Source organism: Sus scrofa, chromosome 12 (assembly GCF_000003025.6).
Source record: "Sus scrofa isolate TJ Tabasco breed Duroc chromosome 12, Sscrofa11.1, whole genome shotgun sequence".
In the NCBI taxonomy this organism is placed as follows: Eukaryota; Metazoa; Chordata; class Mammalia; order Artiodactyla; family Suidae; genus Sus; species Sus scrofa.
The window spans coordinates 61,074,738-61,214,683 of NC_010454.4; the positions used below are offsets into that span (position 1 = coordinate 61,074,738).

At 60.5% G+C, this 139,946-nt stretch overlaps 1 protein-coding gene across 12 annotated transcripts; it reads right to left on the reverse strand.

The window, feature by feature from the left end:
• Positions 2,880-111,169, reverse strand: MPRIP (myosin phosphatase Rho interacting protein). Of its 12 annotated transcripts, none has more exons than XM_021068039.1 (24): positions 110,944-111,152; positions 78,830-78,907; positions 76,533-76,598; positions 45,594-45,745; positions 43,182-43,266; positions 38,026-38,239; positions 36,744-37,251; positions 33,475-33,616; positions 32,726-32,830; positions 31,307-31,363; positions 30,311-30,379; positions 27,421-27,510; positions 24,665-24,774; positions 21,920-22,466; positions 20,400-20,516; positions 12,156-12,303; positions 11,500-11,617; positions 10,474-10,633; positions 9,436-9,555; positions 8,628-8,714; positions 8,157-8,319; positions 6,801-6,886; positions 6,365-6,425; positions 2,880-3,538 (listed from the first exon to the last, which is right to left on the reverse strand). In XM_021068039.1, the coding sequence occupies exons 1-23, from the start codon at positions 111,064-111,066 to the stop codon at positions 6,393-6,395; spliced, it is 3,378 nt and encodes a 1,125-aa protein (XP_020923698.1). In that variant the 5' UTR covers positions 111,067-111,152; the 3' UTR covers positions 2,880-3,538; positions 6,365-6,392. The 12 variants fall into 12 exon arrangements, with proteins under 12 accessions (XP_020923698.1, XP_020923697.1, XP_020923701.1 ...); XM_021068038.1 differs by having other exon boundaries at positions 6,361-6,425; XM_021068042.1 differs by having other exon boundaries at positions 37,092-37,251; positions 110,944-111,150.

The window sequence follows — 139,946 nt, forward strand, 5'->3', positions numbered from 1 at the left end:
CGGGGCCCTGGGACCCTGGGACGAAAGGCGGAAGAAGGGGGTGCAGGTGCCCGCCTCTGGAGGCTCGGGGATCGGCGAGTCCTCGGCCGCGCTCCTTGCTGAGGCTGGAGGCCGCCGCGCCGGGCACCGTCTCCGACTCGGCCCAGCGGGCGGGACGCGAGGGCGACAGCTGGGAGCTGAGATTGTGGCCAAAGCCAGTTGCTGTTGCGCCTCCACACTGGGGCTCAGCTGGCCCGAGCTCGGGGTGGGACACACTCAGAGTCGCGGGAGCTGGCAGAGAAGGGAAGCGTCCAGGTGACGTGTGGACGAGCCTTTTCTTCGCGTGTGGACTCCTCCCTCCAGCTGCTCCGCGTCCTCGTCCTCTGCGACCCCTCGGCAGGACTTGGGGTTCCTCGTCCTCTGTGACGATGGCGGCCCCCGGTCAGGGGTTCGTTTCTGTGGTTGTGTCTCTAAGGGAAAGCGTTAAGTGCCCGGCCTTCTCAGGACGATGGCGAGCAGACTCATTTTCGGGACGGTGGCTGTTGATGGGTGCCCTTCTCGTCACTCTGAATAGGAAGAGCTCTGAGCTCCTGGAAGAGGCAGGGCTTTACAACGGAGGCCTCGCTCGGGGCGGCGGTGGCAGTGGTGGCGGGCGACCAGGGCCACGCTGCACAAGGCGGGAAGGCGCGAGGCCCTCAGGCCCCGCCAGGCAGCGGGTAGGCGGCGTTAAGCGGAGCTCGGTGGAAACCTTCAGGCCGTCCGCCCTGTGCCGGGGCCTCGCCGTCCGAATTCCGCCAGGCTGACAGGATCGTGGCGTGGCTTCTCAATCCCGCAGGCCCCGCTCTTCCCGAGTCTGGCCCCAGGTGGCCTTGGAGCCGAGCGAAGGGGCCCGCGAGCCAGTGCCTGGGGTCTGGACACCGCCAAGGCCAGGCTCCGCTCAGCTGGCCGGGGCGGGCCTGCCTCCCCTCGGTGCCCACCTCCCAGCTGCTGGATCTGTGTGACGTGGGCTCAGCTCTTCTCAGGCCCCCACTTTCCCAGCATGGCCTCGGCTTCCTTCCAGAGTCCCACGCAGTCCGAAACCTTAGCCCACAAGCATCAACCTCCGACGGCCAGATGCCGTCTGGGGCCTCACACGGCTGCCGCACAGCCAGCACGGCAGTTGGGAACACTGGCTTTCAAACCCGCTTGGGCCCAGGGGGCCTTTGCAAGCAGTGGGGCAGCCAGGCCAGCGTCTTGCACGGTCACCGAGCAGGTGTCCACCCCAACCGTCGGCCGACCTGAGACGGTCGCGCGCTGCCCACGGGATGCTCGCCAGGGTCCACTGCGGTGGCGAGCGGAGCCACACGAGGCGGCGCTGACCCGGGCGAACGTCTTCCTTCCTGGGGACGCGGTGACCCTCCCACCACGTGGTTTGTGCCACGGAGCACCCTGAGCTCAAAGTGTCCCACAGCCCCCCCCCCATGGCTCCGTCTCTGCCAACACAGGCACCAAACCAACCCCAGGAAGGCAAAAGGGGAAACACACCGCTCGGCCTCCGCACGCGTATCCTTTCTTCCAGTGGCGAAACCCTCCCCAGGAGCTGGGGCGCTGAGGGTGGTGACCGTGCTGTGCTGTCCTGCCCGCTTGCTCCCCTGGGGGATGGCACTTGCACGCCCGGAGCGCAGACCTGTCCCCAGCTGCAGGCGGGCTTGGGTCTCTGGCACGGAGGCTGTGGCAGTGCTGGCTGCGTGCCCCCTGCACCCCGTTTCTGCGCCCCAGACCTGACCGTCTGTCGCAGGAGGGGTGAGGGTGCCTGAGGCCTCACAGCCAGGGGTACCCACTGCAGACAAGTGACTAAGATGCGCGCCTGGCCTTCTCCAAAGGCCCCCCCGCTCCCACACTCGCGGCCCAGTCCAGCGGCGGGGCTGCCTGGAGAAGGGCCTGCACAGGCGGTCCAGGAAGTCACGGCGCCCCGCCTGCCCCTGCCCCGGACGACACCCCTGTTCTGGGAGCACACGCTCCTCTGAGCTCGACACCAGACGTCCCGTCCTTACTAAAGGCGACGCCAGCCTGTGTGGCTGGGGCATCTGCAGAGCAGAATTGTAAAAAGCTAATGTTCCCATGCTTTCACAGCCACAGAAGGATAAGCAGCAGCCACGAATGACCAGCATGGCTCATGAACAGGGAAGGCTGGGTGCCAGCGAGAGCTCTGCTTGTGCAGAGATGCGGATGCACCCCGGGGCCTCTTCCCACACCAGCGCTTTCCCCAGGTGACCCGGTGTGTGACCCTGATCTAGAACCAGAGCAAGACGGTGCCTCCGTTTTCACCCCGCGGAAGCCGCGTGCCCAGGTGCTGCAGGGCCGGCTCTGGCATTCGTCTGGAGGGGAAGATGCTGTGGGCAGGACTGGTGGAGAAGAGAGGCAGCAAGACCAGACTGATGCCCCCCACACCTTCTGCCACGACGCCGCCACCTCACAGCAGGGTTGCTCGTGCTCCGTGTCCGAGCAGAATTCATTTTCATGGGGCTGTGGTCAGAATTTCAGCAAGTGCTGTAGTGTGGTGGCAGGTGACTCAGACCGCCAGGAAGGCAAAGCTGCGGCTGCAGGGGCCTCGGCTCCGACGGGCCCCTTAGGGGAAAGAACGCGTCCCAGGGGCCGGTTCTCATCTGGTTCCGACATCCTCGTACCTTCCCGACTTAACGCAGGGCTCCCGTCAACCTTCTCCGAGGCAGCTGGAGGCTGCTTTTCAGAAAGTTTGGAGAGACAGACGGTCTTTTTCGTCCCATGAGTCTCTGCGAGCGTCCGTCCTGGTCTGCGATCACAGGCCGAGACCCCAGGCTGCAGGTCAGCTGTCGCTCTGGTGTGAAAAGACCAGGCTTCCTCATAACCGAGGGGGTGAGCGGAGGAAGGAACGAGCGGGGCCGGGTTTTGTGCAAGATTTAATAAAAAACAAAAATAGGAATGGCTGCTCTCAACATTTTCCAGGTTGTGGAAGGTCTACCACGGCTGTCGGGTGGGGGGGTGGTGGTTCGAAGCTGCATTAGTGGAACAGGTATAAAAGGCTGTCCTTCTCCCAGGCCCGAGCGGTGGGACGCGGGGGTCACCAGCCACCCCGGGGCCGGCTCCCCTGCGCCCCACCGCGTCGTGCCCTGTCGGCCCTGGGACCCGCCGCCACACATCCCCGTGCTTGTCCTCTCCCAGTGACCCGCGTGGGCCCGGCCCCGCAGCGCACGCGGCGAGACAGAGCTAGCTTATGGACAGGCTGCTGGGCCTTAATACTGGCGGGAGTGCGGTGGTGGCGGCGGCGGCGGGAGCCGCGGGGAAGAGCTGCTTCGGGGCAGACAGCAGGGGCGGGGGAACGACCCTCAGGCCGGGCTCTCGCGCATCCATACCCACAGTTCACCAGGACGACGACGACGACAGTAACAACGAAGGTACAGACGCGAAGCCGCGCTGGGCGAGCCGCCGGAGGCTGGGGAGGGTGTGCGTCCGAGGTGAACGGGAACAGCTAGTCTTGCTGCAAGTCCCTGGACTCAAAGAGCTTCAGGCGATCGTGCACCGTCAGGCCTTCCTTCAGACTCTGGGGGAGAAAGAGACGGGCTCTTAGCCGGCGACCAGGCCAGAGGCGGCGCGGGGCTGCTGGAGCGTTGAGGGCAGGCCGGGGAAGCTGAAAGCAGAGCCTCGGGCTCTCCGGGCAGGCGGGGGTCAGAGCGCTCGGCCGGGAGAGAGGACGGTGCTGAGAACCAGGAAATGGCCCGCTCGGCCCTGCATGCCCCCGGGGAGGCCCCCGAGCGAGCCCGGGCAGGCCTGGCCTCCCTGTGCCCTGGCAGCACGTGCTCCTCAACCAGAGGCCCCGGGGGGTCCACTGGCTGCCCTGCGGGTGTGGGAACTCGCCGAGGATCCACGGAGACCGAGCACAGAGACCCGTCTTGTCGGCGCAGGACCGTGGTCAGGGGGAAGGAAGTCTTGCTAACGGGGGCAGAGGCCCTCGCCCTCGCCGACTCTGCAGCGCCGGGTTTTGGGGCCAGAGGAGGAGCTCGGCTGGGAGCTGCCCCGCGTCCCCCAGTTCCCGCCTCCACCCAGAACAGCTCTGCTGGTTTTCTAAATGAAGCTGCCACCGAGTGGTCGGAGGCAGGGGCCAGACCCACGGCCCGTTCTGGGGTCCTCAGCACACACAACCGCCACGGACACTCTCCGGTCTCTTCTCAGGAGCGCACCTGCTTCAGGCCAGGGTCACGGTCTGCAGGGCAGCCCTGCCCCCTGCCACGCTGCCCTGGGTGGCAGGGGGCACTGTGCTCCATGGCAGGAGCGTCTGAGGGCTGAGCCTTTGCGGGAGGCCCCCCCAGGAAGCATCCTCTCTGCCCACCCCCCCCCGAAAAGCCGCCGACTTTCTGACCCGATGGGGGCTGAGCCTTTCTGTCCCTCCGCGGGAGGCTGGTAGAGAAGCGCACACACAAGACACACATCTGTACCATCGGAGCTGCCTCAGACCAATTACAGGTTCGGTTTCCGGGGAAGTGCATTCCTGTCTCCTGTGGGGGTGGGAGGGTTTCCACGCACAGTCAGGACGAAGGGCCGCACAGACTCGGGCCCCGCGTCTGCTGACAGCACACCGCAGCCCCGGCAGCTCCGCCCGGGGCCTGAGGACAAGCGTCAGGGCCCTGTCCGCCTCAGGGCCCGCAGGGCTGTCCACACGCCAAGTGCCAAACACGGACTCAAGTACGGCTTCGGGGTCCGTGGCCACACTGCCCCGACACGACCAATCTCGGCAGATCCTGCTTCGGGGACCGCCTCCTGGGCTTCCTCCCAGCCCCGCGGGGGCCTGGCCTCGCCCAGAGCCCCGGGCACAGCTCAGGGGGAGCCTGATGCGTCCCCCTCGCTTCCTGCCTCTGCTGTAGCCCTCTCCCGCCAGAGCAGAGGTGTGCCCGACACGCCGCGCCACAAGGGCCCTCCCTGGGGTCCTTCGCCAGAGCCTTTCGTCTCCTGCACACGCCGTTGGCGGACAGGCCCTGCCCCAGGCTCGCCCGAGCAGGGTTTCCTCAGAAGCGCCTAGCAGAGCACTTGCCCTCTGTCACTTGGAGACAAAAGGCCCAGATCACTCGCGGCAAACTCAAAACAGCTACAGGTCAGCCTCCAAGAGCAAGAAAGAGCAAGTCATCAGTGAGAAGACCGTCAACCGAAGCACCAGTTTCCCTATGGCTGAACAGGCGGCTTTTCCGGTTAAAGGCAGAAGCCCAAAGTCTTCAACCAGCCTAGACCCTGTTTGGTTGTGACTCAAGACTGTAGGAAAATGAATGAAACCAAAATCAGTTAAAACTACTGAGAGGTTTCTTTTGGCTGCGCTGGTAGCATGCACAAGTTCCAGGGCCAGGGATCCAACGCAGGCCACTGCAGTGACACCAAGTCCTTAACCACTAGGCCACCAGGAAACTCCAACCTGGACTTTTTTTCTTTTTTGTCTTTTTAGAGCTGCACCCGTGGCATATGGAGGGTCCCAGGCTAGGGGTCTAATTGGAGCTGTAGCCGCCGGCCTGCACCACAGCCACAGCAACGCGGGACCTGAGCCGCATCTGCGACCCACACCACAGCTCACAGCAACGCCGGATCCTTAACTCACTGAGCGAGGCCAGAGATTGAACCCACAACCTCATGGTTCCTAGTCGGATTCATTACCCACTGAGCCACGACGGGAACTCCCAACCTGGACTTTCTTAAACTTTGTAGAGCAAACTCCTCAGCCTGCCACAGACTCTGGCCCTGCAGCCAGGTTTGTGTCCCTCTGCGGAGCCCTCCCTGCTGCCCTCAACCTGGAGAATCAGTTTGGGCAGACCGCTGGCCGAGCTGGTGAGCCCACTCTGGAGTGACCCAGGGGCCCATGTCCTGTTCAGACGGCCTGCTGCTTCTCAGCCAGCATGCCGTCCCTGCCTTCGGCGGCGCCAGCCCCATCACGCACTCATCCTGTGCCACTGAGCGGCCCGAGTTACGTGCATGCAGCATCCGCTCCCTGGGCACCTGGGCCCACCGCCTCGGCTGCTTAACTGAGGGGGTGCTGCAAGGATGGGAAGAGCTGTCAGGCCCGCCTGTCAGTGGGGGTGACGGTGTCCCCAGAGGGTATGCGTGTGCACACACACACCATTTGCCATGCACGTGGCAGAGCTGAGATGCTCGCTCTGTGTGGGTAGCCCGTCAAGCTAGGGGGAGCTCCCTGCTGTGGGGTCCCCTCTGTCAGGAAGTTGCGGGGCGGTTGACCTCCCAGAACAGGTTGAGAACCTCGGCTTGGACTGTGTGTGTGGCTGGAGGGGGAGGAACGAGAGGGACGAGGAACACAGGTGTGAGCAGTGCATGCAGGTGGCACGCCCTCGAGGGCGGTGGGCAGGCGGGTGGTGGTGAGAGGTGGTTTACCTACACGACAGGGGACCTGGAAGCGGGTCGCTTCAGTTTTCCCATGAGACCTGCTCAATTACGGACTGTCGGAGGAAAGAGCAGAAAACAAGACACACACGGTAAATCCTAAGTGCACCACGCGGGTCAAGGCACCCCCCCCGCCGCCCGGCCTTCCCGCGGGGGTCGGGGGTACACGCTGAGGACGGGAGAGCACCAGGCGGGGGAGGGGTGCAGGCAGGGGGCATCCGCGTTCAACAGGTCACATGAGCAGCAGCCCAGACAGAGCAGGAGCGGCCACTGGGCGCTGGTCCGAGGGGAGCCTGACCCTGTGCCTCCACCGTGGCCGTCAGGAGACGGTCCCACAGCCTCGCCAAGGTCCCACAGCGTGTGCCGGGTAAGCGCGTGGCGCCGGGGGGACCCTCCACTGTGACCCAGGGTGGGCTGGACCCCAGACTCACTTTGGACCGGATGCTTCTGATTTGTCGGCTGACACAGGATCGGTCTTTCTTCAAGAAGTCAGGGTTGCTTTTAGATTTCATTATGTCTGAGGGAGGAAGCAGACCCAGAGCTCATTCTGTAAACGCCCACACTTAGGATGTCCCCTCAAACAGGTAAGGGCACCCCAAACCCCCAGCCCTAAACCCCCAAGCCCTCCGGGGCGGCTCCCAGGCTTAACTGAGGGGGTGCTGTAAGGATGGGGGGTGCTGTCAGGCCCGCCTCTCAGTGGGGGTGACGGTGTCCCCAGAGGATGTGCGTGCACACACACACACACCCCATTTGCCATGCACGTGGCAGAGCTGAGATGCTTGCTCTGTGCCTCGGGCAGCAGCGCTCCGCAGGGCTGGAGGCTTGGCCACGGGGCAGCCCGCTGCCTCCCGGGAACCCCAGGCTGTTCTCGGGGTTCTCAACCGTGGCCACGGCTCAGTGTCGACAGCACCGTGTCCCGCTCTCGTCAGAACCGTGAGGTGTTTCCCCGTGTAGCGATTCCGACCGCGACTGCTGAGGCGGCCCAGTCCCACTCCCGCGCTTAGCACTGGCCCTCCGGACATGAAGCCCGTGGCCCAGGGCAAGGGCTCCCCGTCCTGAGTCCTCTCCTGCCCCCAGACCCCTCGTCTCGCCCGCCTGCCCACACAGACCCTCCAGCAGAGACACAGCGCGCTACGGGGGCCCTTGCTGGCCGAGGGCCAGAAGGGGCGTTTCTGGACGTCAGGGAGCCAGGGCACCTCTTCGGCGGGCAGCACCCCCAGCCTGCCCCTCGTGGCCTTCTGCAGATTTTACGGCAAAACCCCAGGATCGGGAGTGCCCGTCGTGGCTCAGTGGTTAACGAATCCGACTAAGAACCATGAGGTTACGGGTTCGATCCCTGCCCTTGCTCAGTGGGTTGAGGATCCGGCGTTGCCGCGAGCTGTGGTGTAGGTCGCAGACGCGGCTCGATCCCGTGTGGCTGTGGCTGTGGTGTAGGCCGGTGGCTACAGCTCCGATTCAACCCCTAGCCTGGGAACTTCCATGTGCCGTGGGAGCGGCCCTAGAAAAGGCAAAAAGACAAAAAAAAAAAAAAAAACAAAAAACCCTCAGGATCAGGCAATCTGTGGGAGCTGCTTCCACCAAGTGAGTGGGTTTCTCAGGAAAAGAGGGACACAGTCTGTCATCTTTGAACGCACGTGCTGTGTCCACCCCGGCCTCCGGGGGCAGGAGGGCGTCCTACCCAGGGGGCGCCGAGCTGGGGAGGGGGTCTGGCTTGGAGGCGAGTGCCAGCGACTCCACGACCGAAGCACCCCTAGAGGCTAAGTGAGACCCCAGAGCCCAGGACTCACCGTATCCGGCCACGGGCGTGTTTTCCGGGGGCTTCTCACCCAGCGCTTCGGTCGCGGCCTTCAGCTGCTCCTTCAACCTGCCGATGTCACAGTCAGCCTTCGCCCTCACGATGCTCAGCTCCGTGTAGATGTCTTTGTACTTGTCACTGGCATACTTCTTGTCCTTGGGGGCAAAGACAGAGCAGAGGGTGCTTGCAGCAGGGCCCCGAGCTGCAGCCAGGCTGGTGCAGCCTTGACCCCACGGCTTGGATTCCTAAGTGACTCTGATGCCAAGCGCACCTGCGGGAGAGGGGGGCGCGCGGAGCCCACCCCAGGGCCCAGCTTCCCATGCCTGCGGGCTGGCGCTCCAGGAGAGCGGCATTCAGAACCACCTCCTCGTGAAAACGAGGTTTACTCCGGAGAAGCCTACGTGGTGGTTATCCACCCGCCTGCAGCCCGTCTTCCAGGTCCGCCCGCGGCGAGACACGTTACCCGCAATGCCGTCTGCAGCTCGTCCTTGAGGGAGCTGATCTCCTGCTTTAGGTACTGAATTTCTGATTCCTTCACCCGCAACAACACCTAGACAGAGCGAGAAGTGAGGGTCTGACGTGCAGGAGCAGAGAGGCTGCCGGAGTCCTGGGAAGGGAGACAGGGCACAGAACGGCCCCCCCGCACCCAGCGGGCACGCGCAGGCACCTCTTGGCCCACCCCTCCCGGCACACACCCCACAGCCGGCTGGGTCAGCAGACAGAACCGCAAGGCTGCTGACGGCTGTGACAGCGCAGAGGGAAAGGGACAAGAAAGACAGGGCCTTGCCCCGCCGCCCCTGAGCCGAGAGCCTCTTCCTCAGCCCGGGGCTGGGACCCACGAGGGTGTCCTGCTGAGACCGCAATGCGGCCTCGCCCCCCCGCCCCACCCCACTTAGGACGGCGTGTCAGGAAATTGTAATTGTAATACGGAGAAGTTTAAGTGCTCTCCTAAAAGGACGCCTTTTGTGTAAAATCCCATCATTCTGTCTTGAACCGGGCCTCCTGGTGCTGGTGACTCTGCAGCAGCCCCAGTGCTCACGGCCCCGGCCGTCTGGCTTTAGGCCATCAGCGTTCACGGCACGGGAGAAACGGGGGGGGGGTGGGAGGGTGGGCTAAAGGGCCCTCCACTGCCTGGTGGCGGACTCGTCCCCGTGCGGCCTGGCGCGCGCCACCTGGGGCCCTGTGCGCTCGCCATCCCCAAGCTTGGGCTGCCCCTGGCCCCCCACCGGGCTCACGCGGTGGACCGGGGCACGCGGCCCGGCTCTGAGTACCTCTAACTCGTAGGCGTCCTTGCCCTGCGCGAGAGGCGAGCCGGCGGCCTCGCCACTGGTGTCCCCAGTCAGCAGTGTCCGCAGCCGTGAGATCTCTGCAGCCAGGCGGTTGTTCAGCTCCTGGGGAGGCAACACAGCCCCACGGCGCTCTGCACAGCTGCTCGGGCCCCCGTCCCACAGCAGCCAGGGTGGTGCCCGGGACACCCTCGCGGGGGCCAGGGACGCAGGCTCGACCTCTCTGTGCAATGCACGTGCCACCCTCACCACTCGCTTCCTGTGCCTTCTTTACCACCTCAGGCCACTGCAGAGACTAAGTGGACCCCATCCTGCTGGCATGAAGCTCCATGTGGGCAGTCGCGAGCCCACGGGGCCCCGAGCCCAGGCCTGTCAGCCTCCTGCGTCGGGAGGATGAGTGGGCCAGTGCTGAACCCACAGAGAAGCTGTTTCTGCTTTTTGTTTTTTTTCTTTCTCAGGCCATACCCGCGGCATATGGAAGTTCCTGCGCTAGGCATCAAATCGGAGCTGCAGCGAGGCCTACGCCACAGCAACACAGGATCTGAGCTGCATCTGCGACCTACGCCACAGCTTGTGACAAGGCTGGATCCTTAATCCACTGAGCGAGGCCAGGGATTGAACCCACAGCCGCACAGAGACAATGTCGGGTCCTTAACCTGCTGACCAGAACGGGAACTCCCAGACACGCTTTCTTCAAACTAGACCTTCCTTGAGCTGCTCTATCAGCCAGATTCACGTGTACCTGAGTTTTCTAAGGAGCAAAAGCCAACTCTGAGAGAATAACGTGACGAAGATGAACGGGGCAGTGCACGGTCTTGAGGGGAGGCAGGCAGCGTGCCTGGTGGCGGCGGCAGGGAGGAAACCGACAAGCCGGGGTCTCCAGAGGCCAAGGGCAGCGCGGCGGCAGCAGGAGGCCCCAGCCCCACCGGCTGTGCCACCCTGGTGGTGACGGACACGGGCAGATGCGCGGGGACGCTCGCGGTAAGCTGGACGCCGAGGCTCGGCCCCGCTCGGGCGGCTCACCTGGTTGTGGGCGTTGAGCTCCTGGTTCTCGCGCTGGCACTGCCGCAGGGCCTGCCGCTCGGCCTCCAGCGCCTGGGCCAGGTGGGCGTTCTCCAGGCACTTCTGCGAGTACTGCTCAGACAGCACCTCCAGCTCCCGCTGCACCGACTGCAGCTCCTCCCTGGGGAGAGGCCAGTGCTCAGTCCTCGCCCCCCGTCAAGCACGAGGGACGACGAGACCCAACTCAGAAACAGCTCCAAGCGGGGGGCGGCCCCCACCGGTGCCACTGGGCTCAGGCAGCTCTGGCCCATGGCGGGGGGGCGGGGCTGACCAGTCCTTGGACAGAGCCCCTGACCCGGTCCGACCTGGCCCACACCTGCCCGAGCACACGCTGCTTCGGGGAGAGGTCAGACTCATATGACTTTCCAGCGCTAATTGTGGGGCCTCATGGATGCCTAGGACAGGGAACCGAGGACGAGGGGCCTCCGGCCGGGGGAGCACTCCCACCTGCCCGCCCGGGACCCTGCACCTGGGAGACCCTGGAACAGCTGGTGCCACCAAGGCCCTCGCAGCGGCCGAGCCAGTGGGGTGGTTCCACCAAGGGCAAAGCCCCTCCTTCACCCCTTGCCTCTGCAGAGGGCATCGGCACACGGGTTTCTTAACAACTGGGGGTGGGGGGCTGTGGCCGATCAGGCCGAGTCCCCGCATCACGCACTAGACTGCGTTCCCCACGCGTGAGCTTCCAAAACAGCAGCGGCCAGTGGAGGCATTCCGGGCACGGCCTCTGAGCTTGGGCCTGAGGACCGGGGTGGTGTTGAGAAAGTCTCCCGTGCTGCCTTGTGTTCGTTTGGTTTTACCGCCTGGTCTGTCTCAGTAACTGGCGCTCACTTGGGCTGGGACCCCAGGACGCTGCTGCCCCTCAGGAAGAAGGCTCTGAGCAGCCTCAGTGCCACCCTGGGGACCCATGGCTCTGGTTCTTACGACGACACGGGGAGGGCGCTGTGCCCCACCAGCAGGGCCACCTCCCGCGGGCAGGACCCAACTCACAGGTACTGCCGCCGCAGGGCCTCGATGTCAGAGTTGACGCTGCTGATCTGGGAGCGCTGGCTCTTCTCCAGCTCCCGCTCCATCTCCTCGCGGTGCGCGTTCTTCATGGCTTCGATGGCTGCGGACGGGCCGGCCGTCAGCAGCGGCCTGGGAAGCGAGGCGGCCCCCACGGCGCATGCTCTGCCCGGTGGCACTCGGGCGGAGGGAGGGGTCCCCGGAGCGCCCCTCCCCCCGCCAAAGGGATGCAGGTGTGCGTGCTGAGGTTCAAAGGAAAGCAAACTGATTGAATCTGACAAAGGCCAGCGGGCTGGACTGGCTTCCTGGAGCCAAGACCTGAAGCTGCCGTGGGGTAGAGGGAGGGACACGAGCCCACAGCGGCCACCCTGCTCGGCCCCGGCTTCCTCGCCAGGGAGGTGCCGGCAGAGGCCTGTGCTGTCAGCGAAGGGGCCAGCGAGACTGGGACAGCCCCTCACGTGCCTTGCGGGGCCGGCTCTGGGCTCGCAAGCGCTCAGGGCTCCTACGCTCGCCTCTGCTCCAAGGGAGCGGCCAGGGAATTCTCGTGGATGCTGAGGGCACATCTCGGCTGTGAGGCAGGGTGGACGCCGGCCGCCGCTCAGCGTGTGCCCGCCACCCTCCGACTCCGGGCCGGCTCCCACCTGAGATGGTGGCCGCCGTCTCCTCCGCCAGCAGGCGGTCTTTCTCCTCCCGCAGCTTCTCCAGTTCCCGCTGGTGCTGCCTCTGAAGGTCCTCGATCTTCTTCTGATGTGTCTCTTCCATGGCGGCAAACCCGCGCTCACACGTGGCCTGCAAGGTGCAGAAGGGGCTTTACTGACAGTGCGGAGGCTCCGCGTCGGGCGTGACGACCCATCACACCGCGGTCCTGGCGCCCCGGGCTCCGGGCACGAAGATCACGCTCGCTGGCGCCGACTGCCACGCTGGGGGCCGCCGGCGGCTGCTGGGAGATCGCTTGTGCTCCTACACCCTTCACGTCCTCCGAGTTATTTTAGAAAAAGGTGTTATTAACACCATAAATTCTGCCTGATTTCTGTGGTCGCTCTGAACGCCTTATCTGTGCGGACAGAGAAGCGGCAGTGGGACTGTAACATGGCTCATCTTGGACCTTCTGGAACTACTGCCAGGGAGGGCCGCTGGGCGGCGGTGGCCGGGGAGGCCGCGTCTGGACTGGGTCACACAGCTCGCTGCTCTCAGCACCGTCACAAACGGGGTGTCGGGAACAGCCGTCCACGGCGACGTGCCTCGGTCAGCTGCAGGGCGCCAAGGCTGTTCTGTGAATGACAGGGAACCCGGCGGCCCTGCCACTGGCCAGCTGGCCGCCTCACCTGGTCACTTAACCGCTCGGGTGTCCACTGAGGGGACGAGGTGAGGGCTTCTTTCCGAAGGGGCACAAAGGGGGGCCCTCGTCAGTGCCCGCACTGACTGTACCGAGACCCGGGACACAGAGCTGCAGACGCGCGCTCCACACGTGTCTGTGCTGGTCTCCGCCCAGCCTGAGCGTGGGGAGGGCACCGGTGCGCGCACAGCCGCATGGAGCCGCGAGGAGCCCGGGCCTGCTGACCCGCAGGCAGGTGGGCGCGCCCGCGGCTGTGGGGCGCGCCGGGCAGCTGCTCCGTGCACAGAGGCACGCTTTGGGTCTAGCCCTTGCAAGATCTGTTTCAAAGGAGGGTGGTGCCTTTGGGGATCTTTATTTTTTAATTTTCCCATTAAAAGTATAGTCGATTGACAAGGTCGTGCCACGGCTGATCTTTAAAACCTGGAAGGCGAGCCTGCAGATTCGACGTGGGGGGATCCCCCTCCCAACCTCCCAGCACGTGGTTCAAGGAAGGGCACGGAGCGCCCTGTGACCGTGCGTGGGAATCTGAGCCCGCGGTCAGGGCCAACCTCCCTGCATCAGACCTGCTGCCTGGAACGTGGCCTTCCCCGCCGTCCACTCCCCGGGCACCCTCCCCCGGGGCTCCATCTGGAAGCTGGCCGTCTCCTCTCAGGGCCCTTGCGCCCAGGACCTGTGGGCTCAGTGTGGCCTCTCAGGCAGCACAGCTGGGAGATCTGGTTTGATCTCAGTGCTTTAAAAACAAGGGTCAAAATTTTTTCTACAGAACCACTAAGGTATCTTTCAAGACTGGCTGCTTCTTCGGAAAGGACGTGTGTTTAAAAAATGGCAAATCTATAAACAAATCTTAATTTTTAAGCCAGTAATCCCTAGGGTCAAAGTTCCTCCACCAGCATGCAGGGTCATGAGGGGAGCACCAGCCTGCAGCCATCCTAAGTGGGCCCTCGGGCCAAGCCCCCAGTCCCCTGACCCAGGCCAAAATTTGTACCAGCCATGGCTGTCGGCTGGGCCCCAGCGAGAGCTGTCTGCTGTCACGTCTGCGTGTCCCACGGGGGCCAACCAGAAGGGGCACAGGCACGGGACAGAGGGCGCACAGAACAGGCACGTCTGAGCCCCAAGCGCAGCGGCGTCCCTGCGTGTCCAGTGTCAGCACAAGGGGCCCCTCCCTCCCAGGTCCTCGCCGACTGGTGTGAGGTGCCCACCTGGGCCTCGTCTCAGTTGCCCCCCATGCAGACTTGCGGGCTGTGTGGACAGTGGCCAGGAAGCTACCTTCCCAGGCGCCCAGCTCTGAAGCCGTGCCCGCATGTACCGCCACATGAGGCGGCATGCTGCACTTCCGGGACAGCCCCTGAAGCCCCCTCAAGCTTCACGGTGGCTTTCGAACCATTCTGACTGAGCAGTGGAAGTGCTCCCTGCCGCTGGGCACAGGCCAAGGGGCTGGCTCAGAGCTGGCAGAAGGGCTCTGGGACCCAGGGTGGCATCCTGTGGACGGCAGCGTCGGCGTAGCATTTGGCTGGAGCCGGCTCTGTGTGCCTGAGCCCTGGGGTGGCGGGGGGAAGGGGGACAGAGGGCACGTGAGGAGACAGGTTGGTGGGGTACGCGGCAGGGTGGCGAGAAGCCCAAGAGGACGAGGCCCAGAAACCCTGGGCAGCACAAACTGGACGGCCCCACCCAGCCCAGAGCACCAGGGACTGAGGATCTCGCCCACCAGGGGCGTGAGACGGGGCAGGGGTGCGGGGGAGAGGTCACGTCTCAAGAGCCCTGGAGAAAGGAAGGCCGTGCCCACTTGGAAGCACAGCCGCTTCGACGCAGCGCTCCCACCAGAGCCAAGCTCTTGCGGAGCCAGGGCAGGGGCGGCCCTCAACGCTGGGTGGCACACGTTCCTTTGGAAGCTCAGGTCTGCTCTCCCGGGACAGGAGAGGAGCTTCTGCAGGCCCAGATCTGTGCAGCCGGGAGGAGGGGGTGGGAGGGCTGCGGGGCGGCTACACGCCCTGCCTGGCCAGGCAGCCCGCGGACGTGGTGGGACGAACTGGGCTTCCGCTCCCTCTGCCGGGCAGCGACCCCGAGCCAAGAACCGCCTCCCAGTTCCGCCCCGTGCTTCTCGGGATCCCCCACCGCCCTGCTTCAGCATCAGAACCTTGAGGCTCTCAAAGTCCCTCTGGCGCTCCTCCTGCAGCGTGACCGCACTGCCGGCCGGGCCCCTGTGCTCCAGCTCCTCCCGCGTGGCGTCCAGCTGGGCCTCCAGCTCCTGGATGCGCTCTCTCAGCCCCGTCACAGACTCGGCCTCCCCGGCGGCCGCCCGCCCCTGGCAGTGGTGCAGGGTTTCCTGCAGGCAGCGCAGGGTCTGCGCGTAGTGCTCCTGCAGGGTCCGGAGCTCCTCCTCGTGAACCGTCTGCAGCTCCCTGATCTTGAGCTGGAACCTGCCCTCCAGGGTCTGCACCTGCTCCACGGGGGGCCGCTCCAGGCCCTGCCCACCCCCGACCGGGGCACCTGACTGGCCCAGGACCATGCCGGGCTCGGCCTGCGGCGTGCCCTCTACTCTGCTCAGCTGCTCTGCCACGCTCCTGACCCCCTCCTCGTGCCGCCCTTGTGGGGCAGACAGACGCGCGCCAGGCTCGCTCTCCGCCTCTTCCAGGCGCCGCCGCTCCTGGCCCAGCTGGGCGACCCTGGCCTTGAGCTCTGCGTTTTCCCTCTCGACGATGGCAATCACTTGCAGATACTCGCTCTTCTGCTGGCGGAGAAGCTCCTCGTACTCTGCCCTCAGGGCCCCGACGGCTTGCTCGTGCTCCTGGCAGGGGCCCCCGCTGCCTGGCCGGGCCCCCTGGAGGCCCTGGCGCTCCTTTTCGTACTCCAGCCGAACCCGGCAGGCGGCGTAGCACAGCTGAGCCTGAGCGATGGCACCCTCGACTAGGGAGGAGGAGAACCGCCCGAGGCCCCCCAACCGAGCACTGCAGGAGCGGGTCCGGGACGCCCGCAGGAGCTCCTGGCAGTCCCCCTCCGACCCCCCGGAGGGAAGCGAGGCCAGAGCCACCGAGATCTCTCCTAAGAGGCCGGCCTTATCTTTAAGCTGCAGGGCGAGTTCCTCCTGAATAGCAACGAAGGCCCCAGAGCTCTGGCGGCACCAGGGAGGGGGCTGCTGGGAGCCAGCGCGGTCCTGATGACCCGGGAGCTCTCCTGACGGGCTCCCGGCCCAAGGCGCCTGTACTCCGAGGGCTTCTGGGGCCCGCTGCATCCCTCTGTCGAAGTCGGGGGTTTGGTGCGCTCCCAGGATCTCCCCCAGCACACGCTTGTGCTGCTGCAGAGCCATCTGCGTCCCCTGGAGAGTCTCCTGGATGCCCTGCAGCCTGCGGTGCAGCGTCTCCCTCACTGCGGGTGCGGCCAAGCTGAGCTCTGCCCTGACCCACGCGGCGTCGGCCCGGGCGGGGACCTGGGCCGGCGCGGCGCCGGCTGCCTCTCCGCCCTGTGTCTCCAGGTGCTTGCTCAGGGACTCGACCTGGTTCCAGAACTCTCCATCCACCAGCACCTTCTTAGCCCAGGCGTCTGCTGGGGCCCCGGGACAGACCTCGGCACTTCCAGACTCCAGGGGCAGCCTCGCTGACTGAGAAACCTCAGAGAGGATGTGCGAGATATCTGATGTGGTGTTTCTCAGGGAATCTGATATTTGATTTATCAGTGCGGCCTCCAGAGCTATCTGATCAGAAAGGAGCCTGAGCTGCTGCTGCTCCGCCGCTTCAGGCAGGTGCGCGGGCCGCCGCCAAGTCCCCTTCCCTTCCTCTGAGAAACCCCCTTCCCCTGGCTGAGCCTGGGCCCCACCGTCGGCAGGAGCTGGCTGGTGACGCAGGGCCTGGATGGCGCCGACGAGCAAGCTCTCCACGCTGGCCAGGGGCCCCGCCTGGGCCTCCCGAGCGTCTTCTGGGCCGGCCCCCGGCAGGGACCGCAGCTGTTCGCGGCAGCTTTCTAAGCAAGCCAGGGCCTGACTGTTTTTCACCTGGAAGTTACCAAGCTCCCCGACGTGCTTCTGGACGACCTCTGCCCGAGCCTGTCTCTCCTGCTCCAGCTGGGAGGCCAGAGCCGCGACCTGGCGCAGGCTGGCGCGGAGCTGGTCGCGGAGCCGCGCCTCGGTGCCGGCCCACTGCTGGTGCAGCGCGAGCAGGGCCTCCTGGCTCTGGCCCTGCTGGCTCTCCAGCTTCACTGTCACGTCTTTGAGCTTCTCCTCGGTGACATAGAGCTTGGTCTCCAGGGAGTGGATGATGGACAGGTAGGCGTCGGCGTCGCTGGTGGTGGGGAGGGAGCTGGGGGGGGCTCTGACGACACGCTTTCCTCCGAGGGCGACCGGTCCTGACTGGTGTCAGAAGACGTGCTGCTGGTCCAGGTCCTCTCGGACCCGTCAGGGTGGCTGTATTTCTGGCACTGGATCGTGGAGAAGCGGATCCTTTGCCTTTTCACACCGGGTGCTCCCAGGTTGGGTTTCGAGGGGCTCGGCGGGTGGCCCTCCCTGTCAGAGCCGTCCGGCCGCGGGGCCGCAGCGCTCTCTTCCCCACTGGGGCCGCGGTCCCCGAGCTCCTCCCCTGGGGCCTCGTGCTCCAGCTTGGCGCGCCTGCCGCCGGCCACCTCTGCTCCTTCCACAGGGCCCTGCGGCTCCCCCGAGTCCTCGTCGGGCTCCCTGAAAGCCTCGTCTTTGGACCGGAGCTTCGCGTCTGCGTCCTCGAAGCCGCTCCCCAGGGCCGCCGTGTTCACCAGCGCCTCCCTGAGGTCCTGCTCCTTCCTCTCCAGGGCCTGCTCGTGTGCGTCCCGGATGCGCCGCAGCTCCTCCTCCTTCTCCTGCAGCCGGGTGTGCGCGCCCTGGAGCTGGCCGGCCACGCTCCTGTAGGAGTGCTCCAGGCTCCGATAGTCGGCCTCCCGCCCCCTCAGCTGCTCCTGCAGCGCGGCCACATCCCCGTCGGACAGGGCCATGCGGCCCAGCAGCTCCTGGAAGCGCTGCCGGACCAGGTCCCGCTCCTCCCGGAGGCTCTGCACGTGCTCCGCCAGCTTCTGGATGCTGGCCTCCTTCATCTCCAGCTGCTCCTCCAGCCGGTGCACAGCCTCGCTGCCCTCGGACTTGGCGCTCAGCTTCTCCCTCTGGAGGACCTCCAGCTGCTGCTCGTGGTCCTGGAGCCGGTCCTCGAAGGCGCTGGCCCTGTCCTCCGCCTCCTTCAGGCTCTGCAGCAGCTCCTGCTTCTCCCTCTCGCAGCTCCCCAGCAGCAGCTCGTAGTTGCGCTGCAGCTTCTCCTCCATGAGCCTCTGGGCCTGCTCGCTGGCGCCGAGCTGCTGGCTGAGGTCGGCGATGCGCTCCTGCAGCCGCTGCACCTCCTTCTGCCTGTCCCGCTGCAGTGCCTGCTGCCTCTCCAGGTCCCGCAGCTCCTGCGTCCTCCCCAGCAGCAGGGCCTCGGCGCTCTGGAGCTTCTGCTCGCTGGCCTGCAGCTGGGCGCTGAGCGCGGCCTCGCTCTGCTGCCGCTCCTCCAGCTGCTCGCGGACCTTGTCTCTCTCCAGCTTCAGCTCACCCTTGAGCTTCGCCAGCGCCTGCTCCTTGATGGCGAGCTCGGCGGCGGCGGTGCTGAGCCTCGCCTGGAGGCTCCGGATCTCGGCCTCGTGGTGCCGGATCGCGTCCTTGGCCTCCCCGTAGCTTCGCTTCAGGGCCTGGATCTGCTGCGTGATGAGCTCCTGGCGCTGGCACTGGGCCTCCAGCTCACTGTGCAGGTCCTGGTTGACTCTGTGGAGCCTCTGCCAGGCACCGGATGGGGAGGTGGCCACTTCAGTCTTAAAAAAACCGATTAAATACTGGTTAGTAACACTCGGGCCTCCCAGTTCTGAGTGTCACACCTCTGGCCAGGGTCAACCACAGAAAGGCTCCTTGGTGGGTCTGCCTTTTATCCTTCGCACAATTTGTTTTTCGTTAGAAAAAAATCCCAACAAATCATCTTAATTTTGGGTAAAGCAGCTGCTTCCAGGTAAACGGAAAACATGGACATTAGCATCAAAACAGCGCTAACCGAATAGCTTCTAGGAGAAATAAACCAAACAAAACTGAAAAATGGAGCACGCCGATAACAAGCAAACAAAGACTGCGGGACAAGAGACGGGGGTGGGGGGTGGGGGGTGGGGGGGGAGCATCGCACCCCTTTGTTTGTTTTGCAAAACAAAAGGCACAGCTCTAGACAACGAACCCCACGAAAGCGCAGGACCAGGACCGGGCGGTGACGAGGCCGCTTCCTTCTAGGACAGGGCAGAAGGAAGGGAGGCACCTGCGGGGGGATGTCAGCAAGGTGACATCGCCAGGCCTCCTGCGCCAGCGGAGCCGGTCCTCTACAGTGACAGGAGGAACTACTCTACCTGCAGGAAGACAAAACGAGGGGGAGAACGGAACCGTGGGGCACACATGAGAGGGAGCAAACCAAACCAACCTTGGTGGCGTGGAGCAGAAGAGAGGGAAGCGTGCAGAACAAAAGAAAATGCAACACAACGGAAACAAAACTGCCCGAGCTGAACGGCGTGCAGACTGGACAGGACTAACCCAGAGGCGTGAGAGCAGCTCAGCCTAGACGGGCCTGCCTGTGGCTCCCTCTCCGTGCGCTGGCGGGAAAGCCACAGATGTGACACTCAGTTACGGCAAGTTAGAGACACACTTCCCGACGTCCACACCGTGCCAGCTCCTGCTCCCGGCCGTCAGCGCAGTGCCCACCCCGAGCTGCAGGTCCTCCCGACCCGCAACCCCAAAGGCCCTTGCTCATTCGGACTTGCGATCAGAGACCTTTCAAAGCAACACATTTGACCCGGTGGGGAGGGTCAAGGTGCCGGCTGAAGGACGGGCTGGAGCGAGCGTCCAGGTCGGACCCGGGGCGGGTTCTTAGGTCAGCACCTGGTGTGAAGGGGGTTCCCGCAGGATGGTGGCCCACCCAGGGTTTAAAAGAGCCTCCCCAAGCCTGGAGGGTCTACGCGAATGACTCAGAAAGGCCTGGTGAGACGCACCCATCGCCAGTCCCTGGTGCCTCAGGGTCTGCAGAGGGCATGGCAACAACGTGGGCACCCCGGGCCACAGCCGCAGTGGGGAGAGAGGAAGCAGAGGGATGCGCGAAGCCAGGAGGCAAGCGCGCCACCGTGCAGACACGTCTGTGGAGGAACTAGCACGGGATCTGGGCCCGAGAGGTGAAAGGGCCCCAGGGGAGCAGTGCTAGGTCTACACGGCAGGGCCCTGACGTGAAGGCCGGCGGCTCCAGTTCTCCACCCCCTCGCCCGTCCTGCTTCTCCCCCAGCACTCACCCGGCGGGCACCTCCCCCAGCACAGCGCTGCCGGGGCAGGACTGCCATCCCGAGCCCTGACCCAGGGCAGGGCCTGGCCCGCAGATGCGGAGGTTTCGGCAGACTTTGCAAAATGTCACACGAGAAGCGCCCAGGACCTCCGCCCGGAGAGCCTGCTCTGCCGGCAGGGTCGCCCAGAGGCCTGGCGCTTGGGTTTGCATTTTCCCAGCCTGTACCCCACGGGCGCCTGGGGAGCTGCAGCAGCCCTCAGCCCTACCTGCAGCACATAGCCCTCCCGGGCGCTCTGCTCCCGGCCCAGAGCCACCCTCAGCTGGTCCTGCAGCAGCCGGTTCTGCTCCAGAAGGTCCGAGGCCTCCTTCTGGCTCTGCTCCAACTGTTGGCAGAAAGACACATTTTAAAGCCGAGTGACAGTAACAGAAGCAGCGGCACAGCACCAGCCCGCGGGACATGTCTGACTGCAGCTGGGCTGGGCTCGCCGGACTCGCTGCGGGCCTTCCAGGGGCTGGCCCTGCAGTGATTTCCACGCCTGCTTGAGGACCAGCAGGCGCAGGCCCCACCAGGAGATGAGGGCTTGGTGCTCATGGCAGAAGGAAGCCTTCCGCCCGCCGGGTGCCCTGGGTGGCCTCCGCGCAGTCCAACAGGCCCCTGGGCAGGCCTGACTCCAGGCTCTACCTCAGCTTCGACACAGCCACCCCGTCTAGCAGGCTCACGGGAAACGCTTCCTAGGAAACCGTGTTGGTGAGACGGGTCCTCAGAAGCGAGCTGCTCCTCCCTCCTGCTCTGAGTGGTTTTGAGCCCGGGTATCCCCTGCCTGCCCCCTTCCTGGACGTTCCCCGCGTGTGCCCTGGAGGTGAAGGAGCTGGGTGTGCCGCGGGCTGGGCCACAGGCACGCACGGGGCCTTGGTGTTCAGGCCCTGGCCTGCCAGGTCCACTGCGGCCTGCTGACCGGCAGGCTCCTTTTGGCTCCTGAGAGCAACCCGGGTCGGAACTGTCACTCTACTGCACTCTGCCTCTGTGACTGCACGAGCAGGTGCAGAAAATGAAGACAAAATCTCCGTGCTGATGCTAGTGATTAATGTCAGCCACCTGAATTTCACAAAGTGTGAAGGTGGGAAGTGGAGACAGGCCAAGGCGGCCAGGCTGTGACTTCCTCGGCTGCTCTCTTGCTAAGAGCAACTCTGAAGCGTGTTCTTTTCACCCCAGAAGGGGGCCATAATGCTGCACCTCCTTGGCCACGAACCTCTGTTCGGACTTACAAAGCCAGGGTCCAAATCCCGCATACAGGCTTTCTGGGTACATCTTCACGGCGGAAACGGAGGTCTCAAAGGCAGGGACCAGCCGCCTCACCCCTCTCTGGGGAGGCTCACTGCCCCAGCCCCAGCCGCCTGCCCTGCACCCTCGTCAGGTCCCCGAGGTTCCCAGGGCTGCCTGGCGCCCAGGGAAACCCAGCTCTGTTCAGCCCCTCTTCCACCCAGACCGCCAGTTCATGCCTGAAACGGGGCCCTGCAAGCCCACCAGCCTCAGCTCTGGCACCCCTGGCTCTGCATGGTCGACTCTGGTCCTTGGCAAGGCCCGGTGCTCCTCCCTGCCCCCCGCACATCCCTGGCCTGCGCTGCCTTCTGAGGACCTGTCTGTCCACCTGTCTGTCTCCCCGTGGGGGCCTCGGCAAGCCTCTGGTGGGCGGGCCGTCTCTCTCGCGGAGTTGGGCACGGGGGCAGCTGGGGAAGGCTGCCGCCTGGAGCCCGCCCGCCCGGCCCCAGCCGCCTCGGCCATTACCTCCTTCTCCAGCAGAGAGGTCAGCTCGTGGGTGGAAAGCCGGTCACCCCCGTCCTCAGAGGACAGGTGCAGGGGGGCGATGGGCACCTGCTTCTCCTCCCGGAGGGGCGTGGTCTCCACCTGATGCCAGCGCTGCTCGATCTCCACGTGCACATTCTGTGTCCGGAGCGCGGTGGTCACCGGCGGCCCCGGGCCCCGGTCGACCTCCATGCGCAGGGCTGCGTCGTCGGCGCCCAGCCCCTCGGCGCGCTTTCGGCGCTCCTCCCGCCGCCGTGCACGCTCCCGCTCCAGCTCGCCGGGCTCTGCCTCGGGGTGGGCGTCGGGGGGCCCCGGGGCGCCGCCAGCCCTCTCCTGGGCCAGGGCCTGCTGGATGGGGCGGAACTCGGCCCAGTCAAAGGTCTTGGAGCGGCCCTCCCGCCGGCGCTCCCGAGCCCGGCTCCTCTTCTGCTCCGGGTCTGGCTCCCTGGGCTCCCCGTCCTGCGTCTCCCGCGGCCTCGGGCAGGTCTCCAAGGGGGAGCTGCTCCGCTTCTTTTCCTGTGGCAACGAGCTGGGACACACACACAGCCTGTCAGGCGAAGTTCCTGGCGGCCGAGTGCCGGGCAGTGGGCCCAGCTCCCTGCGTTCACCACGTTCTCTCTCTGCTTGGCCGCGGCTCACGCAGGCAAGGGGAAGGGGGCCTCGACCCAGCAGCGCGGCCTTGGAGGGAACCCCAGCCTGGCTGAGCGGGGCCGGCAGAGCAGCCGCAGATGGCCCAGGTGTCCAGCGGGACGACACTGGGAGACTCCCCTGGCAGAAACGACACTGACGAGCGTCACGACGGCGTCACCGGGATGATGGAGCAAAGGAGCCTGGCCCCACCTGGAGCCGAGGCCGAGAGCCCCAGCAGGCTGTGCTGGGCAGAGCCACCATCCAGCGAGGTCATGTGGGAGGTGGCCCCTGTGGCACATGTGCCCTGGGCAGTCCGTGGTGGCAAACAGAAGGAATGAGACCAGCCACTCTCCTCAAAAGGCTCGGGGTTGCCAAAAAGCAGGTAACATGCTCAGGCCTGTGTCTTCACTAAACTACTCTGGTGGCTGGTGTGACAGAGCGATCAGAGAAACAGGCCCCGACCACCTGTGGGCAAGTGAGCTTGATGGACCAGGTGGCACCCGCAAGCCCGTGCCACACAGGGGCTCTCCTGAACTCCCACCTGGTGCAGAGGGCCAGATGGGACAGAATGCTCAGGGTGCCTCCTGCCACCTGGCCATGCCAAGGAGAGCCCCAGTCTGTCCCCACAACAAGGCTTCCTGCACAGGGGGCTTGGGGGACTGGGGTGGGGGGGGCTCTGAGGATAAGATGCCAAGACCCCAGCCTGAGCAAAGGGGCCTCTGGACCGGCCGAAGCCCTGAGAACAGGGCTGGAAGCCCCTCTGGGCACAAGGGCTGGCCAGGGTGGAGCTCCAGGGGGCGCCTGTGTTTACGTGTGGCCAGAAGACGGGCCCGTGGAAGGTGACCACAGGAGAACCCTGTGGCCTCCTGTGCCAGAGACAGCAACCCACGAGCTTCCGATTCAAAGCCAGGACTGACCTTCCAACAATGACGCTAAACTGACACCTCAGCCGTGTGAGGTGTCTGGACGCCATAAAGCCAGACCCGCCACTCCCTCCAGCAGAGGAAGCCCCCTGCAGCTCCCTGCAGACATGGGGCTGCAGCGCAGCTCGCTCCCACACCTGACACTGGTACCTACTTCTAGTACATTGATGCACTAAAAACCCATCTTGCCGGCAAACTCTAAAGGCCCATGAGGAAGAAGCGGGGTGAGGGGAGCCCTTCCAACCCTGAGATGCGCGGACCCTGGAGTTGGCTCCAGCAGGTCTATCCTCCCACACAAAGGCTACACCTGTCCCCGTGGGCTGTGTCCCCGACAGCGGGAGGTGCACCTCCTGAACCACGTGTTCTCGAGGCCGACCTTCGTGCTCTTCTGAGGCCAGATCCCCTGCCTGCCCCGGGACACCCCAGACCATCGTCCCCCCGGCCAGGCCCCAAGCCGCCGCATGGGGCATCCGCATGCCCGCAGAGAGCCCTGGCCTCTGCCGCTGGCTGTCCAGACTCAGGAAGAGCCAAGCTCCTGTCATTTAACAGACAGCGGGGTGGACAGAGGAGGTGGACAGACAAGGTTGGGTGAAGAACGAGTGGAACGCGGCCTCCGTGCTGAGCGCGGTCAGTGTCCCCAGGAAGCGGGGGAGGACCTGACAGAGGTGCAACGCAGCCCCAGGAGAACTCAGGGATGCCACCACCCACGTGGCCTATGACACAAGACATCGCTCGAGAAGCATTCCAAACTCCAGGCTGAACTGCGTGAGCCAGAGGCTCTCAGGACAGATGAGGGGCCCCAAAGCGGCCCGGCGGCGTCTCCTCCGCTTCTGGTAAAAGGACTACAGCGGGTTTCTAACCACGGCCAGGAGGGGGCACGTGGCGAACCACAAGGCTCACGACGCACGGATGTTCACACAGGGAACAGTCTGTCCTGGCTGCACAGAAGCCCGGAGACGGGGGAGCGGCAGGGAGAAGGAAGTGCTTGGGTGGGCTGTGAACGCGGCGTCTGGGGCTGCCCTCGCCCACCGGGGCTCGGCCCCAAGGCCCGGCGCCCACCCCAGGGAGACGCTCCGCTGTGTGCAGCGCCCACAGCAGCACAGATGCGGGGTGGGCAGTGGACGCTGGGGCGGAGGGAACGCGGGGAGGCGGTGCCTGGGGCAGCGGGGCTCACCTCGTCACGTCCGGGGCGGAGGTCGGGTGGACGTGCTTCACGATGGTCTGGATCCAGTTCCGCCGGATGCCAGACGTCATGGCAGACAGGGTGAAGGCGCCCTCCTTGGTCTGCACGAAAGACGAGGTATCGGCAGGGACCGGCACCTTCCCGCCCCAGGAGGTCCCATGGGGAGCACTGCAGCCAGGTGGCCGTCCCCGGAGTGCAAGGGGGCCCCCTCGGGTCAGCAAGGGCCAAGGGAAGAGGACATCCGAGGACGCCCGCTGCTGCCCCAAGGCGTCTGCACCAAGATGCTCCCTGTTCTGCCAGGGGCTCCCGACCAGAGGAAGGCGTGTGCGTGGGGCAGCAGCGGGAAGGGGGCTGGGCGGGCCTTGCAGGCTGAGGAGGCTTGGCGGGTGGCCGGGCAGGGAGCAGGCCCAGCGGAGGGCAGCCGCGCACAGCAGGCCCTGGGGGGACCTGGGGGAGGAGAGAGGCAGGCACGAGGCTGGGCTCGGGGGCCGCTCCACGGGCTGAGGGGTCAGACGGAGGCGGGGTGTGCACAATGTCCCCGACTTCATGCACCCCTGCTTGGGTGAGCTTGTGGGGTGCCCGCCAGAGGGGCTGAGGGAGGGGACTGCACTCCATGGGAGCGGATCGCGGACGAGGGGGCAGCACAGCCAGCAGCTGAGGTGCGGCCTGGAGACACAGTCCCCACGGGCGAGCGGGCAGGAAGGCAGGTGGCGGGCTGCGCGGGGCCCATGTCCTTCACTGCCTTTGCGGGCTCCTGCCAAGCAGGAGCAAGGGCGTCAGAACCGTTCCTCGGCTAATCGTGAAAGGACCACGCGAGCCGTCAGCAGCGGGAGAGGGGAGCTCGGCACGGCCCGTCTCTGCTGGCGGGGCCCTCGGTGACGGCTGGGGTTGGGGGCTGCTGAGCTTGTGCGCACCGGCTCCCGCTCCCGGGTGTTTCTGGAGTCTGATCGGCCGGCCTCCCCCCCGCCCTCCTCTCGCACCTCTGCCCAAGGCCCAGGCCTCCACGTTCTGGTGCTTTCCACAGCCTCTCTGCAGGGCGGGCTCCCAGCTCGGAACTCAGGGCTCCCATCGTGTCCCTCCGTGCCCTGGTGGGTGCCACTAGGTCTGGCGGCTGGGCCAGTGACAGCTTTGCCCCTTGAGGTCTTAAAGCTCCCTAGTGACCCAGGCTGAGCCCCTCCAGGAAGCTGACAGCCCCCCGCCCCCCGACGTAGACCTTTCAGTCCATGGGGCTCACGGAGAAGCACCTGAACTTGGGCTAAGCCACGGTACCCACCCGTGGGAAAGTGAAGAGGGCTCGGCTGATGGGTGAGATCAGCCAGGCAGCACGGGTGACTTGGAAATGCCCGGTCTCTGATGGCCAGGAGGGCACACCGGCACCTGTGTGGCCAGGCCTGGGCTGCACTGCACATAAAGTGTCCCTAGAACAGTGAAGCTGCAGCCTGATCGGTGATGGGAATGGCCTCGTCCCGGCAGGAGGCCCTGCCCAGAGGAAGCTGCTCTCGAAGATGGTGCGGTGGGGGGGCGAGGGAGGGGACTCATCGTGCGGCCCAGAGAGCCCAAACTGGGCGCTGTCCACAGAGAGGAGACCAGGGTTCCAGCTCCCCAAGCACATCCATTCCTCCTGCAGGGACGCAGGGCCGAAGGGCAGCACAGGCCACCAAGATCAGTGCCACCTCCAGCTCTGGCTTGGGGCCCCGCAGGTGGAGTGCTGTGACCAGTGGCCTGCGGGCTGGCGTCCTCTGAATAAATTCACCGGCCTTGGGGTCTGAGCCTCAGTCTTCTCCCAGTGTCATTAACATCAGCCACTGCCACCTGCCAGAGCCACGCCAGGTCCAGACACAGCTGAGCCTGGCACCAAAGAGGGGACAAAGCGACGCTGCTGGGGTCCTGGCGCCGGGGGGCAGGCTCGGTGCTGACCAGCTCCTGCAGCCCTCGTGAGGGAAGACTCGGCGTTCCCCAAAGAGAGGTCTGGCCTCTGTCCCGGCTCCTGGGAAGTAACCTCTGAGCCCATTATCAGAACGGGAGCTGGCTGGGCTGCACGCAGTGGGCGGGCCTCTGGGGGCAGGGCTGGACCTTGTGTTCCACCACATGGGCAATAACCCACCATGCAGAAGCCTCGTTTGAAACTGGCACAGAGGCTTGGGCCCTGTGCCAGGCCCGAAGCTCGAGCTGGGAACGCGAGCCTGAGGAGGAGCAGCTTCGCGTGCGGGGCCTTGCCACGCAGTCCACTTCTCCAGGCAGAGCCTCCCTCTGCTACTGCGACCCGACCGCTGGTCTCAAGCCTGGCTGCCTGCAGTAGCCCCTAAGCCGCCAGCGGCGATGAAGCAGCCAGTGAGAACCCTTTCATCTGTCTAATCAGATTTTTTTTTTTTAGGGCGGGGGAAGTGCCTTGCTTGTCTGAGTGTTCTTCACAAGATTGTGGGCTAAAGAGATTTGTGGGCGGAGGCGTGACCGGACCAGGGGCAGAACGAGAGGCAACCCTCCAGCAGCCGGAGACTCAGCTCAGTGCCCTCCTCAGTGGCCCCAGCCCCAGCGCTTAAAAAGGCAGAGGAAAAGCTAAGAACCTCCAGTGACAAGAGGCTTTTAGACAGCCTTGACAGAAAGATGCTCATGCCTGTTTTTAGTTCCGATCACAGACTGGGGGTGGGGGCGGAGAGCTACAGGGCCGACGAAGGGACAGGACCGGACGCCCACACCGGCAGAAAGGCCCGAGGCCCCGCCCACCTCTGAACCCCACCGCGACTCACGTGTATCTGAAAGCCGTAGTTTCTCTGCACGGGATACTCTGTGACGTCGCAACACGTGGACAAGTCAATTTCCCCGTCCAGGTCCGCGGCCTGCAGAGGAGGCGAGAGGTGCTCGGTCAAGGCCAGCGCCCGCGAGCGCTGTGGCTGGCGGGCTCGTGTGCTCACCGGCCAGGACGCTGCCCGCCCCTCACTGCCTAGGAACACCGACACTGCCGTCTGCCGGGGTCCTGCCGAGGACTCCCTTGCCAGGGGCTCCCAAACCGCCCTAACCCGCCTAAAAACCGAGGACCCCAAAGAACTTTCGTTTATGTGGGCTTTGTCGATGAGCCATACTTGAAATGAGCTGGAAAAAAGTACCTATTTACTTTTTAAGAACACAAATAAACCTATTTCACTTTAAAAATAAAAAGCATTATCTAAAAAGCCCGTAGGAGACGTCTGCAAGGCGCTGTGATGCCTCGCGTCTGAGGCCAAGTGGATTGCCACGCGGCCCTATCCTCCAGCTGTCCCCGCTGTTTGGGGTGAGGTCTATGTGGACGGCCTAGGCTGACGCGGGTCGGAAAGCGGGATGTATCTGCACCGTCGTTTCAGGCCGTCGTGGCTCTTCTTCTCCGCCAGGCGGCAGTTCTGTGCTCTGCTCGGGTAAAGCCATGGCCTCCCCTGCTCTGAGTGGCTCTCTTATCCACACGGGGTTTGGGGACGTCTCGTCGCCTGGAAGGTGCTGAGCTGTGCGTGTCTCGCAGAGACTGATGCTCCACAGATCAAATGCCACGCTGCCCTGTCACCACCTACCCGGCAAAGAGCATGAGCCCAGGGAAGCCGGCAGGCTGGTGAGCAAACACATCCTCAGAGGGCCGAGTCTGCTGGGAAGCTCAAGTTACTCTGTCGCTGGTAACAAATCTGTTCAGTCGTTTTCCTGGAAGGAGTAGCCTCGCTGGGTTTATTTTCAAGAAAACATCTGCCCAGCACCCAAACCGCGGGGGCTTCGGTCTGTCCATCGTTCTTCCGAGCAGAGGCAGTGCTCCCCGAGGAGAGGCAGCGGGCACGGTGGGCAGGGGCACAGGCCTCCCCACCAGACGCGGTCACACTTGGACATGCAGCACAAACGACCCAGGCAGACTTCCCATTTTATTATTTTACTTTTCTTTTTAGGGCCACGCCTGCAGGCTAGGGGTCGAATTGGAGTTGCCGGCCGACACCACAGCCACAGCCACACGGGGTCTGAGCTGAGTCTGCGACCTACACCACAGCTCACGGCAACACTGGATCCTTACCCCACTGAGCGAGGCCTGAGGCCAGGGATCGAACCTGCCTCCCCATGGATACTAGTCAGGTTCTTAACCTGCTGAGCCACGATGGGAACTCCAGACTTCATATTTTAAAAAACAGATTATGGGAGTTCCCATCGTGGCTCAGTGGCTAACCAATCTGACTAGGAACCATTAGGTTGTGGGTTCGATCCCTGGCCTTGCCCAGTGGGTTAAGGATCCGGTGCTGCTGTGAGCTGTGGCGTGGGTCGCAGACGCGGCTTGGATCCTGCGTTGCTGTGGCTCTGGCATAGGCCGGTGGCTACAGCTCCGATTCGATCCCTAGCCTGGGAACCTCCATATGCCGCGGGAGTGGCCCAAGAAATGGCAAAAACACACACAAAAAACCAAGCAAACAAAAAAACCCCAAACAGATTATTAAACAGATGGGTGCTCAAGGGTTGAGCCCTAATAAAATCGGTACTTTTACCGATTCCGCCAAGGCCCTTTCTTCAGCACCGTAAGAGTGGCCGTGAAGGACCATGGCCACTGGCCATCTGCTACTGTGGCCGACGAGGCCAAGGCACAAACCATCAGTACAAATGCCAACACAACAGGGAAAGTAAATGACAGCAGAGTTTCATACCAGTATTTTTGTTATAAAAAGCCCTGAGTGGCTCCCCAGGGTCTGCAGATGCCTCTCTGAGATCGGCCAAACCCTCACCCATGCTCCCTCCGTCCCCGACTGCAGGTGCGCCCAGAGGCCTGCCACCCCCCTGCAGCTGCTTCGGCTCTGAGCACACGAGCAGCCCTCTAGCGCTACACACTGAGGCGCTTCTGACCCCTTGCTCCTACAGAAGTGCAGCAACAGCTAACGCAGAGCACGGATCTCTTTTCGGATGTGAAATTAGCTGAAGGATTCCTGGATAGGAATGCAGGCAGTAAGATTTGATTTTCCGTAGGTGAAGAAAGCGCCACTTCTGGTTGGTTCAACAAGGGAGTCAGAATGCTCAACTGGGACAGCCACGTTCGCGGCCCACTGCCTGTCCTTGTCAGAAGACGAGGGACAAGATTTAGTTCAGCTCTTTAAAAGGCTCAATTCACCACAAAATCTCTTACAGAAAAAACAAAACTGTTTATCTTGACTTTTAAAATAAGACGTCTTTATTTTTTAATTTTTTGTCTTTTTAGGGCTGTACCCACGGCACATGGAAGTTCCCAGGCTAGCAGTCGAATTGGAGCTGTAGCCGCCAGCCTACACCACAGCCACAGCACCGTGGCATCTGAGCCATGTCTGCAGCCCACACCACGGCTCATGGCAACACTGGATCCTTAACCCACTAAGCGGGGCCAGGGGTCAAACCTAAGTCCTCATGGATACTAGGCAGGTTCGTTAACCACTGAGCCACGACAGGAACTCCTAAAATAAGACGCCTTTCAGGGTTTTTCAAAGAACAGAGAAGAGAAAGCGCCAGTGAGAGCCCCTGTGAGCAGACGCCTGCATAGGTCCAGAGGGCCAACGTCCCTGCAGGGACGGGTCCTGGGAGAGGTAGGCCCTCTCGGGAGCCAATGCGAGGGGACTTGAGCCCTGGAGCAGCAGAGCCTCCGGACGCCCATCCGCCCAGAGGGGTGGAGACACTCACCTCCTCAGCCACCGAGTCCCTGTAGAACCTCAGGCTTTGATCAGCAAGGACAAACCAGTGCTTCTTCCACTGAAAAGGAAGGGAGAACCAGCACTCAGCTCCCACCTTCTGCTCCGAGGCGACCCAGCCAGGGTCCTGGGGGACCCCCCTGAGCACAGCTGAAGCAGAGGGCCCCTCCTGCTGGTGGTGCGCGCACACGCGTGACCTCTCCCTGGTGACATGGCAGCATGGACAGCGGGGGTGGGCGCTCGACCCCACAGAGTGGCTGGTGAGCAGTGCTGCAGCTCCGAGGCTGCAGCTGCAGACGCAGCTGGGCCCCGCGGCGGCAAGGGGCTGCCAGTGGCCACGGCCACCCCCTGGCTTAGCCGGCGGGGGGGGCCCACCTGCAGCCAGACTCCCAGATCTTCACTGTGAGTGGCAGGGAGGGGGCTCGAGTCTTCACGCATGGCCAAGGGGTTGACAGAGGGCGAAAGAAAAAGAACGGCGTGGCAGGCGCTCGGAAAGCAGGGTGTGGGCTGGGGCTGCGGGCTCAGGGGCCTCCGGGTGTGGCCCAGCAGGCTCGTCCTGACACACTCCCACCATCCCGAGCAGCTGCGAGTGGCTCCCTCCTCCTGCTGCAGCTCCCGCGCCTCTAGCCCGGCAGTTGCTACCCCACAGGCGGGCTGCTTCCTCTCCTGGGAGCCTGTGCTCTGGGGTCTGGAGAGGATGCTGGGGGAGGAGCCGGTGCTGGGGCCACACCCACGGCCTGGGGCTGAGACCCCGCGGGGAGCAGGAGTGTGTCTGCACACGGTGCGGGGAGGCCAGGCTGGGGCTTCCCTGTCGCTGCCCCCGTCCCACCCAAGGCCTGTCTTTCCAGGCAGATGGGCTCTTGGCCATGGTCCTGGTCCAAGAGATGAGGGGGTGAGCTGGAGGTGAGGAGAGCCGGTGCCCCCATGCCCACTGGGGCCAAGGATGGCTGGGCCTCACACCTGCTCCCTGGTGCCTCAGGCCACTCACCTGGCCATCCTCGTACTGCTTGGTCAGCCAGCCTTTCTTGAAATTCAGCAGGTCGGGCTAAGAAAGGGAGAGAAAGAAGAGTTCAGAGGAACGCCCTGAGTACTGCAGCTGCCGGCAGAGGGTGACAAAGGCGGCAGGCGTCTCTCCAGAGGACGGGGGCTCCGGGGAAGGGGCTCTTCCCCGGCCAGACCGGCCTGCGAAGGCCCCCCACAGGCGCCCGTCTGGGAGGAAGGATGCTGGGCCCGGGCCCTTCGCTGTGAGCAGCACAGCTGGGCTGCCCGGGAGGCAGAGAAGACGGGCCCGCACAGAAGGGCTCGTCCATGTGGAGGGAAGATGGGCAGCCATGGCAGAGGGGAGAGCGGGAAGTCCTCTCAGAAGCCACGGGAAGATGAGCAGAGGCCACGCCTGGCGTGGAGCAAGATGGAGTCCGCCAAGACCCTCAGGCCACCGGGCCAGCAGGATGAATCCGAGTGTCCGCTTCCCTACAGAAGAACCCGGGCAGGGCGCTGTCCCCGCGGGTCCTCGGGCACCTGGGTGCTGGGCCCGAGGAGCAGCACGAGAGCACCTCAGGGCCACCTCAGCCCAGCAGGGCCCGGCGGGGTCGCACACCTGGGCGCCAGCAAGGCCAGTGTGTAACGAGACGGGAACCATTGCTCCCCTCAGCCCCACGTCCACGTTCCTACAGCCTCCTTGACCACAACAGGGCTGTGCTGTTTTCTCCCTGTTCTGAGGACCCAGGACCACAGACCACAGTGGCGCTTGAGACAGCGGGTGCCATGTGGCAAGACACCTACCAGGCACACGTGCTCTGGAGCCTCTGCTCCAAACGCACGCAGACTCCGGGGAAACCAAGCTTCCTCCAGGAAAGAAAGCCGGCTGCCCTGGCCCCGCCTGGAGGTCAGGGCGCGGCTGAGGTCTCCGCCTGCAGGTCAGGGCAGGACCAGCCCTGGGCTCCGCAGACGGGTGAGGACAAAGCAGAAGGGCGTCTCATCCCAAGGCTCTGGCCTGCCACTCGGGGCTCCCTGAGGAGCGATGATGGTGCTGGAGCCGCCTGACCACCCCTAGCCGATGGCCACAGCTCCCATGCCTGGGAGCAAAGGCCGCTCTTCCTCTGCAGGGACCCCACGAACCAGACAAACACCCAGGGAGGGGGTGCTCCTGCCTCCAAAACATCACAGAAACAAACACTCAGAACAAGAAAAACAGGTTCCCTGCTGCGGCCCCGAGCCCCCAGAGCCAAAATGGGGCGGCCCAGCCGGACGGGCGCATCCACTGGACCTCGGGCTCAGGTGCCCTCGGAGCCCAAGAAAGGCAGAAACACGGCCTCCGCCTCCCACGCAGACACGAGGCCCGTGTGCAGAGGGGCAGCCCGTGAGGAGGTGAGGACAGAAGCGGCAGCGTCTCTGGGCCTGGGCTCACCGTCAGGGAGGACTCCGTGGACCTCCTGTCCAGTGACTTGGCTCTTCGGTGTGGAGACAGGGGGGAGGCCGAGGTGTCCGGGAGAGGCGCGTCGCTGGGGAGGTCCTGCGGCAGAGAGCAGCCGGTCAGCACCAGCCAGCCTGCGGCGGCCGGAGTCCTGGGAGGGAGGGCCGGGCTGCAGGGCCGACTTCCAGGCGAGGGGGGGGGGGCGCTGCGGCGTCCCGCTCCCCGGGGCCGATGGGACCTGCGCCCGGACTCCTGGTCCGGCGCCTCCAGCTTCCCATGGTGGCTGCTAAGTCGCCCTTCCCTTTCCGACGCACTGGGCACCAGCTTTCCTGGCCCCTGCCCCCAGCTCTGAGGCGTCACGGAGGGAAGATGCAGGGCCCCGCCGAGCCCAGAGAGAACAGGCAGCAAGATGAAGTCGGATGCGGCAGGGCCACGAGAGGCAGGCGGCCCGGAGGGCAGGTTTCCAAAGTGGAACCCACTGTAAGGACCGAGCAGAGAAGCGGGGCCGTGGCTTCTGCCCGAAAGAGCAAGGGAGGAAGGCGGGCCGCCCCCGAGAGCAAGAGAGGGCGATGGCCGCGGCTCAGGATGGCAGCAGAGGCGCGGACGCCGGCGGGAAGACCCAGAGGGCAGGCCTTCCCTCGAGAAGCTCGCTCATCCGAGAAGGAGCCGAGAGACACGAGACTCGACGAGAGGGGCGCCCGGTGTGCTTGGGGCCCGAGTGCAGCCCCGCGGCGAACACGCACCCGCTTCCTGGGAAACGCCCTCTTCTCGCTGCGGCCCTGGCGCGTGTCGCTCGATGGCGAGGGCCCAGCCGACGCGTTGGTCTCCATGTGCTCCGCCTTCTCGATGTCCAAGGCCTCAAACTTCTCAATGACCTGAGACCGCCTGCAAGAGAGGACATGAGGCTGCTGAGGTGGAGACAGGGTCCCCAGAACCCGAGGGGACGTGGTCAGAGTCTCGGGGGCTCCTCGAGCCAACACCCCCGGCCTGGCCCGCATGCGCCTCCGGGGCCGCGCACACCCCTCGCTCAGGCAGCTCATCACCGCCGCCGCCGCCGCAGCTCCCCCACCCGCCCCGCAGCGGGAGCTCCGCAGGGGCCGCAGCAGCTTGCGGGCAGGGCGGGTCCTGCGGCTGAGCCCAGCCCCGTCCCCGCCCCAGCTCATCACCCCGTGTGTGTCCCCTCCCGAGCCACAGCTGGGATCGCAAGGCAACCACCACCTGGGAGGGCGCGCCACCCTTGTCACGTTCCAGAGCAGCCCAGGATGCAGCCCCCACCCCAGGGCACCCCAACTGAGCAAGAAGAAGGCCCACGAATTAACATTTACTGCCAACAGTCAAAAGAATCAAAACCCAAATTAAAACGAAAACAAAGCGAGTTGATTTCTGTGAAAGGGTGGGCGGCATCGTCAGGCCATCTAGGCTGGAGCCGGAGCTGAGATGGGAGCGAAGCAGGCGGAGGAGGGGCGCGGAACGTCACAGCGACACAGCGCGAGGAGGTGGGCAGGGGCAAGACCTGAAAGAAAACAAGGCTGGAGAGTGAGTACACAGCAGAGGACCGCGGGTCAAGATCAAATCACGGTCAGTCAAAACCATCCAAAGAACTAAAGAAGCAAAAACCCGAGGTGACGACCGCGGAGGGAGACCAGCCTTGCCCCCGCGTCACGAGGGGCTGTGGGGGATGCGCCCCTGTGGGCTGCCCGCCCGTCACCGGGCCCGAGGCCTGTGCTCCCCGAGATGCCCCACTCCCCTGGTGGGAGGGCTCTCCCGCACCCGGGGCCAGGGCCAGGGCCAGGGCAGCAAGGGCCGAGCCGCTGAGCCCAGGAGACGGAAGTCTAGCCCCCCAGGAAGGAGGTGGTGGGGGCCCAGGGCGGCTCTCCCTCGGGTGGGGTGACCAAGCGCTTGGCTCCTGGGTTCCTCTGGGAAAGCCGTGATGCTGGGGCAGAGCCCAGGCACCTGGCTCTCTGCTCCCACCCATGCCCCCAGGCCGAGCCAGGGGCCAGCAGGGCAGGCGCGGCCGAGGGCGGGCAGGCGGGCGGCAGGAGAGGGCGCGTGGCATGAGTGCAGGAAGCCAGGTAGCGGCGTAAGCGGGCTGGCCGAGGCATCCCGTCCTTGACGGTTGTGGGTGGTTTGGAGGAGGTCCCGGGCCCGCTCAGGCCTTGGAGCCGCATGTGCAACAAGAGCTCTCCCCATCGGCCCCGGCCTGGCCAGCCCGGGAGGGCCCTGGGGAACAGCGCCCGCCGGGTCACATGCGAATCGCCTGCCACAGCACTGCCAGGGCAGCGCGGGGTCAGCTGAGAGGAGGGGCGCAGCCCCTGCGGGGCTCTGGTGAGCTGACCCTGGCTGACTGTGCCCAGGGGGGCCTTTTAATCGTGGGTCCCCTGGAGTCCTGCAGGTAGGACAGCAGAGCCTCTCGGAGGGGCTAGTGACGGACAGATCCGCCTCCCCAGGTTCTAGCTGAGGGGCAGCTGGGACCACGGGCAGCTGGCCCTGGTGCGGGGCACCAGCAGTTCAACAAAGGCCACGCCTCCCCACGCTCGCTCGGCACTGGCTCACAACCCAAGAAGTGTTTCACAGGCTCCGGGGTCCGTCGGTGGACCCCTTCAGGGCCACGGCCCATCCAAACTAAGCCCCGAGGTCCCCCAGCCGGGCTCCTGGGCAGCTGCGCCTCTGGGGACGGTGGCCGACCTCCTGCCATCTGGGGTTCGGTTCTACACAGACATTGCGGGGCTACTCAGGACCAGAGAGCAGGCCTCGGAAAGTGACAACAGCCAGTCAGATGTCATCAGGGTCAGTAAGAAAGTGACATTACAGCGTTAGGACACAGAGGTGAGGGGCTCAGGGAGCCAGCACAGGGGAAGGCCCACCCCCACGGTGGCAAAGAGCAGGCGGAAAGCAAAGCCCCAGAGATGCCGTCTACCCCACGCCGCCAGCCGAGAGGGATTTAAGCCAAGCAGGTGTGCTGAATGTTAATTCTTTGGTCACCGCCAAACCAGGTGTGGCTGCCCACTCAGGGGCCTGCAGGACGCAGCGAGGAGGCCCCGTGGCCTCCTGCAGCCGGCAAGCCGTTCACGTGCAGTTACGTGAGTTAAGGACAGCCTTGGCCTCACCCCGGATCTGTCCCAGGAGCAGGGCCCTCCCGTTCCCGGGCTGGGCCTGGGCTCGGTGGCACAGCTCTGCTGGGCCAGGCTGTCCCCCTGAGGTGTCCCCTGCTTCTCGACCCCGTCTCTGCCCCCATGTGCTGGGATGGCTGCTGATGCCCCGGGCAGACAGACCGGCTGGGAGGGTGCCTCTCATGAGGACTTAAGCACGCTGTCCCCTTCTCCCCCCAGTCACGGGTCCCCAAACCTGGAGGGGACACCGAGGAGGTGGTGGGTGGTAAGCAGCAAGGGGGCAGGAGAGCAAAGCATCCTGTTCCCAGCCGGCCTCCTGGCAGGGAGCCCGGGCCGCCCTGGTCTGTCCCCATAGCGTGCCCCAACTCTGAGCTGGGCTTGAGCTCGGGGTGGACGGGGAGGACATGCTGCAGGTGCTTCTGGAGCCTGGGTCTGACCCTCCTTCCTAGAAGCAACCTCTTTGAAAAGGCTTTGCTCTCCCTGCTCCCCGAAAGCATGCAGATGCTCCAACGGCGGCAAGGTCCCCGCGCCTCCGGTGGCCCCCCCACGCCCCGGGCAGAGGCTCCAGTCCAGCTGGGGGTGGACGCCCTGGCGGGAGGGGTCCTCGGGCGCTCTGGGGCAGGCCTGGGCTCGTAGGCCTCAGGGACGGAGCCACACTCCCTCCCCAGCTCTCGGGGACGCACAGGGGCCCCCACCCTGAGACCCAGTCCAGGCCCACGGCTCCACCTGACCCAGTCCCGGGCCCACCTCCAAGCCCCGCCTCTCCCCAGGCTCTCGTGTGGACGAGGGAGGGCGGGGGGAACACGTGTGCCACTAGCGTGTGCGAGTGTCCGCAGAAAGCCCTGAGGGTGGGGAGGGCGTGCGCTGCGGTGCCTGCGCCAGACCCTCCAGCCCCCTCTTACCTCCGCTCGGTGCCAAACAGACGGGCCACCTCCTCCCTGCCAGGGCTCCGGGCCCGTGTCCTACGCTCCAGCCGCCTTCTCTCCACCTGGAAGGCTTCTCGGTGGCTGATCCTGATGGCCTTGGGGACGTCGGCCAGGGTGGCATACTGCCTGCCGGCTTTGAAGGCGGAGGCGGGCCCCAGTCTCTCTGCTCCCCGCCTGCCGGTGCTGCCGGAGTCCACGTGGGCCTGGGGCCGGCGGGCCGCGTCCAGGGAGGAGCTGCTGCAGACCCCTCGGCCCGGGTGCTGTGGACCTGGCGGAGGAAGGGGACGACCCGGCTCCGGGGAGGGCGGTCCGGGGCCACTGTACCTGGTGTTGGGGGCGCTGGGGCTGGGAGGGGAGAGCGGCGGCGGCAGCTGCTGCTCCTCGGCCTTCACGTCCTGCTTGGTCTTCTCCAGGGAGAAGTAGCCGCTCTCCACCCGGACTTTGCGGCCGCCGTCCACGCGGTCGCTGCTCGTGGCGCTCTCCTCTGGAAGAGCGGGGACAGGAGACGTGCTCGGCCTGCCGCCACCTCTGGTCCTAGGATCTTTCAAGAAGGGGCGCAGCCCACCCCCGGCCCTCCCTAACCAGCTCCCGTCAGGCCAACAGGGGTCGCTGAGCTTCTGGCCACACACCCAGGAGGACCCCAAGGGCCAGCCGGCCGTGCAGGCTGAGCGCATGGTCTTGGAGGGCGGGGGGAGGGCTTGCAGCAGCGGGAGGGTGAGCGGGCTGGACATGGGCGGTGTGTGTTGCCAGGGGAGGGCCAAGCCGGACCAAGCGCATTCTGCCTGAGGGACCAGGGCCAGTCTCGCTGGCCCCCTCAGCCCTAGTGACCTGCTTGGACAGGAACAGGGAGGCCAGCCCGGGCCGTGCAGAGCCCTCCGGGCCCGGGCGGGGGACGAGGAGGCACCTCCCAAGTGCAAGGAGGCGGAGCACCAGTGCCAACCGTCTCCTCCGCGGGGCCTTCCGCCCCCGCCCCATCCAGGGGCCGGGCAGGACGGGACAGCGAGGGCAGCGGGGCCTCTGGTGCTGACCAGCCCTGACACGAAGCGGCACCGGGCACAGGACCCAGAGGCCCCCGTACACGACCCCAAGGCCCAGAGTCGTGGTCTCGCAGCCCCTGCTGGGCCCCGAGCAGGGACGTCCTCCTGCCTCACTGACGGGACCCAAGAGCTGGAAGGCGGGTTGGGCTCCGGGCCCTGAGTCCCAGCACCAACTCCGTCGGGGGGCCTGTACTAGTGCCGTCTCTGCACTCTGTACTTACCGTCTCTGCTCTCCAGCCCTGGCTCCCGCAGGGTGCTGGCGGCAGGAGGCTGGCTCTGGCTTGGACTCTGGGCCGGACTCAGGCTGCTCCCATCTGACTGGTCCTTGGCCCGCATTTCTTCCTGCCAGAGTGTAGACTTGGTCGGGGGGACCTTCTCAGCACTGGGGATGCTGCTGCTGCTGCTGGTGACAGCCACCTTGGCCGGGCCTGGCTCCTGCAGGGGACAGTGGTGTCTGAGCAGGCCTGGGAGGACCAGGTCTGGGCTGCCTGGCTACCGAGGTCAACCACACAGCGTCAGAGGCCCAGAATTTCGGGAGGGAAGGCTCAGAACAGAGGTGTCCTGGAGTCCCCTCCATGGCTCAGTGGTTAACGAACCCAACTAGGATCCGTGAGGATGCGGGTTCGATCCCTGGCCTCGCTCAGTGGGTTAAGGATCCAGCGTTGCTGTGAGCTGTGGTGTAGGCTGGAAGCTGCAGCTCCAATTCAACTCCTAGACTGGGAACCTCCATATGCCGCAGGTGTGGCCCTAAAAACAATCAAAAAACAAAAAATACCCCAGAGCTGTCCTGCTTGGGCTGGAAGCTGTAGCCCTCGTGCACCCAAAGTGGCTGTGTCGGTTGGATGGAAGCCGGGCCAGAGCTGGCACAGAGAGACGCATGTGCGGGAGGTGCTCGGCCAGACACAGGCCAAGGGCAGAGCGCACACAGAACCTCGACTCCAGGCTGCGAGCCTAGAACTCAGAGGGGCAGGGCTGGGATCCCTGCCTCCCAGCAGCGTCTGGGCCCAAGCCCCTGCCCACCCAGGGTACCTGGGTGTCTGCTGCTGAGGGGCTGCCAGCAGGATGGCTTTGGGGCCCCCCAAAGTGAGGCACGTGTCAGCTGTCTTCCCCCAAATGTAGGAATAACATACAAATGGCCACTTCCCACTCCCGAGGTGGTGGCCAAGCCACATTCAACAGGAACCCGCCTTAATGCACCTCTGTCATGGACCCCGGGCAGGAGGTGTTAGCGAGGCCACAGGCGGACCTACCAGGACCACCCGCTCACTTATCCACAGCCACAAAACGCTGACCACCCGCTGGGCTCTGGCCGCGCAGCACCCCCCGGCCCTCACCACGCACCCCACCGGAGGGGCGGCCTGGGCTGAGGGGAGGCAGCTCACCGACAGCGATAGGCCGAGTGGGGCTCTGAGCCCTGCCCTCCACCAGACGCCCCCAGGAGCAGGACAGAGGCCCGGGCGGGGCTGAAGACACAAGCCCAGGTGCCCTGGGCTTGGATGGGCGGCCCTGAAGACACAAGCCCAGGTGCCCTGTGTCCCCGAATGAGAAGACAGGCATTTCGCTGGGTCCAAAGCTCCCTCCCTTCACTCTGCCAGGATCTCAGACCTGCTGGGATGGGAAGAGGCTGGGCTGGCCCTTCCCACAGCCCAGGACACACCCCAGCGCTCGTTCCCGTCAGGGTTATTTGCAGGCTGCAGATGCCCAGAGCCCTGACCGACGTGAAGGTTTGGGCTCCATGAGCAGAGCAGCGGTTCCCAACAGCTTCCCGAGGGCTCCACCAGGACCAGCTCCAACCCCCCAAGGAAGCCTGGTCTTGGGGCGCCTGTTCCTGCGGTCAGTATGCCACCCTCGCTCACAGCCCAGAAACAACGCACCCGGGCAGAAGTCCCTCTGCGTGCCCTGCTGTGCCCCTTCCCGACAAGCTGGCGCCCCTGCTTCAAGGCCAGAGACCCGAGCTAGGATCCCTGCTGCAGAGCTGGAGGAGGGGGGGACCTGAAGACCACGGTCCCTCTGTTGAGGGCAAGCTGCCAAAAGGGGCCAAGGAGGAAGGCGCGGGCGCTGCAGCCATGATGCAAGCAGTCCCTTCTGCTGGCACGCTTAGAACCACGCTGTGGGGGCGGCACCTTGGTGCACGCACAGCCCTGATGCCTGGAGTGACCTCGGCACTGGGCTGGCAAGGGTGCCTGAGAGGCAGAGAAAGTCTCAGGCCTGAGATGCAAGGAGCCGTGACTGAGAGCTTGGGTACCAGACACAATTCCTAAGGGCTGCCTCCTCGGCCTGGCCCCCAACCTGTGCAGGGCTGGCTGTCCCCACAGGCCCCTCCCAACTCCTACTTGCGGGGCCTCGTCCCAGGAAACAAGGACCCTGGATGGCAGCCAAGGTCCACAGGGAGCTCGCTCTCTTTCCTGCTTTTATGCTAGGCCTCACCCAGTCAGCAGGACGGAAGGTCAGTCTGGCAGCAGGAACAAAGCCACGCGCTGGCTTCCGGGGTGGGTGGGGAGGGGAGCCTGCTTTCTAGGTGAAGTCACTTTTCTTCACCAGAGCAGATGGCTGGGTGGAGAAGAGGCCTTGCACGGGCCAGGCCAGGGCCACGTGGCACCGCCTCCACTCCCCACACTGTCCCTGCTATGGGGGGAGGGTGCTGGACTCACGCCGACACGAACCCAAGGCCCCCCACCCCCGTGCCAGTCGCTATGCGGCCGACACAGCTGCACGCTCAGGGCTGGCAGTGCCGTGATGGTCGGCGCCGTTTGCCTGGCTGCTCAGAAGAGGTTCCCAAGCAGAGGGAAGGGAAGCATCGGACCTGGTCAGGGGCCGCCATGGGCTCAGCAGGCCCCTCTCTGGAGGGTTCCACAGAAAGCCCTCCTCCCAAGCTCCGCAGCACGAGCCCTGGGCAGGTGCCTGGCGAGAAGGCAGGCTCTGACCTGGAGCGGGCGTGGCAGCGGGCACCCGTGCGGAAAGAGGCGGCGGCGGCTCACGGCACACACGAGGGGCCTCCCTCACGGCGAGAGGTCTGCTATTTTACAGGTCTCTGGAGGACAGGTGAGAGACATGGGCCAGGAGCCTGAGCTGGGGAAGAGGTGGCAGGGCCAGCCTCCCAGAGTGCCGCCTGAGGACCGGAATGCCCTGCCCTGCACACCGGCTGGGGGACACGTGACCCCTGGGCCACCTGAGCCCCAGCTCTGGGACTGGAGAGGGGAGGGAGCGCTCCACCAGGCCGGTCTGCTCGCACCCAAGGGGGGCTGCTGCTGCCTTCCTCCAGGCGCCTCAGCCCCAGAAAGGCCTTCCTCCCGAGCAAACGACTCTCCTGGGAGCCCGTGTCTCGCCCGCCTGCCTCCTCCCCACATCCTGGGCTCTGCTGGGGCCCCTGCCAGAGCCCGATCCTCATCCTCCCGCAGGCCTGGGGTCGGGGTGCCTCCATGGCCCCAACTCCCAAATGCCTGAACAGCCTTCTTGAAGCAGGACCCTGGGCTCTCCGCCTGCCTGAGCTCCCGGAGGGCAGGGGCAGCACAGGGATGCCCCCAGCTCCATTAGTTTGACCTGAGACGTTGTGGCCATAGGGCTCTCCCCACAGGCCTGTCTCAGGCAGCTGAGGGGCAGCCTGCACAGAGAGCCAAGCTCTCCGTGGAGAGCCCCCATGGGGCTCACAGGACACCCCCCAGCCCCCCCCAGCAGGCTTGTCCCTGACGAAGGCTCACAGCCCAACGCAATGCTCGGCAGCAAGGAGCAGGAGGGAGGGAGACCCCGCCACCAGACGCTGCATGGAGGAGGCTGGGCCCTCAGGCACCCCCGGGCTCTAGGAGACCCCCAGGGAGGTGGGTGAGCTCCCCACCCCTCCCCCCGTGACCACACGGCTCCTATGACCAACCCAAAGTGTGAAGCAGCGTCTGAGGGGACAGGACATCACAGGGGAGGGGACAGCTGGGAAGCAGGACAACCAAACTCCTGATCTGGGCCGGAAGTGATTCTGCACATGGAGTTGCCTTATTTGGAGGCAGGAGCTCTGCTCTGGTGCTGCTGCCAAGCCATCCCCATGGAAACGCAACATAACCCTAAACACCGTTATTCTGCCGGGCATCTTTTTCTCTCAAACCAGAAGCTCTGGGGGATCTGCCTGTGCCCGCTGTTCCCCAGCAGGAAGTGCCACTTTCGGTCTCCAGAAAGGACTCCGAGTGCACGCTGCTGACTTCTTAGCGGGGACACCACGCTCCAGGCGGGTGCTGGCCTCGGACCCCTTGGAGAGGGGGAATAGAAGGCAGACAGGGCCGCAGGCCAGCAGCAGGAGGCCCTGCGCAGCAGCAGCCCAGAGCAGGCACGCCCAGGGGAGTCTCAGGGGCCTGCAGGAGAAGAGGGGCAGGACCCTGGCCACACACGTCCCTGTCCCGCCCAGACCTCGGCCGCTCAGTGAGGTCCAGAGGTGTCAGCAAGGAGCCCTGAGTCCTGGGGGAGGCCGGCTTCTGGCGGGGAGGGTTCCGTCAGGCCCTGGGCTTGGGAGGTGCTGCTGGGAGCCTAGCGTCCGTCCTGCTCGCTCAGGTGGCCGTGAGGTTCGAGCAGGGAAGGCAGAGCACAGAGCACAGTCAGGGCAGGGCAGAGAGGGAGGGTGGCATTCACAGCCGCCCTGGAGCAGGTCAGAAACCCAGCACGCTCAGACTGGCCTCAAACCAGCCTCCGCGGCTACCGATCCAGGAGCACCGCGGTGCCTACTGCTAAACAAAACCCGCGGAGGAGCCGCCGCGCAGCTCAGACCCTGCAGTCCCAGGGCCAACCGTACGGAGCACCAAGGCGAGCCCGACACCTCCTTCCCTGTGCACAACAGCCCCAGAACTAGACATCAACTACGCAAACCAGCACCCCAAGCCCCTGCAGACCCCCAGGGGCGTGGAGGAGGAGAGGGGCCTCCAGGGAAGGCCTGCTCCTGATGGGACCACCCGGCCACCTCCCACTCTGGTCTCCTGGGAGCTGTGGCCAGCTCAGAGCAGGAACAGGGTCCCCTGAGAGCCCCCCACTTGGCCAGGACACTCTGGGATCCTGCTGCCCGCTCCCCCTCAGCCTGCAGCCTGCAGAATCATCTCTGTGGGATGTGGAGCCGAGCTGAGCCCCCTCCTGGACTGGGGCTCACAAGGGCCCTTCCTGGCATGCTCTGGGCTCCCCAGTGCCTGGTGGGACACACACTGAGCTATTGCCGCATGCCTCCCACCTGCGGGCTGGATACCTCCTGGATCCACCTACCGCAGGTCCCCTTGTCCCTGTGGGGTCCTGTCCTGTGGCTCAGGGAGGAGTGTGCAGACCGCAGCCCACAGACCATCAGAAGGAAGCAGAGAGCACACACAGCTGACAGCCGCCTCAGCCCTGACATGACCCCTTCCGGTGCCCTCACCTGTGGCGTCGGGGGCTCCACCTTGCGCTTCTTCTTCTGGTTCTGCTTGTTGGTCCTGGGGTAGACTGCAAGCATCTCCAGCCACCTGGAGAGAGGAGTGTGCCAGTCAGATCCTGCTCCCGGGGCCCAGGACTCCGCCTTGACGCTGCCTGCCACCCAGCCTCCAGGTACCCAAACCGGGCAGGGCACCACTTGGATCAGAGCTGCCCCTGCCAGGGCAGCAAGTGCGGGCAGCACAGCCCAGACAAGCACAGGTTGTGCCAGGACCACACCTGGGCGCTGGCCCCGCCTTGACCACAGCACAGGTGGCGCAGGCTCTGTGCCAGCCTGGAGAAGGGCAGTTTCTGTTCCTGACTCTCCTCTGAGGCGTAGACCCTGCTCTATAAAGTTGCCCTCTCGGAGCAGAGCTGGCACGTGAACAGAGAGGCCAGGACTGGGAACCCCTGAGGACCGTCAGGGCAGGGGCTGCACTGCCGGCATTTGGGCTGGAGGCCACAGCAACGACCAGCACCCCAAGCTGGGGCAGGGAGAAGCCTTGTGTCTCTAGCTCCCAGAGGCGCTTCCTCGGCCTGGGATGGGAGCTGACCGCGGTCAGAGGCCTTCTGGGACAGCCCTGGGGGAGCAGTACGAGCGGCAAGCTGACTGCTGGTGGCTGGGGAAGCAGACTTGGGCGTGCGAGTCACGGCGCCCGAGCCCAGAGCAGGCGGTTCTCAGTTGAGGCGCAGGATCCGAAGCCAGAAAGGAGGCCACGGCTGTATCTGCAGGGCAGCCCCGAGCAGACGCCCCCCCCAGGACCTCAAGCAGCCTGATGGGCTCGCATGCACATGTGGGTAAAAGACGTGCTTTCTCGCCCACCACAGCGGCTCAACTTCCTTTGGAAAATTCGCTCCGAGGCAGTGCACCTGCAGACGGCCCCCCTCAAAGCTTTCCCGAGGAGGGGAGATGTCACCTCATGCTGAGTGGGGGGCCCTGGGAGCAGGGGGCGTGGCCGGGAGGAGCAGCGCCCCGGCGCTGCCCTGCACCCTGTACCTGACGGGCTGGCAAGGCCAGCGAGCAGGGCGAACCCGTGAGAAGACGCGCACTGCTGACGAAACGGGGCTTGTGAAGCCCCCGGGCCGGCCCTGCCCCTCTGGGCGGTGCTGTGGCTGGAGGCTGAGCAACGCCCAGCCCGGGCACAGGCGAGGGACCGCGGTCCTCGCAGGGACCCCTCACGGAAGCCCAGCAGCAAGAGCCCGAGGTCATCCGGATGGGCCTCGGACGGTCTGCGTCCCCGGGAAGGACACCGTGGCGAGGGCTCCTCAACTCCGAAGGCCGAGCCGAAAGGCAGGGGCGCGGGGCGGCCGGGGCACGGGAGAGCCCCCGAGGTGAGGGGCTGGGCAAGAGAGCCGCCCACCCCCTCCCTCCGCTCGGCTCCCCTCAGAGAAGACCCCCGAGGAGGTCGGGGGCGATCGCCTGCTCCTGCCGGCCGGTCAGCCCGGAGGAAGGGCCTGCGCCTCCTCAGGGACCCACAGGGACCCAAGCCAGGCGGTGAGATGCCAAGGACACCTGGCTCGGCGTCACCTGCCCTATCACGTACTGTGTCACATACCGCATGTGGCAGGCCGCAGAGAGCAGGAGCAGGGCTCCGGAAGGCAGATGCTGCAGGGCCCAGGCCCCCAGCCTGCGGGCTCCCTGAACACCAGGGCCCTCCACCTGCCAGGGCGTTCCCGAGCCTCTGCCAGGGCATGCTGGGGGGCAGGGGTGACCCGGGACTTCCTGTTCTTTCCACTCAGAGGAAGGCACTGCCTCCGGTCGCCCCGCAGTGACTCCTGTGTGCAGGCACTGGGGACCTGAGGGAGGCGGGCACGGCTTCCACCCTTGAGGGCCCAGCACTGGCCGAGGCCGGATGAGCACGCGGACAAGCCCCTTCTGTTGTGGGCGCTAGCCAGGGGAGCCACATGGCTCGCGGGGAGGGCTTCCCGGAGACCTAGCAGCCGGCACCATGCAGAGTGGAGGGTCGCTGCAGACGCGGGGCGGGGGGGAAGGGGGGCAGCGAAGACGCAGGGAGGGCGGCCCGGCCGCGGCCCAGGCGGGAGGGCTGGGAAGGGCCTTGGGGATGTGGGGCGGGAGGCAGCTGAGGTGGGACACGCTGTGGAGACTGAGCCCCTCGTGGCTGAGGGCAGGGGAGCCGGGGAGACTGGTGAGAGTCCAGGAGGGTCTGCCAGGGCCGGCAGAGGGTGGCCCGGGGAGCTGGGTGGGCGGAGGCAGCGGGGCCAGGGTGTGGACAGGGGGATGACGCGGAGGCGGGCGGGGAGCGAGACTAGAAGGGGAGACACGGGGCAGAGGGCGAGGGCCATGCCACCCCATGTGCCCAAGAGGCCTGGTCCAGGGACCCGCTGGCGGGGGGGGCACACGACACGGGCGCCAGCTCACCCGCTGATGATCTCCTTGGTCTCTGCCCGGATGAAGTGGTCCTTCTCGGGAGTCAGAATGCACAGGGAGAACTTCTGGCCGGTCCGGGCCTCCCCGTCCACCACGTCCGAGCACTGGTTCATGTTGATGGTGCCCTGAGGGAGCGTTGTGGGCTGCAAGGGCGAGATGGGGGGCACTCAGAGGCCAGACGGGGGGCCCTCAGAGGCCAGCTTGGGCGGAGGAGGCAGGGGCATCCGGCCTCGCCTCCCAAGGTGCCTCCTGAGCCTCCACAGCCGTGCAGACCCCAGTCAGAGCGGGGACAGGGTGCGCCACCTCGCCCTGCCCTCACAGCCCACTTCCTCCTGACCCCTGCCCAGAGAGGCGCGGTGCCAGGCCCGCTCGTCCCAGGACATCCCGCTGGACACGCCTTCCCAGCGAGAACAACATCCCCGCTGGTCCTGGCGGTGGGGGCGGAGGGGCTGCGATGGCAGAGGAGCCGGAAGCCTGGCTTCCGAGGGCACCTGGTCTGAGAGAGCAGGGAGGAAAGCTCCAGGGCAGGTGGTAGCAGAAGAGCAGGAGTCTCTGTCGTGGCTCGGCGGGTTGCAAACCCGACTAGTATCCACAAGGACGCGGGTTCGATCCCTGGCGTCACTCAGTGGGTAAAGGATCTGGCATTGCCATGAGCTGTGGCGTAGGTTGTAGACGCAGCTCAGGCCCTGAGTGGCTGTGGCTGTGGTGGAGGCCGGCAGCGGCAGCTCCCATTCGACCTCTAGCCTGGGAACCTCCAATATGCTGCGGGTGTGCCCCCCCCAACAAAAAAATTAGCAGGGTTATCTTGAGAGGCAAGGAAGCCGGAGAGGTGCGCGTCCTTGAAGGTGGGCTGTGGGGCAGGCCGGAGCCACGGGCGTCATGAACGCTTCAAAGGCAGACCCCCTTGCAGAAGCGCCGCCAGGCTGCCGGGCCGGGGCAGGAACAAGTAACACCCATCCCCCTGCCGTTTCTACCAGCCGAAGTTGTTAGACGCTGATACGAAGGACAGAAACCATCAGCAAGAAGGGACAGTTTTAAGAAGTTCCTACTGAGGTGAAGGGTGAGGACCTTCCTAACTCGCAGCTGCCGTGGGCAGGAGGCAGGTGCCCCCAGGCTGCCGTGGGCAGGAGGCAGGTGGCCGTGGCTGCTGCCACACCAGGTCCAACGATGCTGGCTGAGGGCTGTCACAGGGAGGGCGCCTCAGTGGCGACCCACCTCCACCGCCAGCTTCCCCACCGGGCCGGGCACTTCCTCTGTCCAATCCTGGAGAAGCAGCCGGGGAAGAAAAGGCTGCGTCCCCAGCGCCCCCTGCTGGCGCTCTGCCAGCAGCTCTTTGCCCTGGCCCAGGGACCCTGGGTTCCCGGAGTCACCCCTATATGGCCACTGGCTCTCTGGGCCACTGCAGGGGAAGAAGCGAGCCTCCCAGCTCCAGCCATCCTCCCTGGGTGCAGCTCAGCGCGGGAGTGGGGCAGGAGGGCCAGTGGAGAACCAAACCCACAGCGGCGGAAAGAAGATGCAGCCTCGCAGCACATTCCAAGCATGTCCTGTCTCATAACTGACCCCGCCGGTTGGGGACGCGAGAAGGGATGCGCTCCAGACCAAGCCAAGCAGCATCCTGGCCCCTCCCCACAAGCCCCCGGTGTGGGCAGGCCCAGGTCTGAGGGCTACCCACCCCCGCCCCATTCCATCTACTGGAATCGAGTCGGGGCGATGGCAGCGTCGAGCCCAGGTCTGCTGGGGGCGCAGCAGGGGGCCCCATGGAGCCGGCCCCTCAGCGCTGCTCAATGGGAAGAGCCCAGGGCCGCCTGGCCTCCCCAGGATCACCGAGACTGGCCCCAGCCCTGCCTCCTGTGGCCAGAAGTGGGGGTGGTGAGGCTGCAATGACTTCATTCTTGCCGGCGGGGTGTCCAGAGGACGGAAAGAGACGGAAGGCACGCCCGAGGTCGCCCGAGGCTGGGGAGGGCTGGGGGTGACGGGGGCGACGGCTGGGGAGGACGGAGCTTCTGGCGAGGATGGAAACCGTTCTGAAATTAGACTGTGGTGACGCTCATACACAAGGCTGCTGCACTGGTGTCTACGCTGAAGGACAGTGGCTCACATCAGCACATAAGAGGGCTTCCTGTGGTGGTAGCAGGCTAAAGATTGGCGTTGCTGCCGCTGTGGAGTGGTCCCAGCTGCAGCTCAGGTTCGCTCCCTGGCCCGGGAACTTCCACATGTCCCAGGGGCAACAAAGAAATAAAACAAAACAAGGCACAATTATGGAAAACACCGCAGTGGGTGTGCAGCCGGCCCTTCGAGGGGCCTGCGGGGCACGATCAGGCTCCTGTGGGGAAAGCAGCTGCCTGGGAGGTGACTGAGTCCTTCCTGGTGTCCGACTCCTAAGCCGCACCAGCACTGCCTCTTGTGGCAAGAGCCAAGGAGCAGGCAGCTTGGGCAGAGGGTCCACAAGGGCCAACTTCAATCTCCTGGCCCTGAGGACATGAGTCCACCAGGAAGTCCTCCTGCCAGAGGTGACACTTGCTGAGAAGACACTCCCATCCCCAGGAGGCCCACCTTTCAGATCTGGCCCCTTCCCCATCCAGGGCCAGTGTGGGCATCCGTGGATCCAGCACCAAGGGGCCCACAGGATGCGGGACAGGCCCACGCTGGGCAGCAGCCTTGCGGATGCAGGGAGAAGAAAGGGACAGAACCCCCACGACACAAGGGCTCTGGGCAAGGCAGCAGCTGCGGCGCCAGCCACCTGCTCTGGACATTGGAGGAGACGAACACAGGCCGACGCCAGGACGTTCCTTCTCACACCTGCAGGGAAGGACAGGCCATCGGCCCCCAGCCAGGGCCCATCTGCTCCTCAGATGGGCAGGGGGCACAGGGAAGAGGCACTCACCCCACAACCAGACCGAGTGCCTGCCACCCAGACCCTGCAGCTCACTCACTGGATCAAAGATCCAAACACAAAACACCATGAGCCTCTTAGAGACCAAAGGCAACAGCTTCATAACAGGGACCTGACAGCGATTTCTTGCACATGACACCAAAAGCACAGGCAACAAAAGACAAAATAAACTAGACCTCACTGAAATTAGAAACTTCTGTCCATATAAGGAAGGACACTATCAAGAGAGCTAAAAAAAAAAAAAAAAAAAAAAAAAAAAAAAAAAAAAAAAAAACCAGTTAAAAGACAATTCACAGAATGGAAGAAAACATTTGCAAATCACATATCTGATAAAGGATCAGTATTGAGAATACACAAAGGACTCTCACAACTCAACAACAACAAAAAAACAAATGACAGGGGCGTTGCCATTGTGGCACAGTGGAAACGAATCTGACCAGAAACCATGAGGTTGCGGGTTCGATCCCTGGCCTCACTCAATGTGTTAAGGATCTGGCGTTGCCGTGAGCTGTGGTGTAGGTTGCAGATGCGGCGCAGATCCTGTGTTGCTATGGCTGTGGTGTAGGCGGGCAGCTGTAGCCCCGATTGGACCCCTAGCCTGGGAACCTCCATATGCCGCAGGTGCGGCCCTAAAAAGCAAAAAACAAACAAAAAACAAACAATAAATGAACTAAAATCATTAAAAAGCCTACAGGTAACAGATCTGGAGAGGGTGTGGAGAAAAGGTAACCCTTCTCCACCGGTGGTGGGAATGCAAACTGGTGCAGTGACTGTGGAAAACGGTATGGAGGTGCCTTAAAAACTAAAAATACTTATGATACATTCCTGCAATCCTACTCCTGGGCATATCCTGAGAAAACTCTAATTCAAAAAGATACATGGCCCTCAATGTTCATAGCAGCACTATTCACAGCAGGCAAACATGGAAGCAACCTAAATGTCCACCAGCAGAGGAAGGGATAAAGAAGATGTGATGTATAATATCATGGAATACTACTCAGCCATGAAAAAGGGTGACACAATGCCATCTGCAGCAACATGGATGGACTAGAAATTATCACAGCAACTGAAGTCCGAAAGCAAAAGACAAATACCATAATATCACTTACATGTGGAATCTAAAAAATAATACAAATGAACTTACTTACAAAAGAGAGAAAGACTCACAGACATAGAAAACAAACTTAATGGTTACCGAGGGCAAAAGAAGGGTGGGGGTTGAATTTAGAGGAGTTTGGGATTAATAGACATAAACTACTATATAAAAAAATAAACAACAGAGACCCACTGGACAGCACGGGAAATGATATTTGGCATCTTGTCAGAAACCACAATGGCAAAGAGGAAGAAAAAGAATCCGTACATACGCGTAACTGAGCAACTCTGCCGAACGCCAGAAACGAAGACAACATGGAAACCAACTACGCCAACTTTTTTTTTAAAAGAGAGACAGAAAAAAAGGGGCTGCCTTGAGTGGCACTTCCCCCAAGAAGATAAACGACGGCTAAGAAACACATGGAAAGATGCACAGCACCATCATTTATTTGGAAAAATGCAAATTAAAACCACAATGAGATACCAGTTGATACCTACTAAGATGGTTACAATTAAAAACAAACCAGCCCTGAAAATAAGCGTGCTGATAAAGGTGTGGAAAACCTGCAGCTCTTGGATGTTGCTGGTGGGAGAGAAAAGGACGTGCTGCCACTGCGGAAAAGAGACCGGCAATTCCTCGAGACCCACAGGATCCTCTCATCGTCCAGTGACTCCACGTGCAGGCACGTACCCAGAAGGCACCCAGACAGGCGCCTGGACATGGGCGTTCCCAGCAGCATTATTCACAGGAACCAAAAGGTGGAAACCCCAAGAGTCCACTGAGGGATGAACATACAACAAAGTGGTCCGGAGTTCCCACTGGGGCGCTGGGGGTTAAGAATCCAACTGCAGCAGCTCAGGTCGCTGCAGGGGTGCCGGTTCAATCCCCAGCCCAGGGCAGTGGGTTCAAGGAGCCAGTGTTGCCACCACTGCGGCCTGGACTCAATCCCTAGCCCAGGAACTTCTGTGTACCACGGGTGGGGCCATTAAAAAAAAAAAAAAAAAAAAGGCGAGGTCTACCCAACTATGGAATAGTATTCGTTATAAAAAGGAATGAGGAGTTCCCATGGTGGCTCAGCAGGTTCAGAACCTGACTAGTATCCATGAGGCTGCAGGTGTGATCCCCTGGCTTCACTCAGAGGGTTAAGACTCCGCCGTTGACGCAGGCTGCCGTGAAGGTGGCAGGTGTGGCTTGGATCTGGCACTGCTGTGGGGGGTGGAGGGGGGGAGGCCGGCAGCTGCAGCTCTGATCCGACCTCTAGCCTGGGAACCTCCCTATGCTACCGGTGCAGCTCTAAATAGAAAAGAAAAAAAAGAAGAGAAGAGAAAAAAGAAAAGGGAAGATGAAAGGGGAGGAAAGAAGGCATGAGATTCTGACACCTGCGACCACATGGGTGAACCCTGAAAACATACGTTAGGTGAAATACTCCGGACATGAAAGGAGAGACGTCAGTTTAGCTGGCACGGAGTTTCAGTTTGGGAAGATGAGCAACTTCCGAGGATGGATGGCGGTGACAGCCACACAGCAACGTGATCTGTGTGACGCCACTGAGCGGCACACTTGAAAATGGTTAAGAGGTTAGGTTTTACGTTATCTGTTCCTGCACCCCAAGATCCAGGTGCCCAGGCCCGCCTGAATCCTCGCACTAGGAAGGACACTGTGGCAGGCCTCGATGCGGGGAGCCAGGCACCAAGAAACACCTGCGTGGTCCTACAGAAGGAGCCGGGCCAGCTCCGGCCCAACGCAGAACAGTGGGGACATACCTCACCTCCCACCCCAGCTTCCTCCTCTCCCCACTCTCAGTCCTCAGCTCAAGCGCAGGAGCAGCACCTCACACAGGCAGCAGGCACCCCAGAATCTTGCTGCTCCCTCGCCCATCGGGTGTCAAGACCACACCCCTTCTACCTGCGCGGCAGAACCATTTTCCTGGAAGGCGTGGTGACCTCAGGTGCAAACTACGTACAGGAGAGCACCCGGCAGAGGTGAGCCTTCTGACCTCAGCAGGGCAGGGGCAGCGCAGCCCAGTGCAGCAGCCAGGTCCGCGCCGGCCCCTGACGTGAGCCCGCCTCCTTCCCCAGAGGCAGAAGAACCACTACCATCTGCCTTAAAGTTCTGCCCCGCTCCTCCTGGCTCCTAGGCCGGCCTGCACCCTGTCTCCACAGCCACCTCTACTCCTGTGACTCACAACGTTTCGGAGGCCAACCTAGAAGCCTCCTGGGGGAAGGACGGACGCCTTGCCTAAGCTCTGGGCTCAGACTGGCTCCACTTTACACCGAGAGAACGCGCAGCCCCAGCACCCTCCTGGAAGCCCACGAGGTCACCTGGGAACACACCAGACAAGTTTGGGTACAACACCGGCTTGGGGCCAGGGACAGTGTAAGAACAGGACAGACGAGGGCCACCCTCACAAAAGCTCACTTGACCCCTGCGGTGATGAAGGGCAAGAGAAGAAAACAACTCTCCCGCTGCAGGTCTGGGCGGGCGGCAGGGACAAAAGGGAAGCGGGCACAGGGCTGGGAGCTCCCGGGCAGGGGGCCGGCGTGAGCAGGGAGGCCCCCAGCGGGGATGAGCGGGGTCTGGCCTGGGGAAACGGGAGGGCCAGCCTGCCTGCTGTTCTGGAACAAAGGCGCCCCAGCTGGCCCCAGCCGGCGGGCCCCGCGGAGCCCAGGAGAAGGAGGTGGCCTGGCCGTGGCTCACAAGAGCACCCGACCCCGGGCGAGGTGCTAAGCTGATGAGCTCCGAGGTGGACAACAACCAGGGCTGGGCACTGGGCACAGCTGGATTCAGATCCCAGCTCCAGGGCGGACCACCGGTCTGGCCTGGGCAAGGGCCCTCAGCTTTCCCCTGTAAACTGAGGGAGAGAGATCATCTCCAGACGTTCTAGAAAACCTGTAGAGTCTAGTGTGAGAAGGAAAAGAAAACTCCTCTTTTGTTCCACGTGTGGCCTATATCCCCGCCTTTGTAACACACAGGTCCCTTCAGACGAACAACACGACGGACGGGGCTCCGACAGGCAGGGCGGCAAAGGAGGGAGGCCAGGGGCCGTCTGGACGGCAAGATCACCAGCTGGCTCGGTGAAGAAAGCACGCTGCCACCTTCAGCCTTGGCTCCAGCCACCGCTGGGGCACAAGACAGGGCCGGCAGCAACCCTGGGAGGCTCCAGACGATGGCCCCACAGGTCACAGGAGCGAGGGAGGCGAGCCCCAGGCCATCTGCCGTTGGAGCTGGAAAGGCCGCGTGAGGCAGCCCAGGGCGGAGCACAGCCTTGCTGGGGCAGGAGCACGGCAGGAAAAGGTCAGGAGACAGGCCGGAGCCGCTCCGAGGGGCAGAGCTGGGCAGCTGAGGGAGGCCCGGAGGACAGACGTCGAGGAGGCCGGGACTCAGTGTTCTTCTCAGATGCAGAGGACAGGGCGCATCTGCGTCCCCGGCCCCGTCACTTCTCAACACAAGCGGCTGTCTCGGGAGCTCTCCTGTGCGGCAGCAGGTTAAGGATCCGATGCTGCCACAGCGGAGGTGTAGATCCCTGGCCCGGGAATGTCCGTATGTCTTGTGTGTGGCCCCCCCAAAACAAAAACAAACAAAAAAAACCCCAGCTGCCTCTGGCAAAGACTCCCATCCATCAGACTGGAAGGGCCTGAGACAATCAGGTAGCCAGGGGACAAGGAACAGCCCCGAGGGGCCAGATGGCCCAAGGGCACACAGCAGCTGGGCAGCACAGGATGGCTTCCTGGAGCCAGGGAAGAAGGACGTGGCAGGGTGGGAGCCGAAAGGCATGCTGGCACCACCAACAGAGGCGCAGAGCCTCTCCTGAGGCCCACGTGCCCTGGGCAGGTGCAGAGCCGGCAGCTCTTCCTTCCCTTTCCCAGCAGGGGGGGTTCAGGGCCGAGGCTCACACAGGTCAGGACTCAACAGAGGCCAGAAGCGAACGGAACGTGATTCCAGTGAGTGGTACGTGGAGGAGACCAGGTCTCGAGCTGAATCCCGCAGGAACAGGCTAAAAGGCCTCGGCTGGCTCCCTCGAGGGGGCGCTGCTCCGGGAGGGGCCGGGGATACAGGACAGGCCACTGCCTGCAAAAGGCATCAACTCCGCACACACACACTGGACACCCGGCCCGAGGGCACAGCACCCGCCACGGAAAGATGAGCGCAGACGTCAAGTCTGACCACAGCCTGCGGGAAGCACAGGGCAAGGAGGCCGGGCACAGCCAAGGCGGATGGTAAAGGCTCCTCGTGGCCCCAGGACCAGGCTTGTCAAGTGAGGCACCTGGGAAGGGCCAGGCTCAGAAGACGGGCTGCAGAGACAAGCTCGACCGGAGGAGAGGCGGCACAGACACCGGGGGCTTCGGCTAAATGAACGCTCTGTCCCCATGACCTGAGGCTGGCACCACCTCCAGAGCAGACACATGACCATCAATGGGCCACTCGACAGTGATCACCCAGACAGCAGGCGCTCATCAAGCACCTACCATGTGCCAGGCCCGACTCTGGGCACTGAGAACACAGCAACAAACACAACTTGACAACAATCTCTGGCCTGACCAAAAAAAAGAAAAAAGTCTCCTTAATGGCGCAGCTGGTTAAGGACCCGAGGGTGCCACTGCTGTGGCGCGAGCTCCGTCTCTGGCCCAGGGAAGCCCCAAGTGTCGAGGGAGCAGCCGCCTCTGGCCTCACAGAGCCGACCCTGCAAGCGAAACAGAGGAAGCACACGCGTGGGAGGTGGCGGCGAGGGGCTCGGGGGAGGTGGAGGTGGTTCCCAGGCAGCAGGGAGGCAGGCAGGCAGGCAGCAGGGAGGGACTGAGGTGCAGGTCGGGGACAGAGGGACAGAGGGGGAAGTAAGAGGGGAGGCGCCAGTGGACTCAATCCTGAGTCGGTGCTGCTGCCTTGGCTTTTTTGTTTTGCTTTTTAGGGCCACACCCACGGCACATGGAGGTTCCCAGGCTAGGGGTCAGATCAGAGCTGCAGCTGCCGGTCTACACCACAGCCACAGCCACAGCCACGCTGGATCCTCAACCCACTGAGTGAGGCCAGGGATCGAACCTGCGTCTTCATGGGTTCTCGTCAGGTTGGCTTCTGTCGCGCCACGCCGGGAACCCCGCCGCTGCCTTGGTTTGATCAGCGTCTGAGAGAGAGTCCTGCAACTACAGTGCAGGTCTGAGAAGGTGCTGGCTCAGGCCTCAACAGCCAGTCCCCAGCGCCACCTCTGACTCACCGCCGCCACCAGGCCTCCCACTGCAGAGGCAGCGACGGAGGCCCCTGGACACAGGTCACGGTGGCGGGTGCCAGGGCTCAGGGAGGAATTTCCGACCGTGACCCGAGCCCACCCTTCCTGTGGCGTCGCTCCTGGGATCCCAGCCCCGTCCTGCGCTGGACGCCGGCCGGTGTCCCGGCTGGAGGCCAGGGTCCTGCCGTCCTCCAAGGGCGACTCTGGCGGCCCCTCTTTCCCAGCCCTGCCCGGCCGCCTGGCCTAGAAACGCCTGCCCTTTCTCCCGTTTCTTCGGTGCTACTCCTTTACTTTAAAATAAGCTTTTAGCTCCGTTTAGATTCCCGGGAGGCCGTGAGGAGTGCGGAGCTCTCCGTGTCCCCCGGTGCTCGCCTCCTGCCTGGCGTGCTGTGTCCGCCACAGGCTGACCCGCAGCAGGTCACTAGAGGCCGCCCTCCGCTCAGCTCTCCCTGTGCCCTCCGTCCGGGTCCGGGCCGGCACCCGCAGGCCGTTTCGCTGTCCTGTCCCCCCAGCTCCTCTCGCTCAGACGCGCCGGACTCAGTGGGGCGCCGGGGCCCTCCTCAGGGTTACACTGGGTGGGGGTTCGGCCAGGGAGCAGGCCCGTCCCCCTCGGCGCTGACCTCGAGCGCCTGGCTCAGGTGTGTTTGTCGGGCTTCCCTCCAGGGGTGTCCCCGTCCCCACTGTCCTCCCAGGAGGGACGTCCCTGTGGGCCCCACGCGGGAGGGGTGGGGAGTCAGTGCCACCTCCTCGGGGGTGGAGTCGCCCCCTGGATGGGATGCTGGGACTCCTCCTGCTCAGGTGACTGTTTGCTGTCCCCTTGCGTATCTCTGTGTTCAGTGAGTTCCCAGGGGGCGGTGTGGACGCACAGTGTCTGTCTTACAGTCTGGATTATAATCCGACACTGCATCACGAGAGGCGGTACTGTGGGTGCCTGGCACTCAGGGCTGGGTTAGCACCCAAAGGCCCCACCAACCACATTCAGAAAGAAAATGAAACCTCGGGCAGCCTGAAGGAAGAGGGAGATGGCAGGCCTCCCTTCTCCAGGGACACTGAGACGCTCACAAGACCAGGAAGGGGGACCATGCCAGGCGACTGCACCCCGACGAGAGCCGGGTGGGAGGTGACAGCTGGTGCCCCAAGAGGCCCCAGGGGACCAGCAAGGCAGAGAGACTCCTGCCTCCACAGCCTGGCCGAGAACACGGCAGAGGGGACGCAGCCAGCACAGGTGCTGCGCTGACCACAGGGCACATAGGCAGACACATCCTTCTGGTCAACCATGCTGCTGGGCCTTGAAACCAAGCGGCCTGGGCTGAGCAGGACCCACACGAGCTGGAAGCCCAAGGGGAAAAATCCTAAGACTTATTACAAGAACCCAAAAGATCTAGTGACAGAGAAACTGGAACCTGAATCACAGGCATCCCCAGCTGGCCAGGTCTGCCGGGGGGGTGGGGAGGGACAGAAAGGTAACGAGAGCTTCCGGCAGGGACCCTCGCCTGCAGCCTGTGCACCGAGTCTGCCTGGAAACCGCCAGGCAGGGCCGCACCCAAGCCCTTCCCTTGGCCCCCAGGATTGAGGGCAGGGGAAGCCCGCTCTGTGGGCAGGTCCAGCACAGAGTCAGAGCAACCTGGACAGGGCCCAGCCAGCCTGGCTCCTCGCCCTCCTAGCGAACCTGGCAGCAGGACCGCGTCCCTGTGCTCTGCAGGCTCCTGGGCTCCTTCCCGGGCAGAAGGCAGCCTCGGACTAATGCTGGACCCGAGGCGGGATCCCCTGGGCCCTCAGCACCCAGCCCAGCACGGGGGCAGCAGGGGACCGCTTGGGAGGGGGTGTCCAGAGTGCTCCTGGGCCCTCCCTCCGAGACGGCCACAGCTCGTGTGCTTCTCCCCTGCTCACCATGCAGCCCACCAAGCCCTCGGGGCAGGGGCACTCTGTCTGGGGACCGCAGGGGCCCAGGAAGCAGACACGCCCCAAGCCAGCACAGGCGGCTGTGAGACCCAGAGTGAGGGAATCACGGCTCCTTTCACTCCTCTGGCCACTGGATGGACAGTCCTGAGCACCGGCAGTGCTGGAGGGGATGCGGATGGGGCGCCGGGGACAGCAGCCCCCCGACGTCTACTCCAACGCGCCAGGCACCCGAGGTACGTGCAGACGCATCGAGCCGCAGCCTGGGACGGGTGTGCTCGTCCGTCCGTACGGTCGCCCCAGTGATTAAAAACCTCTCTTTGGGCGGAAGATGCCCGAGCCGGGGCTGGAATGATCAAAGACTAAAGCGTACCAGGGAGCCCTGCCAGGACACAGAGCTCCCTGTGCTGCACAGCCACGCTCTTCCCCGAGGACTGGCCCTCAGACGGCCAGAAACAGCCTCTCCTGGCCAGGGCCTCCCGAGAAGCACCACCTCCAAGTAGCTGATGCCCCCCAGGCCTGTCTCGGACGGGCCTCCCCCATGTGCCCCAGTCCCAGAGGGCCAGGGCACCCCCACCGCCCTCTGCCACAGACGGCAGCTCCCACCCCAGGGCATCCTCTGCAGGGCGCCTCAACCGCACCGTGGATGGAGGGCAGGGCTCCCGACGCGGGTGGGAATCCACGCGCACCTCAGCTGACGCAGGACGAGATCCGCGTCCACTCGCGGATGGACAGTGAGTCCACCTCTATGCTTCTGTGTGAGGCTTGTGGAACCCGCAAGTGGGGAACCCAGGACACGAGAGGATACAGAGAGAAAGCACGAGAACGCAGTGGAAACCTGAGCCTGTCCCACAGACGTACTGTAGAGCAACAAGGCCCCTTGCAGCCCCTCACTGTCAGCCCCTCCCCACACAGGAAGGACCCCAACAGAACGAGCTTCTCTCCAGACAGGGGGCCATGCCAAGGGGCCCACAGTGGGGCCCAGGGAGTCTTCAGGAAACCAAGGCGGAGGCTGAGAGCAGAGCCGGGGAAGACAGGCTGACACGGGAGGGGTGGGCAGCCGCCCCTGGAGCCAGCTGGCTGCCCCCACCAGCCTGCTCGCCGCACCCCAAGGGTGACCCCAGGGAGACACGGCTGAAGGAAAACCATCGGGTCTCTGCCCCGGGATGCAGGACAGGTGCTTTGCCACGGGCGGAGGAGGGATGGAGCAGCGGCTGGGCCTCAGCGGCCTCCCACCCAGAGCTGACAGCAGCCTTGGTCCGTTCAGCAGGAAGGAGGGAAGACGCAGCCGCCCAGTGACGAGGACAGCTTGGGTGTCTTTCCGCCTGAACAGAGGAGTCATTCTCTATCGGGAAAAGTAAAACAAATTCTGGAAATCTACAAGGCCAAAGGCTCGGGGCGGCGAAGCCATGAGTCCACGGCCCGAGCAGGCCCGCCCGACGCATCTCAGCAGACGCATATCCAGGAGGCTCTGGGCACCCCGTCGGCTACTCACACAGCTGCAGAGCAGCGTGGCCTTGAGCAAGGCACCTAAGCTCTCCAGGCCTCAATTTTTCCAGCTGCAAAATGGCTTTGTAAATGAGCCACAGGGCACAGAGCCCTTAAGAGCAGTTTCTGGCACAGAGCAAGTGCTGTAAGAGCATTTGATAAGCAAATAACATACGCATTCTTCCTTATCACCCCAAGTTCTGCTCACGAGAACACATGTTCGGAGCCCCGTGAGAGGCCACTGCATGCCCATGAGGACAAGCACAGCGAGTGCAACGGGGGAGACGGTCAGTGCCATGCTGGGAGGACAGCGAGAGCCCGACTTTCTTATACCCACTAGTCAGATGGCGCAGTCGCTGCGGACACGTGCGAAGGCTCCTCAAGAAAGTCACTGGCACAGTAGGATAAGGATCCGGCACTGTCTCTGTGGTGACAAGGGTTCAATCCTTGGCCCGGGAACTTGCACATGCTGCAGGGGCAGCCAAAAGAACCACCAGTGAGAGACACCACCCCACCTGGCAATTCCACTCCAGATACACATCCAAGAAAACACGCTAGGGGTGTCCAGAGAAACCTGTCGTGACGTCCAGAGCAGCTCTATTCACAACAGCCAATGTGCAAGGAGCCCGGATGTCCACCAGCAGGTGAACACACAAAATGTGGCCCGTCCACACCACGCTGTTCTGCTTTAGGCAGGAATGAAATTCGGACACCGAGCTGAACACGGGTGACCCCTCGACACTCAGCACCGAGTGGGAACAGCAGACGGCAAGGCTGCACATCGCGTGGCTCCGTGTAGGCACACGGGAAGAAGAGGGAAGGCCACGGGGTGGCTGGGGCAGCTGGCGGGGAACGGGCGGGCCTGCTGAAGGGCACAGGGCTCCGCTCTGCGGTGAGGACCGTGTTCGGAAACAGACCGCACTGACGGCTGCTGGACGGTGTCCGTGCAGGTACGACCTGTGTGGTGTCTGAGCTCCACCTCCACGGCACAGCGCGACAAACGCTTTTTTATGTGAGGTGACGCGATGAGCAAGCAGCTAGGCCAAGGCTTCCAGGCCACCCTCTCGCACCCCGCTCCCGAGCTCCCTGGGCCCAACGGCCGCTTCTCCCTCACCTGCAGGTGTCGGCTGGGAGGACTCATGCAGGCTGTGCGTCTGTCACGGGAGATTTTATATTAACAGCTAGGCCTGCCACCCTGCGCGCACCTCGTCTCTCACTGAGCTCCTGTCCCGGAGGCTTCAGAGACACCTCCCGACCACCACGAGGCCCTGGACCGGGGTCCTCTCTGCAGCAATGCTAGTAGGCTGGCATCCAGGACACAGTGGCTGGGAGGAGGAAGGGGGGAGACGCATGCACACACACGCCCGCGCCCGTGCATGCGCACTCGCGCGTGCGCACACACACACACACACACAGAGGCCCTCACGCCTCCCCACACGGACAGGAAGGGGTCTCCTCCTCACCCTCCCGCTCAGACCACAGGCCCCTGAGGCTCCTCCAGGTCTGATGCACTCCCAGCCCGGCTCCACCAGCGCCAAGGCTGCTCAGGCTCTCCTCCCCCCTCCCCGGTACCTGTGTCTGTGGGGAGGTTAGCTTGGAGCTGCTGGAGGTCGGGAGGAAGAGCCCCTCCCATGTCCTGGCTCAAGAGAAGAGGTGTGCCCAGGGTGGCACAGCAGTTAACGAACCCGACTGGTATCCACAAGGACCCAGGTTCGATCCCTGGCCTCGCTCAGTGGGTTAAGGATCCGGCATGGCCGTGAGCTGTGGTGTAGGTCACAGACGAGGCTTGGATCTGGCCTTGCTGTGGTTGTGGCTACATCTCTGATTTGACCCCTAGCCCGGGAACCTCCATGTGCTACAGGTTCAACCCTAAAAAAACAAACAAAAACAAAAACAAAAAAAAGAATTGGACTACGGCGGCTCAGGCTGCTGCTCAAGTTCAGTCCCTGGCCCAGGAACTTCCAGGGCTGTGCTGTGGGTGCAGCCATTAAAAACAAACAAACAACACTGGAGATGCCCGAGACTGCCAGGTGACTGAAAAAACGAGCAAACAGCAGGGGACTTTCTTTCCAGCAGAAGAGCGATGGCTTGCATGCTGAGCTCACTCCACTACCACAGAGCCGGGTCAGGGCCGCCGCCAACCACAGGGCACCAGTGGGCTGGCCAGAGTGCATCGCCGTCCAGCCAACAGCCCTGGGCCAAGGCACAGGGGCATCGGCTGACCTTCCTTCAGCTTCCCCAGCCCTACATGCAGCCTGGCACAGGCAGGGCCTGACCCTTGCCTTGGGGACAGAGCGTGCCCGGGAAGCGCAGCTGCGGGACACTTCGACGTAGGGGAAGAGGTGGGGGCTCTGGTCTCGGGGGCCGGGAGGGCCCTGCACAGTTAGGAAGCAGCAGAGCTGGGCTTACTTGAGAGCCAAACGCCCACAGGGTGCCAGCCGCCCACAGGCCACGGGGACAGGCTGATCCCCAGAAGCATCAGGCCGTCCTCTCCCCTGTCACCGCCCCCAAGGTCCTCCTGGCCTTTAAGGACCCCTCCCCAGCACAGCACACACCTCCCCTCCGAAGCTAATTAAATGCCTCGAGTTAATTTTAGTCTCTGGAGCTGCACCTGGGATGCGCTAAGAGGCGGGAGGGACTCACTGGGTGACCTGGATTGTCGCTGAGATGTCGGCCCTCAGCGCCAGTCGGTGTTGGGGGTCACGGGATGAGACCCCTCACTTGGGCTGGGAGTGCACCGGGCAGGCGGGCCCACAGCTGCTGGAGTCAAAGACCTCCCTTCTCCTTAGGGACAAGTGGAATGACGGCTGTTCCCAAGAAAACACCCTGCCGCACGTCCTGCGAGATGCCCTGCTGCTAAACAGGAACAAAGACGCCTCCCTCGAGGACTGGGTTACCCAGCTTAAAACACAACGAGGGCATCAGAAGCCGGGGAAATCGTGTGCAAAGGACCGTGGTCTGAGGCAGGGCAGGCCGTCAGCGAGCGGGTGCGGGAGCGGGCGCCGTTCCCGCGGAGAGCCAGGCGGCCGTCTTTCTCCACAGTCGTCTCACTCCAGCAGATGGGCAGGGAGACACCGGCTCACCCCGAGGGACCCTGCTGGGATGGGCACAGCCTGGACATCACCCAGCGAGCAGCCGCGGCCGGGGCAGGGGCAGGGGTGGGGCGGGTGGAGCAGGAACGGGCGCGCTCTCCACGTGAGAAAGGGGAGGAGGCAGGCAGGACCAGGGCCCCGGGCTGCCCGGGCGAGCTGGGGAACCTCCACTTGGGCTACTCAAAGTCGAGGCCACCGCCTCCAAAACAGCCAGAGCAGCTGCAGGGCAGCGGCGGCGGCCGGAAGCCCCCCGCCCCCCAGCGGCGCCCGGGAGGAGTCCCCGGTGCGACAGGAAGGCGGCGGGGGGACAGGAAGTGGAGCTCCACGGAGGTCCTGTCCCGCATCACACTCATCGGAGAGTCCCCTCCTCTCCCATCCCAGGGATGCCAAAGTTTAGACGTAGCGAGGGCAGCCAGCAGACGGCGGAGCTGGAGTTCAAGCCCACACACATCCGTCCGTGGAGCCTCTGGTGACAAGCCAGCCGACACGAGCTGTGGGCCTGCACTGCCCGGGCTGGCACGCTGTGCTCCCCCAGGCCAGGCTTGTGGGCATCCAGGAGGGGTGGGGCGGCCCTACAGACCCTTCGGGGTGCAGCGCCACAGCTTTCCAGATTAACCTGTCATCACCCCACACCACATCCATCTGTGCCGCTCTCGGCCCAGGACAGCGGCAGGGCAGAGGTGGAATCTGGCTGGGGGTCACTGAAGGGCCTCTCGATGCACTGAATGTCCCCCCTCAATATTCCTACATTAAAACCCTACCCCTCGGAGTTCCCGTCGTGGCTCAGTGGTTAACGAATCCGACTAGGAATCGAGAGGTTGTGGGTTCGATCCCCGGCCTCGCTCGGTGGGTTAAGGATCCGTCGTGGCCGTGAGCTGTGGTGTAAGTTGCAGACGAGGTTCGGATCCTGCGTTGCTGTGGCTGTGGTGTAGGCTGGCGGCTACAGCTCCAATTCGACCCCTAGCCTGGGAACCTCCACATGCCGCCGGAAGCGGCCCTAGAAAAGGCAAATAGACCAAAAAAAAAAGAAGAAAAAAAGAAACCCCCCTACCCCTCAATGGGAGAGCATCACAGGCGGGGCCCTGGGTGACTCGATCGGACGCGGTCACGAGGGTGGAGCGCTCGAGGATGGGACCCTGCGTCCCCTCTCTGCCAGGTGAGGGCACAAGGAGCCACCTGGAAGCAGGTCCTCACCTGACCCTGGACTTTCAGGCTCCAGAACAATGAGAAACAAACAGTGTTGTTTATAAGCCACTCAGTCTGTGGTACTCGCTGCAGCAGCCTCGATGGAGTAAGACAGACCCAGAGGGCAGTCCCCCCAACCCCGCAGACAGCACCCGCCGGGGAGGACCCCCCAGCTCCACCCTCTGCTGACTGCCTGTGGGACAGGCTGGCAGCAGGGAGGTGACGCCTGGACGGATTCCTCTGAACAAGCAATAAACCAAAAAGAGCCTCTCATCATTTCAACCCCCACAAGTTCCCATCAGAGAATTCTTCTGAATAGCCGGTTGGTCTTTTCATCTTTGTGGTCTCTTATTTTTACAAAATTCGTACAATGAGTAGGTTACTTTTATAACCGGGAAAGACATTTGGAACAGCAAGCAGTTTTCGTGGTATCTGCTCTCTCGCCTGCAACCAAGCCCCTTGGTTTCAAGTCCAGTCCAGTCTCTAGCATTTTGCCTTATCTCCATCTTTGCTACAGATTTGCTTCATTTTAAGAAACCTGAAATTGGCAAATTCAAAGCTACAAGAAAAGTAAATGCAGGATGACTTCACACCAGGATCCGGCCGCCACGGCTGCCTTTAGATGCGGCTCGGTTAGTCCGGGGCTTCCCTGTGGGGCCAGTGAGAAGGCGGTAGGGGTGGCTTAGCATTTCTACGACAAGGGGGAGCTCAGAAAGGCCTGCGAGCAAGAGGGAGGGGCTGGGATGCGAAAGGCTCTCAGCTGGCTCCAAGCTTGCCTGCTCAGCCGTTAACATGGCTATTTTGGGGTTTCTGACGGGAGGGGCGGGGGAGAGACATTCTTCCCACCGCTGACAGCCCTGCTGGGCAGCCCCTTTGCCCCGCTCCCCTCCCCGCCCCCTGGGAGGACGGAAGCCCACCCGGAGTATTGCTCTCCTCCTCCTCCATCCCTCCCTCCCCTCTCAGGCGCTTGGCGGGCCCGGCCCACTGGCTGCTCTCTTCATACAGAGCTGGGAAAATGTGGAAGTCAATAGAGCCTCAATCAGGCAGGCATCCAAAGTTTGAGGGGGGGGCGGGGAGGGGCCTGAGCTCCATGCAGGGAGACCCGGGGTGGACGCTTCCCACAGACTCCTCTGGGTCCGCACTGGCCAGGCTGCCGGCCCCCCTGCACCACCCCACTGGCCGAGGGAAGGGGGCTCGTCCCCCTTTTCTTCCTCCCGGGGCTCTTCTCTGAGCAGCAGGCCCTCAGAGTGTGGGCCTGGACCCGCGCGCAGTGGCAGCCCTCCAGACTCAACAAAGGCAGTTTCCCCTCTTAACTGTGGAAACTCGGCATTTCTTATTTATTCCATTCTGAGCCTGGAAAGAGCAGTGACGGGGAGGTCTGATTTCTTCCCCGAGTGGAGGGCGGGGAGAGCGCGGACTCTGCAGGGAGGAGACTGGGCCGGAAGAAGCCCACAGATATTTTTAGAGACATGGGAATTAAGCAAGCAGGGACCTTCTGGGGCCAGAGACGCTTTTGTTTCAATCCCAGTGCTCCAGGCCTGGAGGCAGAGGGTGGGAGGGGGCAGCAGAGCCCAGGTAAAAGGCCAAACGCCCAAGAGCCGAGAGCTCTGCCGCTGTCCAGTCTGCTCTGCGTTTGTGCAGGGCGGGCGCACGCCACGACTGCCCAGCAGCGCCGGGCGGCCGAGCACGATGGCCCCTGGCCCCCGCAGGGCCGCCCCCTCAGCGGGCTGCTCCCAGCCCCCAGCTCTCCCAAGTGCAGGGAGACCACCGCCCCCACGGCTGCTGGTTCTGACCTGACTGCGATGGAATGAAACGGAATCTAAAATAAGGCTTTTCAATTATCTTTAGGCTGCCGATGAGTCAGGCTATTTCCTCAGTCCACCGAGACCGCAAATATGGTCTCGAACATGGGTGCCTCACTCAAAAAGCATCTCTCTGCAGCCTCCGGAACAGCCACACAAGTGCGGGTACAGGACGTGGAGAGAAGAAAACGGAGAAGAAAAGGGTGACCTTGGACGCCCTCCCCGCCGAGGGGGCGAGCGGCGCTGCTGGAGCACGACCAGCGATCACACTCCAGACCCAGCAACTCTGAGTCTGGGAACTTGTGCTGAAGCACTTTTTTTTTTAAAAAAGGAGGAAGGAAGGAAAAAACTTGAAAGCAACCTGAATGCCCACAGTCTAGAACAGTAAATACAGCTGCCTGGTGGCACCGTGTCCCTATAACAAAGACTGTCCTTCCAAACCGGACGCAGGGACCGTGGCGTTGCTTCGGTGGAGATTCCTTCTTTCCACGCCCCACACGAGTCTCCAACTGCACCCCGAGCAGACTGTACTTCTGGCCTTGGGGGCAGAAATCACCACTCCCCACCCCCGCTCTGAGTGACCCCGCACCTCCAGGCCCCACCAGTCCTTTCCCAGGACACCCCTGAGCTGGTGGCAGGGTCGGGGGGGGGTGCTGTCTCTCTGGGCACGTTGCCCCCCCCCCATGGTGGACCCCTCCTTCCTGACCAGAGACTATGAGACCTTGGAGGGCAGGACACTTCCTCATCTGTATCTTTCAGACCCCAGCCTGCCCATGGCACACAGCGCATGATAAGCGAACGAATACATTGAACCTCTCCTGGTCTGCCAAGGTTCCAGAGAGAGTCGTGGGCAGCGAGCTGGGAGTGGAGAAGGAAACACGACCAGGAACGTGCCCTGGGGTGAGGACGGGCCCGAGCCCAGAGCTCCCCGACGGCCTTTCTCAAGTCCGCCGCGGGTCAGGCACAGAAGTGGCCCAGGCCGCGACCAGGATCTTCGGGCTGGTGCACGGAGGTGACGGGGCCAGCCCGGCCTGCACCTCCTTTGCCAGAGGAAGATCAGCGGGTCGCCCTCTGACGTCTCTGGAAGGGCCGTCATCTTTAACCCTTGCGTATCCAACCAGAGAATCTAGAATTTCAACTACCTGTGCAAGTACCTCTTCCTCATGAAAGGTGTTAAAGCAAATTACACCTGGAACATTTAATTCAGGAGGCAAATACCCCCCCGGTAGGTGTGTGAACACTCGCTCTCATGCACGCCACACACAACCTAGCAGGTACACACAGAGCTATGCAGACCCAGGGACCAAGAGGCCCACGCAGGACAAAGCAAGGCACAGAAGCTAAGGGCAGCCTGGAAACAGAGCCGCGGGGAAGGCGGGAGGAGGCGCCCACAACGGAAACATGCACATGCCCCGAGCAGACTGACTCCTAAAATGTGGGGGGGGGGGGGCACCCGACAAAAGTGGCCAAAATCAGAGTCCCCTGGTGGTGCAGTGGGTTAAGGATCTGGCGCTGTCACCACAGTGGCTCAGGTCACTGTCGTGGCGTGGGTTTGATCCCTGGCCCGGAAACTTCCACATGCTGGTGTGGCCAGAAAAAAAAAAAAAGTGGCCAAAATCACAGTAGCTGGTTCAAGTTGCCGATCAAACCCTAATAAAAAGACCACAGATCATTTTTTAAAAGTATAAACTCTCAGAGACAAGCTGGAGAGGCAATGTGGGATATTAAACAAATTTTGAAACACAGGAAGTGGCTGTGCAGGCAGAGTGACCGGGTAAAGCAGGAAAGCGCCCAGAGGGAAACCAGGAGGAAGCAGGCAGCCACCGTGCAGAACAGCAGCAGGCTCAGGGCCTAGAGGCCCCAGGCCGCTCAACCAAGGAGGCAGGGTGAGAGCCGGTGGACAGGACAAGGCGCCCAGGTAAGGCGCAGTCAGGCCTCGGGCCGGCTCCCACCAGCGGCAACCAGATGCTCTCTGCAAAGGCTCTGGACCCAGGCCAGCCGGGGACGGGGGCAGGGGCAGCGGCTGGGGCTGGAAGAGTCCATGGACGTCTGCATCCTGAAAGCGAGGGCTCCTAACACCCGGTTCCTCTGGGTCCCCAGGTCTCCTGAGACTGCACATGGGAGGACACGCCAGCCCCCTGCCTGCCTGTCAGCCAGTCACCCACTCACCCTACACACAGGCTTGTTCTCAAAAGCAGAGGTACAGCCAAGGGTCACGACTGAGAAAACCCAAGACCAAAACGGGCAGAGAGGGAACTGAGAAGAAGGCGGGTCAGGCCAGAGACAGAATCTCAACATGACTGAAATGCGAAGAGAAAGTACTGCATCCCTGAACCAGGAATAAGAAAGTACAAAAGGTGATGCATGGAGAACAGAAAGAGGAGCCCTAAGAAACCAAAAATGCGAGAGCTGGCCTAAGAACCAGACTAAAGGTAAGCGAACAGGATATTCTGGAATCAGCAACAGAAGGGCTTACAGGTAAGGGTCGTGGAGTCTCAGGCATGACAAAGCGGCGCAGGAAGACCGAAAAATGAGAGACGGCCCAAGAACCCAGGGCCAGGTGACAGGAGTCAAGACCAGGGAAGAACAAGACAAAGGAAAAAAGTACCAGAGGAAAAACACAAGACAACGTGCTGGCCAGAAGGACAGGACCTTCCTCGCTGAAAGGTGCACCGGCTTCCGGCTCAGTGAGAGAAAACACATCCACACCGAGGCAGAGCCTCCAGAAATTTTCGAACCCGTGGGATAACGAGAAGCTCCTGAGGATTTTCAGAGAAAAGTCCATTTGTTTACCAAGAATCGGGATCCTTCGTACATGGACTTCTCAACGGCAATGGTAGAAATTTAAGACAAAGAATGGTGCCATCAAAATTCCAGGGGAAAATTATTTCCAGCCTGACATCCTCGCAGTCCAGCTACCACCAATCGAGAGCGTGGGCGGGAAAGGCAGTTCCAGACACGCCAGGTGAAAAGCCCTTTTTCCTTCATGCCTTTCTCAGGAGGCTTCGCCAAGTGGAGAAGTAACCCAGAGAAAAAGAGACGGTCTGAGAAACTCGGGAGGAGGCGGGAGGCAGTTCCCGGTCAAGAGCGAAGCGCCAGGCCTGCAGGAGACCCGGTCCAAACAGGAGCCGGGGAGGGAAGGCCCCAGAGGGACGTGGCCACGGATTCAGAAAAGAGCCACCAACCTGGGACTTGCCCCCGCTGAGAGGAGTTTTACGGTTCTGTCCGAAAGCTCAGAGTTCAATTAAGGTTAAATATAAATCAAACAAATGAAGGGAGGAGGGCAGTTATTAACTCAAGAGAAACCAACTGTGAAAGGAGCCCTAACGTGCTTTGCTGCAGGGCCACGCGGTCACAGTAACGCGGGCACCACCCATTTAACCCCAGGTGGGACTGTGCTGAACCACACCGGCAGGACGAGGGGCTGGGAGGAGAAAGACCCAATCCTGTGCCTGGTGAGCAAAGCCAACAGACACCTCCCCAGACTCTAGAAACAGCGGTACGGATGTGCCACTGACAAACGCGGGAGCGCCCAACCAGTCGGGCCCCCGGAGCCTAAGCGGCCCCTCTGGGGCAGCCCCGGGCGGGGAGGGCACGCCTCTGTGCAGCGAGTGCTGTGGGTCTGCAGCAGACGTCCCACACTGCCCGACAAGGCTCAGGGTCGGGGGCAGCGGAAGCCGTCTGGCTACCAGACCGTGGCCGTTCGGCCGAAAGCCGTGGTGCTGTGCTTGCCACACCTGGCACTGTGACCAGGCCTGCCCTCGACGGGGAGAGGATGCCGCGAAGGACACGCTGCAGGAAAGCAAGGAGACGACGGGGCCGCCCAAAAAGCGGGGCGGAGCGCGGGCCAGGCACAACCGGGTGCGGGGGGGGGGGGTTCCGGGTTACTTCCTAGGCCCGGCCCTGCGCCTGCCCCTCCCTGTGCGGCCCCCCGCCCCACGGGCAGAGCAGCGGACCGCATCCGCGTGGAGACCTTGCTGCTCCAGGGAGGGCCGCGGCGATTACACAGAAACTGTGCTGGGTACACGGGGGTGAGGCCGTCTTCCTAACCTCCTCTCACAGAGCGTGAACTCTGTGCAGGGGACCCCAAAAGATCAGAGGTTGCCATCCTCCTGACACCCAGGCCACTGCTCTCCCCCCGCCCGACGACACAGCTCCGTGCCCACGATGACTGTGGCGGACCAGAGCCACGAGGACCGCGCCTGGTCACACGCGGCCAGACTCCAGGCAGCGGGCGGCCCTGCGTGGAGGCAGAGGTGTGGCCCTGAAAGCTGCCCTCCTCCCCTCGGGCCTCAGCCCCTCATCTGTTGGAGGCGGGGTAGCCTAGCCCAGGTCTCCAAGGAGCTCAACCCCACTCCACACCCACCACCCCCGCCTCGCCAGGTCTGCTCCTGACACGGGGGCTAAGTAGGGCCAGGTGTGGCCAGCACACCAGACACAAGGCCAAGGCCCATGTCCAGGGGGTGCCTCAGACACTGGCTGCCTCACGGGATGAAGAAAAGGAGGCAGCCTAGCCCTTCACCTCCCTGGCACTTCTCCACGCCAGCAGCGAGGCTGTGGGCACTGAGTGCCCTGCGGCAGGTGTCAGCACCCACCACACCCTCAGGGTGGGACGACCTGCCACACCAGGGCCTTGGAACATGAACCAGTCAGAGCTGTGGAAGCGGGACTCTGCCCCCAGGCTCAGGGCAAGAAGCTCAGCTCTGCTGGAGGGGACCCTCCCTGGGGCAGGTGGCCACTCCCTGCACGGGACCACTGGGAGGACTAAGTGGACCCCGTGAGAGGAGCTGGCACAGCTTCTTGGCAAGGGCCTGGGCACCGCAAGGCACTGTCAGGACAGCAGATCCTCACGGGTCAGCGGGGCAACGGGTACAAGCCCTATCAGCGGGTTCGGTGGGAGACGGCCCATCACTCACGGGAACTCTGAAGGACGGCCCAGCTGCCCAGCCGCGGGTGAGGGACAAGCGGAAGCCCAGAGGGAAGGTCACCTGGGCGGGGGCGGGGCAGACGGCAGGTGCAGCCGCAGCCCAGCTGGGGCCCCGGCCTTGGAGCAGCACCTCACAGGCCCTTCTCTGCTCGTAGACCAGGGTGTCCCGTGGGGCCAGAGGTGGTGACCACAGTGACTGAGTCGTGCCTTTCAGGCCCTGTGGCTCTGGGGATCTGCCCTCCTCCCACACCCAGCCGTCCCACCGGCTCGGGGAGAACACCACCCCTGCTGAAGTAACACAAACCCATCTCGCCAAAAGGACAAGCTGAGCGAGATCCCTGCTTCCCTCACCTCAACCTGCAGGCCAGCTTGATGGAAAGGACGCCGGTCATGCCATCTGCAGAACCGTCCCCTTTGAAAGGCTTCGCCAGAGCGGCCATCAGAGGTCCCCAGTGCAAAGTTCCACCCGCCGCACACCACCTGGGCCAGGTCACTTCTCTGTCTCCTGATCTGGGGAAAGCCAGTCCTTCTCCACGCTGCACCTGCACCCAGCTCCCTCAGGAAATGCGTGGTGCCCACGGGGCCATGTGGACGCCTAGGTGGGACCCGGGCCCTCAGGATCAACCGAGAGCGGCCCTTCGCTCTCCTTGCCCGCCATGCCTGTCCCGTGCCACCCACCCCTGCCCAGACCTGGAGCTGAGAGGGGATGGCAAAGTGAAGAGGAGGCAGTCACAGCCTCTGGTCACAAGAAGTTCTACTTCCACCAGGAAGTGGCCGGCCCTGCCCTCTGTCTCCAGCCCCGTCCGGGGCACGGAGAGTGACTCCTGGTTGCCTGCAGAGGGCTTCCCGCCCACCTGGCAGGCACTCATCTGTCCCACCCACCTGGCCCGTTCCTCGCTCACCACTGCTGTGGTCTGTCTCTAACGTCTCTCCTCTACGAGGCTCAGGCTGCCGCGCCAGAGATTCCCATGGAAAGCACGGAGCATCTGCACCGCCCCCGATCAGGCCCCCACGAAAACCGTCAAGCCCTTCCTCGCCCTCTCTCCCCCTCCCCAGAGGCAACCCGTGAACCTGACCGCTCACCCGCACCTACTGGCTGGGCACCTGCACTGGGCCTCCCCGCCCGTAAATGACGTCCAGGCCAGGCCAGCTCTAGAAACCCCTCCGGCCCCACCCCCGGAAGTCTGCTGTGGTTTTCGCCCCCAAACAGCCTGTGATCAAGCACCAATGGCTTCCATCCCCGGCTGTTCAATGCTGAGAAATGTCACCCAGGCCAGCACATGGAGTTGTAAGTGACAACAAAAATCTACCAGAGGCAGAACAGGGCGCCGCAGTGTCTCAGGCAACCTGCGTCCCCAAGCCCCGCCCCAGTCTAGTGCAAAGGGCTCAAAGGTGCGCCCCTGTGTCCAGGGAACACCATCCGTACAGAAGACCCCAGAGGGACAACGCATGGAGCCCCTGGTCCCAGCGAGGCAAACAATGAAAGGAGTGTGAGACTTGGAAGCTTCAGCACTGCCTCCGACCTTATGACGACAGGGCAGCTCCCAGGCCCATGGAGGGTCGTCAGGGTCCCCCTCGGCTCTCACTGCACCATCTCCAAGCAACCTGGAGTTGACCCAAAGATGCCCTAGAGCAAACCGGCCTGCAGGCAGCCCAGAGGCAGAGCCCGGGGCCTCTGCATCTGCCGGCCTCAGCCTCGGTGGTCATCCACACCCACCCCAAGGGGCCACACCCACCCACGCCCACGCCTACTGCCTCAAGGAATGAACTGCCCCAACACCTCTCCCGAAGTGGCGGAAATGATTTGCAGTTGTCATGATTAAGCAAAGGCAGGGCAAGGGATTCACCTCAGAGCCCAGGTCTAGAAAACTCCAGCGGGCAGGGGTGAAGTACCTTCCAAGCTCCCCTGGCTGATCCCTCAACTCTCCCTGACACCAGCACCGCAGGCGGGCCCTGCCAGCAACCGCTCCCGCCTCCCTTCAACTCTCCCCTCCTCACAACCTGGAAAGCTGGGTGTGCACTCGCCACTTCTGCAAGTGTTGATTTTTAAAAATTTTATACAGGGCCACCCCTGGGGCACATGGAAGTCCCCGGGCTAGGGGTGGAATCAGAGCCACAGCCGCAGGGTTCTGAGCCACATCTGCAACCTGCGCAGCAGCTGGCGGCAATGGCAGATGGTTGACACACTGAGCGAGGCCCGGGTCAAACCCACATTCTCGTGGATGCTAACTGGGATCGTTTCCGCTGAGCCCAAACAGGAACTTCTGCAAATGCTTTTATTTTATTCTTTAATTATTATTATTATTATCATTTTTCTTTTTAGGGCCATACCCACAGCACATGGAGGCTCCCAGGCTAGGGACTGAACTGGGGCTACAGCTGCCGGCCTCCACCACAGCCACAGCAACACCGGATCCTTAACCCACTGAGCGAGGCCAAGGATTGAACGGGCAACCTCATGGATCCTAGTCCGATTTGTCTCTGCTGCACCACAACGGGAACTTTTTTTTTTTGGCAAATGCTTTTTAAAAAGTTCATTACGCTGGGGGCTTCCTGTTGCGGCTCAGGAGGTTAAGAACCCAACACAGCAGAGCTTCTGAGCCTGCCCTCCGCTTACATCGTCTCACAAGCATCCTATCTTAACAAATCTATTTTTTGCCTATCAAAAAAAGAAAAGAGGAGTTCCCGTCGTGGCGCAGTGGTTAACGAATCCGACTAGGAACCATGAGGTTGCGGGTTCGGTCCCTGTCCCTGCTCAGTGGGTTAACGATCCGGCGTTGTCGTGAGCTGTGGTGTAGGTCGCAGATGCGGCTCGGATACCGCGTTGCTGTGGCTCTGGCGTAGGCCGGTGGCTACAGCTCTGATTCAACCCCTAGCCTGGGAACCTCCATATGCTGCGGGAGCGGCCCAAAGAAATAGCAAAAAGACAAAAAGAAAAAGAAAAGAGCCGAACACGGTGTCCATGAGAATTTGGGTCCACCCTGGCTGGAGTGCAGGCCGGCCTGAGGAGACAGAGGGAGGCACGGGACCACTGCAAAGACTCCATCATTCTCCAACATCTCACGTGTTCACAGACCCCAGCTGTCAATGAAGTTGAGGGACGCCCCCATCTGTCTGGGCCTCAGTTTCTCCTTCTGTGAAATGGACACAATATCTACCAAGCAGGCTGCTATGCGCAGCACTCTAGAGACTGTGCCTCAAGAACAAACCCTGAGTGTTAGGGTGAGCACGCCATCCCCTCAACCCCTGGGACAAGGAGGACGGCCAATGCCCCCTCTTCCCTCCCAGAAGACTCCTCCGACTCCCCAAACCACCTAGCGCCCTGAAAAGCGGGCAGACTGTGGTCTGGATTTCCATCTATCTTCATGTGTCCACAGGTGGGTCCCAACAGGCCGTGAGCCTCACCACAAACCAAGAGTGACCTTCTTTTGGCCACAGGTCCTCCCCGGTGGCTCTCTCCTGTGGACACAACAGCCACCACGGTTACCACGAGTCAGCGGCATTGGGCTGCAGACAAGGGCTCCGAGCACGGCCGAGAGGAGCCCCGGTTTAGAACAGCGCTTCTCACACCTATGCTTCTTCACACTGCAGGGAGTGGTGGCGTAACTGCGGATCCCGCGGCCCTGCCCTCAGGAGGTGCTGACGCAGAGGCTGCAGGGGGCCTGGCTGCAGAGGAGCAGGAGAACCTCAAAGACATCAGCAGGGCCGAGCTCAGTCCCTCCCCATGCTCCCTGGGGGCACAAGTGCATCCTGGCATCAAGCAACCACTAGGACTGCATCCCGTAGGAAGCAAACTGTACAGAAGCCAGAAGCCCTGCCTTCCAGCACTCGACGGCCCCCGAGAGTGGTCGGGCCAAGCCCACCACTTCACGTGCCAGCACAGGGACTAGGGGCGACCGGCCCACCCTAGGGGCTGACGAAGCCACAGCTGTCCTTGAGCAAGGCCCGGCTCAGAAGGCCATGAGGCCTCCCTGCTGTGTGCACTCGGCCTCCGAGAAGGCGCAGGGTCCTGGTCTGTCCTGACTTTGCAGGAATCACTGGGGCGGGGAGTGACAACATGCCCCACGCGCCTGCCCCAGAAGCTTGGGTACGACTCCCCGCTGTGTCCACCAAGGAGAGACCCAGGGGCAGTGTGCTTCGGGGCAGGCCAAGTTCAAGAGCACGAGACCCTACAAATCTCTTTCCCAGGAAGGAGATCCCAACACAGGCTCCGTCACGGAGGAGCCCTGAAGACATTATGCTCCGTGAGACCAGCCAGACGCAGAAGGACAAATACCACACGACCCCACTTACAGGAGGTTTCTAGAGGCGGCTTGGGCAGTGGGGGCTGCGCAAGGGGGTGGGAGGTGAGGGTTTCCCGGGGACAGAGGTCCAGCCTGGAAGGATGGACAGGGCTCTGGGGAGGGAGCTGATGGTGGCGCCCGACAATGTGCGTGCGCTCAAGGCTACGGAGCTGTCATCTTAAAAACGGCTACAACGACAAATCTGGGAGTGGCTCGGCGGGTTCAGAACCCTACTAGTATCCATGACGACGCAGGTTTGATCCCTGGCCTGACTCTGTGGTTTAAGGATGCGGCATTGCTGTGGCGTAGGTCACAGATGCGGTTCCGATTTGACCCCTACCCCAGGAACTTCCAGATGCTGCGGGTGTGGCCCTTTAATTTAAAAAAAAAAAGGTAAATTTTTGTTACCTATAGTTTACCAAAATTTAAAAGCAAACAAAAAAATCCCTAGACCCTGTTTCCGCCTGGCTTCCAGGCGGAAAAAGAGAGAGAAGACGAAAGCCAGAGACAAGACCGCCACAGCTCATCAGGCACGGTCCCCCCGGCACTGCCGGCCTCCCAGCCCAGTGGGTTCCACCTGAAACCGGGCTGCCCGCACCTCCTCTGGACTGGGTGCTTCTGCAGTAAAGTCTTCGAATGACCCTGGGACCTGCTGACACCAGCACCCTAGCCTCACATCAGCCACCAGGAAAGAGGAAGGATGGGTGCAGCGCCGGGCGGAGCACGGCCGGCAGACGGAAGCAAGGACGGAGGCTGCCGTCTGGGTCTCCAGAGTCTCCACTCTGTCCGCTCCTGACACTCCAGAGGCCCAGCCAAATTACTCTGGCTCCCACTTGTCTGGGAGGCCGCCCTGAGCCCACCTCACCTCAGCTTGCATTTGAGAAATTTTTTTTCCTTTTTTGGGCAATTTGCCTTTCCTCCACACCCACCAGTTACAGGGTATGTGGGTGTATCGAGAAAGAAATTTCCCAAAAAAGGAAAAGTGATTCCCAAAGGTTAGTCCCATCTCAGAGCCGCCTGGAAGAAAAAGGCAACAGTCTGCCCCTGGAGCCCAACTGCCAGGCCCCAGCCCTCCAGGCAGGTACCCGCCAGGGAGCGCAGCCTGTGCTCCGCAGTGCCCGGCCGCCACCGCGTCCCTCTTGTCCCCACCTCGTTCTCCGGAGCCCTCGGGAGGGCTCTCCCTTCTGCTGAGGAAGCATTAAGAGCTGCAAGGCAAAACATTCTCAGACCCGCTCCTAGGAGCGCCCAGGCCCAGCTCCTTCCTGAGCCCAGAGAGAATCCGGCGGCACCTAACACACCAGCACAGGGCATCGTTTCAGCTCAACGAATATTTACGCGCTCAGAGCCGCCAAACCCCAGGTCAGACAGTGCAGAGGTACTAAGATTCACGAAGGATCCAGCAATGAAAAAAAGTCACAGTCTACTCAGTAGGATGATATTGAGGCAAATCAGAACAAGTAGTCCCAGTGCACACATGTCCAAGTAACAATTTGAAGCAGATTGTGACTGGGTGTTAAGAGCCCAGCCATAAAATACTACAACTTATTACATGCAATCCATTAGCTGGGAGGGACGGGGTGGCCGGGGCGGGAGTGGCTGCTCAGAGCTGCCTCTCCAAGACCCAGGCCAAGGCACGGCGGTTAGGCAGGCCAGTGGGCGGAGCTGCTGCAGGAAGCAGGACCTGTCCGCCCACCTCGGCCCCAGCCCGGCCCAGGCTCACAGCCCGGCCCCGACAGTTCTGCCGGCCCTGTGGTCACCCCATGCGCAGGGACACCCGGCAGAAGCCCCTCCACCCCAGGAACGAGCCAGCCCCCCCGACACCGACACACACACCGGGCCAGTCCGCAGGCTAGCCCTGCCCCCTCACCTCCCGCCCTCCTGGGAAATCTGATGGGGGGGCCTTCCCCACCTTTTAAGAAGAGGGATGATAGCAAGTAAAACACTCGAATTTTTTTTTAATGTAAATAAGCCACTGACCAGGTCACACAGGGGCTCTCAGCCTCGGCACTGCCGACACTCAGGGGCAGCTCACTATCAGGTGTGGAGCCGGCCTGCGCCTCACACGCTGCCCCAGGCCGCTACCCACCAGGTGCCAAACAAAGGCACCTCTCCACCCTCGTGCAGCTGTGAGAATCAAGGGCGACGCCAGACACTGCCAGGCAGCCCCGGGCAGTCAGGCATGGTGATCCCCAGTGGAGGCCCACACTCTGCTTCCAGGACCCCAAAGCAAGGAAAGGCTGGGATGCAGGCAGTGGGATACGCCTGTTTCACGCGCTGTGAGGAGAGGTTCTTCCACAGCCCCGGTTTAAAATGCTGCCCACAGAGCCACACACGCCAAGGCACAGGAAAAGGTGCTCAAATCTTCCGTCTCCAAACTTTTATAAAGCTTAAAATTCATCCTACCTCCAGCGAGTTAGGACAGACCCACCTCCTTCAGAGAAAAAAATCAAGAGACGAAATGGGTGGGAAAAGAAAAGCCAGAACCTTGCACCTGGTTGGTAAACAGTCAGTGAGTCCAGGAAGCAGGAAGCAAACCAGGTGAGCGGTGGGGCAGGACGGCGCCCATACACTACGGCTGGGTGACCAGAGCACTGGCCCTACGGCCAGGAGGCCTCCGAACATCTAAAGGCACAGGCCAGGCCAATCTCGGCAACGGCCCTGAGAGGAGCCCTGGGCTGCAGGGAGTGATCCGCGGCGCTCAGCCTGCACACGCCTGCCCAGGGCCACCGCCGCCTGCCCCTGAGGTCTGCAGCCCGGCCCGCTTTTCCCAGAGCCAGGTGCTCTGGCTGGGCCCAACCCCATCATCCTTGAAAAGAACGACTTCCTCCCTCACCACCAACCCTCCCCCGGGACCACTGAGGACGCTCGGAGCAAAGGCCCGGGCTGCAGGCATCATTGCAACCAGCTGCCGCGGGCCCTTACCCTTCCAGGCTCCCGAGTAGAAGCTGCGTGAGAGCACAGAGCTGCGGTGCCCACCAGGCAGCCCCGCCCCCGGGAAGGGCCTGGCGCAGGCTGGGGATGAGGAGGGCGGCGCAGGCACTCACCATCTCGTCCAGGGCGTAGCGCAAGAGGCCGTGCTCGTAGAGGACGAAGAACCGGCGCTGCCATTTCTGCAACAGAACACAGGGGGCTGGGTCCCGGCCCGGCCCCACTCGCCCGGCCCGAGTCCAACAAGCCGGCATCTGAGGGATGCAGGCTGCACAGCCATTTCTGGGGTAGATGGCAGGGAAAGCAGGCCCGGGGTGGAAGAAGGTGCATTGTGAGCCAGGACTGGGCCAGGGAAGGGGCCCAAACACGCAGTGTGCTCCCCTGACCCTGACCCTAACCCTCTAACCCTAACCCCTGACCCTGACCCTAACCCAAACCCTAAACCATAACCCTAAACCCTGACCCTAAACCCTAAACCCTAACCCTGCCTGGTCTTTTCTTTTGCCTTTTTAGGGCTGTACCCGAGGCATATGGAGGTTCCCAGGCTCGGGGTTGAATCAGCTGCAGCTGTCAGCCTACGCCACAGCCACAGCAATGCAGGATCCAAGTGGCATGTGTGACCTACACCACAGCTCATGGCAACGCCAGATCCTTAACCCACTGAGTAAGGACAGGGATGGAACCCGTGTCCTCATGGATGCTAGTGGGGTTCGTTACCACCGAGCCACGACGGGAACTCCGCCTGGTCTATTTTAATGTGCAAGCTCCTCGCAGCGGCGATGACATCTGGGTCACCCTCCTGCCCTCCGTACGCGGCAGGCGCAGAGCCTACCGCACACCACTGCCAACACTGGCTTTCTCCTTCACCTGACATGACACAGGATAACCTGACAATGCCCGGCACTGGTTGCCAACTTCTGAAAAATCTGGAAACATGGTATAGAAGACTTGTCCCAGTGATCCAGGGGAGAGCGAGAAACAGAAAAAGATAGTGTTCCAGGGGAGAGCGAGAAACAGAAAAAGACAGTGATCCAGGGGAGAGCGAGAAACAGAAAAAGACGGCCAGCTGCAGCGTCCACTGAGGAGGCGGCCACAAACAAGATTCAAAACCGAGGGGGAGTGAGGCCGAGGAGGAACAGCCCCGACACGCAGGGAGGGCCCCACTGGCGAAGGGTGCAGCTCTCCGCCCAGGACCCAAAGGCCAGGTCAGCGGGGGCCGATGGAGGCCAGGTGCACTGCCAGGGGACCGGGAGGACCTTCCCTGCAGGGGGCACCTGTCTAGAGCTGGTCCCTGAATCCCAAAGATCATCACGAAAATCCATGACCTATTGTCAACATTTCCAAAAGCCCAGCAGAACTCGTACTTCCACCGGCAACAAGGCCACAGGAACGAACTAAAATACTGTGTCTCTGCTTTGGGCCAGAATTATATCATTTACACTAATGATTTTCCCATCAGAAAAGGCAGTTCTGTATGATCTAAATATAAAACAGGAATGAGGGCTGCTCCCTGGTTACTGCAGCACTGGGACACAGTCGCCGCTGCCATCTTCACGCCCAGGCGGCAGCAAGAGAACACTCACATGGCCTTGCAAAGGGGACCTGCCGAAGGCTAGTTCCATACCGGGTGTTCCGACCTGGCTGGGAGAGGCAGCCTAGTCCAGGGAGAGGCCACCTGGACTCTGCCTGAGAAATATTTCCAACGCCCCTGGGTGCTGTCTTTAAAATCAACCACCTTCCAGAAGGAAGCCCAAAGACCCGAGACACAAAGCAAGTTCTATGGGGTGTACCATTCAGGCCAGGGCAGCAGAGTCCCAGAGGCAGGACTGAGGCTCTCAGGGGAGCAGGGGAGGAGAAGGGAGCAGAGCTGGAGCAGCGTGCAGAAAACAGGTGCCTGGAGGGGAGCACGTGGGAAAGGAAAGAGTGACTTAGCTGCAAGCCAGGACAGTGCTGGGCGACCACCTTGCTGCTCCAGCCCGGACCTGCCCTGGGCTGGTCCCCAGGAGACAGGGGGCTGATGCAGAGTCGGCCCTCAAGGCCCACATCCCTTTACGGGTGCTCCTGTGCTGAGCCCCCGGCGGGGGAGAAGGATGGGAAGAAGGGGCTGCGGGAAGCAGGGCCCCCGCTCTGAAGGGACAATGCACAGGCGCGCTGGACCACCCCTTGGCCTTTTCCACGAGCTGTTTCTAGGAAGTGTGTTCTCATCCTGGATGGAGGGCCAGCCTAACTATGGACCTGAGGCTTTTCCCGTGGGACCCACTATCAAATAGAGTCCAGCAAACAGGGGTTCCCTGCGGATCCAGCCATCCCCAGATCCACGGTTCAACTCCCCACCCCCTTCCCCTCCACTCGGTCTACCTGCCCTTAGCAGCCCCCCCCGACTCCCCCCAAGAGTGCACCCTGATGCCCTTACCCGAGACCGATGCACCGGGTTGTCAAAGTCAGTCCCATCTGGAGCCAGGAGCAGCCAGCCGCCGTAAATGGGTTTTGCCTGGAGAAAAAGGCAGGGCAGGTCATCAGGGGCCTTGGACAGGTTCAAGCTGGGGACAAGCTGACAGGGACTCACTGGAAACAGAATCCACCTGTGCTCAGCACACGCCAAGCATCTCATTGCCTGGCCCAGCCCACCTCCAAGAAACACGGTCCGGAGCCAGAGGCTTGGGTGGGTCTGCAGCACTGGCTGTGGAGCAGAGGATGCAACACCCAGGGGGAGCCTGAAAACCGGGAGGACACAGAAACACCCAAGACACAGCCACCTTGCTCGAGTTCCCGATCAAGCTACCAAGATGGGGAAACGGTGGCACTGTCTGCAGTAACCTGTGAGTGCCAGCGTGCAGGCAGGAGGCACACGGGCGGACAGCAGCAGTCGCAGGCCCTCATCCTGATGGTGCAAAACAGAGCGGAGGCTTTAGCGACCACGACGCGCTCTGGCCCCAGAGTCGTCAACCTGCCGGCCGCAGGGCCTTGGGCCACGGACCCTGGACTTCCTGCCTTCCCCTTTGATAGTGAGAGTAATGAAAATTTCACCTACACCTCGTGACATCTATGGAGGACTGATGCGATAATGCAAGGAGAGCACGGCACAGCACGGGGACGCACGCGGCCCCGGGGGAAACCAGTCCGGCAGGTCCTCAAGGGTACACTCAGAGTTCCACTCCCAGGTACACACGCACCCAGGGAGGAGGCCCTGTCATGGCTCAGCCGAAACGAATCTGACTCGCATCCATGAGGACGCAGGTGCGATCCCTGGCCTCACTCAGTGGGTTAAGGACCCGGGCATTGCCATGAGCTGTGGTGCAGGCTGCAGATGTGGCTCGGATCCCGAGCTGCTGTGGCTGTGGTGTAGGCTGGCAGCTATAGCTTCTATTCGACCCCTAGCCTGGGAACTTCCATATGCCACGGGTGCAACCCTAAAAAACAAAACAAAAACAAAAAACCACACACCCAGGGAGACTGAAAGCAGGTGATCAAGCCAAAACGTGGACGTGAAGTTCACAGCAGCACTATTCACAGCCACAGGGGAGAAACAGGCCAGTGTCTATCAGCAGAGGAACGGATAAACGACACGTGGTCTAACCACACGATGGAATACTATTCAGTGATAAAAAGGCAGGGAGCACCACCACGTTACAGTGTGGCTAAACCTTGAAGGCATTATGCTAAGTGAGAAAGAGAGACCCCAAAGACGACACATCGCAGGATTCCACTTCCGTGGAAGGCCCAGAATGAGGAAATCCAGGGAAAGAGAGGCAAGAGTGGTCGCCAAGACGTGGAGGGAGCAGGAAATGGGGGTGGCTGCTAACAGGTGTGGGGTTCTTTCGGGGGTGATGAAAAGATTCTGGAATGAGATAGTGGAATTACTTGCACGAACTTGTAAGAATGGCTAAAAACTACAAAATCGTATGCTTTAAAAGGGTAAATTCTGGAGTTCCCACCGTGGCACAGTGGGTCAAAGATCTGGTGTTGTCTCTGCAGCGGTTTGGGTTTGATCCCCAAGCCAGCACACTGCACTGCTGAAGGTGGCAGTTCCCTGGCCCGGAACCTCCATATGCCGCAGGTGTGGCTGAAAAAGAAAAAAAGAAAAAAGAAAGGGTGAATTTTATGGTATGTGAATTATCTCAGAAAAACTGCATGAGAAAAAAATAAATAACCCGAGCATTGTCTGGCTTATAAGAACTGAATAAATGTTAGCTATTCTTACACTTTTTTAGAGCCTAAGAGTCCCTCCATTCCGAGGACCCTGGCCACAGGGCTTCCTCAGGAGCTGAAAGCGGAGACAGACACTCAGGCTCCAGCTCCCGGTTCAGCCACGCCCAGCTCCTGAGGAAGCGGCAGGAAAGGCACAGGCAGGCCCAGGGCTCCGCCACGAGCTGGAGGCCAGGAACACAAAGCAACCCCCCACCCCACCCCCGCCTGCTGATCCCACACCGCGGCCATCTCTGGGGAAGGCCTGGGGGTCCTCTTAAGAGCGTTCCATTCCATGCTTCCAAACTGGAAGGCCTTGTCCCAACACCTCATTCTGAAAAGCTGCAGAATCTGTGGCTCGGAGAGGGAAGGTCACCTCTCAGAGGTCACAGAGCATGCGGCTGAGCCTCTCTCCTTGGTTTCTGCAGGGTCCTCAGGCCCCCAGGGGAGACAGTGGCTTTCACCCAAGAACAGAAGAGGGGGACGAGGGCGCTGATGGAAGGAAATGAGACTGGCTTTGGCAAAACCCGGGAGTGGGTGCCGGCAGGCAACCAGCGTCAGAGGGACTGCCCTGGAGGGCCTGTGGGGTGCAGGGCACGAAGCGCCACCCGGGCGGGACAGCAGAGTGGAGAGGAGGAAAGGTGTGTTTCCTCAGCCAACACCAGAGGCACCCGGCCTCCCTGAGGCGCAGGCCAGTGCACTGGGCCTCTCTCGGCGCCACTGCACACCCGGAGCAGAGCCGCCGCCGCCGCCCGCACACAGGATGGCGGGGTCAGTGCCAGGGGACGACTCCCTGTGCAGATCTGGTCACGTGACTTCCCCACTTGGCCGCTCTGCTGGCAGTTCCCTGACCAGTGAAATCTGGAGTTGGATGCCAAGGCCGAGTCTCCTCCGATTCTGCCTGCTGGGACTGCACACCACCCTCCTGGTTTTCAGCTGTAGGACTCTGGGGCGATTTCCTACCATCAGCTGTGCTGACCTGTCCTGTCCTCAAAGGGGGCAACAGGAGACCTGGGACTGGCACACGTCCCCCAGAACCGGGCCCACAACGAGCACCGTTATTCACTCAACAAACTCAGAGAGGCTGCCAGCCCACACCTCCCCTGGCCATGACCTCTTCATATGGATCACTGGATCACCGCAAGGGGACCCTTCCCGGAGAGCAGGCCGTCCTGAAAGGTGGGAGGCTGGGCCAGCACAGGGTGGGGGCAAAAAAAGAGGTGCTCCAACAGGCTGGGAAGCAGAGAAGGTTCCCCAAGAGCACTGACCAGGGCAAATCCACGTGCCAGAAGGCAGGCAGTGGGTGCCTAGGGCAGGGTGAAAGGATCACGGAGGGCGACAGCTACAGGGCACGGGCTTCCTTTGGGGGAAGAAGAAAATGTTCTAAAATTGGTGGTGCCGGTAACCGGGAAGACACCACAGTCAAGTGTATACGGCATGTGAGTTACACCTCAGTACAGCTGTTTCAAGGTCAGCGGGGCAGGGAGTGGAGCAAAGCGCTCACATTTGGCTGACCTGACCCGGTGCTCACAGCTGCATGAGAAGAACCTCTAAACGTCCAGTGTGCAACTAACTGCAGGGTCCTCAGGAGACAGGAAGGCACCTGCCACCCTGCACTGCCGTCTGAGGGAGGGACCTATGAGCAGAGGGCGGCCTGGGGTGGAGAGGACTTGCAGGGCTAAAGCACAGCGAAAGCAAAGCCGTGTCTGGCAGCGCGGAGCAGCCCAGGCCGGGGCCCTCCTTCAACCCATCTGTGCCTCGCCGACAACCTCCAGACCCTGCAGCCCACTCCGAGAGCCTGGAGAGCAAGCACGACCACCCCCCAGCCCCCACCGCGAGTTTCCTCTGGCTCAGGTGACCTGCAGTCCCCACCCACTGACTCTGCCTCGTCCCAGAGGTGCTCTGCTTCTCCCACCACTACTCAGACTCTTCGAAGGCGACAGGAGCAGACCCGGCCACATCAGCCAGTCAGAAGCGCCCACCACAGCCTCGGGCCCGTGGGAGAGGCTCACAAGGGGGACGGAAGGCTCCATCTCATCCTCTCCGGGGCAAGATCTCTGAAAGGGCCAAAGGCTTCCTCTTCCTGAGAGCCCCACAGTGACCTGAGCTGCCGACTCTGGTGGCCCAAGAGGGAGCCGGCCCTGGAAGCGTGCAGTCCTGTTGGTGTGCTCTGGCTGGGGGCTGGGGTTTTACTTTGAAGGCTGGGGTACAGGCGAAGCAGGTAGCTCTCGTCCGTGCTGAGGACCCAGAGCAGGGACTGAGCTCTGCTTCCCGCAGGCCGCCCGGGGGGAAGCGCACCCGTCCAGACCCCATGTAGGAGCCTCCCCGGAGAGCAGCCCTGCCTGCGCCTTGGCCCGGCCCTCACGCCCCCCCTCGCCCGGACGCTGCACTTCAGGCGGGGCTCTGGGAAGAGCTGGCGGCCGGGGCAGTGTGCTCAGCCCAGAGCCCCTCTGAAAGCGATCGCTGGAAATGTCTGCTTCCTGGGAGACGGCGTAGAGAGATGTACTGTTCACTATACCTCCACCACCTGCAAATAAGACCCTGGATCCCGCACATAGGACAAACCTGAGCAGACTGGAAGAGGCAGAGAGAAGGCAGAGGGGCTGGGGACCCCAAGACCCCAGGAGCGACATGGAGATGGGCACCCTGTCCCGGACTGGGGTCCGGAGGAGGGGCAACCTGCTAGTGCCAACGGGCACAGATGAGAAAAGCCCCAATAAAAGCCTCTACTGAGCTCAAGGACCAGGGATGGGGGACAACTTGGCAAGGCAGAAAACGCTCCGATGACAACCACCTGACGCCAGCACACACAGAAGAGACGCAGCCCCACCCCCACCAGCAGAGGCCAGACTCCTGCCCACCAGCTAAGAGGTGTCCCGGAACCCCTACCAGGGAGGGCTCAGGCAGCCCCCACCCGCAGTAACAGCTCCCCTCCCTCTACCTGCCGGGCAACATCAGAGGAGGACACGGGGGGAGCTGAACCCCCCTCCCTGTGGCACAGCAAGGAGCCTCCCGCCTCCAGTGTCAGTGGGACCCAAGGGAGGAGCCAGACCTCCACTTCCATCCAGAGGTAAAAGGCAGCAGCCCTGCCCCTGCTGGAGCAGTGTTAGAAAAAGCCAACGGAGAGAGAAGGGTCCAACACAGCCCAGAGTCACCTAACGTGACACAGAAATGTCCATCTTTCAACAGAAAAATCGCCCTCATACCAAGAACCAGTAACTGAATGAACACAGACTGCCGACAGATGCCAACACCGAGGTGACAGGCAGGTGGAGCTACCTGATGACGATTCAGAGCAGCCATGCTAAAGACTGCAACAAGAAATTATGAACATGCTTGGAAGAGATGAAAACGAAGCCTGAGCGAAGAAACAAGATACGAGAGCCAGGGCGAAACTCTAAAACTGAACAATACAGTACCAAATAAAAGAGCAAAGCGGAAGGGCTCAACAGCAGAATGACAGAGCCATGGAATGAACAAGAGAACCGCAAGACACGGCAAAAGAAATTATCCAGTCAGACGTCAGAAAGAAAACAGACTGGGGGTAAAAAAAGGACGAGAAGAAGAGTCTGAGGGACCTCTGGGACTATAAAGAAGATCTAGCGTTTGCGTCATCAGAGTCCTGGAAGGAGACAAGCAGGGGAAGGCAGAAGTACACTTGAAGAGAAAGCTTGCCCGATGTGGCAAGAGTGGCAACCTAGCAATTCAAGAAGCTGAGTGAACGCTAATGGATAAATCCAAAGAAATTCACACCAAGACACATCAAAATTATTTCTGAAAACTAAAGACAAAGAAAAAAATCTTGAAAGCAGAGAAAAACAATACTCATATGCTATAGGTACAGCCCCCCACCCCAAAGTACATAGTCTAAATATACCAATTAAAAGACAGACACTGACCAAGAAGATTTTTTAAAATGACCCAACTGCACAAGGTCTACAAGAAACACACTGTAAGTGTGATCACATGGGCTTGACAGTAAAAGAATAGAAAACACACATCTTGCAAATATTAATCAGAGGAGAGCAAAGTTGCTCTATTAGGATCAGATGAACTAGACTTAAAAATAAAGAAAATGACCAGAGACAGAAACGCATCATACATAATGATAAAAGGGTCAATTCACCAAGAAGATAAAGCAATCCTAAATATATATGGTCTCTGCAACATAGCTGCAAAGTAATGTGACGTGAAAACTAAAAGGAGAAATAAATAAATCCACCATGACAGCTGGAGATTTCAACATCCTTCTCTCAACAATCGATAGAATAACTAAACTGGGAGTTCCCATCGCGGCGCAGTGGTTAACGAATCTGACCAGAAACCATGAGGTTGCGGGTTCGGTCCCTGCCCTTGCTCAGTGGTTAAGGATCCGGCGTTGCAGTGAGCTGTGGTGTAGGTTGCAGATGCGGCTCGGATCCCGCGTTGCTGTGGCTCTGGCATAGGCCGGTGGCTACAGCTCCGATTAGACTCCTCGCCTGGGAACCTCCATATGCCACGGGAGCAGCCCAAAGAAATAGCAAAAAGACAAAAAAAAAAAAAAAAAAAAAAAAAAATCAATGAAACAAGAGCTGGTTCTTTGAAAAGATCAACCAAATTGATACACTTCTAGCAAGACTGACAAAGAAAAAGAGAGAAGACACAAATTCAAATCAGGAATAAAACAAGAGATATCACCACAGACATCAAAAGGATAGCAAGGATGTGTTACAAACAATTCTACAAGCTTTAACTTGACAACCTAGATGAAATGGACAAATTTCTTAAAAAAAAAACACAAAAAAAACAAAAACACAAAGCAGAGATCCCGTCGTGGTGCAGTGGAAACGAATCCGACTAGGAAACACGAGGTTGCAGGTTTGATCTCTGGCCCCACCCGGTGGGTTAAGGATCCATTGTTGCTGTGAGCTGTGGTGTAGGTCACAGACGTGGCTCGGATCCTGCATTGCTGTGGCTGTGGTGTAGGCCAGCGGCTACAGCTCTGATTCTACCCCTAGCCTGGGAACTTCCATACGCCATGGGTGCGGCCCTGAAAAGCAAAACAAAAACAAAAACAAAAACAACAGCCACCAAGGTTGTAGTACATAAGATCAGTATACAAAAAGCGACCACATTTCTATGTATTAGCAAAGAATATGTGGACATCAAAATTAAAAATAAAATACCATTTGCAATCATTTAAAAAAAAAATGAAATGCTTGGGTGCAAACCTAACGAAATATGAACAGGATCCTGCATATGCTGAAAACTACACAATGCTGATGAAAAGCCAAAAAAAGTCTAAACAGATGGACTTACTGTGCTCACAGGATCAGAGAGTCTAAGATGTCAATCATCTCCAAATTGATGTATAAGCTTAATGTAATTGCTAACAAAAGCTCACAAAGACCTTCTGCAGATATAGGTAAGATTACTATAAAATTTATATGGAAAGGCAAAGGAACTAGAATAGTTTTTAAATAGGAATAGGAGTTCCCACTATGGCACAGTGGGTTAAGAATCTGACTGCAGCAGCTCAGGTGGCTGCAGAGATGTGAGTTCAATCCCCAGCCCGGCATAGTGGGTTAAAGGATACAGCACTGCCAGAGCTACGGCATAGGATGCAGCAAAAAAAAAAAAAAAAAAAAAAAAAAAAGAAGAAGAAGAAAGAGGGAAGAATCCATTCGTCTAAGTGAAAGGATAAATCACAGTAAACAAGACTGTGAGGTTTGAGAAGGTTAGACACACAGATCAATGGAACAGAAGAGAGAGCCCAGAAACAGACCCACATAAATATGCCCAATTTAACTTTTAACAAAGGTGCTAAAACTTCAGTGGAGGAGTGAGTCCTGCAACAAATGGTGCTGGTGCAACTGGGCATCATAGGCAAAAAATAAATAAATCTCAAACTTACACAAAAAAGTAAATCAAAGTGGAACACAAATTGCCAAACTGGACATTAAAATTAAAACTATTTGCTCAGAGTTCCCGTTGTGGTTCAGTGGAAACAAATCTGACTAGTATCCATGAGGATGCATGTTCAATCCCTGGCCTTGCTCAGTGGGTTAAGGATCTGGCATTGTCTTGAGCTGCAGTGTAGGCTGAAGATGCAGCTTGAATCTGGCGTTGCTGTGCCTGTGGTGTAGGCCAGTAGCTACAGCTCTGAATTGACCCCTAGCCTAGGAACCTTCACATGCCACAGAGGCGGCCCTCCAAAGACAAATAAATAAATAATAAAAATATTTGTTCTACTAAAGGTCCACTAGAAGAGTGAAAAGATAAGCCACGGAGTGAAATAAAATATTTGAAAACCACATGTATAAAAAAAGACTAGTATCTGGAATATATTAAAAAAAAAACTCTCAAAACTCAATAACCCAATTAGAACAACCCAAACAACCCAATTAGAACATGGGCAAAGGCCATGCAAAGACATCCCACGGAAGACACACGAATGGCAAATCAGTACCTGAAAAGCTGCTGAACATCATCAGCTACTGGTGAAATGCAACGTAACACCACGTGACACGTCACTGCACGCCTATCAGAATGGCCCCAATTTAAAATGATGACAACTCCAAGTGCTGGGAAGGATGCGAAGACAGTCTATCACCCACACGCTGCTGGAGGGGATGAAGAATGGCACAGCGCTCTGAAAACCATTTAGTAGGTGCTTAAAAACCCAAACATGCAACTACAGTATGATCCGGGAAATGCATTCCTGGGCACTGATTCCAGAGAAACAGAGGCTTCTATTCACACCCAAACTGTGCATGACTGGTTACTGCAGCTTTATTCGGAGGGGTAAAAAAAAAAAATCCTGGAAGCAATGAAGATGTCCCTCAGTGGCCAAGTGGCGCACGCCGTGGGTCACGAGTAAACAGTAAAAGGGAACCAACTAGAGATCAGTGCTACCCGCGTGACTTTCCAAAGAACTATGATGAGTGAAAAAGCCGATCCCCAAAGGTTACATGATGTATGATTCCCAGGACATAAGTCTTTTTTTTTCTTTTTTTCTTTTTTCAGTCTTTTTAGGGACCTACCCATGGCACATGGAAGTTCCCAGGCAAGGGGCCGAACTGAAGCTGTAGCTGGTGGCCTACACCACAGCCAAAGCAACGCAGGACCCAAGCTGCATCTGCAACCTCCACCACGGCTCACGGCAACACCAGATCCTTAACCCACTGAGTGGGGCCAGGGATCGAACCCGCATCCTCATGGCTATTAGTCGGGTTCTTAACTCACTGAGCCAGGATGGGAACTCCTGACCTAACATTCTTGAAATGTGGGGTTTCTAGAAATGGAGACCAGATCTGCGGCTGCCAGGAGCTAAGGAGGCAGTGGTGGTGGGTGGGCAGGCGGTGTGGCTGTGAGGGATCCCGCAGGGACTGTGCGATGCTGCTGGCCTGACTCTGATCCTGTGCTCTAACCTTACAGGATGCTACCCCTGGGGGAGCCGGGTAGAGAGCACGTGGGATCTCTCTGGGTTACGTCTTACAACTGCAGGCAAAACTTCAATTATCTCAAAGGAAAAAGGTTAATTAAAAAAAAAAAAAAACCCTCAAACCTATTACTTCCTAAATACTCCCTCTACCCACACACAGGCCTTTACTGCTAGAAGGAGACTCATCGCAGCCCCAGAGCACAGAGGCTCCAGCCACCAAGGCCTCTGCAGTCCACAGGGCTCATCTCCAGACAAGGCCAGCCCTTCCTGGCCGGGCTGCACTGCCTGGGCCCACTGGCCTTCCCAACAGCTTCCTCTGGGCCCACATGCACACATGCGTGCACCTTCTCTCGGGCCTGTGACTTGACTGAGGTGAGGTTCTCTGGCCCCCTTCCTCTCCCCACCGTCCTCGGGCAGATCTGGGCTGCATCAGGGACGGCCTGACGGTCTCGACTCAGGCCAAGTGGGCGGGCCGCAGGCAGCAGGGAAGGCCTTCACCTCCTGGCCTGCCTCCCATAGAGTCGTCAAGCTGCCACACTGACGCTTCCCAGACGCAAACAGGCCTCTGGACACAGCCGCCGAGCACAGCCCACTCCAAGGGTCCAGAACATGACACGCTCGGCTCTCAGCTGCACGTGGCCCGTCTGAGACTCACGGAGTCGAGGAGGCAGTGAGAGGGGCTGAGCTCGCTCTTCTGTCCCCTCGGGTTCACGTACCCTCAGCGTGCACAGGGCACGGAGAAGGGAAAGCAGACACACCGCCAAAGAGGGAGCACCCAACACTGACCAAGCAAGAACGCGCGCTGCCCCCGTCCTGAGCCCTGGTCAATGTCCCGTCATCCTCCAGGCCTTCCATCCCATCCTCTGGGGCCTCTCACTTCCAAAGCTGCCTCCCCCCCCAAAACCCAACTACTCCGCGGAGCAGGGTACCACACTGTCCCTACACAGGTCCCCTCAAAACCCCACACCCCCTCTGAGTACAGGAACCGACCCAAAGCCAAGTGTCCACGGAGCACCTCCTGCGGCTGCTCCCACCTCCCCCACCCCAGCTGCTCTCATCCCTACGCCCCCCAGGGAAGGACGCCACCCCCCCACCTCTGGCAACACTCTGCTCCCCTGCCAAGGCCCATCTCCCTACTCCAAGCCTCCTCTGTTCCCATCCTCGTCCACACCCCAGCTTGCCGCGGACCGGAATCTCGCCCTGGTCGAGCGAGGTGTCCAGCGCAGGGCAGGGCCTCATGACTGGGAAAACCATCGCGGGCGTGAGTCAGTGACACACTCGGGCGTCACACCGCACAGCTGAGCACTGTTCCCTACGTGCTCACTGGGTGCTGCTGGGCAAGCCTCCAAGCCACGGCCTGCGTGATCTGGCTTCCACCCTCGGAGGGCCCAGGTCACCAGGAGGAACGGGCAGCACCCAACACTGGGGGCAGCCGGCAGGCAGAGGCACAGGCAGACAGGCTGCATTGCAACCAGGCTTCTCCCTTTCCTGAAGCCAAGCTCCAACCAGGCCACCCCATGAACCCCACTGGCAAAAACCAAAGGCAGAGACACTGCAGGAACCTGGCCTCTCAGAGAGCAGCCACGTGGCCACGTGTGTGAGAACCACGACATTTCCATGCTCCTGGCCCAGGAACCCCACAGCCAGAAACTGCGCCTGAAAAAATCACACAGACAGCAGCACAGAGCTCTGCTCAGGACTGGGGAGGAACTGGTGTCCAATAAGAAAATGGCTAAACGACTGCTGATGACTATTAAGCCACTATAACACTCACAGCCATTCAGAGGAATTAATAACTACTAGGAGGAATTCGAGAAACCCTCTGTCTATCTATCTATCTATCTATTTCTTGCGCCCTCAGCATGCAGAAGTTCCAGGCTCAGGGATCGAAGCAGTGCCACAGCAGCGACGAGGTTGGATCCTTAACCTGCTGAGCCACCAGGGAATGCCCCAAGAAACCCTCTAGAGCATGGGCCCACAAAACTCCATCAAGCAGTGCTCCCTGCAGAGCCAGGTGGCTTCCCTCTGTCTCCTGGGTAACCAGCCTCTTCTTGAGGCGTTTGGGCAAATTTCCCCACAGGCTGCTGTGAAACTGGAATCGGTCAAGGAATCAGAGACAAAAACATGAAGCGTGTTCAGTCCCCAAGGGGCTCTCAGTCTAGCAAGAGACCAGTCATGTGAACACGCAACCAAAGGAGGATGTGAAAATGTGATCCATGGATTAAAAAATGCAGCAGGATGGAGTAAGATTAGGAGGCAGTAAGAAAATAGCTATTGTGGGAATTCTGTGGCACAGCAGATTAAGGATCCAGCACTGCCACTGCAGCAGCTGGGATCACTGCTGGGGCGTGGGTTCCATCCCTGACCTGGGAACTTCCATGTGCAGTAGGCATGGCCCAAAAAGAAAAAAAAAAAAAAAAAAAAAAGGAAAGAAAACAGCTATTACACTCACTATTGGAATCATGAACAAGTCTTGAGTGTTTTATTTTTCTCCTTTTTTGTAAAGTAATGCTACTACGTAGCACTTTCCAGACATTATTTTTGACGAAAAGGAAGGGCAGAGGTTTTGCCTGCTCATGCCTGCCTGCATCCTGCCCAGGGCAGGGGCTTGATCACTCCTGACAGAAGATGAGTGAGGTCAGGGAACCCCTATACCTTACACTGCATTCTCACCAAAACGACCTAACAGCTCGACACAGTCAGTGGAAAGAACCCAGCCTGGGGAGCTCCCGTTGTGGCTCAGCAGTAATGAACCCAACCAGTAACCATGAGGATGCAGGTTCAATCCCTAGCCTGGCTCAGTGGGTTAAGGATCTGGCATTGCTGTGAGCTTTGGTGTAGGTCATAGACGTGGCTCGGATATGGCGTTGATGTGGCTGCGGTGTAGACCGGCAGTCGCAGCTCTGATTCAGCCCCTAGCCTAGGAACTTCCACATGCCACGGGTGTGGCCCTAAAAAGAAAGAACACAGCCTGGGAACCAGGAGGCTCAAGTTCAAGCCCTGGTTCTATGTCTTTATCACCGCGTGGCCCAGAACAAGACACTGTGTCTACGAATCTCAGTTTCATCATCTACAATAAAAGGAAAATACATACATCCTTTCCATTTAAAAAATTTTAAATCACATCAGACACACCCACTGAGTCACTGAAGGACCAATGCCTGAGAGTCAGGGACATAAACCCCAGCACCTACTCAGGCCCAAGCACAGGGCCAGTGCTGAAACCAGGCAGGACTAGAGCATTCGAGGTCAGGCAGAGGGACTCCAGGGCCCCTGACTCGGAGGGTAAGGGCAAAGCATGCGACCCCGCACAGGCTGGTCACAGCAGGCTGCGGCTATAAACCCCACGCAGAGCGGCCATGTGCACAGCAGTTCCCAGGAACAGGCCCCCGCAGCTTCAGAGAAGGATCCCACCTGCGGGGGCCAGGATTTCAAGGAGGTGGGGCGTTGAGGAGCTGCCCTGAAGCATGAGGTGGGACAGAGAGCCCCTGGCAGACGCCTCGCTGAAAGATCTGTGGGCAGAGGGAGTGTAAACGCCGGCTAATCCGTCTTCTGTGGTTTGGAGGTTGGTTCCTTGCCCTTCTTTTCCCCAAAAGAGTTTCTGTGGAAGCGCTTCCACTCGCAGAGAAAACGGGCTGTGTCATAGTTTCTGCATTTCGATTCCAAAAGGAGAAATGAGGCCTGGGTAGCAGCCGTCTGGCCGTCTTCATACGCTTGTAAATAAATCACGAGCGATTCCAAGGTCGCCTGTCTTTTCTGGGCCGCGTGGATGGAAGTCGGTCAAGAGAAACGCGAGCCCACGTCCAAGTCAGTCTGAGGCCGTGCCCTCGCCAAGACCTCACTGCGTCCTGGCCGCTGGAAGCGCGCTCTGTCCAAACCCGCCAAACACGGAGGCTCCTCGGCGGGCAGGGCCCGCCTCCCGACCCCGAGCGGGCAGCACAGGCCCCTCTGCCCAGCAGAACCAAGACCCCTTCTCTTCTACCACAACCGGCATCGGCTGCCGCTGCAGACCCGCCAGAGGCCACGCACGGGCTTCTCCCCCCAATGCCGAGTGGGCCGGACGGTGCTGGAACTCACCTCCAAGACCGGCCAAGAGCTCTCGGGCCCTGGAGAAAACCGTCCTGCAGCAGAATCCCAGCCCCACTCCTCACGCGGGCGCCCTCTGCCAGTGCCAGCGCCCAGGGCCTGTCACCTGCCACGGGAAATCAGCAGAGGACCGTCGGCCACTGCGAGGATACCCAGCCACGGGACGGCCACTGCACACGATTCGGCACCATCAGCACCCAGGGCGTGTGACCAGGCTTCTGAGTGACAGAGGCTGCTGCTCCCCAGCTGTCAGGAAAGCATCAAGGGTGGCTCTGGGGACACACACGCCATCTGACTGGGCACACAGAGAAGTCATCTGAAGGGCCCGTCAGTTTCCTCTCTTAGTCACAGCTGTCCTACCCCCGCTGTCACCACAGCCAACACTCACGGCTTAGGAGGCGTCCGCTGCTCCAGGCCCTCTGCGCCCCCTCTTCCCCCCATCTCACACCCAAGGAAGCTGCGGGGCCTGAGTCAAGGCAACCTGACCCCACATCTTGCCTTTAACCATGAGCCACCTGTCAGCGAGCCGCGTCCAGAAATAAAGGCTCGCGCCGTCCCTGCAGAATGTACGTGCTGGTCCAGGACGAGACCCCCAAGGAGAACGTGTTTGCAAAGACCTAACTGTGAGCACAGGCACCCACCTCCACCCAGAGGAAGCAGAGCCAAGTGAGCAGAGCACCCCCTAGATTCAGCATCCAAACTGGGATACTTTGGGGAACGGACAGAGAGTCCACTAGTTACACCAGGACACGAGGCCCTGAAGAAAGTTGCAAGAAATGCAGTTTAGGAGCTCCTGGGCTGGCTCAGTGGGAAGAAATCTGACTAGCATCCATGAGGATGCAGGTTCGATCCCTGGCCTTGCTCAGTGGGCTAAGGATCTGGAATTGCTGTGAGCTGTGGTATAGGCCAGTGGCTATGGCTCCTATTCGACCCCTAGTCTGGGAACCTCCATATGCCTCAGGGACAGCCCTAAAAAGCAAAAAAAAAAAAAAAAAAAAAAAAAAAGGAGGAGTTCCCGTCGTGGCTCAGTGGTTAACAAATCCGACTAGGAACCATCAGGTTGCAGGTTCAATCCCCGGCCTCTCTCAGTGGGTTAAGGATCCGGCATTGCCATAAGCTGCGGTGTAGGTCACAGATGTGGCTCAGATCCCATGTTGCTGTGGCTCTGGCATAGGCTGGCAGCTACAGGTCCAATTAGACCCCTAGCCTGGGAACCTCCATGTGCCACAGGAGTGGCCCTAGAAAAGACAAAAAAAGACCAAAAAAAAAAAAAAAGGGGGGGGGAAGAAAATGCAGTTTACCCATTTTTGCTGCCAAAGATCAGGAGGCAAAGACAACAGAGCCACTGAGAACACCCAAAACAAGACAACACAAAAAGTAGAACCAAGGGGAGGAACTCGGCGCCAGGGAGCAGAGTGGGAGGGTCTGGGAGGCCTCTGTGAGGACCAAGCAGGAGCAAGCTCAGCAGCCCACGTCGCCGAGTTCCTGCCATGGCACAGTGGGTTAAGAACCCGACCGCAGCGGCTTGAGTCGCTGCGTAGATGTGGGTTTGATCCCTGGCCCAACGCAGTGGGTTAAAGGATCCGATGCTGCCGTAGCTTCACCACGGGTCACAGCTGCAGCTTGGATTCAGGCCCTGGCCTGGGAACTTCCAGATGCCATGGGTGCAGCCATGAAAAAGAAAAAGAGAAAGAAATGGATGTCGGGGACATGCGCGAGCCAGGGAGGCTGACGCCACAGGGCCTCATGCAGTGCCATCCATCTGGTAGCACGTCAGGGAGCAGGGCTTTAAAGGGGAGAAGGCAGGTCCCCATGATGCCAGGAGGCCTAGCATCTCCAGGACCGCCTCCTGCAGAGCCCTAAACCTTGGGACAAGCTGCTGACAGTCCTACCTTTCAGCCAAATCACAAGTAGCATAGGGTTGAGACAAAGACACTATCTGGTAAAACAACGACCCAAACTCCAAATGATGTTATGTGATGCCCAGCTGCTTTCAGGACAGAACACAACCACGCTGCTGCCACACACAGGACCATGCCAGGCCCTAAGCCATGTGTGTACAGACACGCACACAAAGGTATGAGGACAAGGCCAATGCCAGGTCCACACAGCATGCTCTGGGGGGCCTGGGGCACCAGGATGGCACGTATGACAGAGAGAGACTGTGGTGCTAGCTACACACGGGGAGCAAATGTCAAACCAAAAATGACAGAGAGACAGGAAACAAAGATGTCCAATAATCATTGGGCAAAATGTGAATTACAAGCACAACTCGAAAACGAGGTGGGGTAAAACTGTTCAGGGGTATTTTTGTAATAACTTACCCTTTTGTTGGCTACTCCACAGCATATGGAGGTTCCCAGGCTAGGGGTCGAACCAGAGCTGCAGCTGCTGGCCTACACCACAGCCACAGCAATGCTGGATCCAAGCCGCATCACTGACCTACACCACAGCTCTAGGCAATGCCGGGTCCTTTAAACCACCGAGCAAGGCCAGGGATTAAACCCACATCTTTGTGGATACTAGTCGGGTTCATTATCACTGAGCCACAATGGGAATGCCATTCTTTTTTCTTCATATTTTTGGCAGCTCAGATCCCATGTTGCAGCATATGGAAGCGCCCAGGCCAGGGACTGAACCCATGCCGCCATCATGACCTGCACCACAACTGCAGCAGTGCCAAATCCTTAACCTACTGGGCCACACAGGAACTTCCTCTAATAACTTACTTTTGAGGTCTAATTCAAATACCATACAACTCAGCATTCAAAAGTGTACAGCCAGAGTGCCCACTGTGGCTCAGTGGGTTAAGAAGCTGACATGGTGTCTGTGAGGAGGCATGTTCAATCCCTGGCCTCACTCAGTAGGTTAAGGATCCAGCGTTGCCGCAAGCTGAGATCCCACTGCCACGGCTGTGGTGGAGGCCTCAGCTGCAGCTCTGGTGCATCTCATAGCCAGGGAACTTCCACATGCTACAGCTGAGGCCATAAGGAAAAAATAAACCAAAGTAAGTGTACAGTCAATGGGTTGTGGTGCCATCCATCACCACGATCAGCTTGAGAGCATCTGCGTCACCCCAAAAGAGGCCCAACACACTCGAGCTGTCACTGCCCGCGGCCACCCCTTCCCCAGCCCCCAGCAACCACCCGTCTGCTTTCCATCTCGCAGACTTGCCTAAGCTGGATGTTTCACACAAAAGGAATCAGCGAGCATGTGGTCTTCTGTGTCTGGCTTTTTCCACTGAGCAGATGTTTTCAAGGGCAGCCACGCTGTAGCGGGTGCTGCTATCTCACTACTTTTCATGGCCAAAAATTACCCCGCTGCGTGGATGGGCCACAGTTGCTTATCCATTCATCTGTGGGTGACACTGGGGTCATGTCCCTGTTTCTGGTGGCTGTGCACATGCATGTCCAAGTTTGGTGACTGTTGTTAAACCTCCTTTAGGGGAAACCAACGAAGTAAACACCACCTGTCAAAGGGAGTCTGCAGAGTTAGCTCCTCAAAAGCCACAAAGGCAAATAGGTTGGAGGGGGTGCTGGACGGGGGTCCTGGGGGGCTCCCTGTAAGCAGGCTGGGGGGCCCAAGCTGGAAATCTCCACGTGCAGGTCTTTTGACACCCCCGGGCTGGAAGCAGAGGGGCAGCAAGAGGACAAGAAAGGCCAAGATGTGTTCTTTACCAGACGCCCTAAGACACAGTCACTGCAAAGGCTGTGCTGTAACTGAGGCATCTAAGTCCGTGGGGGATAACGTCTCATTTAACTTTAAAGACAGGGAAATTCCTGTCCGGCTACCAAATCCAAGGGGCAGGACCTGGCGAGGAGACTTCCAGGATAAGAGGTCATTTTCTTTGGAAGAGGAAAATTCTGAAGGTTGATCCAAGCTTCTTCCCAAAAAATAGAATGGAAAAATCCCTAGTGTGTGACCTGAGATCCCTGGGGGCCTCCAAGAGTCCCCTGAATTCCCTTCCCGCCCACGTGCTCAGAGGGCACACCTGGAGCCCGGAATGCGATCCTCGTCCCCACCCTGGCTTCCCACCCAAGCCCAGCCCCACGTCTCCAGGGTCCTGGAGTGTATCAGGCACATGCAGTGACCAGGGGAGGACGGAGGTGGTCTTGCTTCCTGGCGGCAGAGCAAGGCAGCGGCAGAGCCAGAGAAGGACCACCTGCCCTGGCCGGCAGTCCTCAGCCGCCCGGCTCTCCAGTCCCAGTGACACCTGCCCCGCCCGCAGCGGTGCCCAGACGAGAAAGTGACACAGAGCACGACTCCTCTGAGCCGCAAACTCCTGTCTACTCGGCCAGAACGAACCGTCCCCACCATGAGCCACGTGCCGCACCTCAGGGGACCCTTGGCAGCAGGAGGCCGGGGGAGCCAGTCCTGGAATGTGCTGGTGGCCCCACTCCTCCACCCTGTGCCCACCCCAGCATTCTGAGCGGGGGCCTCGGCCTCTGCTCAGTCCCGACACGTGTCCTCGCCTCTGCGTCCTCAGGGCAGCTCCCATCGAGGCATTTGGAGCCTTCAAGCAAATGGCCCAGCTTGGGCCAGACCAGAGGTTCTCAAAGTACGGCCTTTTTCAGGGGGCCCTGAGACTCTTTTAAGGGGTTCATGAGCCAAAACTGTATTTTTAATTGTCACACCCGTAGCATTTGGAAGTTCCCACACCAGGAATCAAACATTCACGGCCACAGAGACAAGGCTGGATTCTTAACCTGCTGCAGGAATTTCAAGTCAAAAAAAATTTTGTATGTGTGCTTTTTAGGGCCACACCTGTGGCATACAGAGGTTCTCAGGCAAGGGGTCAAATCGGAGCTACAGCTGCCAGCCTATGACACAGCCACAGCAACTCGGGATCTGAGCCGTGTCTGCAACCTACACCACAGCTCATCCAGCCACACCGGATCCTTAACCCACCGAGCTACGGCACAGGTCACAAATGTGGCTCAGACTCAATCCCTAGCCCAGAAACTTCCATATGCCACAGGTGTGGCCTTAAAAAATAAATTTTAATGCCTCAGTTTTAATTTCTACAGTAAATGCCATGGATGTAACCCACATTAACAAAAGTCCTGAGTAATCAGAAGCATAAAGGAGCCCCAGCCACCCAAGCGCACCCCATCAGCAACTGGCCCTTGTACTCCCACAACACCCGTGCTCCCCCGGGACTGATCACACCCCCGGCTCTCTGTCAGCCCAACACAAACAAGCCTTCATGTCCGTCTCCAGGCTTCTACTCAGAGCCTTTCTCCTCAACACACTTCCTAAAGGGAAGAATCTCATGCCAGACTTTCCCCTGGCGGCAGCCCTACCAACCATGGAAATGAAAGACTCCGGCACACGCTGGGCAGGGAGACCCTCCTCCTGAGAGGCGAGCTCTGCCAGGGACAGGGGCCTGGAGAGGGGGCAGGACAGGGGCCTGGAGAGGGGGCTGGCTCTACAACAGACAACATGCACTTGCGGGCGCCCTGCCCGCGCCCTGCCCCAGGTCCCAGCGGCCCCGAGGCTGATACATCAAACTACTGAGCACCTCGGGCATCCGACAGGAGCGCGGCACCCGCTGCTAGAGCCATACACCACTCGAGCCCTTTCGGATCCATCAAATGTTCCACTCCACTAAAAAGTACTAAGGCAAGACTAGAACAAACCAGTGGTTTTCCAAGAGCCCTTCAGAGCCCCTGCAGAGCACAGGTGGGGCAGGCAGCTGGGGTGGGAGCAGCCTCAGGGGGGCGCCACTCCTGCCCTGGACCTGGACTTCACATGGCTGAGTTCCGAGAGCCACTTCAAGGGGCTCCGTGCTCCACAGCTAATAAAGCTTGAAAACTGGAAACAGAGGCGCGAGCAGGCCAGAGACCTCTTCCTCTGACTCCAAGGCTCTCTGGAGGCTGCTGGCTCTCCGCCGCTTCCATGAACCTCCCCACTCTGGGGTGCACCAGCGTGTCCCCACACGGCCTAGCCTTCCTCTCCCACCCCCTCCAGCTCTGCTCCTGCTTGGCAGCTGCGCTGAACTCCAGGAGGGGGACGGGGCTCCAAGGGGCCTGGCCATCCCCGCACATGGGCACAGCCCCTCCAGCAGCACCTCGCAGTTGCACGCAGACCCCAGGTCTCCATCCTGGACTCCTCCGCCCGTCCAGCACCATCTCCACTGCCCCCCCCCCCCCCACAGCCTGCAGTGCGGATGTCTGGCTGGACGAGCTGATTCCAAACAGAGCTCACTGACACATTTCCATGGGGCCCAGCAAGTCCCTCCTAGTCTCCACCCAGAAGAAGAGAGAGGAGGTGTCAGACAAAAACACGCACACGAGCGAACGTTCCCAGCAGCCAGAGGACAGAACAGCCCAAATGCCACCTCCAGATGAAGGGGCAGAATGCGCTCTCTCCATGTAATGGAACATTCGGCCATAAACAAGCCGTGGACACTGCTTCACGCGACCACATGAACTCCTGAAAACATGCTCAGTGCAAAAAGCCAGACAAAAGGTTGCAATGTCCAGACTAGGTAAATCCACAGGGACAGGAAAAAATACGTCCACAGGGACAGCAGACAGACAGACGGGTGCTGAGGGCTGGGGGTGGGGAATGGGGCATAACCGCTTACAAGGTATGGGGTATTCTTTCGGGGTGACGAAATATGTAAAATGAGAGAGTACTGGTGGATTTGGCGTATTGTGAATGTGCTAACACAACTGAAATGTCCTTTTTTTTTTTGTCTTTTTGCCATTTCTTGGGCCGCTCCTGCGGCATATGGAGGTTCCCGGGCTAGGGGTCGAATCGGAGCTGTAGCCACCAGCCTACACCAGAGCCACAGCAACGCAGGATCCGAGCCGCGTCTGTGACCCACACCACAGCTCACGGCAACGCCAGAACCTTGACCCACTGAGCAAGGGCAGGGATCGAACCCACAACCTCATGGTTCCCAGTCGGATTTGTCAACCACTGCGCCAGGACGGGAACTCCCTGAAATGTCCATTTTTAAATGATTAACTTGACGTTATATAAATTTTGCCTCAAAACAAAACAAAACACCCCACACACAGTGCTCACTAGATGCCAGGCATGGAGGGGGCAGCCCACCCTCTCCATTCTCCCTCCCACTCCCCAGCTCAGCCACCCGCTCCCCCGTCTGCCCACACACGTGCCCTGCAAGCCCAGCCCCTGCTCAGGGCCCCTCCCTGGCCTGTAGCCGCTGGGGGAAGAGCGGAAGCCCCTGCCCTGACTGGGCCTGACGAGAAGCCCGTGGCCACAGGATTTTTGGAACATGACGCCACTCGTGGCAAAGGGAAGAAAGCTGAAGAGCGTGTGGGGATAAAGTTTAGAGGCCATGGCTTGGCAGGAAAGTCACACCCTGACCCTCAAAAAAGCAGTGCTTGCTGGAGTTCCCTCGTGGCTCAGCAGGTTAAGAACCTGGCATTGTCACTGCTGTGCCTTGGGTCACTGCTGTGCCTTGGGTCACTGCTGAGGTGCAGCTTCACTCCCTGGCTCAGAACTTCCGCATGCCACAGGCGTGGCCAAAACAAACAAAATAGCAGTGCTTCCTATAAAATGACAGGTAGGACAGGAAAATGCGAGGGAAGGGGGGAAAAAAGGAAATTTAACAAGTTCAGCCCAAGTGTTACCCTCCAACCCACTCTTCCCAGCACACACACACCCTCTGGCAGCCCCCGGCTCCCAGAATCTAGGGGCTAAGGGCCACACACACCCAGGGATCTAACGTCCAGAGCCCCCATCTGAGCCGCTCACGTGCGCGCGGGGAGCACTGGGAGGCGGAGGTCGAGTCAGACGGCCTGGGTTTGCATCCCGGCTCTGTCCCTTGCTGCCTGGCCATTAGGCAAGTTACAGGCCCTCTTCTCGTCTGTTTTCTTCTCTCTGCCTCATCAGGCGGCTCCGAATACAAATGAGTTAACAGTGGCCTGGCACACAGCGATTACTGTCAGCTATGAATGCCACCACTGCCACAGGAAATACTCCCAGAGCTAGTCAACTGCTCCTTCGATTTAAGTATAGAAAACCACGCCGTGGAAGGTTGCGTGGCCCTGCTCCAGGAAGAAGACCCTACACGCAGCGGGTTTCGGAGGGGAGGGAGATGAGCAGATGAGAGTCAAGGACGACTGGGTGGCCCCACTGCACCTAGGCCGGGGGCACGAGGATGTAGATCCCATCAACTGCTCCCAGGGGCGACCGCAGGAAAAGCAGCTTCTCTTAGTCCCCCTCTGACACTTCTACCCAAAGTGACTTCCGAAATCAGGACCTGCCACAGTCATGCACAGGACTTGCACCAGGCCCTGCTCTGGGCCTGGCAGGTGCTCCAGGGTGGCCGCGGGGCTGGCGGCTGCCCTCCGGAGCAGCCGTCACCCTCTAAAGGGAGGTCTCAGGCTGACAGAACCCGGTCTCTCCACTTCTTACACTCTGAAAAAAAATTTTTCTCTTCTTTTTAGGGCCGTACCTGAGGCATATAGAAACTCCCTGGGCTAGAGTTTCAACTGGAGCTGCAGCTGCCAGCCTGCACCACAGCCACAGCCATGCCAGATCCAAGCCATGACTGCAACATACACCACAGCTCACAACAACGCTGGATCCTTAACCCACTGAGTGAGGCCAGGGACTGAACCCATATCCTCATGGATCCTAGTCGGGTTTGTTTCCACTGAGCCACGACGGGGACCATAAAATTCTGAAAAGTTGAATCTTTATACTGAAGCAAGCTAACTGCTTATGGCCCTTCCAAGCCCGAGGGGCTCCTGTGAGGAAGCTATTGGGGTGGTGCTAGGCAGCTTAGCAGGGGAGGTGGCAGCCTGGGCTTCTGCTCTGTGGGCGCAGGGTAGGCAGAATCAGAGTATGAGTGCCAGCTGCCCCACAGAATTGCATCACAGAGGCAGCTCCCGCTCTGGGTCCGTGCCTACAAAGCCAGCCGCGTCCACAGGGTGCCTGCTCCACACTCAAGCAGTTATAAATTTAGCACCAGCTGTTTCTTGCACCTTCCAGCATCCTCACAGGCACCCAAAGACAGGGGTATTATCGCAGCCTCCGGTTTTTAGGGGAGGGACACAGACACTTAAATCCTGTTACCTTGCTCAATCAGCATAAAACCCAAATCTGGGCTGAAAGCCCCCGCCCTCAACCACCCCATTCCCTCTCGTGAACACGTGCAAGTGAAAAGTGGGACCGTGTCAGATTTCTAGGTCAGCGCAGCCCCAAGCGGAAAGCAAATGAACGGCCCGGCCCTACTGAGACCTGAGGGTCCCGCACGGAAAAGAGGCTCTGAGTGTGGTGCCCAGGAGGCCTGGGCTCTTTCTCTGGCTCAACTGGAACTGAGCAGCTGCTGGCCTGCCTTAGGCTCTTCTGCTGCTACCAGGCCCCTGGGAGGTGAGAGGCCTGTCTAAGGCGCACAGGAGGCTCCCTGGCATACCTGCCAGACCAGGGCTTCAGGACCAGAGAGATCAAGGACACAACCACTCCCTGGGTCTCAATTCCTCAGGGGAAAACCTGCTTCCTGCTCAGGGCTGGACCAAAGCCAGCAGCCTGTTCAGGGGACACGGGACACCCCACAGCTAAAAGACGTCAGGACCGGGTGACAAACCGCGAAATGCTCTGCTTGTCCCAACCCCGCCCCCCACTCCAGAAACTCAGGAATCCAAGTCAGGACCAGGCCCTGATTCTGACAGCAAAGGTTAACACTTGTCATCAGACACAGGGAGGCCAAAGGAACGTTGGAAAATTCCACCCTGGTCTTCCTGTGACCCAGGCTGACCCTCGCTGGGTCTCAGTGGACAGTCCCTTGCCTGCTTAATGGAGCGGGGGGGAGATGTCCAGGCCCGCAGGCCCTCCTCCCAGGGCTTGGAGGTAGAAGTCCATTAAAGAGCCTTCGTTTCGGTGGCAGTAGCCCGGCCTCCTACTGAAACACCAGGTTGACAAGTCCAAGTGGCCTTCCCAGGAGAAGGGAGGACAGGCTCTGGTCGCATGAAGGCTGGCGTGGGAATCGTGTGGAACGCAGCCCCATCCCCAGGGAGCTCGGCGGCCTCGGGCGGAAGGAGGTCACGGCGGACACAACCCCTGATCCCGTGCCACGCAGGCCCCGGAGGACGCATCAGGCCCATCTGCTCACTCTCGCCCGAGCCGCCCTGAAGCCGAGGGCAGGCCACCTCGGGCCACTTGCAGCGCAGGGTGCACACGCTAAACTGAGTGACAGGAGGCAGGAGCCTGAAGGGTTACAGACGCCAGGCAAAAGCCAGGCTGCGGTTTCATGTGAACTAGGATGACCCTGACTGAGAAACCCAGCAAGCGTTTTGGAAGCTTCTAGTTCCAGTCTCCAGAGACGATGTGCCAGCAAATCAACCCGCTGGCTCTCTGGCCCCCAAAGGAAGCGACAGAATAGTGGGAGCCGGAGGGCTGGGCATGCAGGGCGTCCTCCCAGGGCAGCTGCGAAAGACCTGCAGACCACTTCACAGGACGCTCAACTGCTAAAACCAAGGGACCACAAAATCTAGGGCAGCGTTTTCTTTCTTTCTAACTTTGTAGGGCCGCACCTGTGGCGTATGGGAAGTTCCCAGGCTAGGGGGCGTGTTGGAGCTTCAGCGGCTGGCCCACACCACAGCCACAGCAATGCCAGATCCGAGCTGCGTCTGTGACCTTCGCCACAGCTCACGGCAATGCTGGATCCTTAACCCACTGCATGAGGCCAGGGATCGAACCTGCGTCCTCACGGATACCAGCTGGGATCCTGACCGCTGAGCCACGACGGGAACACCTACGGCAGAGTTTTCAGACCTGCCCTCGAGGCCTCAGAAATGACTGGAGGTCCCACGGGCAGAAAACAGAGGGGGCTGAGAGGCTCCAACTGCATGTCACCCAGAAGCCATGTCTCTTTTTCACGCACGATGTTTCCGTACAAATTTCTTCTGGTAAAAGGCTCCATGTTCAATTTATTAAGTTTGAAAACCACTGACTTGGTCCAACTATGTCCTCTCAGATGGGAAAAGGGTGCCTGGAGAGTGAGTTTCCAAGGATAAAAGCCTGTTTTTTCAGATCCAGTGCTTCGAAGTCAGCCCCCAGGGCTCCCCGCCCCACAGCATATAGGGACCTGGGCGTAGGCCACACCGCCCCACCCGCCCGTCTCCTTTCCAGCTTGCAATTCTCCCTCCTCTCTTTCCATCTATCTGGCAGCTTGGGGACAATTTAAAGATAAACATTCCAAGCCAAATTTCTTTATTTTGGCCTAAGAGCATCAGGGAGAGCCCAGACAAAGGCCGTTCCCCACAGGAGAGGTGGTCGCATGCTTCCTGGAACAGCAGTTACCACAAAGGCCATCCTGGAGCCTCCACGGGCCTGGCCAGTGCGCTGCATCTGTTCCATCAGCAGAACACTCCTTGTCGAGAGAATGTGGGCGCCAGCTTTACAGGTGGGAAACTAGGCCTGGGAGAATGTAAGTGACCTTTCTGGGTCAGCCTGCCACAGGTGCGCCAAGAAGAGAACACAGGTCTTCAACTGCAGTCCCTCTGGGTAGCACAGGAACAGGAGCTCAGAGAGAAAGCTCACGTAGCAGGCTCAGGTAGCAGGCTCGAATGCAAGGAGAAAAGCAGCTAGGATACGGCTGCAGAGACTCAGCACATGCAGAGGGCTGTGCGGAATGCAGTCGCCACGTCCGGCCATCTGCCTGGACAGGCAGGTAGGCCTGCCCCCTCCCAGCCCACCCGCAAGAGAGGTCCCCTAAGCCCTGACTGGCAAGCACCCGCCCTCCTTCTGCCCTGGAGGGGAAGTAGTGACCAGAGCCCCAGAGCTCTCGGACACAGCAAAAGGAGTCACCAAAAAGGAAGGGACATGCAAGAGTTCCCACTGTGATGCAGCTGGGTGAGGACCAGGCATTGTCACTGCAGCGGCTCAGGTCACCTCTGAGGTTCAAGTTCAATTCCCAGCCTGGCAACTTCTACAGACTGTGAGTGCGGCCAAAGGAGGAAAAAAAAAAAAAATGGTGACAAAGAAAGCACACCCCTAAAGCTGGCCAAAGACACTGAGAGAGATGCACACAGGAGCACGAGCAGGAGAAGCGGCGCTCCAGGAAGCTTCTGAGCCCAGCTGTCTGCACGACAGCCCACAGTGAGGAAAAGCTCACGAGCACAGCTTTCCCAGCCGGCGCGTCGCCCAGGGTCTCAGGGACCCAGCCGAGGGCCAGGCCGCTGCACCCAGACCTGCCCTAGTCACCACTGCAGGCACCAGCCACACACAGATACTCGGCGCTTGCCAAGTGGCTAAGTCTGCACTGGAGGGGCTGGGAAGGTGCAAGTGTGTACGACAGCTTCTTTACATGTTGAAATGATGATATTCTGGACACCTTAGGTTAAATAAAACTAAAATCGATTTCACCTTTTTCTACTTAAACATGACTACTAGAAAATTCTAAATTACACATATGTAATACAGTTCCATTGGAGAGGGCTGGTCTAACCCAGGGAGGGTTGGCAAGCTATGCTCCACAGGCCAAATCCAGCCCATTAGCTTTGTCTTTCCTTTTCTTTTTTGGCCACCCCAAGGCACATGGCCTTCCCAGGCCAGGGACCAGATCCGAGCCACAGTCTCGACCCAAGCAGCTGTGGCAACGTTGCATCCTTAACCCATTGTGCCCGGCCAGGGATTGAACTGGTGCCCCAGTGCTCCCAAGATGCCTCCAACCCCATTGAGCCACATCGGGAACTCCCCACTGGCTATTTTTTTAAGGCTGAGAAATCAAGAATGGCTTTGAGGAGTTCCCATTGTGGCTCAGAGGTTAACGAATCTAAGAACCATGAGGTTGCAGGTTCGATCCCTGGCCTTGCTCAGTGGGTTAAGGATCCGGCGTTTCCGTGAGCTGTGGTGTAGGTCACAGACATGGCTTGGATCCTGCGTTGCTGTGGCTCTGGTATAGGCCGGCAGCTACAGCTCCGATTGGACCCCTAGCCTGGGAACTTCCATATGCCGCAGAAGTGGCCCAAGAAATAGCAAAAGGACAAAAAAAAAAAAAAAAAAAAAAGAATGGCTTTTATATTTGCAAATGGTTATGTAAGTACCTATGCAAACTCCTTGAATTTGCCTGTGGAATTACAAAACCTAAAATATTTACTATCTGGCCCTTTAAGAAAAAATTTGCCGATCCCTAGTCCAGACTCTGGAAAACAATCAGATATTCACTCCAGTAATACAAGGAGCAAAGGGTAGGTTTGGGAGTTGGGGGAGAAGGGGGTGTGATTCTTACATTTTTTTTTTAATTGAGGTAAAATTCATGTAACATAGAATTAATTACTTTACCTTTCTTCTTCTTCTTCTTTTAAGGGCTGAACCTGGGGCACATGTAAGTTCCCAGAGTGGGGATCAAATCACACTCTAGAGACATGGGACCCAAGCCTCGTCTGCGACCTACACCGCAGCTCACAGCAAAGCTGGGTCCCCGAACCACGGAGCCAGGCCAGGGATTGAACCCGAATCCTCATGGATACTTGTGGGATTCATTTCCGCAGCACCACAATGGGAACGCCACAGCTTTTTTATTGTTGGCTGCACCTGTGGCATGTGGAAGTTCCCAGGCCAGGGATCAGACCCATGCCACAGCAGCGACCCACGCAACTGCGGGGACAATGCCAGATCCTTAACCCCACTGAGCCACAAAGGAACTCCAAAATTAACTGCTTTAGGAGTCCTTGTTGTGGCTCAGAGAAAATGAACCCTATTAGTATCCATGAGGATGTCGGTTCAATTTCTAGCCCCACTCAGTGGGTTAGGGATCCTGTGTTTCTGAAAGCTGCAGTGTAGGTTGCAGACACAGCTCAGATCTGGTGTTGCTATGGCTGCAGTGTAGGCTGGCAGCTGTAGCTCTGATCTGCCCCCTAGCCGGGGAACTTCCATGTGCTGCACCTGCAGCCCTAAAAAGTAAAAACAAACAAACAAACTGGAGTCTCCATTGTGGTGCAGCGGAAACAAATCTGACTAGTATCCATGAGGATGTGGGTTCGATCCCTGGCCTCGCTCAGTGGGTCAGGGATCCAGTGTTGCTATGTGCTGTGGTGTAGGTCGCAGATGCGGCTCAGATCCCGAGTTACTGTGGCTGTGACACAGACCGGCAGCTGTAGCTCTGATTTGACTCCTACCCTGGGAACCTCCATATGCTGCAGGTACAGCCCTAAAAAGCAAAAAATAAAAATAAAAATAAAAAATTAACTACTTTACAGTGAACGCTTCAGTGCCACTTAGTACATTCATGGTGTTATGTAACCAGTGCTTCCATCTAATTCCAAAACATTTCATCACCTTCTAAATAACACCAACCCCATCAGCAGGCACTCCCTGTCCCCCACTAACCAGAACCTTGGCAACCACTCGTCTGCCTTCTGTTTCCATGGATTTGCCTCTTCTGAACATTTCATATCAACAGACCAATCTGTGACCTGTCTCTGATTCTTCCACTAAGCGCCATGGTTTGGAGGGTTAGTCATGTTACAGCAGGGCTCAGTATTTCATTCCTTTTTATAACTGAATTATATTCCTCTGTCTGGATATACCACTGTACTGGATTTATCCGTTCGTTCACGACGGATACTTGGGTTGTTGCTACTTTTTGGCTATTGTGAACAGTGCTATTGTGAACTGCTTGAATACCTACTTTCAATTCTTTGGGTCCACGCTAGGAATGGACTCACGGAGTCAGGTGATAACGCTCTTAAGGAACTGACAATCCGACCTCCTCGCCGGCTGAACCATCGCACACCTTCCCGAGAGCAACGCACGCGGGCTCCACATCCTCGGGGTACCTGATACTTTCCCTTTTCCTTCCTCTGCATCCTAGTGGGTGGAAGGCGGCATCTCATCAGGGGTTCAACCTGCATTTCCCTAACCACTACGGATGTTACCGTCTTTTCACGTGCTTGCTGGCCAAGTGTGAGGTCTGGGACTTCTGACATACCCCTTGCCAAACTACCCACCAATCTGTGAGTAATTACAAACCTTCTAAAAAGGGTGGGCACAAAATCCTCCCGCTGTTTCTGAGATGACCATTAGGTCAAACGAAGACCATCCATATCCCGGAACTTCCAAGAAAATCATAGGAACGAAAGTTGATGAAATGATTCAAGAGATCAAGCGCTGGCCCCCCTACCTCAACATCTGGGATTCCTACCCCAAGGCCCCAGTAGCCCTGGCCGTGGCGCATGGGCCCAGCGAGGGGCGGAATTAGACCAGGAGGACTGGAAGAACTGGGCAAGATCCAGACCGACCCTCTCATTCTCCACGAGAGAAAAACCACCCAGCCAAGGTCCCGCAACAAAACAGCAGTGGACCAGGAACGAGAATTAAGTTTGGTGACTCCTCCCACAAAAATCGATGCCTATTGGTGCAGGAGCCAGCAGGAGAATGAAACATCACCTCAGGTCACGCCCCACCAGAAAGCCCAGGAACCCCAGCTGGGACAAGGACCTGGACACCCAGCATCCTCAGTTCCAGACCTGCAGCTCCCACTAACCCCCAACCCCTCTGCTCCCCTCTTCCTGTTTCAGTCTACACAGCCTCCGGAGCCACCCCGCTCCCTCCCGTGCCAGAATTCCACGCGGCCCTATTCCTCCTCCAGCCCCAGCCACCTCCACTCCCCTGATGGCCAATTTACCACATTATCTTTCACTCCGTCCCACCTGCCCAAACCTACTCCAAATATGCTCTCCTCGGCCACCGTTAAAGGGACTTTTACCCGGCCAGGTTTCCTCAATCCCCACCTCTGATCAACTGCCAACGTCCTGTCGCCCCGTCGCTGGTGTCTGGTGACGCCTTCTCCCTGAACAGCACTGACCTGGAGACCTTTACTGACATTTGCATGATCTTTTTTTTTTTGTTTTTTTTGTCTGTTGTCTCTTGTCTTTTTTTTTTAAGGGCCGCACCCTCGGCATTTTGAGGTTCCCAGGCGAGGAGTCGAATCGGAGCTGTTGCTGCCCGCCTACGTCACAGCCACAGCCACGCCAGATCCGGGCCGCCTCTGCAACCTACAGCACAGCTCACGGCAACACGGGATCCTTAACCCGCTGAGCGAGGCCAGGGATCAAACCCACAATCTCATGGTTCCCAGTCGGATTTGTTTCCGATGTGCCACGACGGGAACTTTACACGGACTTGTGGAAGAGCATCTATTAGAGCTTCTGCCTTTCCCGAGAATTATTTTCCCAAAACACAAATCCAATAGATGAACAACCTAAGCATAAAAACAACTATAAAAGAATGAAGGAAATAAGAGGCTATACCATAAAGTTGCAAAGAAAACCTTCGTAAGCATGAGATTAAAACTACAAACTATAAAGAAAATGCAGACATTTAATTGCATTCACATTTAAAACTACCGCATGAAAAAGAGAACTAACCATACATAAAATTAAAAACAGTATGTGACAAGTGCCAGATTAATATCTTGAGCAGGAATCAGCAAACCATGGCTCAAAGGCCAATCCCGCCAGCTGCCTGTATGTGTATATAAAGTTTTACTGGAAAGATCCATACCCCTTAGTTTATGTCTTATCTACAGCAGCTTTACACAGAGGCTTTCGTGCTACAAGGGCAAAGCTACCGGGGAGCCACAAAGATCTCGTGGCCCAAAAGGCTGAAATGTTTACTATGTGATCTTTTACAGAAAGTTCACGGACGCCTCACCTAAAGTACACATAAAGCACCTACACATTAGTGCGGGAGAGAGGAGCTAATCCAAGAGAAAAATGGACAAAAAATATGAAAACCCACAAAAGAAACAAAATACACTCAATAAATATTATTAAAAGAGGCTTAAACTCACTGGTCATTGGGGGAATTACTAGAGAATTAAATCATTTGCTACCCAATCTTGGCAATGGTATGACACAGCCTTTTTTGGAAGACAATTTGGTGATTATCTGTGAAAAAAAAAAATTTAAGGCATTTGATGTCAACCCAGCCATTCTATTTTTGGGTAACTGCCCCCAGAGAAATACTTACACTCGTGCGCGCATGCACACACACACACACACACACACAAGCATGTAGAAAGCTGTTCGCTGAAGCACTCACTGTTTATAATGACAAAACCAGGAACTAACCTTGCTGTGCATCCATAAAGGAATGGTTAAATTACGGTACATCCCTGACAGTACAAGATGCAAACAGTTTTGGTATGTTTATACGTACTACCATGAAAGGGACTGTGAGATGTCTGTTAGGCAGGAAAAAAAAAATATGTTGCAGAGCAAAAATGCAGTAGAGTTTAGATTAAAAAAGGTTTTTCAACTATACTTGAGCTTGTATGTATGAATGTCGAGAAACGCACAGGACTAAAGGAGAAACGCCTTACGGAGGAGGTGGCCTCAGTGATTGCTGATCTATCTTCCAGCCTGGACGGTCTAAAATAAGCTCGGGGGCGGGAGGGGCAGCAGGAAGCAGGGACTTGGGGGAGACTGGTGGGAACCGATTGGCTGAGGGTTTCCAATGGAGCCCCGAGGATGAGAGGAACAGGCTGGGGGAGGGCCGGATGCAGGGAGCAGCAGCTGAGGCTGCTGGCAGCCGCCCGAGTCTCTCTCCTCTTTTCAAGAGCAGCTTCTTCCTGAAAGATCCCAGGAGGTGGAAGCCCGGCCTCATCTCTCCCAGCACAAATAACCCCACTCATTTCAGAAACTACCATTCCAGTTGGGCCCTGGAGGGCCCAGGCCTGCTTCAAAACCCACACTTCCCCTGGGAAGAAGGAGAAAGAGCAACACACTGGAAATGTGCAACACCTCCTGCTCCTCTGAACCCACCTAATAAACAGATTTTTTTTCAACAGATTTAACTCGAATATGCAGATTCCATTCTAGTCCACCCAAATTTAAGAAATGGAAAGCAAGCCCCATGAGGTGTAAACACGCAATTGAGGCAGCGGCCCGGGATAACCAGAAAACTCTCCGAGAATAACCTTGCCAAGCCCAGAAACTTCCTAAATCCAAGTGTACGGGTCTGTAAGCAACTTTCTGTCTGCTTATTTTTTGAAAAGTTTAAGAAGGTCTCATGCCTTGCTTTTCACAACCGCCTGGAGGGGGGGAGAGCCAGGGACCCCTGCTCCCAATTTGTGGGAACGGAAAGGAAACTACCCAGAGGCGAAGGGACCTGCTCAAGGTCACGCGGCTCAGAGTGACAGCGGAGACCAGAAGCTGGATCTCCCGAGTCCCGGTGCGGGGCCCGCATCACCGCCTACGCGGCCGCCCAGAGAGCCCCGCAGCGCCGAGGAGGGGCCCTCGGAAGCCCGCCGCACAGCCCGGAGCACGCCCCGCAAACAGCTCCGCGGGCCCTCGGGGCGCGACCCGGGCTCCGCGGCCTGGGGGCTCCGCGGCCTGGGGGCTCCGGTCAGGGGGCGGCACGTCCCGGGCCGCCGCCGCCGGCCCCGTAAGCGCCAAGGCCGGTGGGCACTCCAGCGGCGGAGGAAGGGCCAGGCCGGTCCGCTCGGAAGCAGCGTGTCCGCGGCAGGAGCGGCCGCAACTAGGTCAGCGGGGCCGCAATGGGAAGGGGGCTCCCGGCCTCGCTCAGGGCCGCCCGGGGACGCTCGGGGAGCACGGCGGCCGGGAGAGGGCGCGGGGCGGGGGCGGGCCGTCGGGCGCGGCCGGGAGCCCGGCCGCGGAGGGACCGGCGCGGGGAGAGGCCGGCGCGGCGACCCGGGGCGCCCGGGAGAGACGAGACCCCGCTCCGGCCGCGCCGCCCGGCCCGAGTGCGGCCCCGCGCTTTGTTCCCGCGCTCGGCCGGGCGCCTCGAGCCTCCGAAACGCATGAGTCACCGGGCGGCGGGCGCAGGGCGCCGCTTTGTCCGCCCCGCCCGCCGCCCGCCGCCCGCCGCCGGCCGCGGGCGCTCACCTGCGTCAGGTCCTCGTCGTTGAGCAGATGCGACTCGCGGGGCTTGAAGCAGTTCTGACACTTGCTCTTGTTGAAGATGTTGGCCTGGAATTTCCTGCACGGGTTCTCCTTGGCGGCCGACATGGCCGGGCGCGGGCTCAGGCCGGGAGCCGCCGCATCCCCGGCCGCCGCCTCCAGCCGCGCACGCAGGCCGGCGCCTCACAGAGCGCGCGGCCCCCGCCGCCCGCCCGCGCCGCCGCCGCCGCCGCCGCCCGCCGGCCCCGGGCCCATGGACGCGGCCAAGCGCGCCCGCTCCCGCTCCCAAAGCGCCCGCCGGTCGCCGCGCTCGGTGCCCGCGCCGCCCTGGGCGCCCGCGGCCGCAGCGAAGGGGAGCGGAGCGCCGGGCGCACTCGGGGGCGGCGGGCGCGCGCGAGGGAGCGACAGGCCAGCGCGCGGGGCGGGGCCGCACGCGGGGCGGGGCCGCGTCCCGGCGCGATTGGCGGCCCAGCGGGCCAATGGCAGCTGGGCGCCGCGGCTAACAAAGAAACCTTCCTGCGAATGGGAGCCGGGGGAGGGACAAAGGCGGCCGGGCGCAAGGTAACTTGTGTAGGCGGGGAAAGGCGGGGCGCGGCGGGACGTTCAGGCTTGGTGGACGGGCGCGCGGCCGCCGGCCCTGACAGCTGCGGGGGCGGGGCCGGCGGGGCGGGGCGGGGCCGGCGGGGCGGGGCCGGCGGGCTGGTGCTGCAAACAGCTTTTCCAACCTGGCTCTCTTGCGCCCACGTGGAGCGGATTAGCTTGACACCCACCGCACCCACTGTGCGCGGGCCACGCGCGGTGGTCAGCAAGGCTGCAGAGTGTTACAAGTGCTTGATATGCATGAGCTCAGTGAAGGCGCACAGCCTCCCCATCACCATCCCGTTTTACACGGGCGGACACTGAGGCACATAGAAATTAAGACGAGGGAGGTAGGGTTTCAGGGGGTGACTCAGAGACATCAGCCTGGAAGAGCTGTCAGTTCTATTGCGGGAGATTAGTAAGGGCTGACGCGATGCCAGGTACTGAGCCAGGCACTCCTGCCCTCATTACGCACTTGAGGAAATTAAGGCTCCAACGCTTCCAAGCAATTTGTGCCACGTAGTTCTACTAGGTGGGCGAACCGTCCCTCCAGTCCTCCACCGTCCAGTCTCCGAGCCAGGAGACCACTTAGAGAAGACTGAAGGAGGTGTGGACAAAAGGCTCAGCAGCTCAGAGAGGGAGTCCTTGGGGAAATTAAAGAGGAGAGGAAATTCAGGCCGAGCGTGAGTCGAGAGGGGCTGGGGTGGAGGTGGAGGAAGAAGGAGCAGGACTGACCACGCTGAGGCCTTCGTGAGGGCCCGGTCATCCAGGGCCCTGGGGTCCAAGCCCAGGCTGGTAAGGTCATCCTACTGGCAGCGAGGAGCCCAGCGCCGGGGTTTCCAAATCAGGGCTTGAGCCAGCTCAGCCCTCGCAGAGGAGGTGACACTGAAGCATGTGCTAGGGTCAGTGACAGCAGCTGTTGCTTAGAGAATGGAAGGTTTTCGGAGAAGCAGCGAAGGCTTCCAGAGCTGTGTACTTTTCCACTGAGCCTCCTGCAAACATCCCAGGGAGGCGGATGTCATGTTCGTGTAAGAAAGTACTTTGCTCCAAAGCGAGCTGAAGAACGGAGAATCCAAGTCCCGCGGCCGCCTGTGGGGAAGGCCAGCCCCAGCCTGGCCGGCCCTTGGCCCTGGGCGAGTGCCTTCACCTGCCTGCTGCCTCCGTTACCTCATCCACAAAACTGGCATGAGTGTGTGCTTGCCGTGAGTGTCACATGATATAATGCTTGTAAACGATTTAGCACCGTGCCAAAATGTTAATTGGTGAATCTAGGCAAAGGGTGTTTATTGTCCTACCCTCGCGGCTTTTCTGTGGGTTTAAATTTTTGCAAAATAAAAAAGTGTGTGTGTGTAGTGGGGGAGACAGACAATTCTTGCCTACACAGAATACTCAGAAACTGATACCACGGGTGGCCTCTGGGGAGGGAGCTGGGTGGTTGAGAGGTGACCTACTTTTAATTTTCACTGTGCGCCCTCTTCTTTCTTTGGATTCAGTGTTGTGTGCATGTATAACTTGCTCTAAAATAATTCTCAAAAGTCCTACCCATGCCTCAAGGTCATCTCACAGGCCCCGTCCCTGAAGCAAATGCCTGTCGTGTTCTGCTCAAGTCTGTGGACACATCCCCGGGCAGGAGGGTCTGCAGTGGGGGCATAAGGAGGCATTTGATTCAGGCCACCTTGGAAGAAGCTCACACCTGAGCAAATGGAGACAAATTAGAAGGCAGGAGTGCCCACTGTGGCACAGCGGAAATGGATCCAACTGGCATCCGTGAGGATGCAGGTTCGATCCCTGGCGTCGATCAGTGGGTGGGGGAGCTGGCGTTGCTGCGAGCTATGGTGAAGGTCCCAGACTTGGCTCAAATCTGGCACTGCTGTGGCTGTGGTGTAGGGCAGCAGCTGTAGCTCCGATTGGACCCCTAGCCTGGCAACTTCATATGCCACGGGTGCAGCCCTAAAAAGAAAAAAAAATCCAAAAAAACAGAAGACAGATTCAATCTGGGGTATAACGGGGTCCAGACAAGGGCACCCAGCTCTGTATGCAGCTTCAGGGAGGGCTTCTTGGAGGAGGCGGTGCTGGGGCCAGGACTGAGCTGAATGAGATCCAACCAGGAGAAGGCGAAGGGAAAGCATTCCAGACAGAAGGAGCCCGGAGAGGCGGGAGGGCCGGGGAAGAGTAAACGGAGAGTGTGCACAGAGGTCCAGCCCTTGCTGGGTAAGCTGCCTGCGGCAGCAGATTGGACAGAGGTGGTTTTGCAGAAAATCAGCTCCTGAGGCTCAGGACATTTAAAATACTTGCCTATGGTCCTAACACACTCCCTGCAGTGGGGAGTCAAGCCCACACAGGCTGGCCCCAGAGCGGCCTAGGCAGTGGGAAACCATTAGCGGAAGTTTTTGTGTATTTATTTATATTTTTAAATTGTTTTTAGGCCGCACCCGCAGCATAGGGAGGTTCCCAGGCTAGGGGTCCAATCAGAGCTGCAGCTGCCGGCCTCCACCACAGCCACAGCAACGCAGGACCTGGGCCTCATGTGCGACCTACACCACAGCTCGCGGCCACACCTGGTCCCCAATCCACCGAGCGAGGCCAGGGATCAAACCCACATCCTCATGGATACGAGTCCTGCTCGGACGCCGCTGCGTCGCCAAGGGAACGCCCATGAGCTGAAGCTTGTAGCTTGCGCTCCTACACAAGGGCAAGTGGTCTGCACGTGGGCCAGAGGTGACTGATCAGGAAACAATGACGGGAGCCCTGGGAGCAGAGAAGGCAGGGGCCTGAATTAGGACCGTCCGCGGGAGAAGTTCGGAATGGAATTCGGAAATATTTAGGAGGCAGAACAGGTGCGTTCAGCCCTTCGCAGGGCTGCTCTCCCAAACATGGCCAGACCGTGAGCACCTGAGGGTGAGGCTGGCTCGGGGTGACTGCTGCGTCCCCTGCCTACTCACTGCCTGGCACCCAGGAGGCGCTCACACAGTGCGAACGAGCAGAAACAGCCCATTCCGTCCTGTATGGCCGTGCGCCACACCAGGCTGTAAAACCCAGGCAAACAGCGTCTTGCAGCCCCGTCTTCCATTCCTAGCATCCTGGACCTGTGCCGTGGGCAAGGGCACTCACGCCCCGTGACCACGGAAACTTTCACGGGCCTGCGCACGACCCTGGGTCCGTCTCGGTGCCGCACGCAACCCTCAAGTAAGCCATGAACAAAGAGGCACGCAACCCAAGCTCTCCCACCTGGGCCTCAGATGCAGGTCAGGCCTGCTCTGCGCACCTGACAGCTACCCGTGGGCGGGTAGGACACGTGCTCGCGCACACGCGCCCGTGTGTGCATCCACCCCTAGGTCCAGTTACAGAACCACCAGGTGGACACACACGCAGGGGGAACCCTCCTGGATCTCTGTCACCGCAGGTCAGGCTGCCCGGCCCTTGAGCCACGTGGGGAGGGAATCTGCCTGCGGGTATCTGGCTTTTCTCACTCAGCTGTAGATCCGTGGACCCCGTGAGTCAGAGCCTCGCGCTGTGTCACCATCACCTAGGATCCCAGTGTAGATACAGTTTGTCTGGCCACGGTCCCCTGGTTGCCTGCGCACAGGTGTCTGATCGGGGCAGGCACGACTCAGCTCATAAGAACATCCTTCTGTTAGGACAGCCCAAGAGAGGGAGCCGTGTTTGCTGAGTATTAACATTAATAAGAAATGCCAGAAGGTCCCCCCACCCCGCACCGCGGGCTTCGCTTCTGCAATGGACAAGATTCGCCGGGGTCGGTGCTGCTCAGCCCACTCACCAGGCTGCCTCTGAAGAGGGCACCTGGCTCGGGAGTCTGTGTTTCAAGCAGTGTGCCAAGCATGTCTTATCTCCAGGCAAGTTTTGGAAACAACTGTGGCTCTCAAATCCTGAGGGGTGTAAAAAAGGCCTCCTTTGGGTCCCCATCCCCAGATATTCTGGTTTAATCGGCATCTGGAAAAACTCCTCGCGGGCTTTAATGCCTGTTCCGGGGCGCGGGCCCCTGGGGCACGGGCCGGCGGAAGCTGGGAGGTGGACAGGCCTAGGGTGGCCCCAGGAGAGATCACACAGCTGCAGAAAACCACCCATCCCGACCGAACGAGGGACTCAGCTCGGGTTCAGAGCCTCTCACGGTTCCCAGCCAACCAGGCTCAGGGAGTGACTCTGCTGGCCTTGCCTGGGATCGCGGGTGGGACGTGCTGGGCCTCTGGGGGCTCCATCTGGGCCACACCCTCTCCTCGTGGTCCCGGAGCCTCTCCTTTCTCTGAGGCCTCTCCCCACATCTCAGGGCTCCCCAAAGTGTCCCAAGAGGGAGGAAGCTTAAGCCGCTAGTCCTGATGCCTGGCCGGGCCCTGGCGCCGTCCCTCTGCCCCCTGTGAGTCTTCACAGGCCACCGAGACCCGGTGCGAGGAGACCACACGAGGGGGTGGGTCCCCGGGAGGGCTTCCTGGGGCCCCGCTTTGAGACCAGCCCCGACAGATGCGCCTGTGTCACAGGGTTGTTGCAAGGAGCACATACGCTACAACACGCCCTGCTTAGAACGGCACCTGGCTCGTAGAGGGGGCTCGGGAAGCGCGCACTCACCACACGCCTCGCTTCCTAGACTGGGCTTGGCGAGCCTCGTCTGCAAAGAGCCAGGTGCTGATACTTTGGGCTTTGTAGGCCACGTGGTCTCTGCTGCAAGAACTCAACTGTGGTCACCTGGGGACATTCATCCACAATACAGGAGTGAATGGGTGTGGCTTGTTCCAATAAAGCTTTATTTACAAGAAAAAGCAGTGGGCCGGCTTGGGTTTCCTGTCCTGTCGCCTGAGCCACCCTGTCCTTTCTCTCAGAAAGGCCTGTGTCCCCGGTCCTGGTCTAGCCCTGCCTGCCATCGTGTCACCGCCAGGTTCTGTCACATACCATCTCACTAAGCCCAACGACCATGTGGGGACAGTTCTGGACCAGGTGGTGCCTGGCAGGGGGTCCTTAGTACCCCCCACCCTCAGCAGTCCCCCAAGCCTCCCTGGATGAATGTACCCTTCAACTGCCAGCCGGGATTAGCATCACTCCCAGTTTACAGATGAGGAAACTGAGGCCCAGGGAGCTCAAGCACCTTGTTCAAGGTCACTCACTGAGCACATAGGGAGCCCGAATTCAGACGTGGGACGCCCGGTCACGACCACGGCTCCGCACAACCCCTGCCCACAGGCTGCTCAGAGTGTGGGGAGCTGGAGCCCGCCCTGCCCCGGGGCTCAGGATCTCGGAGGCCCCTTCCAGCTGTGACTCCTAGATGCGTTTCTACTGAAGGAAACCAATGACAAGAGTCCTCAGATATTTGCGCTGAGAGACACTGTCAGGCCCTGGGCAGACCGGGTCCAGAGAAGGGCCATTTAGCCGTTCGGGCAAAATGTTCAGCCTGCACGCGCTGTGACCCAGTGCTTTCGCTCTAGAAACGTGGGTTGTAGAACCGCTCGTGCCAGCACACCCAGTATGCTATGCCCAAGGAGGGCCACTGGGTCATTCTTTGTCCTTGAGAGCAGAGACGCGGGGATGCGCTGGCTGTCGGCCCCTGGAGGATCAGATAAATAAATGATGGTTCTCTGATACGGGGCGGACATCGAGCCATTAAAGAACGAAGGCGTTGAAGTGGCCAGCCGTCTGCACGTACATACGACGCAGACACACATACGATTCGCGTGGGGAATGCCCGCACACACGCCCAAGCTGCTGTCGCCAGCCCGGGAGGAGCAGGAATGAGGAGTCTCATCCACGTCGCGGAATCATATTGTATGAAACACTTTTTTAAGCGAACACTTGGTTTTTACTAACAGAGAGTCATAAGATGCCCATCAGTGTACCCACCCACCCGTTCCCAGCTTCGACCACCGCCAGCCCGGGACGAGCCTGAGTCCAGGCTCCCCGCTCCCGCCTCCCCGCTCATGTTATACTGAAGCAAATGCCCCTCGTGCCGCTGCCTCCATGAATATTTCAACATGTGTCTCTACAAGATAAGGCCTATTTTTTTTTAAAGTAGCCACAATACCATTATCACACCTAAAAAAATAATAATTCTTTAATATCATCTAATGTCCGATAATTTCCAGTTATGAAAACATGAATTATTTTTGTGATAATGATAATAAAGAAAGCCAGTCCGAGGGCTGACCGGCACAACTCTCCTGCAGGTTTGTTTAGGGACACGTATCACAAGCCTTAAAAATGTGCTTATCTCAGACCAGCAATCCCAACCCATGAATTTATTCTAAGAAAACAAGATGAAAGAGGGAAGCAGACTGTTTGCCGGGCGGGCAGCGCCTGCCACAGGAAAGTGGCTTGGAAAATATTTGTTGAATGGGAGGCTGAGCTACAGTGTCGTTCTTTGCTGCTTTGTTTGTCAAAGGAAAAGGCAGCACAGCAGACGCCTGAGACACGAGGGTCCCAGCTAGACAAGTGACGGCAGCTCCGCACACGGGGATGCTTCCGGTCGTTGAAGATCAGGCCGTGGTGACACGCGTGGATATGCCAAGACCTGGCGTGGCTGGACTTGAGGCCTGGCAGCCAGAGAGAGGAGGAGGAAAGGGCAGAACGGGGCTTGTCCAGCGGGGGAGCCCAGCAGACGCGCCTGCACGCGGACACCCGCAGCCACAAAACCTGTGACGTCACAGCGCCCAGGAGATGCAGAGAGACGGGCGCGCCGGGGGCTCCCCTCCCCGCAAAAGCGCTCCCCGCGTGTCCCTGTGGGAAAAACATCAGACGCAAATGGGGCAGCGGCACTCGACAACATCCCGAGCCGCGCCCTGCGAAACAGTCAAGGTCACCAGGCAGGAGGAAAGGAAACAGCTTGGCCCGAACCTCAGGCGGGGTCCTGGTCGGGGGCTTAGACCGGGGAAAGGGCAGTCGTCGAGCAACTGGCAGCGTCCTGAGAAAGCCCTCGCTTAGTGATACCTTACAAACGCCAACTTCTGCTGTGCCGTTGTCAGAAAGACACGGACACGGGGGAGCTGGGGGAAGAGCAGACAGGAGCACGTTGTGTTCTTGCTTATACGTCTAAATAGTTCAGGACTTTCTGTCGTGGCCCAGCGGAAACGAATCCAACCAGGAACCATGAGGTGGCGGGTTCGATCCCTGCCCTTGCTCAGTGGGTCAAGGTTCCGGCGTGGCCATGAGCTGTGGTGTGGGTTGCAGACGCAGCTCGGATCCCGTGTTGCTGTGGCTCCAGTGTAGGCCGGCAGCTACAGCTCCGATTTGCCCCCTAGCCTGGAAACCTCTATATGCCGCGGGAGCGGCCCAAAAAATGGAAAAAAGACCAAAAAAAAAGAAAAAAAAATCTAAATAGTTCAAAAATGTAGAGTTATTCTAAAGAGTCAGACGGTAGATATTTACTAGCAGAGAAAGATGTATTCGCCACATATTTGGAGGAATCTGGTTGGGCCGGTGCAGTTTCCGCTGAAGGAGCCCGTCTGTGTAAGAGAGGCGCTAACGGGCCGTCTAGGCACGCGCGCACGTGCAGGACAGCCGACTTCCAGGCTGCAGCCCCCAGGGCTGGGGGACAAGGCCCCGGGCATCCACGGCCCTTCTAGGATGGGCAGCAGCCGGCCCCTGCAGGACTCGGAACCAGGCCTGCCGGAGCCTCTCGTTCTCCAAAAGAAATCAAAATCTAAGCTGTTACCCAAATTTCTAGGCCCTGCTTGGCTGTGGGGTGAGGCCTCCGGGGTCACACGGCCAAGGAGAAGGGGCCGGGGAGGCGAGAGGCGGGCCACACCAACGCTACCGCCAGACCGGGGCCTGGCGTGCGGCCAGCTGGCCAGGGCAGGGCAGGCTGCAGCCCTTCCGGCCACCACTGCGTGCGGCCAGGCGGGGGGTGGTTTGCTTGGGACCACGTGCCGGGTTCTGACCCTTGGGTGCTCCGGGTCACTGCGGGGCCGTCACCCCGTGCGGAGGGAGTGACACCTCCGCGGGAGTCCACATCTGCGCACATCTGGTGGGGGGTCTGTCTGTGACGGTGTGAACAGGCCCAGCCACGTCTGCAGCATATGCACGGCCACCTTCATACGCGGGTCCACGAGTGTGTGTGTGTGTGTGTGTGTGAGTGTGAGTTGCACAGACGCACACATCTGTGTGTCTGCTGTATGTGTGTGAGCAGGTGCTTGCATGAGTCTGTGGGGGCCGCTGCACTGGCTGGCCGGCCCCAGTGCCCACGGGTCTGTGTTTCTGTGGGACTGCATGTGCGATTATACCGTGTGTGCACGTGTCCGTGTGCGCACGCCCACGTGTATGCTCTGCCTGTTGTGTTTGCTTGTGTCTCTTGTATGTAGGGGTATCTCCGTGTGCTGTGAGCTGTGGTGCGAGTCACAGACGGTTCGGATCTGGGGGTGCTGTGGCTGTGTGGAGCCGGTGGGTACAGCTCCGATGAGACCCCTAGCCTGGGAACGTCCATGTGCTGCAGGTGCAGCCCTAAAAAGCAAAAAAAAAAAAGAAGAAGAAGAAGCACGTGGGGCCCACACCCCCGCCAGCCCCTGAGCCCCGGGGGGAGAAGGGCGAAGGTGGGCCAGCCGCAGAGTCCGGGCCTGGAGGCCCCAAGTCCACTCTGCACACGCAGCGCAGCCACCAGTCTGCCCTGGCGTGGAACCTGGGGCCCGTTGGCTTTGGCCTTCAGAGCGTCTTTGATCCAAGGCACAGCCCCTTCAGCCCAGCCCCGCCTCATCATCCCCGTGAGGGCCTTTGTTCTCCACGAGCTGGGGGGGTGGAGGAGGCGGGGGCGGGAGATTGAGGCGATGGGCAAGAGGGGGCAGCCGGGGGGTGCGTAACGAAGCAGGAAGCCTCAAGAGCCTTAGGGCAGAGGGCCCCTTGGAGACCTTCTGGGACCTTCTCAATTTACAGATGAGGACGCTGAGCCCAGAGAGGGCAAGATCCTGACCTGAGGGCACAGAGCAAGTCCCCAGCGGAACGAGCCTTCCTCTCAGAGACCTGGGTGGCTCCAAGGTTCACAGCCTGTAGGAGTCCTTCATTCACTCACTCCACAGCCAGGCCCTGAGCACCTGCCACAGCCAGGCCCAGTTCGGAGCCCTGGGGCCAGAGGCACAGACGAGACAGACCCAGTCCTTCCCTCACGGAGCTTACGCTCTCGTCGGAGAGACAGACAGTACACACAGAAGACAGACCAGGTCGCCGTCGACACTCGCCAGCGCGCCCCATGCATCGCTGGTGCGGCTCCAGCCAGAGCACCCAGCAGCCGTGCCAGTCTCAGCTGCGGAGGACGAAACGTCTCCCAGCCGCAGTAGCCGCGTCAGGCGCCCCTTAGCCAGGTGGGCACTGCGCTGGGCAGCACAGAGAGAGGACACCTCCTGCACAGGGGGTCCGATGGATGGCACTGCACTGCAGTGAAAAGGGGCTGGAGCGCTGTCGGCCCAGGACCGCGAAGTCTGAGCTGTCCCATGAGAAGGAGCCACCACATACTGCGTACCAGGAGGGCTCAGCAGGTGCAAAGTCTGTGAGGGAGGAAGGGGCGGGGTGTGTTGAAGGGACAGAAGGGACGGTGAGGGGAGGGGCAGCGAGATAAGATGGAGCTGAGGATGTCGTTGGGGACCCTGGGCTTTGATAGGAGTTTCTGCTTTATTTTCAGGGTATCAGGAAGCCATGGGCTGTAGCTGAAGCAGGGAAGTGACATGGTTTTTAAAATATGTGGAGAATGGCTTCACGGTGGGGGGGGGGCAAGAATGGAAGGAGGGAGGTGCAGTGAGAATGCCATTGTGTCACAGAGAGGAAGGTGACTGTGGTTTGGGTGATAAGGTGGGGGAGGGAGAGCCACCAGTCATTCCCCAGACCTCAGGGTCCTGGATTAAGCCATACCTGAAGCTAAGGTTTGCTTCATCCCCCAAGCGCCCTTCTCTCCCCTTGGTTACCGGGCGCTGACTTGAGCACCCTCGCCAGGACCACCCACCTATCCCCCTCCCCCACAGGCTGCCCGAAAACCCTCCAGTCCCTGGACGGAGCGCCCGGACCGGCTCCCGGGCTCACTCGGCACCCGGGGCCCAGCTGCCTTCCAGGGCCTTGCTCCTCTCACGGTGTCCCGAACTGCTAAGACAGGCCCATCTGGTTGCCCTGGGTCTGCGGGAGGATGCTTTAGGCCACGTGGTGTTTCACTGACCTTCCGCGCCACGATGGTTATCTTGGAGCAGGGCAGGAGGCGGCAGGAGCTTGCCCTCGGCCCAAGGAAGCTGAGGCCTCACTTCAGGAGGAGGGGCTTTGGGAGTTCCCTCGTTGCACAGCAGGTTAAGGACCTGGTGCTGTCACTGCAGCGGCACAGGTTTGGTCCCTGGCCTGTGAACGTCCACAGGACTTGGCCAAAACTAAACCGAAACAAAACGAGAGGAGGGGCTGTGGTTCCATCTGAGGAGATGCCCTCTCTGGAAATAGCGGATGGCATGAGGACGAAGGTTTGACCCCTGGCCTTGCTCAGTGGGTTAAGGATCCAGCCTTGCCCTGAGCTGGGGTGTCGGTCACAGACAGGGCTCGGATCCCGCGTGGCTGTGACTGTGGTGGAGGCCGGCAGCTGTAGCTCTGATTTGAAACCTCCTGGCCTGTGGGAGAAGCTCCGAGGCTTCTGGAATGAATGGCTGGCCCAGGGGACACGGGCTGACGGCCACGGTTCACGCAGAGGCCACCGTGTGCACACATGGCACCCCGTGGCCTGGAGGGAGGGTCCCCACTCCCCCTGGATCCCTCAGAGCTGGGACAGGTGAGCCCCCCTCCAGGTGCACTGGGGAGGACACGGCGGGGGGGGGGGGGGCAGCGGCTGGCCGGGCTCTGCCCTCAGCCTCAGGCCTCCACTAACCCCAGCCCCACGGCAGGTTTGACCTCAGCTGTGACCTCTCCGGGGTGCTGGCCGGTGGTGCGGAGTTGGGGCCCCTGCAGCTGTGCCCCGGGGCCAAGGAAAGATGCACAGCTGAAAGTGGGGCCTGCAGTGGCCTCAGCCGGGCCACCCGGCAGACGGAGCCCTGGGCACCCGGGTGGCTTCCCAGGTCACGGTCACGGGCTGCAGGCCTGCTCCCTAGGGTGCCTGGCCACGCCCTGGCCTTGCATCAGCCTGGACGGGCCGGGCAGGGAGGCAGGTCTGTCCAGGCTGGGGTGAGGCCCCGCCCCCAGACAGCTGAGTGCAGGACGGGCACTCTCTGACCTTTCACCTGCATGCAGGAGACTTTAAAATGAGAGCATGAAAGCATCACCTGCTATGAAAGAACGTGTGTCCCACGCCCCAGGCGGTCTGTGGGAGAAGTGACCCCCCCCAACACGCCTAAGAAGTGACCCCCCAACACGCTGTCCTCACCCCCCTTTGCAGGAGGGGAAGCCGAGGCCTAGGGCACCTGCCCCAATTCGCAGAGCTCGCCCTCACACCCGCCCGGCCCCAGGTCCTGCTTGATCTTATTTACTTACTTATTTATTTATTTATTTGTCTTCTGTCTTTTTAGGGCTGCACCTGCAGCATATGGAGTTCCCAGGCTAGGGGTCTAATCGGAGCTGTAGCCGCTGGCCTACGCCGGAGCTGCAGCAATCCGGGATCCGAGCCACGTCTGGGACCTACACCACAGCTCACGACAACACCGGATCCTTCACCCACTGAGCAAGGCCAGGGATCGAACCCGCAACCTCATGGTTCCTAGTCAGATTCGTTAACCACTAAGCCACGACGGGAACGCCCTGGGTCCTGCTTGCTCTTAAACGGCGCACCCAACAGCTCCCAATCGCAGCAACATCGGCGGCACCCTGGAGCCGTGGGGGGGCGGGTCCCAGAGAGGAGGGCTGGGACTTGGGGCGGGGCCTCAGCTCTGTTCCACTGCTGCTGTGACTCCAGGCAGGCGACGTCCCCTCAGAGGCCTCACCGTCTCGCCTGCAGAGGGAGGGGGTCCCCATAAGTGCTGGAAAGTCACCAGCAGGGCCGCTCAGAGGCACCGCTGGGCCCGCACAGGAAGCTGGACCCAGACCAGTGCCCTCCGCGGAGCGGCAGCTACAGGTAAGCGTAGCGTAATAAGTCGCCCTGAACAAAGACACACCGGCTCTGGAGCCTGGCTTGGCTCTTGCTGCGCCTTGACGGGCGGCCTTGGTCAGGCTGTGACACTGCCCGGTGGGACCAGGGCCTCTGAGCTCGGGACGACCCCATTCATGGAAGGACGGGGCCCTGCAGCGCTGAGCTCGAGGTCTGGCCCAGCGACGGCAGCGGCATCAACAGGGACGACGAGCCCACCAGCCCGGAGGCGGTTATTTCCCCCGCTTCCCCTCGGTGCTCGCGGGCAGACGCTGGATCCTCAGCTCCACCAGCACCTGACTTTCTGCTTCTGCCCTCCAGGCTGTGCCTGCCCAGCCAACGTCCCTCTGTGCCCTGTCACCACGAGAGGGGCAGACAGAAGGGCTGGAGTCGCTGCCAAGGAGGGGCGTGAGTCCCTGGTGGACGCCCCATCCCTGTCCCACTTGCACAGGGGCCCCCAGATCCTCGTCTAAGAGTCTGCTTTTAAGGAAACCCACTCGAGAGCACTGACCACTGGCCTGGGCGTGGGATGCAGAGGCTGAGAACGGCCCTGACCAGGTGCAGGCCTAGCTGCCTCCAGGACAGCTGGACACCAAGGCTCTGCGGAGGGCAGGGGCCTGCTCTGGCCTGGACCCTGACCTGGCCACCCTCCTGGTCCTGGGCTGTGGGCGGCCACGCCACCAGACGTGGCAGCAAGGGGCGGGGGGGGGTGGTTTGGGTCGTTTTCAGCTGGACTGAGTGGCTGGTACTGGCCCTGGGGACATAAGATGTGCCCCCCCCCACCACTGGGGCGGGGTGGGGGGAATGGAGCCGGGTACCCCCAGGGCAGCTCAGATCTAGAACGCCCTTGGGACAGAGGCTGCCTCGGGGCAACCCAACACCATCTCGGGACCCACAGGGCTCTGCGCCCCGCTCCCAGCCGATGGCGACGCCTGAGGCCGAGTGGCCTCCCCTGATGGGTTCCAAGGCTGAATTTTGTTTTGTTTTCTGGCCACAGCCACAGCATGTGGAAGTTCCTGGGCCAGGGATCGATCCCGTGCCACAGCAGCGACCCGACCGAAGCCATGGCCATGACAACGCAGGATCCCTAACCCACTGTGCAGCAGGAGGACTCCCAGGGGCTGTGTTTTGAGTTTCCTCTTCTGCCTCCATTTTTCCCGCCTATGCTCTCTTCCCACCCCTGGGGCTCTGTGACCTTCATGGGGCCGCAGGCTCTTCTGGTGCTCGATGCTGGGAACATAGGGCCCAGGGCAGTGCTGCATCAGGCATCTGGGTACATGAGGCGGAGTCCCTCAAAGGGCCAGGGAGGTGATGCCGGCCTGGACTCCAACAGCCATGCATGCGTCCAGTGCATCCTCTGGAGTCTGCGCCAGCAACCACAGCACGGGGCGCGCTGAAAGCGTCTCCCTTCTTGGAGATGGGGTCCTTCCAGGGATGATAGAGTTAAAATGAGGCCATTGACAGGGGAGCCCTAATTTGACATTACAGATCTCCTTACAAAAAGGGAAAACCTGGACGCAGAGACAGACCCATGGAGGGCAGACATTGAGAGAAGAGACTGGCAGAGACCCTGCTGGCCCCGGGGCAAGGCCGGGCGGCTCCACCCCTCTCGGATCAGCGGGACAGGCCGCCGACCCCTCCACGGGCTCCAGCCTCCAGACAGGACACAGCAGGTTTCTGTGGGTGGAGCCGCCCGCGTGAGGTGCTCGGGCCCAGCAGCCGCAGCAAACCAGCGCCCGTCCTTATCGAGATATAATTCACACATCACAGAATTCCCTCGTTTAAAGTATACAATTCACAAACAACTCGTGCCGCTCAATATCAAAAAAAAAAAAAAAAATGCAAAGAACCCAATCAAAAAATAGGCAGAAGATCTAAACAGACATTTCTCCAAAGAAGACAGACAGATGGCCAAAAAGCACACGAAAAGATGCTCGATATCACTAATTATTAGAAAAATTTAAAAAAAGAAAGAAAAAAGAAAAATTCAAATCGAAACGACAATGAAGTACGACCTCACACAGGTCAGAATGGCCATTATCGAAAAGTCTACAAACATTGGAGTTGCTTGGAGTTCCTGTTGTGGCACAGCAGAAACGAATCCAACTAGGAACCATGAGGTTGCAGGTTCAATCCCTGGCCTCGCTCTGCGGGTTAAGGATCGGTGTTGCTGCGACTGTGGTGCAGGTCACAGACGTGGCTCGGATCTGGCGTTGCCGTGGCTGTGGTGTAGGCCGGCAACTGTAGCTCCGATTAGACCCCAAGCCTGGGAACCTCCATATGCCACATACGCCACGGGTGTGGCCCCAAAAAGACAAAAAAAACCCAAAAACCGTTGGAGTTTCCATCATGGCATAGCAGTAACGAACCCGACCAGTTTTCATGAGGTGGCAGGTTCGATCCTTGGCCTTGCTCAGTGGATTAAGGATCTAGCATTGCCATGAGCTGTGGTGTAGGTCACAGATGCGGCTTGGATCCAGCATTGCTGTGGCCATTGCAGCTGCAGCTGGGATTCTAACCCTAGCCTGGGAACTTCCACATACTGCAGGTGTGGCCCAAAAAAGCCAAAAAAAAAAAAAAAAAAAAAAAAAGCCCACAAACATTCCATGCTGGAGACGATGTGGAGGAAAGGAAACCCTACTAAACTGTCGGTGGGAAGGTACAGTGGTGCAGCCACTATGAAGAACAGTGTGCACGTTCCTTAAAAAAATAAAATGGAGCTACCGTATGAATAGCAGTCTCACTCCTGGGCACGTATCTGCAGAAAACTAATTCAAAAAGACACACGCGGTGGCCAAAAACACATGAAAAGATGTTCAACCTCACTCATTATTAGAGAGATGCACCTCAAAACCACGACGAGGTGCCACCTTACACCAGCCAGAATGGCCATCATCCACAAGTCTACAGACAATACGTGCCGGAGAGAGGGTGTGGAGAAAAAGGAACCCTCTTACGCTGTTGGTGGGAATGTAAACTGGTGCAACCACTTGGAAAACAGGATGGAGATGCCTCAGAAAACTAAACACAGAATTCCCACTGGATCCAGCAGTCCCACTCCTGGGCATCTACCCAGAGAAAACCACGACTCGCAAAGACACACGTACGCCAACGTTCCCTGCAGCACTCTTTGCAATAACCAAGACACGGACACAACCTAAATGCCCATCGACAGAGGAGTGGATCGAGAAGAGGTGGTACATATACACAGTGGAGTATTACTCAGCCATTAAAAGGAGTGAAATAATGCCATCTGTAGCAACATGGATGAACCTAGAAATTATCATGCTAAGTGAAGTAAGTGAGACCAAGAAAGACGAATATCATATGATATTACTTATATGTGCAATATTTTAAAAATGATACAAAAGAAGTTATTTACAAAACACAGACAGACTCACGGAGTTTGAAAAACACCTATGGTTACCAAAGGAGGAAGGGGGGAGGGATGGGTTGGGGGTGTGGACTGGCACGTGCACCCTGCTGTCTGGGGAGGGGCTGCTCAGCAGGGACCCACAGTACAGCTCAGGGAACTCGACTGAACCTGCTGCGATAGTCTACATGGGGAAAGAATCTGAAAAAGAATCCCTATAGAGATTGTATGTATAAAAGTGAATCACTTTGCTGCACAGCAGCAACGAACACAAACTGTAAAACGACAACACTTCCGTGACATGTTTAAAAATGAAAAAATGAAGGAAGGTAGAATCTAGTCCTTTATTCGGCTCAGAGCTGTGCCGCTCTTGCCCTGATGTAAATTGGCACTCCTTGCTGCGGCTGTGGTGTAGACCGGCAGCTACAGCCCCGATTGGACCCCTAGCCTGGGAACCTCCACAGGCCGTAGGTGCGGCCCTCAAGAGACAAAAAGAAAAAAGAAAACATTTTCCTTCCGTGAAGTGGTCCTTGCCCATCTCCACCCCGCCCTGGACACTCCCGGGCCTGCTTTCTGTCTCTGCGGAGTTGCGTGTCCTGCACATTCCACGGAGGCGAATCCGGTGCCCCTGGCCTTTGGGGATGGGCTTGTGTCACTGAGCAGCTGTGCTCAAAGTGGACCACGTCGTGCCGATCCACTCACCCTTTGATGTGCGGTCTCATTTCTTAGAGAGAAGGCCCAGAACATGGCCTCAGGTTCACATTCGATGAACGCGCGGGGTGAGAACGTGAATGTCTGGTATATTTCTTTACATGTTCCTGACGTCCCAAAGGTTTCCTAAAGTGTGCGTGTGTGTGGGTCTTTTGAGGGCCACACTGCGGCCCAGGGAGGTTCCCAGGCTAGGGTGTAATCGGAGCTGTAGCTCCCAGGGTCGAACTGCAGCTGTTGCTGAAGGCCTGCACCACAGCCACAGCCACGCCAGATCCGAGCCGCGTCTGCGACCTACACCGCAGCTCAGGGCAACGCCGGATCCTTCACCCACTGAGCAAGGCCAGGGGTCGAACCCGCATCCTCATGGCTCCTAGTCGGATTCGTTAACCACTGCGCCACGATGGGAACTCCAGGTTTCATGAATTTTTAATGCTAATCAATATTTTTTATTTTCTTAAGTATTTTGGCCTCCCCACGGCATGTGGCGTTCCCGGGCCGGGGATCAGACTGAGTGATATATTTAAACCTCTGCCGCTGCCGGAAGAGGTAGCGAATGCTTCCGGGTCCTTGAAGGGAGGTAACAGCTGCTGAAATACAAAGCAGAGATGGTCCAGACTAAGGAAGAAGGAGAAGGGTTCCTGAAGCTTCCCCGCCAGCCCCAGTGTCACTGCAACGGGGAGGCTCCTCCACAGCCCCGGCCGGACCCCCGCCTCCACGTCCTCGGCTGCCTCCCCAGAGGAGGTGTGGGCATTTCCTGAGCGTGGTGGGCCCCCCTATGGGAAGGGGGCAGCCAGGCTCCGATGGCCCTGCCTGGGTGCCCGGCCACGCAGCCCTCCCTCCCCGCTGAAGGCCAGCCAGACTCTGGGGACCAGCCTCGGGCACCGACGGGGAGCCTGGTGAGGGGGTTACCCTCATGGGGTGGTCGCCCCACGGCCAGGCATCCCCGGGCAACTCAGGGAACAGGGCTTGGAGGTCAAGCGTGTCTGGGCATGCTGTTCAATCCACCGCGCCACCAGCATTTATTGAGCACCACGTGTGTGCACGATTACCTCCGATTGAAACTCAGAGGGCAAGCACTGGCCAAGGCTGCTTGGGGGGTGGGGGGGGGCGGGGGGAGGCACAGGCTGGGCTCCAGTTTCTCCCACACCCACACTCCTGGCACCAGCAGCCGATGGAAGGCCCTGGGCCTCCCGACCCGCTCCATCAGCAGCCCCGCCTGTCTGCAGAAGCATTTTCTGGGCATGTGCGGCCAGGCGTCCGAGCAGAGCGCGGGTCTCCTTGACCCCGGGTACATCCCATCCAGCTTGCCTTTCACAGCATGGAAATCTCTGCTTTCCCCCCAAAGTGAAAGAACGGTGCCCAGGCGGTGGCATTTCAGGCCTGGCAGCTGACAGGCAACCCCGGGCCGAGAGGAGAGGCCGGGCTGAGGTGGGGCGAGGAGTGGCCCTGCGCCTTGCCCCCCACCCCCGGACGGCCCGGCCCAGACAAGCTGTCGGGTCCCGTCCTCCGGGGAGAAGGGACAATGGTGCCTCTCAGGAGTGGGCTTTGAGGGGCCAGGGTGGGGGCGGCGGGCGGGGCAGAGCCGGCTCCCTCCCACGACGCTGGCATTCTTTCCTCGAAACCTTGCAAAATACGACTGTGGCCTCCTTCTGCGGCCGGGCACTCCTGGCATCCCTGAAATGCAGGGCCGCTGCCCCACGGCGCTGGCTGCGCAGCTGAGCCCGTGGGCCCCGCCCACTTCTTCGCGTCCCAAGAATGCTGTCATCTGGCCACCCACAGCCTTATCAGCCTGGCCTTTTCCAGGACTGATGGGACAAAGGGCGTGGGCGTTCCCAGGACTCCGAGGGGCGCAGGGAAGGCCGGTCTCCTCCCCAGGTCGCCATCCGAGCTGGGCGGGACCCTGGTGCACCCCCCACTGGAGGGGCCACTGAGGCCTGGAGGGGACAGGAGCTGCCTGAGGTTGTGACAGGCTCGTTGGTGAAAGAGACGCTTGCTCTGGGCCATGTCCCTGGGGGAGTGCGCACCAGCCACGCAGGCAGGTCGGGGTCCTGGCCCCGATGGAAGTCGGGTGGCTGGGCCAGGGCCCTGGCGGAGGCCCCGCCTGGAGGTGACGGGCGGGGGGCCGGGAGCGCTGGCTGGCCTTCAACCCCTGTCTGCCCAGACTGGCTGGAGGGCTCTCTAAGGGTCACCTCGCTCCAGTTTTGGTGCCTGGAGGCCAGAAGGGTCAGGCAGCCCGTCCAGACGGAAGCAGGAGGAGGTGAGGTCACGGCCAAGGTCGTATCGCCTGGCCTCCCGCTCGGCTGGAGTCCGGCCGAGGTAAAGCAGGGGCCGGCGCCTCCCAGGCCACCGCAGGGCTGGCCCGCCGTCCTGGTGTGTTCTGCTCCTGGCCAGCGACACGGGAGCTCCACAAACCAAGCTGCCAGAGCACAGAACACGAGGCCCGCGTCGGGGCGTGAGGGGGACAGGGACAGCCCAGCACCAGGGGCTCCCCCCCGCCCCCCGTCTCTGAGCCTCAGTTTCCTCGAGTGGGAAGGGGGAGGGCGGCTGTGTGAGGTCACTTGTGGCCCCCTCCCAGGGCCTGTGTCATCAGACGGGTCACAGCCTGGCTCCTAGTCCACCTTTCACTCGAGTCCTAATGGCTCATGTTCAGTACTGGTGGCCTTTCTGTCCCCCCACCCCCCGCCCCGGGCTCTCAGCTCCCCGAGAAGCACCTGCCCACCCTGCCAGCTCCCCCCGCCCGCCAGCCTCCCTTTTGGGGTCTCCTAATGCCTCTCTTTCCCACCTCGGGGCCTCTGCACTGGCTGTCATCCTGCCCCAACCAGGCTTGGCAGCCACGCTCTCTGAGCCCCACCTGCCCCCATACCTGCTCCTCTGTCCTTGGCCCACAGAGTTGCCCATCTGTCCCCTCGAGGCTTTGAGAAGGGACAGAACACCTGCTCGGAGCCCGGCTTCCCTGGGAGCCCATGGGGGCAGGCCCGACCCCCACTGCCCATCGCTGTGCCCTGGGTCCCAGGCTGGCGTCCAGTACCCGGGGCAGGTTCAGAGGTAACTAACAAACTCCGGAGTCCATCGGGGTTTGCTGCAGAGCCAAGGACCATCCCAGGGCATGGCTCCCGGGCAGAGGGAGTGGGCTCTGTCTGGGGTGGGGGGGCAGGACGGGGAAGGCCTCTTTGGGCCTCTTGTCTGACACCACCCGCCCCCACGTGGGTGGACTGAGGTCCCAGAGGCCTTGCACCCAGCAAGACAGGTTCCCAGCCGGTTTGGCAGGATTGTTGTGGACGCAGCCCTGCGGAACGGCCAGTCCTGACACCTGTGGCCTGAGTCCTCAGGCCCCCAGCCTTCTCTGCAGGAACCACACCCCAACAACACCCACCGGGGCTGCGGCTGCGTCACGTAGAAGGGCCAGATTCTGTGGAATCTGCAGGATAGGAATATTGAATCACACCTCCCGGCTGGGGGGGCTGGGGGGGGGAATACACGAGGGCTCTCGCACAAGCTCCAGTTGGTTATAGGAGCCACCCCTCCCCACCACCCCCGCCCCCCGCCACTGGCACTGAGACAGGTTCTGCGTGCAGCTGGCCAAGGCAGAGGGAAGGCGGTGGTGAGTGGCTAGGGAGGAGACCCGGGCCACCGCCGGGGGCACCCTGGCTCCCCACCTGCACAAGCCCCCAGAGACCCCAGTCCCACTGCCAGCCAGCAGGGCACCAACCTGCCAACTCGCACCAGACGCTGGCTGTGGCCGCTCCAGGCTGGGGGAGACGGGAGAGTCCTGGCCGGGGGTCTCGGGGAAGTCCTCGGGGGAAGCCTTCTGAGGCTGCGTGAGGGCAAGTGCTTTGCACTGAGTCATCTTCTTCCCACCAGCTCAAAACAGGCCCATGAAGCCTTTGGGGGCGCCCTAGGCGTGCTCCCACAACAGCTGGGCTCTGGGCCCTGCATCTCCTCCACCCAGAGGCAGCCGGTCCCTGAGGGCCCCACAGGCTCTGACCTTGAGGTTCTGGACAGTCATCAAGGGACACCGGCTGTCCACATTCCCAGAGCTGCAAGCGCAGACAAGCTCTGAGCACCGTGGTAGCCATCACCTTCCCAGGGAAGAGCACAGGACCCCCGGCCAGAAAGGGGATGGGACAGAGGGAGCTGCAAACGCTTGGCAGGCTCGCCCAGAAGTCGGGGACCAAGACGTCGGGGAGCTGCGGAGAAAGCAGGGAGTCTGGGCGGAAGGGGGAGAAGACCCTGCTCAGACCCTTCCCCTGAACCTGCACCTGGAGAGGGAGGGCAGACACAAGACGCTTCCTTAAATCACTGCAATTCATTCCAGTAAATTAAGCCAAACGAAACAAGCAGGGCTGTACTGGGAGCTTGTAGGTTGGCTCTGGGAAGCAAAAAAATAAGTGGAAAGAACTTGTCTGGCCAGAGTTTGAGGACACAGACCTCTCATGGGCAGCCTCGGGAAGAACATTCTTCTGTTCCCATCCTTGCGTCTCAAGGTTGAACTCAAGGTTCCAGTTTTCATATGCAAAGAGTTTCTCCAAGCCAACAAGACAATCGAAATTGCAACAGAAAAATGCGCAAGAATATGAACAGACAGCCCATAGAACAGGAAATGCAAATGATTCAAGCTTTTAAAATGATGCTTAGTCACATTCAAAATAAAAGTGCAAATTGACACTACAGTCCAAGGCCATTTTTCACCCGTCAGATCGGCAGTGATCCAAAACTTTGATACCAGTGTGCAGGTGGGGGTGTAGGAGACAAGCTCTCACTCATTACTGGGGCACGGGGGTGGGTGAACGTTTTACACACACACACACACACACACACACACACACACACTTGCAACCCGTGGCACATGGAGGTTCCCAGGCTAGGGGTGGAATCAGAGCTACAACTGCCGGCCTACGCCACAGCCACAGCAACGCCAGATCTGAGCCACGTCTGCAACCTACACCACAGCTCACGGCAACGCCGGATCCTTAACCCACTGAGCGAGGCCATGGATCGAACCCAAAACCTCATGGTTCCTAGTTGGATTCATTACCACTGCACCACGACAAGAACTCCCATACACATGCCTTCTGACCTAAAAACTCACCCCTTGCGGCTCAGTGGTTAACAAATCTGACTAGGAACCATGAGGTTTTGGGTTCGATCCCTGGCCCCGCTCAGTGGGTTAAGGATCCAGTGTTGCCCTGAGCTGTGGTGTAGGTCGCAGACGAGGCTCGGATCTGGCATTGCTGTGGCTCTGGCGTAGGCCGGCGGCAGCAGCTCGGATCCTGCATTGCTGTGGCTGTGGCGCAGGCTGGCAGCTACAGCTGTGATTCGACCCCTAGCCTGGGAACCTCCATATGCAGCGGGTGTGGCCCTAGAAAAGGCAAAAAGAAAAAAAACCAAAAACCAAAAAACCCCCAAAAGCTCACCCCTAGGAATTTATCCTGCAGGGGCGTTTGCAGGTGTACAGATGATACCGGGACACGGATTTTTACTGCAGTCTTTTTTTGTTTTTTTGTAGTAGCGAACACTTGGAAACAACTTTACCCATCAGTAGAGGATAAGACCTTAGTAACTTATGTGCCCAATGAACACTGCAGCTGTTAAAAAGAGAGCATGAGTCGGCTCTCCCAACTCTGATCTGGAAAGATCTAGATAGCTGAGTGACAAGAGCCAGGTCAAAGGACACAGCGTGGTGTCTGCCTGCGCGTTGGTCAGCGCCACCGCTTCCTGTCTTGTACTTCGGGACCCTCACCTGCGTGCTGCAGCGGCTCCTCTCCAGGCTCAGCCACCTGAGAATCTTCAGAGGGGCTGTCCCCAGGACCCCACAGCTACCTGTCCACCCCTCCAAGAGCTGGAGGTGTCACCTCCCCCAGGATGGCCCTTACCTGGCAACAGGTGGGAGGGACACTCAGCCTCCTGGCTCCGCTTGGTCCCTGGAGGCCTCTCCTCCCTTCTCTGTCTGCACCCCCCCGGGGGGGCACTTCCTGAGCCAAACAGGTCGGGGTTGCTTCTGGGATGTACAGGGGTGCATCCCCCCTTCTTCCTCCCTGCCTCGCACAGCACCCACTGAGGCCGTGTTGTGCCAGATGCACTCCCCAGAGTGCGAATCACACTGACCAAAGGGCATTAAAACTGACAAACATCGCGGACGAGCAGCCTGTCCGTGCCAGTCCGTGGGGCAGCGCGGCCGCCATGTGCGCTCATCTGCTCTGTCCCGTCTGGTTCGCCCAGCAGCCCTCCCGGTACGGATACGGCAGTGACTCCCAGTTACAGCCTGGGATGGCAGGTGACTGGCCTCAGGCCCTGGGGTAGGAAGAGGCGAGTGGTTCTGAAGCCTTTGCTTGGCATCTCCCCCCCCCCCCCCAGGGCCACAGGTGCGGCATACAGAAGTTCCCAGGCGAGGGGTCAAATCAGAGCTTCAGCAGCCAGCCTACACCACAACCACAGCAACGCGGGATCCGAGCCGCGTCTGCAACCTACACCACAGCTCATCCGGCAACACCGGATCCTTAACCCACGGAGCGAGGCCAGGGATCGAACCTGCATCCTCATGGATACTAGTCAGGTTCGCTATGGCTGAGCCACGACGGGAACGCCCTGAAGCCTTTGTTTTGACGCCTGGCTCCACCACTGAACTCATCTCCACTGCTACACTGAAGACAGCCAGATGTGCTCCACTTGCAAGGAAAAGCTGCATCTTCAAAGCAGGTAGAACAGGGAAAGATCACTTCCTTCTCCAGAAGATTCTCTACTTGACAGTCATCCCTCACACGCAGATCCAGGACCAGAAAAGAGACGTTCGAGGTGGGCAGAGCTCCCGGGCGCAGCCTTGTTTGCAGACGTGAAGGCAGCGCAACCCAGGAACGGCACCCCCCACATACACGGCCAGGCACCTTGGGCAGGGGTGCTCCGTGCACGTCAGCCCTGCTTCTTCTCCGTGACCCCGGCGCCACCAGGACGTCAGGAGCGACCCCTCGCTCTGTCCTGACGCCGGGAAGGCGAGTCAGCCCTGTTTGAAGCGGCCAGAAACGGGCTCCGGCAGGAGGACGCGCCCATGAACCAGACGCACCGCCCGCTCCGCCGGAGAAACAGCCATTCGTCCCAAACGCCCACGGCCACCCCAGCACCACCCATGTGACTGAAGAGCAGCAGATTGCAAAGGGACAGTGGTCTTGACCTCCTGGGGTTAAAGATCTCACTGGGGCCAAGGTTTCCACAGCCCGAGCCGGGCCAGAGGCAGGGTCCAAACAGCAGACCAGCCAGAAGCCACCCGCGTCCTCAGAGGCCCTGGCCTGGGCTCTGCCCACACAGATGAACGAGCCCTCGGCGCTTCTCCCCGCGGGGCAGGGCTTCACTCCGAGCCTGGCCAAGGACAGGCTGGAGGAACAGGCCACTGCACGGGCAGCCCGGGGCCCAGGAAGCCGAGAGACGTCCATAAAAATGTACCTGTGCTTTCCTGTCCCTAGAGAGACGCCAGGTCCTCGGGGCACGGGGTTGGGATGGCCCTGAGTTGCAATCTGGTTCTCAGGCCCCGCCATGCGGCTCCCGGAGAATCTGGGCTCCCGCGCCGAGCACCCCGTGAAACAGTCTGAGCCCGGCTGAGCCGCAGGCTGCAACCCGCGGCCTGCACAGGGTCCGACAGCTGCCCTGCCTGTTTCCACCACCGGCACGGCCGCGCCTGCCCAAGTCGACCCCGGAACCTACGCGTCACACAGGGGCTCCCAGTGCGCTGACTGACAATCCCTCTCACCAGGCCCTGGGCTGGGGCTGGCACAGAGGAGGCTGCAGATGGACGGGGTCGGCGACGGCTGCCCAAGCCCCACATAGAAGGCACGGCCGGGTGCTTCTGGGACAGCCCGTTTCCCAGATGAGGAAATAAAGGCTCGGAAGGGAGAATCGAGGTCACGCAGACGTGGTGCGGAGGCTGGGGCTTCACCCCCCACCGCCGGCCTCCACTCCTCCTGGATAAAAGCAGGAAGAGGGGGAGTTCTCCAAGTGGCTCAGCACGTTAGGAACACAACACAACGGCCGTGAGAATGTGGGTTCGATCCCTGGCCTTGCTCAGCGGGTTAAGGATCTGGCGTTGCCGGGGACTGCAGCATGGCCCTCGCAGATGCGGCCTGGGTCCTGCGTGGCTGTGGCTGTGGCGGAGGCCGGCGGCTGCAGCTCCCATTCAACCCCTAGCCTGGGAACCTCCACATGCCGCGGGTGCGGCCCTAGAAAACTTAAACAGAAAAAAGACGGGAAGACGAGCTGCCTGGCTCTGGCCCAGGAGCCCACAGGGGGGAGCGCGGGGGCCCTGAATCTTCTCTCTGCGGCACCCAGGTGTCCCCGGGGCCTCCGTCCTGCTCCTCCGGGGTGGGCGCATAGGATGTGAGGGCCCCAGATCTGTGCCCTGCAGGCCATGGGCATCAGGGGGCTGGGAGGTTGGAGCCGGTCCCCTCCAGAGCCCCCCTGCCCCAGAGGTTCTGTCTACAGAGGCCAGTCCCACACGTGACTGACGCAGCACCTTCCAAGAGGCGGCCCGTGCATCTCTGGCCGAGGGCAGGTTTCTGGGCAGCACCTCTCAGAGCCTCGGGATTCCTGAGCACTGAACGCAGGCAGAGAAGGCAAAGGAACCTGTGTTCCTCACACAGCTTTTTAAGACACAGAGAAGCACGTCAGAAAGATAAAATAACCCACCACTTAGAAACAACTGCCTCCCCCACCCCGTACATTTTATGATGACGAAGTTCGAGCACCCAGAGCAGCTGGAAGACTTGGGGGCACCTGCCCCCAGCCCCTGCCGTGGAACCATCACTGGTCATCAAGACGCAACATGCCAGCTCAGCACGGCCCCGGAGGGCCCGCTGCTTACTCTAGAGCGGGTGCACCGCGCACGCTGCGTCCCTCCCAGGCCACGGCTGCTGCGGCCTTTCCCTCAGTCTGGGTGCTTTTCTCGTCCAGGTGTGCTGGGTGTGAGGGTCCCTCCCGTGGGGCCCCACTACCTCCTCCCTCCTGGGTGGCTCCCGGGACCCAGGGCCAGGGCTCGGGGCCGGGGAGGTCAGCGCGGGGTCCCCCTCTGTCCGCGTGCGTTCCCGCCCGGATTTGCAGCCCCCAGGGCAAGGGTGAGGGGCCAGTTTTGTGCTCGTCAGTCAAGCCATGTCATGGAAGGAATGCACACTGGAACATTCTCAGAGCCATAAAGATAGGCCCGGTTGGCCTCAAACCAAACTCAAATCGGTCGGAGGGAGATTTCGCAACTTCCTCCAAAGGAAGCCTCCCGGCCGGCCGGGCCTGCTTGAAAACAGACCCGGCCCCTTGATGCTCCCCCTCCGACCCCCCCCCCCCCCGCCTGGCAGGTGGGACTCACCTGGGAGGCAGGTGAGGCTGCGGGTGCGGCCGGCCTCCCACTCAGCCCACGCCCCGCTTCCGTTCCCTTCCCCTGACTCAGAGGGGAGGGAACCTGGCGCCTCTCACCCTCACCTCCTCGACCCCCCTCGTTCCTGAGGAGCCCTCTCGCCCCGCCGGCCCAACCCCCGAGAGTGAGGCTGCAGTCAGCCTCTGCCACGGGGCTCAGACCCCCGGGGAGACCCTCCTCTTGGCCTGCACGTCACAGGGAGAGGCGTTTCGTACATCAATCTCTGTGCAGAGCAGGGGTCCCCACGCTCAGCCCCCAGGCCCCCAGGACGGGGCCAGGGGAATGCCGTCAGCCTCGGTACGCAGCCCAGGAAAGCCACACGTCGCAAGCCTCCTGGGCCACAGCGGGGAGAGCTCTGGCCTGGCTTGGCCCCAGAGGACACGACTGGCCAACTCTCAGCTGGACGGGAAGGAACTCGGCCCTGTCGGGACTTAGGCTCGAAAAAATTTACAAATGAGTTAAGGGAGTTCCGGCTGTGGCTCAGTGATAACAAACCCGACCAGCACCCATGAGGATGCAGGTTCGATCCCTGGCCTCACTCACTGGGTGAAGGATCTGGCGTTGCCGTGAGCTGTGGTGGAGGCTGCAGATGCGGCTCGGATCCCGAGCTGCTGTGGCTGTGGTGGAGGCCGGCAGCTGCAGATCTGACCTGACCCCGAGCCTGGGAACCTCCATGTGCCGCAGGTGCGGCCCTAAAAAGCAAAAAAAAAAAGAGAGAGTTAAAAAGCCATGTAGAATTAACATGTTATCGAGCAATTCCACTCACAGATGTGAATATACCCCCAAGAACCGAAAGCAAGGACGCAGACACTTGTACCCCCCGAGGTCACAGCAGCACTGGTGCCATCGAAGACAGAAACACCCAAGTGTCATGGACGGATGAACGGAAGTCAAAAGAGGGTCCATCCACACAAGGGAATATCGCTCAGCCTTCAAAAGGAAGGAGAGTCTGGCACAGGCTAGAGTACGGGGGAACCCTGGGGATGTCAGTGCAGTAAACGGACACAGAAGGACAAAGAGAGCAGATGCCTCTCGCATGGGGTCCCTACAGCTGTCGAGTCTGTAGGAAGTGGGGGATGGGGGTGGGGGGTGCTGAGGAGGGGAGGGAGGAGTTTAACGGGGACCAAGTTTCAGTTTGGGAAGATGAAAGGGCCCTGCAGGTGATGGAGTTCCCGTCGTGGCTCAGTGGTTGACGAATCTGACTGGGAACCATGAGGTTGTGGGTTCGATCCCTGGCCTCGCTCAGTGGGTTAAGGATCCGGCATGCCATGAGCTGTGGTGTGGATCGCAGATGCGGCTTGGATCCTGTGTTGCTGTGGCTCTGGCGCAGGCTGGCGACTACAGCTCCAATTAGACTCCTAGCCTGGTTACCTCCATATGCCGCAGGTTCGGCCCTAGAAAAGACAAAATAAAAATTAAAAAAAAAAAAAAAAAAAGGGAAAGAAAAGAAAGGGCCCTGCAGGTGGGTGGTGGGGATGGTTGTGCAAAACCAGGAAGGTACCTGATGCCTGTGAACTGAACACTCAAGATGGTTAAGATGGCACAGCTCAGGCTCTGCCCCTGTACGAACAGATATCGGCCTCAGGTGCCCAAAGAGTTCCTCCCTCGCCCTCCTGCTCCCAGCTGAGCTCCGGTGCGGTGCGGAGGGCTGGGGCCTGTGGGCTGATGCAGTCTTTTCCCAGCCACTAATTGCTGGACAGAGTCCGACTGCGGACCAAAGGAACGGGACCCCTGTATTCAGGACGCAGGATCAGCCGCGCAGATCAGCAGGGCTAAAGCAGCCGGGATCCACCTGCACAGGGCGTGGAGGCAGGCGGTGCAGGGCGGGTGGGGACGGGGGGTCACCCCCAGGCGCTCCTCCTGTCCTGTCCTCGTAGCTGGGATGCTCCCCCCGACCCAGTGCCCTTCCTCAGCAGCAGGGGAGGGAAGCGGGGAGGGGGGTGCTTCCTTCCTGCCAGACACCGACGCCCAGTCTCCAACTGTACACGGTCTGTCCCCTGCGCCCGGGAGGACGGCAGCTGCGTCCCATCTTGCCGTGGCGGCCGGGGGGCACACTGCTTGGCAGCGCTTCCAGGGAGGAGCTGTCACAGGAAGGGCAGTTGGCCGATGGCCTCCAGCTGCAGTGCTGGCCTGGCCAGGCCCCTGCCAGCCCTCCCTCCCTCGGCTCCTCGGTGGGCTGGTCTCCCCTCCCCCTCCCTGAGGGGCGGGGGAGGGGGGGCAGTGGCTCTCACATTTCTAGCTGCTCTCCTTGGTGACTTTACAAATGACCTGGAGTGGTGTCTTTGCTCAAGGCCAGCACCTTGCAAAGAGCCTGGCACCCAGCAGGTACTCTGCAGCCCTCCAGAGCAGACCAGTCTCTGCCAGGGCCCTGATGGTGGGCTTCCCTGTCACATGAGCTGGGGCCCTTTGCCAATGAAAACAGGAGGGGGAAGTCAGGGCCAGGCTGACTGCAGCCCCACGGGGCCCCCTTCCTGGCACCTGTAGGGCGGGGTCCCCAAGCCCATAGTGGGCAGGGGGCAAACAACTGCTCCTGGCCTGCAGTCCGCCCTGGCCCCCGGCACCCGAGAGTCCCAGTCCTGGGAGCTGAGAAAAACAAGGAGGTGCCCCCAGACCCGGGCCCAGGGCGAGCTGCCCCCCTTCCCGGCCTGGGAGCCGGCCTTGCGGGATGGGGTGTGTGCACAGCGGCCTTTTCCCTCACAGCTGCTCCGTGTGTGGGGACATTTCCCAGGCCGTCGTGCCCGCTACTCCCCCGGCACCAGCCAGCAGGGAAGAGCAGCTGCCCGGCGGCTTCTTTGTCAGAGAAGCACTGGGCTCTTCGCAGGAGCTCACGCCTGCTTCTCCGAACTCCTGCCTGCCAGGCTGGTGACAAGCCTGCTCTGCAGGTGCAGGCAAAGGGAAAGACGTGGGGCGCTGGTCTGAGAAGGCAGGAAGGA

Bases quoted from the DNA above. Each gene is read 5' to 3' on its own strand.
- MPRIP (XM_021068031.1), bottom strand. From the start codon at position 111,066: ATGTCGGCCGCCAAGGAGAACCCGTGCAGGAAATTCCAGGCCAACATC. The intron at 27,511-30,310 runs GTGAGTGTCTCC...CCTCCTCTGCAG, and splicing joins GGGACTCGGTGGCTGAGGAG to GCCGCGGACCTGGACGGGGA. The intron at 22,467-24,664 runs GTGAGCCCCGCT...TGTGTGTCCCAG, and splicing joins TCCGCCCCGGACGTGACGAG to CTCGTTGCCACAGGAAAAGA.